The sequence below is a fragment of the Spermophilus citellus genome, assembly GCF_964194105.1.
Source record: "Spermophilus citellus genome assembly, chromosome: 3".
Taxonomy (NCBI): domain Eukaryota; kingdom Metazoa; phylum Chordata; class Mammalia; order Rodentia; family Sciuridae; genus Spermophilus; species Spermophilus citellus.
This window is the reverse complement of record NC_138184.1, coordinates 131,258,940-131,403,118: the sequence shown is the minus strand read 5'-3', so window position 1 is coordinate 131,403,118 and position 144,179 is coordinate 131,258,940.

Here is a 144,179-nt window from a genome sequence, read left to right as displayed (position 1 = left end):
TTTTATTCTTTTTTATTGCTGAGTAAAATTCCATTGTGTATATATGCCTAATTTTTTATCCATTCATCCACTGAAGGGCATTTAGGTTGGCCACACAGTTTAGCTATTGTGAATTGTGCTTCTATAAATACTAATGTGGCTGTGTCCCTATAGTATATCAATATGGAAAGCAGTGTGGAGATTCCTTGGAAATCTGAGAATGAAACCACCATTTGACCCAGCTAACCCTCTCCTCAGACTATACCCAAAGGACTTAAAAACAGCATGCTAGTCTTGAAACTTTATAGGTTCTCTCTTGGTAAGAATTCAATATGCAGGGCTGGGGATGTGGCTCAAGCGGTAGCGCGCTCGCCTGGGATGCGTGCGGCCCGGGTTCGATCCTCAGCACCACATACCAACAAAGATGTTGTGTCTGCCGAGAACTAAAAAAATAAATATTAAAAAATTCTCTCTCTCTCTCTCTCTCTCTCTCTCTCTCTCTCTCTCTCTCCTCTCTCACTCTAAAAAAAAAAGAATTCAATATGCAAATGTCAAATATTACTTATATATGTTTACTTTCCAAATGTGTGATACTGAAGAGACACAGAATACTTAAACAGTTCCTGTCTATAAAATAATTCCTCAACCTCCCCTGTTACCAAATTACACCTAATCATGTTTCCCATTTTGATGATTGGTTGGAGAGTTTGCCCAGTTATCCTGAGTAGTAGGCATCCTGGACAACTCCTGCTTTCTCAGCCACCCTCATTCCCCCTCCCTTATTCTCCCCACTCAATCTCCATTTTGTCATTCTATTCAAATCTGCTCCCCTTGGTTGAGGTTATCTATCACTAATTCTTGCAAAAGCCCTGTAAATTGTCTCCATACCTGCATGATCAACTCCATCTAAGAATGTTCAGATCCTTCAACAAGATTGACCTAAACTTGAATTCCAATGATGTGACCATGCTGCTTACATCCCTTTAGGAGGACACTGTTTTCACAAGATCTTCCTTTGGATGAGTAGACTTGAGAAAATCCTGCCCCTGACTGCCACTGTGCAGCCTGTACCCTGGGTTTCAGACACAAGAAGCCACTACCAGTTCCCAATATTTCACAGTCCTTCTGACCTTTATGATTTTGAATATTACATTTTAAGGCCTAAAATGTCCCTTAATATTTTTTGTAGAAAGAATAAATAAAAGTTTATATATTTGTGTAAATATACATTTATTTATGTAAAATAGTTTTATTTTTTTTTCTTGAAAGGCTTTGTTGTTGATATTTAAATAGGGAGAAATAATTTTTTAACCCTCCTGGATTCTGAAGTCTGGTGATGCTTAGAAATAACTGACAGTGTCATAGAAGCAGCTTTTTAAAGAAGTTTGAAGGAGTTGTATGAGTTGGTGAGAGATAGTGAGTCAAAGTAGTTTTAAAAATATTGATCATCTGCAGACACTGCTGCTGCTTATCCTGCTGCCGCCGATCCTGCTGGCGCTGACACCACTGATGTGGCTGCCCTGCTGGAGGTCTCTTCTCTGGGCGCGCCCTTGGGTACCTCAGACACAAATTCCCATGCTACCTCCGTGGTCATGGCTGCTGAACCGGAAGTCTCCTGTCAGTCACCTGCCACCTGCACTGCTACCACCATTGCTGCTGCCTCTGAATCTGCTGCTGCCAGCCTGAGGTCGCCTTGAGGTCTTCTTTCTGAGTGCTGCTGCCACAGATGCAACTGAAGCCAACACTGCTGCTGAGCCCCGGAGATCGCCTGGTGACACTGCCCCCATAGCTGCAGCTACTGCCAACAACCACCTTCAGTACTGCTGCTTCCATGGCCTAGAGGACTGCTTGGGGGAGACTCCAGGTTTGGTTTCACATAGCTGCAGCCATTTGGGGAGCAGCAGTGAAATCTTGAGACTGCAGCGTGGCCAAGCCTGAGATATCTGATGCCCAGATCAGTGGGATAGAGACTGGGTTTGTGAAGGCTGATCTGGGTTTAGTGATCCTGAGAGATGTCAGAGACAGGGCTGAGAAAGTGTTGAACACTGACAGAGAGAGTTTGATTTTCCAGCAAGATTTATTTTATTTTATTTTTGATTCACTAATCTTTCTACCATATTTGGAACAGGATTTTTCTATGCACCAGTGTGTGGAGGACAATGATATATGAATGGTGTTTTGCATTTTTTGTTGTATTCTTATGTCTTTAGTTTTTTCTCTTTGTCCGTATTTTCTTCCTCTCTCTTGTCTATTTTCTTTTCAACTTTTCCCCAATCAACAGCCAATCTCTGTTGGCTCCTCTTACACTCTTCCTGTGAATTTTTACTTCTAGCTTCTCTCTTTCTCCCTCATGAATATTACATACTACACTACCTCTGTTCTCTCATCCACCATTTGAAATTGTAAATCATTTTAATAAATATTCTGTTTGTATTATAGATAGTTATTGAACTCATCATTTTGGTTTCATGCGAGAAAGCAGTAGACACTTTGGTTGGAGCTATTAGGTTTATTATTATATACTGGGTGCTGTTGATATTGGTCTCACCAGTAAAGGTGAAGCATTGGAAACCTTCAGGGACACTATACGTCTACAGGGTAGAATTTATCCTGCCTTAGATCCATACTTTTAGATGGGAAAACACAGTAATAATATGAAAAAACAAGGGAATAAAGCACCCCAAACAAACCAAGATGCTTCAACAACAAAAGCCACTGATAACACAGAAGAATAAATGTCCAAGAAGGAGTTCAGATTGTATATAGTTAAATTTGATATGTGAAGTAAAGGTAGTCTAAGGAGTGAAATCAAAGAAAAAATACAGGAAGTGAAAGACCACTTCAATAAAGAGTTGAGATTGTGAAAAAACAAAAAAAAGCAGAAATCCTCAAAATGAAGGAATCAGTAAGCCAAATTATAAATTCAATAGAAAGTAACACAAAAAGACTAGACCACTTGGAAGACAGAACCTCAGACAATGAAGTTAAAATATATAATATTGAAAGTAGAGTTGAACATGTGGAGAAGATAGTAAGAAACCATGAACAGAACATCCAAGAATTATGGGATAACATGAAAAGACCAAATTTAAGAGTTATCAGAATAGATGAAGGAGCAGAGATTCAAATCAAAGGAATGCACATTTTTTTCAATAACATAATAACAGAAAATTTCCCAAACCTAAAGAATAGAATTGAAAATCAAATTCAAGAGGCTCACAGGACCCCAAATGTACAAAATTACAGCAGACCCACATGAAGACACATTATAATGAGAATGACTAACACAGAAAATTAAGATAAAATCTTAAGGGCTGTGAGAGAAAAAAAAAAAAAAAAGCAAGACCCAACAATATGTTGTCTTCAAAAGACTCACCTCATGGGCAATCTAGATATCCACAGGCTGAAGGAGAAAGGATGGGAAAAAACTTATCACTCATATGGATTGCATAAACAAGAAAGGGTTTCTATTCTCATTTCAGATAAAGTAGACTTCAAACCAGATAAGGTAGGTATTCAGATAAAATAGACTTCAAAGTTAATCAGAAGAGACAGAGGAGAACATTTTGTACTTCTTATTGGAAGTAAATATAAGCAGGACATAACAATTATAAATATTTATGCCCCAAACAATGGAGCATCTATGTACATCAGACAAACCCTTCTCAGTTTCAGGAGTCAAATAAGACCACAATCCAATAATACTGGGTGACTTTAACACACCTCTCTCACTATTGGACAGATCTTCTAAACAAAAACTAAATAAGGAAACTCTAGGACTACATAATACAATCAATAATTTAGACTTAATAGACATGTATAGAATATTTCATCCATCAACAAGCAAATATACTTTCTTCTCAGCAGCCCATGGCACTTACTCTAAAATAGACCATATCTTATGCAACAAAGCAACTCTTAGTAAATACAAAAAAGCAGAAATGATACCTTGTATTCTATCAGATCACAGTACAATGAAATTAGAAGTCAATGATAAAATAAAAAAAAATAGAAGCTACTGTAACAAATGGAGACTAAATAATATACAATTGAATGATGAATGAATAGTAGAAAAAGTAAGGATGAAATAAAAACCTGCTTACAGGTAAATGAGGACATTGATATAACATATCAAATCTCTGGGATATTATGAAGGCAGTACTAAGAGGAAAGTTTTTTGCATTGAGAGCATTCATTAACATAATAAAAAGTCAACAAATAAATGACCTAGCATTACATTTCAAAGCGCTAGAAAAAGAAGAAAAAATCAACAACAAAAGCAGTAGAAGACAGGAAATAATTAAAATTAGAGATGAAGTCAATTAAACTGAAACAAAAGAAACAATTAAAAAAATTGACCAAACAAAAAGTTGGTTCTTTGAAAAAATCGGTAAACCCCCTGGCCATGCTAAGAAGAAAAAAAGAGAAAAACTTCAAATTATTAAAATACAAGATCAAGAAGGAAATATCAAAACAGACATGTCTGGAAAATAGAAGATTATTAGAAACTATTTTGAAAATTTATACTCTAATAAAATAGAAAATATCGAAGACATTGACAAATTTCTGGAGACATATGACCTACCCAACCTGAATGAGGAGGACATACATGATTTAAACGAATCACTTTCAAGTAATGAAATAGAAAAAGGCATCAAAAGCCTAACAACCAAGAAAAGCCCAGGACCAGATGGATTCTCAGCCGAGTTCTACAAGACTTTCAGAGAAGAATTAACACCAATACTCCTCAAAGTATTCCAGGCAATAGAATAGGAGGGAACCAGTCCAAACTCATTCTATGAGGCTGATATCACCCTGATACCAAAACCAGACAAAGACACATCAAGGAAAGAAAACTTCAGACCAATATCTCTGATGAACATAGATGCAAAATTCTTGATAAAATTCTGGCAAATTGCGTATAAAAACATATTAAAAAGATAGTGCACAACAATCAAGTGGGATTCATCCCAGGGATGCAGGGTTGATTCAACATAGGGAAATCAATAAACATGATTTATCATATGAATAGACTTAAAAACAAGAATAATATGATCATATCAATAGATGAAGAAAAAAGCATTGGACAAAATACAGCACATCTTCATGTTTAAAACACTACAAAAACCAGGGATAATAGAAACATACCTCAACATTATAAAAGCTATATATGCTAACAGAAGGCCAGCATCATTCTAACTGGAGAAAAAATTGAAAGCATTTCCACTAAAAACTGGAACAAGACAAAGATGTCCTCTTTTACCACTTCTATTCAACATCATCCTTAAAACTCTAGCTACAGCAATTAGACAAAAGAAAGAAATTAAAGGGATACAAATAGGTAAAGAAGAACTCAAACTATCACTACTTACTGATGACATGATTCTATATCTAGAAGAAAATATTCCACAAGAAAACTTCTAGAACTAATAAATGAATTCATCAAAATAACAGGGTATAAAATCAACACCCATAAATCAAATGCATTCCTATACATCAGCAACGAATCCACTCAAAGAGACATTAAGAAAACTATTCACAGTAACCTCAGAAAAACAAAAACAAAAACAAAACCTTGGGAATATATCTAACAGGACAGGTGAAAGACCTCTGTAGTGAAAACTACAGAACACTAAAGAAATTGAAGAAAACCTCAGAAGATTGAAAGATCTCCCATGATCCTCGATAGGCAGAATTAATATTGTCAAAATAGCCATACTACCAAAGGTGTTATGGAGCCTTAATGCAATTCTATTAAAATCCCAATGACATTCTTCTTAGAAATACAAAAAGCAATCATGAAATTTATTTGGAAAAATAAGAGATGCAGAATAGCTAAAGCAATTCTTAGTAAGAAAAGTGAAGCAGGAGGCAACACAATACCAGACCTTAAACTATACTACAGAGCTATAGTAAGAAAAATGGTGGGCTGGGGATATGGCTCAAGCAGTAACGCGCTCACCTGGCATGCGTGGGGCGTTGGGTTCGATCCTCAGCACCACATAAAAATAAAATAAAGATGTTGTGTCCACTGAAAACTGAAAAATAAATATAAAAAAAGAAAAATGGCATTGTATTGGTACCAAAATAGACTTGTAGACCAATTGTACAGAATAGAGGATACAGAGACAAACCCACATAAATACAGTTATCTCATACCAGACAAGGGTGCCAAAAACATTTACTGGAGAAAAGATAGCATATTTAACAAATGGTGCTGGCAAAGCTTGAAATCCATTTGTAGCAAAGTGAAATTAAACCTCTATCTCTCACCCTGCACAAAAATCAACTCAAAGTAGATCAAAGACTTAGGCACTTGAACAGAGACCCTGCATCTAATAGAAAAAAAAAAATTGCTTAAATCTTCACATGTCAGACTAGGATCTGACTTCCTTAACAAGACAGCTAACACGAAGGAAGTAAAATTAAGAATCAATAAATGGGATGGATTCAAATTAAAAAGCTTCTTCTCAGCAAAGGAAACAATTAATAACATGAGGAGAGAGCCTACAGATTTGGATAAAATTGTTACCATATGCATCTCAGATAAAGCATTAATCATTAGGATATATAACTAACTCCAAAAACCTAACACCAAAAACCAAATAACCCAATCAATAAATGGGCTAAGGAACTGAACTTCACAGAAGAAGAAATACAATTGATCAACAAATATATGAAAAAGTGTTCAACAACTCTAGCAATTAGAGAAATGCAAATCAAAACTACCCCAAGATTTCATTTCACTCATGAAATTCATGAAACGACAGTCATCAAGAATATAGCAACAATAAATGTTGACGAGGATGTGGTGAAAAAGGTACAGTCATACATTGCTGATTGGACTGCAAATTAGTGCCACCACTATGGAAAGCAATGTGGAGATTCCTCAGAAAACTGGGAATGGAATCATCATTTGACCCAGCTATCCCACTCCTTGGTTTATACCCAAAGGACTTAAGATAAGCATACTATAGTAATGCAGCCACATCAAAATGTTTATAGCAGCTCAATTCACAATAGCTATCCTGTGGAACCAACCTAGGTATCCCTCAATAGATGAATGGATAAGGAAAATATGGTATATATACTCAATGGAATATTACTCAGCTTTAAAGAAGAGTGAAATTATGGCATTTGCCAGTAAATGATTGGAGTTGGAGAATATCATGGTAAGAGAAATAAGCCAACCCTACAAAACCAAAGGCCAAATGTTTTCTCTAATATACAGATGCTAATTCACAATAAGGCAGGGGGCATTAGGGAAGAATAATACTACCTTAGATTAGGTAGATGAAAGTGATGGGAGGGGAGGGGAGGGGATGTGCGGATAGAAACAATAGTAGAATGAAACAGACATTATTACTGTATATATGTGACTACATGACCCATATGATTATGCAGCATGTACAGTCAAAAAATGAGAAATTATATCCCATCTATGTATGATATATCAAAGTGCATAAATGCATTCATTGTACTGTCATGTGTAACTAATTAAAACAAATTTAAAAAATTTTAAAAGGACTGGAGATGTAACTCAATGGTAGAGCCCTCTTGGGTTCAATCCTTAATATATAAATAAATAAATAGGTAAATAAGTGTGTATGGTAAAAAAAAATAATTTGATCATCCAGCAAACTCATACCTGTCTCCTCCTCCTTCTGTCCCCTTATATCTCTGTCTCTCTCTCCTTTTTTGGTTTCTGTGTTCCTCTTTTCCTTCTTCTGCCTCTCCACACTTTCTGTAATCACCACTCAGGCAAAAATATTGGAGGAATGGACCAGCTCTGTAAGTAAATTGAGCAGCCTCACATTTTCCAAATAAATTATAGAGATTCTTTCCTGCATTGTCATAAAGAAATGCCCTTTAAAAATAAACTTTGCTCACTTGCACAATACCCCTATCTTTAGAGAATGACTGTGTATCTTCCCTGCCTCTGCTGAGTTTTACATCTTCTTTTGCCCACTCAGCTTCACCCATCCACTCAAAACGTGAAAGGAAACGTTCCCAGCTCCTCACAATAACACAAATTGCATGGTTCTAATGTCCTCCATGAACGCAGGGCTTATGAAATAGGCCAGCAACAACTTGGGAGGCTGATATTCCTATTCTGCTCCCCAGGAGGCTGAGTTCAAGGGAGTTCCTCAGGATGGATGGACAGGATCAAGCACCTTGTAGAGCCAGAGCCAACACCAGGAAGGAGGACAGACCTCTGGCTTTTCTAAAACAGTGAATTTCCTACAGGAAAACCTAGAACACCTCTGTCACCCACATGCCCTTACTAAAAATAATGTCTGAGTTACTAATCATGGTTTGCTCCTGTGATGTGCCAGGCAGAGATGAACAAATTGCATGTACTATAGAATTTAACACTTCAGCTTTCTTGCAAGGAAAAAATCCTAATATCTGAGCAAAAAAAAAAAAAAAGTTAGATTTGACTGCTAAAATACTTCAGGGTGTCCCCATCATCTACATTATAAGAGCCAAATTCTTACCTCCCACTTCCCCCTTGCAGGTATCCTATATTCTAACCACAGGGATTCACGGGCACATGTGAGTGTTTAATACCACCGTCTTTGTCTATACCTTTCTCCCTGCCGGGAATGTTCTGGGTGTTCATATTCATTCCTCATGACAAAGCCTTAATTCCTTATTTTGAAACCGATTGACTCCCTAGTGAACTTGGGTTCTCCTTCCCCTATAACTCCACTGTGTTCATAGCTACATGACATCCATGACCATGCTGTACAGTACTCACTTGACCGCCTTGAAATCTTTCTTGTCAGGCCACATGCTCAATAAGTCCAGGAATGTGTCTCTTTACCTAGTAGGCAAGATTCCAATAAATATTTATTGAAAGAATTAACAAACAAGTGAATAAACAGATGTTCTCTGAGGGCAGAGGGAGGTCTCCCTCCCTTCTTCCACACAGTGCTCCTTATTCATGTGTCACCCAGTGGGAGTTCCATTGTGACAGTGTCCTGGTAAGGAGTTTTCAGCTGGACCTTCCCTGAATAAACGTAGGGTGTCGTGACCCCCTCACCGTTAAGGTTGCTGTCGACACATAGAGCTGTTGCAGTTTGCTCTGTCTCCAAGGACAAAAGATAATAAGATGGATTCACATCCTGTCAGAGGGAAGCTGCTCAAGGTCGGAGAGGTGGCAAGCATGAATACATCCCGAGGTCACAGATTCAACTATGTTTCTCTTGAAGACAGTGAAATCCTGTGACCTCTAAATGAAGAATGAGAATACATCCTGCCTGTTTCAAGTACTGCAGACAATACTTATAGATAGGAAATCCCCAATTTTGAGTTTCATGGAAAAACTGGATCTGGACAACTTAAGAGAAAATGTTACTGAAAGGATATTATATGCTTTCCAGAAACTATGGAAAGACAGAGAATGGATTTTAAAACTGGATACCAAGAAGGGGCTGGGGTTGTGGCTCAGTAATAGAGTGCTTACCTAGCACATGCAAGGCTCTGGGTTCAATCCTCAGCACCACATATAAATAAATAAAATAAAGATATTGTGTCCAACTACTAAAAAAATAAATATATAAAAAAAAAAAACTGGATACCAGGAAAGGACTGCCACCAGAGATAAAGTCAGGCCTCTGAGCCAGGTTAGGGTCTCCTGCTGTTGCTTGCTCTAAAATGGGAGGCTTCATCTTGCAGTGTCCCCAGACTTGACAACAGACCCCAGACACCACTTCTGCACCTGGAAATCACATGTGGTTGCTGCCATGAGAACATCTTATACACTTCCTCCCTCATTGTGTTGGTTGCTCCAGATCCAAAACAGTGCAGGGGGGTCAAAGTTGTGCATTCATATCTAAACTGTAAGATGAAATAAAAGAGATAAGCTGCCTTCACAGCTTCTACAGCAGGAGATGTGTTCAATTGCATAAAACAGGGTTTCTGTCAAGCATAATGATGGAGAAACAAAATGAGACAAATGTCTACAACACACCCAAGCTTGTCTGCACGTTAATAGCTCTGTGAAAAAAGTAGAGTTATTTCTTGTTTACATTTTTGAATGTCATCTCACATCATAAAAATAAGAAAACCAGACCATTAAAAGACTCAAAAGATATTCTTAAGCATGCATTTCTATGGAGGACAATAATCAGTTAGAGTTATTCTTGTCTATTGAAACCTTATAACCTAAAAATAGAAATTAAAAGTTTACACAAATAGGAAATACGTTGTAAGTGCCCTTTGAGCTGTTTGGTGAGCCATCTCCAGACTTGGATGGCCAGGGAAGGCATCACAGGGAGCAATAAAACCACTGAGTTGGCTCTGCAGTCTTCCTTCATCCTCATCCTAATTGATTCTCCTGATTTTGTGACTTCCAGATCTTCGTTAATGTCAGCCACTAAGGTTAGCATATTCTTCATTGTCTTCTTTAGTCATCTGAATTCTAATAGGTTTTTTGAAAGCTCAATTTTAGGAAAAATTTTGTATGGACATATGTTCCTGCATGTTTCTTAGAAACAGACACAGCAAAATAAGGTGACTTCAATTGCAAGGGAGGAATTATCTCTGTCTATACTCAATGACACTGGAACTACCCTGAATCACTATACAAACTATAATTTGACACTTTCACTTTTATTGGAGCTTTTACATATTGGATTTACTTAAATTCAGGATACCATAGTCATCTTCTTCCTTGTCCTAAAATTTCCTGTTAACAGAAGCTATAGTCCTCAGTCCTAAAAGCTTTAAACTAGGCTTGACTTAGATACCCATTGATCCCCTTTGACCAGAAAATGATCATGCTTGGCCATTCTGCTTTCTTCACCATGCATCAGTCCTTCTTTTCTCCTCTTTCCTTCTCCATAGCGCCTTCACGGTACAGCAGGCTGCTCACCCTGATCTCTGGTGGCTTCCTTGACACTCACATCTAGTGCACACTTCACATAATTTCCCAGGTCAACCTTCTGTAAATACTCACTGTAAAACCATGCTCTTCTGCTCACAGAAACCCATTGGCACTATCTCCCACTTAATTAAGGTGAAACCCTTTGTCCCATGTCTAGAGATTCTCTGTTGTGAGGGTACAGGTGTCATGCCTGAGAACTCTCCAGAAGCGATTCTGATAAACCTCTGCTGACTTCACTTCATGCTTTTGTTTATTTTTGTTTTAGAATAAAAAATGCTCGAAGAATAAAAAATCCGTCTATGTTGCATTTCTGCTCACCTAGATCATTTCCAATCTCTGAGGCTTGACTTGAAATAGTTGACTTGAAATAGTTTCCCATCCCCAGGTATTGTGAAATATACCCTCAAAACTGTGCATCATTGGCTCATCCATCACCTCCTTCTCTGAATGCATTTATCACTGAAAATTTATGTAGCACAATTAAATATTTAAATATTGTTCTATTTTATCAATCTGTTCATTGTTTCATATGTGTTCATCTTAGCTGTTTACCTAGAATTTATGCTTCCTGAGTTTAGAGATTATATCTTCTGTTTGATATTCCTTCCTAGGTCCAACTTAGAACTGGCTAAAAACATTATGGATGATCAATGAATACTTATTAGATCAATCCTATATAGAGTTGATTTTTTTCTCATGGGGATCTTAGCTCTCAGATGTCAAATCAATCCACCTTTTAATGATCACACCATGACTAAATGATTACTACAGTAATTCCTTATATAATTTTGCCTTTTGCATTTAACCTTTTAAAAAGACACATTTCAGATCCAAGAAAGGAACAGCCTTCTGATCTTAGCAACCTTAAACACTGGGTCCTACAATTCAAGGAGTGCTAATTCTCAGCTCTCCAACAATTCCATCAACTTGGCAATTACTCAAAATATCTTTAGTCATGAACTCATTCCTGATACACAGTCACATCACAGAATGTTTAAAGTACCCAGATGCCCCCAGCATTACGAATATCTGTTCTGGAATGTTTCTCAGAGGCTCCATCTTATAATCGCTCTGGCCCCTTTGCTGGAGCAGACCTGTCAACAAATATGGACTTGACTCAGCCAGCCAAATTTCATACCGCTTATGTCACTCACACACTCAACTTGGTCCTTCTCTCTTGGAACTGTCTGTATCTGAGAAAACGCACATCTTTCCTCAACTGCTCTTTTTGAATTTCCTAGAAAATAAGATAATTTTTCTTGACTCACTATGACGCTCCTGACCTCTGACTTTCTCAAAGAAATCCAGGAAAACTACAGAAACAAAAGATTATGGTTTGAGTTTACCTCTTCCTCTAAATTGACTACAGAGCAGATGGGATAGAGCAAATGATGGAATGAAGAACCAATCTCTGGTATTTGTAGGGCACTCTTTTCTTGTCAAATTAAATTTCTATATTTTTTTCCATAGAATGTTTGCAGCATATGAGAAAAGTGCACGCTGGGCTTCAAAATCGCATTTAATGTACTTATTTCTACAATTATTTCAACGGCATTTTAAAAGTTGGTTCATTTTCTCTTAGTTTTTACCATTAGGAAGATTTGTCAGTTTAGTTTTCATAGACAAAGGTAGGTACTTCTAATTATATGATGACAGCTATTTAAGTTGCATTAGTGGTGTCTAAGACACTGTTTAGCAGTTCTATGATGGTTACTGAGGGAAAAAAATTATATTTCAATGACTGAGATATATTAGACATAAGGAGTGGCTTGGTTCCATTGGACTCAGCACTGTTCAGATCAGTAATTCTAATCCATAAATCCTAGGAGTAGTCACAAAGTGGAAGAAGGGAAGAGGCAAGATGGTGGAACTGTTGTTAAAATCATTGGGTGAAACAAGAAGAAGAGACCCTTGAGGGAGGAGATGGAAAACAGCCAAATGTAATTTCCTGCCAAAAGTGACTTTAAATCTTCCATAGGAAGAGATCCTAGACATTCCTTATGTTGGTCCAAATGGCAGAGCTAGGGCCAAAGGAGGAGGCTTCAGGAAGCTAGATAAGTTCTGAAAGTAATATAAAGAAGACACTTTTTAAAACAGAATTCAGAGCTATCCAGTGTTGGAATGGACTATGTGAGCCAGAGAATTTCCATCACCAGTGACATCACAGGAAAAATTTCTACACTGTGTAGTAGGCTAAGTGGACACCAGGTTACCATTCATCAAATTCTTCTTCCGAGGGAGGATTTTGCAAGGTTGTAAGTAGCTGACAAAAGTTGCTTCTTATCATGATAAGTAGTTGTACAAATGCTGCCTCGACTTTGGAATTCTGGGAGCTGCCTATTTTCCAGGTAATCCTGTTCTTCAGAGAAAAGCCTACTTGCAGTAGAGCAGCACAGAAAATGAAGGAGAGTCATTTTAGCCAAGATGTAGCTGAGCTGGGATAACTGAAAAAGAGAAAATAACTTTGCTATTCATCAGTGATGCATCCATCCTTATTCCTTATATGTTGGAATAATGATCATTTCATTTCCCAGACAATTATATGTTTTCATAAGATTGCAGAAAAGCACACTAGTTCTGCTTCTACATGATAGTCCTGTTCTATCATGTAAATAAGAAAATCTTTGACAAATGTTTACTATTGTAATATCAGTACAAACACTCTTCTAGACATTCTGCATGTATTATAAAATTTAATAAGAAATGCTCAGAAATGTTTTGTTTAAAGCCTAGGAAAATCCAGGCAATATTGATAGAGATACTTTGCTGAAATCACATTAAAATATCTGTATTTAAATATACAATATTTATATTTCTTTTGCATTACATTTCTTTTATATGGGTATATATTTTTATATGGCTATATTTTTACCAAGAAACATAAAATAGACATCTCAATTCTCCTCCTGTTATGTGTGTTCCTTGGTAATACAAATGAGGTAACAGTTTAATGACTTGCTTTTATGAGATTGTGGTCACTATGCCATATATTGAGGAACTAGAGTCAAAGAGATCAGAGTTCAAACAAGGTCACATAATTCTGAGTGCCAAAGATGAACTTCAAACCCATGTCCTGGGTTGTCTCACCACAAACTCAACTATCAATATATTGCTTTTGAGGGCAGCCCGCAGCATAGGGATGTTACATAGAGGGAGGACAAATGGAGGAATCCCACAGCATTGTTGAACCTGCTGCCCAGGTTACATCTGTTTTCCACATCATGAGGTAGTTCCCACAAATGCCAAGAGCTTTGGCCTGCAAGCTGGTCAGTGGGTTGGAGGTGAAGATGCATCCTTCTATCCGCCAGGGAGGAAGGCCACTTGGCTCTTTGTGTTCAGTTAGTAGAATGATCACAGAATTATTGTCCAAACCAGTGTGCTTTTGAGAATGAAAGAACACTACCAACAATTGTGCTAGAATAGCAAGTGCAAGGACAGAGGTGTCTAAGGTGATCAGAATATACATTCACCACATCCAGCTTTGGTCTTGGTCTCATACTGACAGGTTCATCTTGTCTTCAGAGTTTTGCTTATATTCAAGCACAGGAGAGTTACTTGTTAGCAGAGTAATCATCTTTGATTATCCAGTTTTAGTTATTTATTTTTAAATTTTTTTTCTCAATCTTTTGGCAGTTTCCTTCAAAGTGTACTGTTTCTATAGTAATCATTCACATTTTCCCCCCAAGTTTAACAACAGATGTTGTTGAAGTATTATTTTTTCAGGTATTTACACATTATGATTTGTTATCCCTTTTTTTGTTACTACAAATGATCTTTTATATATTGGGAAAATCTGAATCATTGAAAGAAATCATCTCATATCTGCCTTCACTGTATGTGTTTCTGAGATTCACAAATTGATCCAACTCTTATGCCTTGGTTTTCTTAAAAGTTGTCATTCTTCACTCACTCTAACCTTATTTTTGGATTCTGAGTTTCATATTGGCTGCCATAGTATGGTGTGGTGAATGTGAAAGTAAATTATGGAGAGAAATAATTGTGAGGGAAAGTGGTCATGATGGTTTCTACATTGGAGAGCAGGGTGAGGTAAATGGAGTGGGTCCTGAGTAGCAGATTCTTGGTTCATCTGCAGTCATGTATACGTGCTTTACCTTTCTAAACTTGCACCAACATAAACTTAGATGAATTAAAATGAAACATTTGATTGCCCAGACATACTGTCCACATTTAAATTTCCCAGTAGCCATATTTGACTTGAAACTTCCATATTAAGCATGAAGGGTATAGACATTTCCTTCATTGCCCAAAGCTCTGTTGGACAATGCAAACGGATTAGATTCAACAGCTCTCCTCTCTTCAAAACAGCTATAAGATTTCATGTTGCTGGGCACGACGGCGCTTGCCTGTAGTTACAGTAGCTCAGGAGGCTGAGGTAGAAGGATTGCAAGTTCAAAGCCAGTCTCAGCAACAGTGAAATGCTAAGCAACTCAGTGAGACCCTGTCTCTAAATAAAATACAAAATAGGGTTTGGGATATGGTTCCATGGTTGAATGCCTCTGAGTTCAACCCCCAGTACTCCTCCAAAAATAAAATTTCACATGTTTTCAATGAAATTAAAATGATAAATATTTGAGGTATAGATATGCTAGTTACCCTGATTTGATCATTTCAAAGTATACACATTTATGGAAATATCACATGGTGCTCCATACATATTCAAATTATTATTTGTTAAGAAAAAGTAAAATTCTAAAAAAAAAATATTTCCCTTCATTTTTTAGTGGAAGATGATCCCAAGAGTGTTTCCTAATTAGGAAGCCAAGGATGGTGATTGTGTTCTTTCTTGTCAAATCTTAGGTGAAGAATTCAGGTTAAAGGTAACCAAAGCACACTTTCTCACTGCTTATACCTAGTTGTCTAGAGGTGCTCAGGGACTTATGCTAAACCTATCAGACTGAAGGAAAAGACATTTATTCCTGATTGGAGTAAATATTTTCCCTCTTTCCTGATGACTAAGAATGAAAAAGAACTTTGTTCCTGTTCTTCCTGGCAGCCCACTTGTGACCATGAGGGTAGCTAGCTTGAGGGCAAAGCTCCCATGTGAGGAGGGCAAAGCAAGAGGCAGAAAGTGAAGTAGGTTCCCTGAGAGCTTCACACCAAGAGGCAGCTGTACTTCTGGGTTTCTTCTTAAGTGAAATGATAAATGTGTTTGTGGTGTAAGCTCACTTGAAACCAGGTCTTTTTTACTTGCCAGTCAAAGCCCTTGAACTAATTGATCTGAACTCTTGTTCTGTAACTGCCCCCAAACAGTCCTATGACCTTGAATGACCCTTACAACCTCTCTGGGCCTTGGTGTTATTTTTAATGTGTATAACAGCAAACAGAAATCTGAGAGATGTCTTAATAAGATTGTTAAAACTGTGAAGACTTGGTGGAGATAAGTCAGCTCACCAGAAGTGCTTGGTGTTGGTAGTGCTGGGTACACAGGTATAACCAATTCATGCCACTTGGCATGAAGTTCTGGGAATTCTCCAGGGAGAGATGCTCTCTCAATGCTCACATGGATACTTAATACCTCTTACCTTAAGGAGTGGTTATTTAAAGTCTGGTGATTCATGGTCTCCTACTGTCTTTCAAGACATACATAATATTAGCACATTTAAATGTAATTATTTCAATATGCTCTGTCCAATGACCTTCCTCCATTTTTGGGTGTGTATTACAACAGTAATTACATATTTGCAACTGATTTATAAAAAGTTGAATCCTCTTGATCTTCCTCCCTAAGAAGTGGAATCGACTGCAATCTGGCACTTTAAAGACTCATTATCTTTTTACTTCCCACTCGGCTATCAAAGTGTTCATGCTCTGCACCACATATTCTAATATATTACCCATTGCACCATCAAAGCCAAGTGCCTGAAAATGGTCCTTAATTTCTCTGTCCTGCTCATCTCTGCATTCAAACTGGTGATTAATTGTGCCAAGTAGACTTTCTAAATTTCTCTTGAATCAATTGTCTCTCTACAGTTTCTCTCTTTTTTTTTTTTTTTCCCAGTTCACCTAGATTATAACAATCCCTCCTGAAAGGTCTCACTGCCCAGTACAGAGATCATTCCTACCAGAAGAGGCCTTCTAGAATATGTTTCTGATGATGTTATTGCCCAGCTAGAATTCTTCCCTACCTCTTGTCTGAATGGCCCGTTCCTTACCAAGAAACTCCTCTCTCCTCTCTTGCACATGCACTCTAGAGTCTCACCATCCTCACCACTTGCAGCGCTGTAGTTGTGCATCGCACCGTCTTTCATTGGCACACGTCTACACATCTATTCACTCTCCTGCAATTCCTCTTCTGTCCATCCACGTATTTCCCATCTAACCATGGAGAGCCCCCACCTTTCCCAGGCAAGCCCATCATAGCCTCACTATTCTTCTACTTCATTTCATGTCAGTCTTGTCAATCTGTCTACTAGAACAAGCACTCCTTGAAGGCAAAGGTCATGTTTTAGAATCTTACACCTGACCCCCTTGTTTTAGTTTTTTATTTTTTTTATTTTCCACTAATGTGACCCAAAGACCTGATAAGAAAAATTAGGGGAGGTAAAATTTATTTAGGGGCTCACAGTTTCAGAGTTCAAAGTACATATATAAAGACATGGATTGGCGTGAACACACTTTATATACAAAGATATGAAAAATTGTGCTCTATATGTGTAATAAGAATTGTAATGCATTCCACTGTTGTGTATTTTTAAAAATTTTTAAAAATTTAAAAAAAGAGCTCATAGAAGGCTGGGTCCATTCCTCGGGGCTCCGGGTGAAGCAGAATATCATAGCAGAAGAGTGTGGCAAAGGCACCAGGAACAGTGGGGGGTTTGGGGGAGCACGGGGGCACACTAGCTCTTTCTGCCCAACAAGGACAAAATATAAACCCCAAAAGCACACCCCAGGAACCTACCTCCTCAGCCACATTCTTCCTGCCTACAATTAACTCAGTTAATCCCTATCAGGGATTAATTCTCTGATTGAGTTATGGCTCTCATAACCCAATCATCTCACCTCTAAACCTTCTTGCATTGTCTCACACATGAGCTTTTGGGGGGATTCTTCAATATAAACCATAACACCCCATTTAACACTTCAACTTATACCCTATCCTCTTTTCCTTTCTTTTGTAATACTTAGCACTTTCTTATATCCTTTGTAATCTTAATATGTATTATGTTCATATTTCTGGTTTATCTACTTCCCAAGAAGCAAAGAATTTGTCTATTTCATTCACTGATATATCTCAAGTGTCTGAACTGATATCTAGCATATAGTAAGTGCTCAATAAGCATCTCTTTTGAGTAAATGAACAAATCTTTGTATCTTTGGAACCTGGCATAGTTCCCAGAAAATATTAAGCATGCAAATAGTTATTTTATACTACCCATTTTTTATTACGATCATAATAAAACTAGCTAACATTTACTGAGCTCTTACCATGTGATAAATGATTTACACACGTCATGTCATTATATCCTCACAACAATGCTATGAAGTAGGTTATTGTCTTCAGTTACAAGAAATTTGAGGCATTCAGGAATTAAGCAACTTGCCCAAGGTAAATAAGCAGTGGAGCTGAGATTCAAATATGAAGATTGGCTCCAATGCCCACAATCTTAAAAAGTATGTTGTTCCACCTCAAATAATCAATCACAGTCATGTGTTTGTTTTTCTTGTCATTATATATGCTTTTAGGCTAGTTGTATTTTTAACCTCAAATAGAAGGTTGTAGAAGCAGCTGACTTCTGGGCATCAAGAACAATGATAAGGTAATTTGTAATAGAATTGTGTGGACTTCACAGTTAGGTCTTTTGGAAGAAAGTAAAAACAATGCTTGTGGATTGTTTGCTGGTTAGTCTGGAAAGAGCAAAGCTATGAGACACGCATGGCATTTCACAGGCCTGATATCATCCTGAAAATGGTGCTCCACACAGACATAGAGTGACTTATTTCTTCTCTCTCCAGAAGCATGGTAAAGAGAACTCAGAAGATATTCCTTTGACCCCACTGCCTCTCACTAGCTTCACCAAGAATGGGACTCCCCTACCCTATGTAAGCACCCCAGTCACACATCAACAGTTGACAAAGTCACCTGTAACTCGAGAACCTAACTTCCCCAGGCACAGGGCATAACCAAAATTTACTACTCAGTAGTCTTGAAAATTCAAAGACCAATCTTGGAAGGTAGAAGAAATCTATATGCTTAAAATATAACAAAATTAGAAGATCAAATATGCTTCACAGAAAATTAAAGCCTTTACAGAAAATTAAAACCCATAAATCAGTTAAAATTAAATTTAAACTGAGAAAAAAATATATTGGCAGAAAATATGGCAAGAATTGATATTCTAATGCATGAAGATATCTTCAGTAAATAATTTGTATAAATTCTGTTTAAATTGAGTAAAGACCATGAACAATAAACTAAAAAGGCAAAAGTTTTACAAATAACAATAACTTTGAGCATATTACTAATGGCAAAAAAGAAATTAAAAGTCTGGGAATGTAGCTCAGTGGTAGGGCACATGCCTAGCATGCTCAAGGCCCTTGGTTCTATCTCCAAAACTACCCACAAAAGGGAGAGAGAAGCAGAAGCAGGAGGAGAGATGAAAACTACAATGAAATTTCTTATACATAATTATTGAAAATATGTATTTATTTATTTATTCTGGGGATTGAACCCAGGGCCACATGCATGCGAGGCAAGCACTTTTTCCACTGAGCTATACCCCCAGTTCCATCTAGAATTTTAAAAAACTGATATTTCTCAGTGCTCACAAAAGGGTTTTACAATGGTCATTCTCACACTCAGTAGGAGTTTAGGTTGGTATAAGTTTTATGAAAAGCATTTTGCCAATATGTACTACAAGTTATAAAAAAGATTATCCATAGACTCAATAATAACCTTTCTGAAAAATTCATCTTGAGAAATAACAGAGGTAAAAATTACATACAAATATAATCAATGAAAAAATCCTTTGTGATAGAAAACTTTGAAACAACTTCAAAGCCCAATAAAGAAAGAATAGGTAAAAAAATAATATTGTCTCCTTGAGATAATATACTTACTAAGATGAAATTTTTGAAGGACATTGACTAAAATGTGTAATTACCCCTTAATAAGTTAATGGAAGATATTTGATCATATAAATTAGAATACACAGTGTGTATATTTTCTATTAAAGCTATATAATCCAAAGGTTGTTTTTCAGAACATTTTGTGGAAGTAAAAGATGACCAGAATCGCAAAATATATCAACTGTATTACTTTGAATTTAGTAACCAGTCTATAAGTGATCTAAAGACCCAGCAAAAAATGTAAATCATTACATTAAGGTATTGCAGTGATATTTTAAAAAGGGATGCCAGCAGATGGAATTTGCTCTCCCAAATTTTCTGGGCCCTATGTGTAAATTTTGGTTATGCCCTGTGTCTGGGGAAGTTAGGTTCTGGAGTTACAGGTGACTTTATCAACTGTTGATGTGTGACTGGGGTGCTTACATAGGGGAGTCCCATTCTTGGTGAAGCTAGTGAGAGGCAGTGGAGCCAAAGGAATATATTCTCTCTGAGTTCTCTTTAACATGCTTCTGGAGAGAGAACTGATCTTCTAAAAGTCTGATTTCTATTTTTCCATAACTGTACTTTGAATTTATCTATTTTTCAGGCATTAGAAACATATACATCACATCTTCTATAATCATCCATAACATGGCTCTTCATTGGGGCAGAAGCAAGGGCAGATGGGCTCTGGGGGTCCACCCTCATACCCCAGTAAGTCACTCCTTCACCTGATGGAGACCGTGTCTACCAGTCTGCTGTCCTCCCTACCCACATCTTTCACCTTTAAAGACACCAGGTGTGAAGTGATGTTAGAGCTCTGGCTTCCATCCCTACCAGAATGCTTAAGCCCTTTTTAATAGCACACACCCTAGTATCACAAACTGCTGAGATCTGAACTCTTGTGATTGGGTATTGTTGTTAGTGTTATCAGAAAGAAATGGTCTAATTAGATATCAAGGTCTATAGAGAGGCTTCTGCTTATCAGTTGTTAAATTCTGCACAGGGTGTGTCAGAGCCTAAAAACTGGAGTGACCTCACTGTGGGATGCAGGATCCCTGAAGGGCATGCCTGTCCTTAAAAGAGGGTCCATCACCTCAGTACTGGGCCAGGCAATCTGCAGGTCAGTTACAGTGGGCTTTCAAAGGGTAAGATGTTTTGTACTGTGAGTGTGACTACATACATATAGGTGCACATACACACACACACACACACACACACACACACACGCACATGCAAACTGGAGAAAAATGGATGAATAAACAGAGTAAAATAGAAATATGCTTTATGGTTATTTAGGTAAAGAATATAAAACCAGCTGGTTAAACTTCTACACCCCTTTGACTTTCATATAAGGACCATTGGAGCTGAACCCTCCTAAGCAGTAGTAATTTAAGAGCTCAGGAATTTGTACCTTGTCATCATCCAAAGCTTCAAGATTATATTTCTTTGCACTCAGTCTTGGACAAGGTAACACATGACATTGGGAAGAAGTGAGCAGTGTGGATACACATCTAAATTCCAGAATGTTGTTCTGGATAAGCATTCAGTCTCTCATGTCAGAATCTTCCTTAATTATGATAGGATAGGAAAATCCACATCCAAATCTTTTTTTTTTTTTTTTTTTTTTTTTTTTTTTGGTATTGAGGATTGAACTCAGGAGCATTCGATCACTGAGCCACATCCCCCACCTTATTTTGTATTTTATTTAGAAATAGGGTCTCACTGAGTTGCTTTACACCTCACTTTTGCTGAGGCTGGTTTTTAACTCAGGATCCTCCTGTCTCAGTCTCTGGAGCCACCACTGGGATTACAGGCATGCACCACATCTAAATCTTCTGAAGATGAAACTAGTTTATTAAATGAATTTGTTGGTACTTAATATATACTAGTTTCCCTAATATTCTTATCCCTTTTGAAAGACCTGATCCTCTGCTTTGAGTGTTTTGATTTTATTTTGCAAGTGCCTCTGGCTAGTGTAAAGATAAAGAGGAGTTTGGGGACCTTGTCTAATTGGGTACCCCTATAGAACAGGATTGGACTCTGTGGTGGCATCTGGCTGACCTCACATCTGATCAACAGCATAGCTGGTGCTAGCAGTCAGAGGTTCTTCTTTTTTTCTATAATCTAAGGCTAAAGCCCTCTCCCCAATGAATCCCTTTACAATTCTTAAATCGGGTAGAGTAAAGCCCTTCCCCAAGAGCCACAGAAAATGGTGTGCTCCTTTTGAAATTAACAGGATAATTTTGTAGCCACATTTCTGGTGAATACTTCCCCCCAAAATCTTCTTCCTAAAGAGGGTGCCTATTTTCCAAAGAAGAAATCTGGGTGCTTTTAAATCCCAACTGGGCACTTGTTCCTGAAGTCCCAAGCTCCTAAAGGCTTTCTCATATCCATAAGCTTAGTGAACACTGCAGAGCGCCAGGTCAGGAATGAAGGAAAGGAAGAATGTAGGTGGGGAGGAAGAGATAAAAGGGTTAACAAGGCTTAGGGAGGAGGAGAAGAAAAAGTAGGAGAAGGCAAAGGAGAAATGGGAGAGAAAGAAGGGAGAAAGGGAAGACAGGAGAAGGGGGAAGGAGGAGAGGGAGGGAGAAAAGTGAAGAAAGGGAAGGGAGAGAAGGGAAGGAAAGGGGAATTCACAGACCCAAGAACAGATTTATACTGAGATGAAGCAAGAATTGCAGCCAAATTTACTAAATTCTATATTAAAGTCCTTTGAACCTCCCATAAAAACAGAACTTACCCCAGAGCCTGAGTTTTTCCAGTTTCAAGAGAAGGATATCATAAAAGAAAAGGTATTACAGCTTGATATTAGGAGGAAAGGGATCTCTCACAAGTAACATGAACTCAGCAAGTTCAGAACCAGAAGACTGAAAATTTTTATTACATTTCTCATCTCAGCCAATGAGGGTACCACCCATCACTCTTCTCTGATTACCTTGTTTAGTTTGTTTATATCCCTTTAATGTCTTAGCTGGGCTCTTTACATAATAGTCCTTCCTCTCAGTAACTGGGGGTGGGGTGGGGAGACAGCCACAGCAGCCCAGGAAGCAAGGATAGGAAGGCAGGGAGTGGCTTCAAAGAAGGGTCTAGCACCACACCAGGCTCCTGGTAACGTCCAGGCCATAGTTACGATAGGATTACTTCTCCACTCTCCTTTGCTATTTAAAGGCCATCTCTACAAGTGCAGGTGAGCAGCTTAAACAGGGGGTTAGTACTCAGTCTGAAATATGCCTTTGCCTCCTACTGCTTCACAATCCAGCAAGTTCTAAGTTTCTTGAAACTTCATGAGCTCTGGTCTATAAAACGGGTTTGCTGAAGTGCAGACCTCGTGGGGCTGACCTAGAGAGCTCTACCAGGGCAGGCAGGCAAGGTCTGAGCACTGGGGAGCCACACAGAGGAGGTTGCTCCCTATTGCCGGCTTCCTTCCCTTACTGCCTCCTGTCTGAGAGCCTTGCAGATCTCTCCCTCCCAGACAATCCCCCTCTGCCCTCACTTTTGGATGTTATTCTTCCATTTAATTTTTTTTCTGACTTGTGTCACAGGGATGAGGTCACAGCCTTTCTTAGGTCTTGACTCATCCTTACTATAGAAACCCTGGTAGCACTTCATCAACGCTGTTAGAGTTGACTTGAATAGCTCCTGTCCTGGAAACAAAGGCTTCACATGGCCTCCACCTGCCTGTCCACATCTGTGCTTTGACACCATAATTGCCTCTCGTATGGATGTACCATTAACCGAGTGCCTCCTGTCCATGCCTGTGCTTTGGCACTATGCTTAGCCTCTGTTAAGGATGCCATGTTAACCAAGTCAAGATGTGTGTTTTCTATGAGGATTTTGGGACCATTTTAGATTTTTGGGACCATTTTACTCCCACTTGCCTTTCTTTTCCAGTTATTGTCAAAATTGTGCAGGATAGAGTGGGCCACCCGGCTGTCTCCATTGTGTAGTTTTAACTACAGCATCATTTGAGGGTGGGCCAATTTAAGAAAATTATTCCTTTTTCTACTCCAAAGTCTCTGAAACAGTAATGTAAACAAGGAGTTTTATTTATATACAAAAATAACAACGTGAAAAAGAACAAAGGGCAGTCAGTATAGAAAGGCTAAGAACACCACATTCAGAACAATTTGTATACAGGAAACATGACACAAATATTATTTTTGTTCTAGCATAAAATTAACCCTACACCTACCTTTTGTCAATAATAGATAATTAAGTTTTCTTACAAATTTGGTTTTCAACAAATTTTTCCTTCTCCTATTAATGGTTTCTGATATTCTGTCCTTTAGCCTGGGCCTGTGTGTCTGTACTTAATCCTTTTCTTTACATGCAGCACATATAGAAGCAGCAAAACCTAGGCAGAACACCTATCCTGAAAACCTACCTTAATATCTCAAAAAATACCAGGTGAAAATGTTCCAATGTTCAGAAGAGGAAAAACGGGTTCCAATACCATCTCATTGTGATAACTTTGCAATGCATTCCTGTAGTGGGTGAAAGTACAGCTTCAGAGAACGAAGACCTGAGCTCAAATCTAAAATGTTTGCACTCTCTAGTTGTGAGTCCCTGGAAAGGATATTCCTCTCTCTCTGAATTTTGGTTTCCTCATCAAAATAAGGAGTTTTATGGAAATCAAATGATATGAGGGCTGAGGTTGTGGCTCAGTGGCAGAATGGGTTCGATCCTCAGCACTACATTAAAATAAATAAACAAAATAAAGATATTGTGTCCATGTATAACTAAAAAAATAAAAAATGATATGAGATATATAGCTCATGTTATTTGAGATAGGAGTATATACAGTATATACATATATGTGCATGTAAATATATATATATATATATATATATATATATATACACACACATACTTATCACTTAGGTCCTAACACATAATAATCAAGTTACTACTAGTTCTTATTTTTAAACCTAACCAGTGTAATTGAATCCAGAGACTTGCCAGTGAATACCCTAGTAAATAAGATTAAGAAATGGAGATAATGTACCTCAGGATTATGCACATCCTTTCAGATGATGACATCTCCAAATAGAATGGATTTACTCAGTCTTTGAAGTACATATTCCACAGAAAAGAAAAAATTTTTCTTTAAATATATGTGTCCATGAAATTTGGACCATGCTAACATAGAGTGTACCTAGAGGACTCCTTCCCATTAGAGCATTCTGCTATTGTTCCTGGGGCAGCTAGGATTGGGGGTAGGGAAAGCAGCAGATCTCATGCTTGCCTGCCCTTTTGGTCTGTGTCTACAGCATCCTTAATGTCATCTTCCTGCAGTTGTACAATGAAGTTCCTTTCTAGGTAATTCTACCCCATGCCCCAGCTCGGACCTTGTCCTGATCAACTAAAATAGATGGGGCTGTTCAGGAAGGGCCAGGACACAGTCTCTATTTAGGTTGGTCCTGAAGATGAAGCTGAAACACAGATTCTTGGAGGATTTCTGTCTAGCAGGCAGAAGAGAATATCTAAAGGACATGCATGGCCAGAGCAAACAAGTACTGTTTAATAAGCCTAGTAAAGGAAAAAGGTGTGCTTGAGGGTGAGATGGATAGAATGAGTAGGAGTCTGAGAGTAGGTGATAGTAAAAAAAAAAAAAAAAAAAAAGGCAGCTTCAGGAAGTTTTATGATTGGGGACCAGGGAACAAGGATCAGGCAACTCTAGTTGTAAGAAGGTGTATGGTAGGGACTATGGTGTTTCCCACTTATGGAAAGCTAGAATAATCATACGAATGGAAGACAGAGATGACCTTGACTAGGAAAATACAGAGGCTATTTAGCACCAGAATTAGGAAAGACTGTCTTGTCTGACTCCCTCAGACCAACGCAAAAGACTTGTTATCAATACAGAGACCGTAAGTCAGAGGTTAGATAAGTTTCCCCAAAATCCATTTTGCTGAAGTTAATGTTTAATCTTAAAGATATGGATGTGGTCAAACATCCAGATTGAATATACTGGGAAGGCAGAGAAGAAGATAGCAGGCTGAGGGAAAGACAGGATCTGATTGGTAGGAATGGGCAGGCTCTCCTACCTTGAGTTCCACCACAGCACTTTACCATGTTACGTTGGTTTAGAGTTAGTTTAACTACCAAAACAAGTCATTATCAATATATTTATTCAATAATGATTCTGTTTTCTATGTCTCTGGATATATAAAGATACACATTAAAGTGTAGACTAAATTATCCCTCTTCCATCTGATAGTGTACAACAACAATTGAGCTAAAGAGCCTATTTCAGTTGGGAATTGTGTTCTGCCTACTCTCTACCACCCTGTTGAGAGCCACAGCAAAATGGGCCCTAGCAAACTTCCAGCTGCCAGCAAACTTCCAGCTGCCGGCTGATGATTGGCTCACAACAGCCCAGCAACATCTAGCTGATTGGCTCCTCTGCGGTGATGTTCATTGGGCTGTTTCCCTGCCCTTCAGACTGCCAGCTGATGATTGGCTCACAGCGGCCCAGCAACATCTAGCTGATTGGCTCCTCCACGGAGCTGCTCATTAGGGGACTTCTTTGGCTCCGCCCATGCGACCCAGCCAATCAGCCTCAAGAGCAGGAGGATTGTGGGAGGTGGTGAGGTTTGTGTGGGGGTGAGAGGCTTGGGGAAGCCGGTGGTGGCAGTTGGGCTCTGGGGGTTTTTTCCTGAAGAGCTGTTTTGTTTGGCGTTTGTAGTTCTAAAAATAAAGTTAGTTTCTTTTGACAAGTGGCTCCTGAATTGTGCCCAGCCAGACTGCGGCACCACCCCCACCCCCAATTATTTTCTCATGCTGTAGACCAGTTGCAAAGTCAGAAGAGGAAATGTCTGTCCACAAATGCTTCTGTTAGGAACCACTCTGTGTGGTAACTAACCGTTGAGAATTGCACCTTGAGGAGAATCCCCCAGCTGCAGGGGTACATAGCTGTCTCCCACTTAAGAATGCAGCAGGAATTCCTGGCCTCCAAAGAGTCTACCAACCCCAAATCCTCAGGACTCACAGAAACCGCAAGGCTTCCCACAAGGTAGAAGGCTTCTACCAAGAGAATTCTGCCTGATGCTGTTTCATGGGCTATATATGGTTGCTGTTTCTTGTTGACCACATTATGGAATTTAACCCATTTTGTTTGTAGAATCTGTCACAGAATATGAAGAGACCATGAACTGAGCCACCAACAGTGATAATTGATTCCTTCCCTATGAAATTTTGCTGTCTCACACATTTTGTTGACTATAAGATCTCTTGGATGAATGGGTAAAGAAAATCTTTTATGGACAAATAGTTAGCTCAATAACACCCCAGGAACCCAGAGGGTCGGTCTGTGTGCTCATCGTTGAGGGTGGTATTGTGGTGTTTTCCCCTCTGAGGTCAGAGAGGGAAGGGGACAAGGAAGCAGCCTTTGGGGGATAACTGCTATCCCTCACTTCTGGCTTCTCGGTGGTGAATCCCATTTCAAAACATACACAGATGGCAAAGCTGGTGTCCTATTGTGTACTCTCTGAAAAAATGAATTGTCAGAAAAAGAATTTAAAAAAAATCAACAGAAGAAGAAACCAGGTACCTACCGATGGGAAATGAGGCAACTCTTTCATTTATGATGAGTGAATTGAATAAGACTTGAGCAATTAGTAGGTCACGATCAGTAAAAATGTTTTTAAAAGTTCAAACAAAACTATACGTGAAAGAAAGCAACTTAACACGACGCTGCTAAACATGCCCACGTGAACTATAATTCGGCAATAAACGGAGTCACACAACATACTATTATACTCAGTTTACAAGACACAGTCTCCACAAAAAGTAGCACAAATTACCATGATTTCTATTCTACCAGGCCCTTGGGTGGGTAAGTTATGAGGAGAGGTTAATATATAGCACTACTAAGCAAAACATTGAAAAAGGCTGATTGAATTTTACTCAGGCCTCCTAGGCTTCAGATAATTCTTTCCTTTAAGAGAAAATGAATGGGTATGTTCTTGTTCTTTTGCCTGGAGCTGGAAAATAGGACATTATTTGGGGATTTTACCAACCCATCGGTCCCTACTCCTCATGCATCTGCCTTCTGCCGTCAGTCCCAAACCACAAGCTTTTAATTTTCCCTTAAGATTAAACCAATATTTACCAGTAAGCCTGCATTTATCCTAAAAACCCTTTACTGGAAACTATTGGTTTCAAGTAAATGTTAGATCTTGTTTAAGAACAGTTGCCCCTCCTTAGTGAATCAGGCAACAGGGAAAGAATGTGGCATTTCTGATAGGAGAATTAAGAAGAGAATTTTCTATTGCTTCTACGAGATGGAGCAGACATTTTCAGTTTGTTCCTGTGTCATTTGCTTTTCAGTATTTTTAATTAGTGATTCAATCCACTCTTTTCTAAACACAAGCAAGGAATTACTTCTTGTGGTGGTCATTAGTAAGGTCAGATGTAAAGATGTAGGGAATTCAATAAAAGAGTGAAAAAGAAATCTAGTGTGATATAAAAAGGCTAATAAATATGAGATTTATTAGAAAGCATTCACAGTATCAAAAAGCATATTGTTTCCAAAATGACTTGGTATAAACCCTGTGTTTGCCTAAATACAACTAGTCATTGGAGTAGACAAATGTTCTTTATCTATTTAAGGCCAGTGTATTTCAACTTCCAATAATAGGAATACTGGCAATACATGATTGCAAATTTCTAACAAGATTTTATCTCATATTTTGTTTGAAATTTCGGTAATCAGTGGAGTCTTCCACTGACAGAATTCAAATCAATTTAATAGAGATCTGCATAAATATTATCCAAAATTTAAAGGGAAAGGCCAATGTGATTTATCATTAATATAGATTGCTCTAAGAATGACCAAAGCAGCACGCTGAAGTCATCTTCAAGATCTCCTAGCATTTCTCAGAGGGGATGGAGCATCTCAGGCAAGTTCCATGTGTGTAGCTTACATGTGGCCTTCCTAAGTTACTCTGATAGTTGTGGAAAACAAGCTCTGGTCTTATCTCAGCTGCCATGACTACTGTTGGACCAACATGAATCAGGGCTGTATCTTTCCCCCAAGGTAGCTGCAAAATATTCTTCAGAAATGAGAAAACTGGGAGAAGGATGTGTTCTCTTTCCTGATACCATGGTCTGGTCCTAAAAACTAGCAGGAGTTAAAGAACAGGCCACGAAGACTTTTGCTAAAGTGTTCTTTGTGGAGAGGTTGCTCTACCAATGAAAACATAGCCCCCACTCTTGCAAAACTGCCTGGCTTAGGTCAAGAGGGGAAAAGTCCTGCAGATTCCTTCCACAGACTTTATTGTGGAAGACACAACTGAGCCTAAAATTTCAGCCTTGTCCAGAAACATAGACATAGCGGCCACTAGGACATTCTCCTTCTCAACCAGGTTTAAATGCTTCTAGATTGTGTGGAAGGTTAACTAAGAGACCGCTGTAAGTCCTCTTTCTTTGATAGTGAGAATCCATTCCCTCAAGATAAAAAGGAGAAAAGAGGCTTGGAACACTAGATAGTGGGAGTCCAGAGACTGGGTTCTTGTCCAGGCTCTGCAGGGATCCAGGTGTCATCTTTGAAATTAGGGATTAGATATGTGATATTTAAATTGTGTGCTTGTGTTTTGTTTTGTTTGTTTCTCAGAAGTTTAAAATCCTCTTTCCCAAAAGGAGATTTTAGGGGCCACTGATGCAAAATAGATTAACATCAATACAGCTTTGGGTGAAACTGGAAGGAGAACCCAGAGACCCATCCATGCCCATGTTTCCAGGGTTTCTTGGCAACTCCTAGAAGGGATTTCACATAAGCCTACACCAAGGATCACCCAATTCTCAAAAATCCTTCATGCTCTAATGCTGTTTCTGGATTTTTTACCCTTTGAAATTCCATGCTTTGAATTATCTATCTGTGCTTATTTCTTTGTGAATAAAATGAGGTTAAAAACTCCAACAGAAATGAATTATGTAAAACGAAACAAACAAACAAAAACCAGAACATGAAGTCAAGAGAATTTTCCAACCCTGAGATTTCTATTTAATGAATGTGAGAACTGGGGATTGACATTTTCTGTTAGTTGAAATTTATTCATCCTACAATATGAGCTTGACAAGGAAAAGCTAGATGAGATAATAATCCTATCTCTCACTATCAAAAACGTTCACTCTCCAAATTAAGAAACCAAGTACCTGGGGAGAAAGCTTTGTAACAAAGATTCCTTATAAATTTTGTTATTTTTTTCTCAAAACATTATTATTTTATCCAAAAGGATTATTGTAATGGCTTAATGAGCAAGTAGATGTAAAAGTGCTTAAGCAGTTGAATTCTACCCAAATACTAATGATATTTTATACCAATTATTGAAGGAAGCTGATATTAAGTTGCAAAAAATGGCTTACCTCTGTTATTTATCCACATCAGTCTATCAAGTGGCCATGACTCCAATTATTAGTATTTTTTTACAACCTAGTCTACTAGCTGTGACTGACATAAAAATTGGCTTTGATTTCAGGAAGTGATTCATGCAATTCACTTGTCTGTAATCAAACTTTTAATGAATTATCAAGCCTTCAAAAAAATAAAATAAAATACTTTGAGTAAACCCAAGGAAATACATAGAATAAAACATGACCCCGAATAGTCAAGGAGCTTAAATTACAGCTGAGAGGCAACATTAATACAGCATGAATCTATGATGTAATATAAACGAGAGGCCAGTACAAGTTGCTATGGGATGTGATTCAAAAGAAAAAGCAGGGAAATTCAGAGACAAAACAGCTCAGAAAAGTTAGCCATTAGACCTGTTTTTTTTTTTTTTTTTTTTTTTGAAGAGGTAAGAATGGAATAGGAACTCACATTGCAGGTGACTGAGATGGCTTGGGCAGGACATAAGAACACCTGCAGAAGACAGGAAGGTCATGCCATGCATAGCATTATTGAAATATTCCCATATTGGTTAATGCCCCTCCCCCAACTAAGCTCCGCACCTCTATAATCCCATAATTACAGGGATAGTGTTCACAATGATAGGAATCTCCAGGATAATGCTCCCTCTATAGTTGTATTTATTTTTTGAGAATGACACTCACAATACGCTACTGATTAAATATTTTGAATGTCACTGCTGTTAGGTGTGCTGCATAGAGCTTGTTTTCTATGTAGAGCAATAGCCTAATCCAAAGCTTTGAGCTAGGTCATTGGCTTAGCAGAGACCATCTAGAGTGTTTGAGCTTCAGGAAGAGGGAAGAATCGTCTTTGCTTCCATAGTTCTTTCTTCAAGATGGCAGGCCTGGATGGCTACCCCTGCAGTTAACAGGTTTCCCTTGGCCTCAGGTGTTTCTATACATACTGAGACTTAGCCATCTAATTGATCTGTTAGTTACAAGTGGCCTACATTAAGCAGGCCCAGGAGTGAGCAGGCATGGGTTTTGCCCCCTGGTACTTATAGTCCAGTAGGGAAGAGAAATTCTTTCTTATTATATTAGCTTCCTGGGACTGCCATAACAAATTATCACAAACTTGCTGTCATAAAACAACAGAGATTTATTCTCACAGTTTTGGAGGCCACTAGTGTGAAGTTGAGTTGTCTGCAGGACTGCACTGTGTTGTAAGGCTTCATGGAAGGATCTTTTCTTGCTTTTTCCTGCTTTTGGCGTTTCTTGGCTTGGAGTTGCAAAACTCTAATCTCTGCTCTTGTATTCCCATGACCACCTTCTCTGTGTCTGTGACTCAAACCTCCTTCCTCTGCTTTTCTCTTATGAGGACACCTGCCACTGGATTTAAGGCCACCCTAATCCAGGTTTACCTCATCTAGGGAGATTTAACTTAATTACATCTGCAAAAACTCTTGCTCCAGATAAGTTTATGCTTACAGTTTCCAGGTGCTGGGACATGCACATATCTTTCAGGGGTTCACACTCAATCTGTACACTCACTTCAAAGGAAATAACTACAGGTAACACAATAGCAGAGGTGGAGTATGAAGAATGGAAGCCTCTCAAGAGGTGGCTGGCCTAGAGTTAGGGATTCAAGGGAAGCATTCCTGGGGTCATGTTAGTTAAGACTGAAGGGTGACAGTGAATGTATGTCGCATGAAGACCACTACAGGGTTAATGAGAATGGTGGTCACAGTCTAGAGGGCAGAATGTAGAGATAAATGAATTAAGAAGAATCTCCTATAGGTGGAACAGAGAGACCAAAGCAAGTAGATTTTTTTTTTTTTTTGAGGAGCAACTTGAGTTCAATGATACAATTTAATAGGGGAAGTGAAAAGGTTAGATTTGTATTTTTAGAGTATCGTTCCAGCTGCAGTGTAGAGAGAATGGTTTGGCAGGAGGCAAGAGAAGATTTGGGGAGATCTGTTACAGATGATTGAAGTATTTTGTGGGAGAGATTTCAGTGGCCTAGATCATTGTGGAATCTATGGAAACAGAGAGATGTTGGCTTCTTTGATAGATACAGAGGAAATGGAATGGGCAGGATTTAGTACTATTTTGAATGTGGAAGTTAAAGCCAAAGAAAAGCCAAGGATGACAACAAAGTTTCCAGTTCTAACAATAACATACCAAATATTGCCACTTACTGATACAGGAAACACTAGAGGATTGGCCTTTCTCTTCTTTGTTTGGGCCAAAGAAGAGGTCATCTCCTTTTCTTATTTCACAGTGAAGAAATGGAGACACCCAGATTTTTGGATGATTTAGCCACCAGGTTAAAGAGAAAGTGGCTGCAGGGCTGAACAAGAACTGAGGGCTCCTAACCCCCCATGCTTCTGTTCTTTTCACTATTCATGAAGTTGTTTTCCTTTCTTTTTATCCAAATCCTACCCTCTCCCTTTTTTTCTTTTAATTATTTTGCAATCCAAGGAGTTTTCTAAGTACATAAAGCAAACTTTATTCTGCATGAGCGATTCCCTGTATTTGTTATATTCAGGAATCCTGCCTCCCCTTTCCCTTAGAATTTGGAGTTCCCTTTACATTCTGACCCATACTTAGAAAGATTGCTAACTTAATGCAATAGCAGGTACAGGGATCTGGGGGAGCTATTTTGTATTATCATTTCCAAATAGACGTAGAGCCCAGCATCACATCTGTTCCTTAGGTACAGTTTGTTAGGTTGCTTTGGAGTCACATGCTATTTCTCATATCTGCTTTTTCTGCTATACCCATTTCTCCACTTCATTTCCTCCATTCATTTTAAAGATTGTTACTATGTTCATTAGTTTAAGAAATCTCACTTGATATTTTACTGATTCTCTTGCCATACAAAAATATTTTTTAAAGAGAATTAATATTTACTCACAGAATGACAATAAAACAGTATGCTGATCCTCAGAACCTGTGGAGGCTCTGGGTCATTTAAGCTCCATGTTTGGGTTGATTCTTATTTAATGAAAAGTTTTCCATCTATTTCTAATTGTTCCTCTTTTAATATTTCCAATTATTATTTCATCTTTGAGGGATAAAATCTTTGAAAATTATTGTCACTCTGTGTTCTTCCCTCAAGGTCTGTTAGTTCCTAACACTCCATAAATTTTTAATAGAAAAATATATTTTTATCCTCTAACATTCAGTCAATTAGAGTGAACAGTACTTTAATTGCAAACCTTACTGGGATTAAGAAAAAGATAATTCCAAGGAGGGTTACAAGACTAAATTTAGGGAAGCATTGCTTTATCTTTGGGAAAAGGTTTGATTACTTAGTTTATTATTGTCAACATGTTTTAGAATATCTATATTGCAATTTGGTTGTTGTTTGCATCGTGCTATATTTTAAGCGGACTCCACTAAGAATCTGGGAGGTAGTAATTCTGACCAGAACACCAAGACTTATAATTTTGTAAATTCCTGAAACCACTGCTATATAAAATGCATGTTTTATATTTACATTCATATCAGAAAGGCCTTTAACACATTTGTAATACAGTTTCATGGATTTCATTATAAGGCCAATGAGGGTAAGATGACCTAGGACAGTTTTTAAACCAAATTGTTTAGATTGTCAGATCATTACCAAAAACACAGAAAGATTTGAAAATTATATAGGGCCTAGCAAAGCCATGGATCATGAGCTCTGCCTTCACTTGCCCTGTACAGTCAGAAAGCATTACTAATACATAAACCAGACTCGGGACTGCTTTAGGCCATAAATTTTCCTTGGTTCCAGTCAGTCAGAGCAATGAGATGAGGGAAAGAGAATTACTGTTCAACTAGTGTGTTTTGAAATAAGCCCACTTAGACTAACATTATTTCCTCCTACACAAAAATAAAACAAACAAAAGGTCTTTAGGAGAGAATGAGGCAAAATCTTCTGTTTTGGTTTATCATTAAAAAAAGCAGAATTTGGTAAGCTACATATGGCAAAAGAATAAATATGATCCATGGAATAGCAGTACAGAGTGATCTCAAAGATTATAAATTGAACTATTTTCTTACCTATTGCCAATTATATAAGTGTCACTACTTTCTGAGCAAGAGTGAAAAGGTAGTATGGATATTTTAAGGATGACTGTCTTTCCCCAATGGTACCAATTGTCTCTGGACCCTGCACTTCCTTTGATTCTTTGAATTGCCATGACATTTTGTACTTTTATTTGGATTCATTTACTTTCTGTCATATTAATATAGTGTCAACTGTGAGCTGGGAATCCTGTAGCTGCAAAGCTAACAGAGGGCATTAAGACACTTTTCTGGGCCATGAAAAACTTACCTTTTCATAGAGAAGCTGTAACAAAAATGTTCTATAGGTGCACTATGGCATAATGCTGAAAAATATAACTGTCAGGAGGATCAAAGCAAGAAAATAGCTACATGTTGAAAGCATATAGAAGATCTTTAAGGAGGAAGTGGGAATTGGAATGGACCTCAAAAAGTGAAAAAGACTTTTATGAGTGGATATTATAAGGGAGAAATCAGAATTTCATGCTCATGAAACTTAAGAAACTTGAGGAGACCAGAGTGTGGTTGCATGGAGGTTTGGTGCATAAATGTGGTATATTTGGTGGTAAGGTAGGGGTATAGTATAGGTCAAAGGTCAGGAAATTGTGGCCTAAAATTTTGAAAAGGCTGCCCTGGAATCATACGCTGTGGGAAGATTTGGGACAGAACAGAAGAGTGCTTTGGTAGCAACGCAAAGGGGGTAAGTAAGAAGGACCAAAGGTCAGAACTAGAATTTTGCATAAATATCAAAATATGAGAAAGAACCTATGATCTGTAGCTTCCCACAACTCATGAGCAAAAAGAAAAGGTAGCCAAGTTATTTTGAGTCTATGGCCTTAAAGCCAGGAAAAGGAAAATTTACTTTGGATGGAGGTCTGAGATTTTGAGCTTCTGTAACTCAGAGGATCTTATTTCCATTTACAGAAAGAGGAGAATCTGAGGACATTGTTTTAGACATTAAAATGCTGGTGATATGCTCAGGTGGAAATGTTCAAGAAGCACTTGGAAATACAGGAAAGGTTAGCTGGATAGAGATCAAGACTAGAGACATAAATTTGCGATAAATATTTGTGTAGATTACAGCTGAAGGCCAGAGAGTGGAGGATTAAAAAAAAAAAAAAAAAAAAAAAAAAAGACCATGAAAAGAATCTCAGAATCCCGGGAAACACCCCACATCAATGGAGAGTCAAAGAAAAGAAGCCAGCAAAGAAGGCCAAAGAGAAAAAAAGAGATGAAGGAGAAGCAGAGACTAAAACATCACTGAGACCAAGAGCAGGAAGGAAGAGCGAATCTTCAGAAGCATGAAGTACGTCAGACAGAGGAAGGCTGTTCCTTCTGGCACTCTCCTGCCAGCCTCCGTTCTGAGCCATGGAGGACTGCAAAAGCCTTCTGATTCCTCTGACTCTGCTCTCTCCCATCTTCAGCCCACACCAACTACCACTCCCTAATTAATTTCCTAAAACAGTTTTCATCTTGTCATCTCCTGGCTGAAAATTCTGCAGTAGCTCCCTCTTGCCTATGGAAATTCAAATGTTGCGCCTGGTATTCAGGATCCATTAATTAACACCATCTTATCTGCCTGGCTTTCTCTTTCATTCATCTCCAATACATTTTGTTCGCGCCAGGCCGGGACTCTTGCTGTCACAACACAAGCCACACACGTTTTGACTACCATGCATACATTTTTTTTCCAGTTTCCCTGCTTTCAATCCCATTTCCCTCCTCCCTGCCAAAACACACTCTATGCCAACATGGAAATTGAAATGAAGCCTCTTTGCTTCATTCTCTTCTGTTAGAGTTGGAATCTATTCTAGCCTTAATGTCTGCTTTCATATTGTATTATTATCTTTTATTATTAGATGTTTTTAATGGCAGAATTCTTAAGGTAGGTAAATGAGTGTTTTGTTTGTATTCTCACCACCATATCAAAAATCACACAGTAGGTTCTAACAAATAGATGGGTGTTCTTACTTTTCTAACTCCTATGAAGATATGGTCTAATTTGTTGGTAATTGACTAGAGTATGATCTGAGAGACCCCCATTGCACAATACCAACCCCATCATCCATCATTTTTGTCCATTCATTCATTCAGGACACAAGATCTTCTATGCTGTGTATCCAATATGGTGGCATAAGATGGTAGCCACAACCAAATATTTTCATTTTTATAGAATGCTTTATTGGTCAATGTTGCTCTCCTGTCCTCAAAAGTTCCCTGTGGAATACAAAACCCTCTGTGAGAGGTTAAGTCTTAACTTTTACACCTTGAATGACACCTGTCACAACCCATACAAAGGACCCTAAATAAGAGTAAAAAATAGACACGAAGTGAGAAGAGGGCATCTGGAAAGAATTGACAGAAGATGCCTGAAGATCAGCTTCACATACTTTGTAATTATGCTCCCCACTGTCCTAAGCCCCTTTGACGCAGGGGAAAGTAGCCATTTTGAAAATCTGAGTATTTTATTATTTCCCCAAAACTTATTACGACCACCATTCTTGAGGAACCATATTGTCCCCAATTTTTCTTTGTAAGAGTGGCTTTTACATATAAACTATCAACCTCAGGTAAGCCTGCGTGTCTATCCCCAGGAAAAGTCAGGACCAAGATGGTGCTATGGGGAAATAACGTCTACTGACCACTTGAGACACCAAGCTGTGATCAGTGCCTGATCCCTACATAGGGCCCAGGTAGATAGTTCTGAAACCCCCAGATAGGACATTTTTCAAAAGAGATAGTTCCCCTTATAGGCTCTCTGATGTGTGGAGTTTATTGTGGTTAAAATCAGAAATCAACTACTCAGTATGCTCTGACTTTGACTAGAAAAGGTCATGGGTCAATCTTAGGTGTATGAGCTAAGGAAAGAGTATAAGAAAGATTTAACCTCCGAACCATTCTTTGAATGGTTTTCTTCTCTCCTCTAATTCTTCCCTCTAGAGTATTCTGCATGGAGGTCTTGAAAAAGAGATATGGTTAAAAATATTTTTGTTGTATTTTGGGGTAGTGAAAAATCCTCTATTTAGTACCAAGATAAATAAGACAAAGAAGCAAAATTGCAAGATTCTCTCACTTGCATAAAATGGGGAATCAGGAAAGTGAGTCCATAGCAGTTCAAAATGTGCAAAAAGATTCTAAAACACTAGAAAAGGAAAAAAATCATAGAGATCTCATGAGAACAATCTGACCCAACCAGTATCAAATACGGAATGAGGTATCCTCTAAAAGCCCATGTGTGAAACAATGCAAGAAGGTTTAGAGGTGAAATGATTAGTTTATGAGAGTTATAGCCTAATTGGTGGACAATCCCCTGATATGGATTAACCAGGAGAGTAACTGTAGGCAGGTAGGGTGTGGCTGGAAGAAGTAGTTCCCTGGGGGTGTGCCCTTGGATTTTATATTTTGTCCCTGGTGAGCAAAGCTCACTGTTTGCTTCTTGGTTGCCATCTCCTGAGCTTTTTCTCTTCCACACCCATTTGCCATGATGTTCTGCCTCTCACCTTGAACCCAGAGCAATGCAGATGGTCATCCATGGACTGGACCTCTGAGATTGTAATGCCCCCAAATAAACCTCCCTCCTCTAAGTTGTTCTTGTCAGGTCTTTTGGTCACAGCAACAGAAAGGTGACTAAAACAAACACAAAAAGACACAATTCTAAGCAAATTGTTGAAACTGGTCTTGGAGAGGTTCGAGGAACAGCAATCGTTCTACAGACTTGCCTTTCTCAGACATCTATTTGCTGTTGAATAAGAAGCAAATCCATAGAAGGATGAGGATCTGTGGCTACTCTAAAAGGATCTGCCTGGAGAGTTTTTCCTACAACCTGCTTGGTCTAGTTTTAAAAGTGCCACCTCAAGCAACTTCTTAGACCAGTCATTCTCAGTGTATTGACCCCCAACCAACAGTATCAACTTTACCTGTGTACTTCTTAGAAATGTAAATCCTTGGGACTGTATCTATACCTACTGAAGTAGCACTCAGAGTGGGATTAACAAACTATGCTGTAGAAAGCCCTCCAGGTCATTCTAATACACTGACCTAAATACTTCCTAGGGTTTCCCACTTTGATCTTCTCCTTCCCTTTCAACCTTCCCTTCATTCAGGTCATGAAGGTTTTTATGGTATGTGTCCAATATGGTGGTATAAATTTTTCTAGAAAATATTACTTATTTCCCTGCCTTCTTAAGCAGAATAGACTCAACACAAATATTTCCACGAATGAAAAGCTCTATTGAGTCATCCTTCACCCCACACCTTCTTAATCCCTATGATTAGTGTTTATTTACACAGCTTAAGTGGAGAGTAGCTTTGGCAGAAGGAAAAGGCTCTAGAATTTATCAGAGAATCAACAATTAATGACTGAAAAAGTATAAAAGTAACTGAAAGGTATAAATTTATCAGAGAATCAACAATTAATGACTGAAAAAGGAGAAAGTAACTGGAAAGTATAAAAGTATAACTATAACCCTTTTATCAACCAATGGTTTATAGCTGTATGAATGTTGGAGTAGGTAACAAACACGTCTCAGAGACAGAAGGCCTGGGTTTAAATCTCAGCTCTGCAACCTATTATTTATGTGACATTGACTAAGGCATATTGCCTCTTTGTATGTATTTCCTCATCTGTGAAATAAGGAGAACACACTGCGTGAGAGGATTGTCATAAAGGTAAAATGTACAAAAGATGTAAATTCTTTAGACTAATACCTGACTCAGTGTAATAAAATTCAAATTGTTAAGTATTAAAAACTAACCCTCATCATTTAAAATCAGGCAACACAGCTTTACCTGACTTTGTTCACCTAACACATCTTTGTTGAAAAAAATTAAGATTGTGGAATAGTTGGGTTATAGTTGGAAATAAAGAACCTAAATATTCTTAGGTACCAAAGACCCTCCTTTAAAATGGAGGTCACTCCCTCCCTCTGTCCTATCTCCCCTGAATTATCTCCAGAGAGCAGGAGTACATCCTTCCAGAAGCCCATAAAGGGAAATGGAAATTATATGGCAGCCTGTTGCAGAAAGAGGGAGAGGATTTGGGAAGGGATGTCCCAAATCTGTAAGGCCCTGTGAGATCCACTGCAGAGATTGGTTGGTTTCTAAGTTTTTAAGTGAAGACCGCCAGAAGGGGAGGGCTGAGGAAAGAAATAGGAGGAGGCTGGTGATTGGGGTAGACAGTGGGAGGGTGGCTGTGCTCCAGGTAGTCCTCAGAAAGGAGCCACTGCTCCTTTGTCAGGACAATACAGACTGCAGGGCTGTAATCTGAGTGGGAACCAGGCAGGGAACTGGGCAACACAATCAAAGGCTCAAGCTCTGCAAGGCCAATTCCCTGCAGCGTCAGTTTTCTGTGTCACTCCCTTGGGCCCCACCAAGGAATCAGATGGAAGTGAAAGAGAGAAGAATGGAGACAGATTTTTGGATACTTTGGTTTCTAATCAATTGTTCAGAAAACTACTTGACTGTGACTCTGAAAATGCTCCTGACACCCCAAATTTTCTTCAAAACACAGGGCCATCAATGGGAGCTTTCTTGCCCAGCCTCCACTTCCTCCCTTTTTTGCCCTGATTGCATTAATGGTCTGCTCAGCCTGGGACTCTGACTGTAGGACACTGCCTCACTCCAGATAAACTTACCAGCCAACATTCTTGGTTTCTTCTCTATGAAGGTGTATGTTGTAGAAGTATTTTGTTTTGCTCTTTCTCAGACTCAGTATCAATTTGAAAGACAGACTAATTATATGAGAGCAAGTTGTGGAAGTTGGAATAAAGAATCATGTGAAAAGGTTAGGGGCGTGCCTTTTAGCTTTGGTAGAAGAGTAGGGCAGACCTTGTGTTCACCCTCCGGCTGGCAAATGCTTCATTACTATTTCATTCAAGATTCTTCTGTATCAGGTTTTCTCATGTATATACCAATCAACATCTTTTCAGCTAAACCATTTTGATAAATAGAAAGGAAGTTAGCTCCCCACTCTCCAATCCCCTACAACGTATACATTTTTATAGCCTGTCTAACTTCATTCATTTTGTTATGGTTCTGGCAGAGATATTAGTGTCTGGAAAAATAAATTATTCAAAAACCAGTCTAAAGACTGAGTGAATGCAACATCAGAACTACTTATAAATATGTCACTATATTGCAAGGTTTAACCATTTGCTTGGGATTTTATAAGCCAAACAGCTTCATTTCATCCTCACTTCTATTCATTGATGGGTAATAGATCAATTACACTCATATGACCTCATTTATGAAAATTAATGTGGTAAGAACTCTTGAGCCAAGTAGACGTCTCTAGGATACAACTGATTTGATACAGTAATTCCCCACAAAGATGAAAACATCTTAGACATGTATAGCTGTCCCATCCATATTTTATATATTCTGCAGCATCCTCACAGTACTGTTTACCTGACAAGGCAGATGGATTTTACTGCCTAAGTTTTCTCCATAGTACATCTGCTGCCCTCTCATCTTATCTTGCAGATTACCACCTCCTCCCTTGAGAATTATTATTTGCCCTACTCTCTCCATTCCTCTGAATATCCTTCATGGTTTATTTTCTGCCTTCCCCTTTGATTACTAACTTTCATTGATCTTTGGCCTGAACACCATCACTCCAAGAGTACACCCTTCAATAGGTTCCAGCCCCAGCCATGGCCAACACCCTGAATTATCCCCATTATAACTTCTAACACTCTATTGTATGTTTCTCCAGCTTAGTCATCTGTGTCTCCAACTGGACCATAAACTCTGAAGTTGAGTCCATGATTGTCTTATTTACTATTGTAATAACAACCAGTGATTCAATGTGGTAACCTTTTAACACTTTTGACATGTTCAGAGAACCTAGTCAAGAGCACATTTCATTGATGTCATTATCTGTGATTGTCACCTCAGCCTTTTCATATCACTGTCTTTGAAGATAGCATAGTATTACCATGCCTTCAGTGTGCTTTGAGAAGGTTCTTAGCTCGAGCAAGCAGATGTCTGCATTTACCCATGACAGTTCCAGTTTTTATCCAGTAGAATTATTATTAGTGTCCCCTTGAATTCCCAAAAGGGGCCCAGACCACATGATGAATTTTCAAGTCCCCACATTCATAGCTCCAGTCCACTCTTTGAACAGGCTAGTTTCAACCTTTCCCTAAAGCAGCAATATGGGAGCCAATTAATTAAAGAATTAATATCTTTCAAGTTAATATTGCTAAGCCACTGGAGTTGCCTTCTTGAGGGGTATTTATACTTGTCTCTGGATATATTGTACATATCTCATCTTTGTTATCAATGCACAGTTCAAGCTGTTTTTCAAATGCTTTGGGTCTTAAACATAGAATAAAATAGAGAAATAGTTTCACAGAGTACTCTGAGCAAATCTGTATATGCAAGAGAATCCAGGATTTTCTTAACACTCAGAACCCCTCATTTATATTTGATGCAGAGCCCAGGAGTCTTGTGTTTCTGTTTAGTGTGTATGAGTTTTTCTGTTGTTATTTGTGGTTTTGTGGTGGTTGAGTTGGTTTGTTTCCGTTCCCCTGGCACCACTACCTTTGTCCTGTGCTATCCATCCTAGCCACCACCCTCCCCCTCCCCACTGCAATTGAGGAAAGATCTTTTAAAACAATTATCAAGATTGGCTGCCTGCTGTGATCAAATTCATTAGATAATAGCTAAACTCTACATTTCACCGGTGCACAATGTTTTACTTTTTTCTCTCTCCTTTTCTCTCTTTACTATTCACATGGATATAATGCCAGAGTTGTCTAGGGGTAAATTTGAGGTGCTCTCTGAGGACCTGGCATATTTCAGTAAGCACAGGCAAAGAGAGGGTGGATAGATATCTCTGGCAGCAACAGAGTTGGGGAAGGAGAGGACAGTAACTCCTTTAAAAAATGCATTTTTTTTTCTTTTAATCAATTATTATTATTAGTGGTTAACCCTAAGGAAGGTTCATAGAGACAATTTGGAAGTAACCCCCTGACCCCAAAAAAGGGAAAACATTCTCCTTTTTCCAAATACATACACACACATAAGATTATACTCTGTATAATCTAAAACCAGGATCATAACAAGTAAATATGTTTGTATTTTAAATTTCCCATTATACTGAGAGGTTTTTTTTTTAATTGATTTTTTAAAAAAATAAATGACAGGGCTGGGAATGTGGCTCAAGCAGTAATGCTCTTGCCTGGCATGTGCAGGGCCCTGGGTTCGATCCTCAGCACCACATAAAAATAAAATAAAGATGTTGTGTCCACCGAAAACTGAAAAAATAAATATTAAAAAATTCTCTCTCTCTCTCTCTCTCTCTCTCTCTCTCTCTCTCTCTCTCTCTCTAAAATAAAATAAAATAAATGACAGCAGAATGCATTACACTTCTTATTACATGTATACAGCACAATTTTTCATATCTCTGGTTGTGTATAAAATATATTGACACCAATTTGTGTCTTCATACATGTACTTTGGATAATGATGTCTATCACATTCCCCACCATCCTTGCTAATCCCCTGCCCCCTGTCTTTCCCTCCCACCCTCTGCCCTATCTAGAATGCATCTATTCCTCCCATGCTCCCCCTCCCTACCCCACTATGAGTCAGCCTCCTTATATCAGAAAAAACATTCAGCATTTGTTTTTGGGGGGATTGGCTAACTTCACTTAGCATTATCTTCTCCAACCTCATCCATTTACCTACAAATACCATGGTTTTATTCTCTTCTATTGCTGAGTAAAATTCCATTGTGTATATATGCCATATTTTTTAATCCATTCATTCACCGAAGGGCATCTAGGTTGGCTCCATAGTTTAGCTATTGTGAATTGTGCTGCTATAAACATTGATGCGGCTATGTCCCTGTAGTATGCTGTTTTTAGGTCTTTTGGGTATAAACCAAGCAGAGGGATAGCTGGATCAAATGGTTGTTCCATTCCCAGTTTTCCAAGGAATCTCCATACTGCTTTTCATGCTGAGAGTTTTTTCCAGTGGTGTTGAGTATTATTATAGAACAGTGATTTACAATGGAAGGTTTTCACCTGATTTCATTAGAGATTTATGTAAAAACTCAGACTCCCAAGTGACCAGGATCAGAAAATCAGAAGACTGCTGGGGTGGGAATGATACATCATGAAGAGGTACATATTTTCAAAGATTGTCTTGGGTGATTTTGACATTCAACCCATTTTCTCATTTTAAAAACAACTGTTAGAAACCATGTCTAATGATGACATAGTATTGCATGGACAGATCTAGAGAATCTAATCACTTTCCTATTGCCAGATTTCAGATTGCTGGATTTACTAGGCTCAGGATTTAAGCATTTTTAAAGCTACTGATTTACTGTACTCTAGAAGGTTGCAAAACCTTAAGCAGAATGTGAAAATGCCCAGCTCATTAACTCCTTTACATTTGTACTTTATGAAAAAACCTTCTTCAATTCAATACATGACATTTTTTTCATTGTATATTAATGTATATTGTTTTGTTTTCTAATAGTTGTACAAATTCCATGTGTTCATTAACCTTTTATGGGTTTATTTTTCATTTTTTTGAGGAGCTCATTGTTTTTCCTACTAATTAATATGATATCTGTATTTTTTAGTGATAGTAACATTCATTTTTCTCAGTTTTTGTAAGATATTAATTATCCTTGATTTTGCCTTTGCTTTTATTTTCTTGCTTTGATATGAAATATAGAGTATAGACAACAAAATGTAATTGTTCTTCTTCGTAGTTTTTCTATATGAATATCCCACTTTAGTTGCAGTAGGCTAAATAATCTTGGTGTTGTTGTTGTTCTCTATAGGTTAATTCTGTGATCCATCTGGAATCTATTTTCACATATGATTTGAAGAGATCTTGTTTATTTCTTTCCAAATAGTTTACCAGCTTTTCCAGGAACTCTTTAATAAATACTACATTTTTTAACCTCTCTAATTTAAAATGTCAAAATTATCATAACAGGATGTTTATATATAGAGGAGTGTATTTCATTGTTTTCTGTTACACTGATTGTCTTCTGGCACTAATATCACACTTTTTAATAACGGCAGTTTCATATTATGTCTTAACATTAAAAATGTAATTCTATCCTCACTTGTCTCATTTTCAAAATTTTCTCAATTACAATCACTCTATCAAAGTTTCAAATATATTTTGATTTCAATTTCAATTGAAATAGCATCAGACTCATGAGAAATTTGAAGAAAAGTTACATTTTTTTTCAATAACTATTTTCCTAAGAAGGAAAATATCAGTTTTGCCTTTAATCAAATCTTGTTTTATGCCAGTAAGTAGTTTTAGTTTTTCTCATATAGGTAATAAGTAACTTTGCTAATTTTATTGACATTTAGTTTACATGTTGGTTTATAACAGTGAGTTTATTTTATTCAATGTAACCTTGAACTGAAAAATAGAAAAACAACTGATTTTTGTATGTTTATTTTGTAACTCATCACCTCTCTAAATTATCACTAATTCTAGCACTTTTCACTGATTAACTTATGGGTAGCAAACTATTAACATTTAAAAATAACAACATTTTTTTCCTTCTTCCCAAACTTTATGCTTCTTATGACTTTTGTTGTTTTTACAATATAAAGACCTTTCATAAAAATCATGAGTACTAATGGCAATGGGAGACACACTTTTCTGAACTTTAATGTCTTTAGTAGTTCATCATAACATGAGATTTGCTTTTGGTTTGGGACAGCTATGCTATTTTTTAAATCAGGTTAAGAGAAATCTTCGTTTTCATACTGAGAAAATCTTGGCACAGCATTTATTTTATGTTTTAACTTTATTTTGAACTACTTTTAGACTTATAAGAAAGTTGAAAATAGTATGTTAAAAGATAAAATTACAACAAATATAGTTTTGCGGATCTTAATTGGCTTTATTTGCAATTCTAGAATGGGGCAGCAGTCTGGACAAAAAAAAAAAATATATATGGTTCAAAATACCCAGCTTCATCACACAGTCAGGTTATATTTATAGCCAGAGAAAAGGAAGTGATTTACAGAAAACTGAAGTGAGGTACAGAGACAGCCAGGCTGGTTACAGCTTATGTCTCTCATTTGAAAAGGGTTTGAACTGTTAAGTGCTTGTGATTGGCTGAAACTCGGCTACTTGTTACACAAGTAGATTCCATTCTATTTACACATGGGGAGTTAAGTTATAACACACTGGGTTACAGAAACCTTTAGGCCAAACTTAGAATATGTACAGAGGCAGCTTAAACCAAACTTAACAAGCACAAGGGTTTCCATATTTTCCTCTTTCCCATCTTCTCCAGTGTTAACATGTTATAAAACCATAGAACAATTATAAGAACCAGGAAATTGATTCTGGTATGACACCATTAACAAAACTAAAGACCTTTCAATTTCACCATTTTTTTTTCTCTTAACAAATATCTTATTATTGTTATTGTTGATCTGTGATCCTATTCAAAGTCCCACATACTATTCCTCTGGCAGGCTACAATAGTTTCTCAGTCTTTCTTTTGTCTTTCTTCACCACGATCCCACTGAGGAGTATTGATTAGTTGTTTTGCAAAATACCTCAAGATTCATGCAGTTTTGGTAAGAACACCATGAAAATAATACTGTTCTCCTTTATTCATCATCTCACATCACAACCCCGGATTCATGATGCTTAAGGTGGTTTCTGTCAGGTTTTCTCCATTATAAATTATCCTTGTTGCTGGAGGTTACAAATAATGAGGGGAAGATAGTGTGAGACAGGAAATCCTCTTTTCTCTCAAATGTTCATTGTTATGGTTTGGATATGAGGTGTTCCCCCAAAGCTCATATGTCAAACAATGCAAGAAGGTTGGAGGAGAAATGATTGGGTTATAGCCTAACCTAATTAGTGAATTAATCCCTCATGGGATTAAGTGATAACTGGAGGCAGGTGGGGTGTGGCTGGAGGAAGTAGTTCATTGAGGACGTGGCTATGGGGTCTATATTTCCTATCTGGAGAGTAGAGTTTTCTGCTGTCTCTATTAGCTGATCACATGTGAGCTGCTTCCCTCTGACATGCTCTCCTGCCATGGTGTCTTCGAAGCCCAAGGGATGGAGCTGACCCTCTATGGACTAACACCTTTGAAACAGTGAGCCCTAAATAAACCTTTCCTCCTTTACAGTTGTTCTGGTCGGGTCCTTTAGTCACAGTAGTGAAAAAGCTGACTAAAACATTTACCCACTGATTTTTAGCTTCCTTCAGTGGACCTTCATTAGAAATAGGTTTTGAGGTCCTCAGGGAATAGTCCAAGAAGGGCGATAGCTGGGTCAAATGGTGGATCCATTCCCAGCTTTCCCAGGAATCTCCATACTGCTTTCCAAATTGGCCTCACTATTTTGCAACCCCACCAGCAGTGTACAAGTGTGCCCTTTTCCCCACATCCCCGCCAACACTTATTGTTGTTTGACTTCATAATGGCTGCCAATCTTACTGGAGTGAGATGGTATCTTAGGGTGGTTTTGATTTGCATTTCTCTGATTGCTAGAGATGGTGAGCATTTTTTCATGTACTTGTTGATTGATTGTATGTCCTCCTCTGAGAAGTGTCTGTTCAGGTCCTTGGCCCATTTGTTAATTGGGTTATTTGTTATCTTATTGTTTAATTTTTTGAGTTCTTTGTACATTCTGGATATTAGGGCTCTATCGGAGGTGTGGGGGGTAAAAATTTGTTCCCAGGATGTAGGCTCTCTATTTACCTCTTTTATTGTTTCTCTTGCTGAGAAAAAACTTTTTAGTATTCCCTGAGGACCTTAAAAGAGCGCTCTATAGGGATACGGCTGCATCAATGATTATAGTGGCACAATTCACAATAGCTAGACTGTGGAACCAACCTAGATGCCCCTCAATAGATGAATGGATAAAAAAAATGTGGCATATATACACAATGGAGTATTATGCAGCACTAAGAAATGACAAAATCATAGAATTTGCAGGGAAATGGATGGCATTAGAACAGATTATGCTAAGTGAAGCTAGCCAAGCCCTAAAAAACAAATGCCAAATGTCTGCTTTGATATAATGAGAACAACTAAGAACAGAACAGGAAGGAAGAGCATGAGGAAAAGACTACAGTAAACAAAGACGAATGGGGGGAGAGAAACGGGGAGAGAAGGGAAAGCACATGGAAATGGTAGGAGATCTTCAATGATACATAAAATTATAAGAGGTTATGAGGGGCAAGGGGGAAGGAAAAAGAGGGAGAGAATTGAACAACAGCAGGGGAGGTAGAGAGGGAAGATGGGAGGGGAGGGGAGGGGAGGGGGGATAGTAGGGGATAGGAAAGGTAGCAGAATACAACAGTCACTAATATGGCATTATGTAAAAATGTGAATATGTAACAGATGTGATTCTGCAATCTGTATTTGGGGTGAAAATGGGAGTTCAAAACACAATTTGAGTCAAATGTATGAAAGATGATATATCATGAACTATGTAATGCTTTAAATAATCAATAAAAAAATAAAATTAAAAAAAAGAAATAGGTTTTGAATTTTACTAAGTGTTCTTTGAAGTTTTGTCAAAATAATCACACACTTTGTCAAGTTTAAAATATGGTGCCATTGAAATTCTTATTAGAATTGAATTATATTTATAAAAACTATTGTATTAATTTTTTTGGTTGGGAGTAATTGATTTCCTTATTTAGAACTATTTCCTGAATAAATTCTACTGGTTATTTTTCTTTTTATATATTTTAAAAATATATTATTGGATTTAGTTTGCTAGTCTCCTTTCTAGGACTTTTGTAACCACAATTATTATTTTTAGTAGAGTATTATAGTCACAATTAGTAATTGAGTTCATATGGACAAAATCCAAAATCGTACATGCATGGACTCGTAATGACTTACTTCACTTCAGTCCTCATTCCCCCTTCCTCCCCCTATTATTCTTCCCCTACTCTATGGATCTTCTTTTCCCTCATTTTTTTAAATTTAGTTTTGATTGGTGCTTTCTGCATAGACTTAAAGGTGAAATTACCTGTGGCATATTTATGTATATACATAATGTGTTTTTGTTATATTAATTCTGCATGTCTCCCTTTTCCCACCCTCCCTCCCTCCAGATCTCCTTCTATTCTACTGATCTTCCCTATATCTTTATGGTATCTGATCCTGCCCCCCCCCCCCCGTTTCCCCCTTATTTTGCTCTATCTTCCATGTACGAGAGAAAACATTCAACCCTTGTTTTTTTTTTTCCCTGAGTCTGGCTTATTTCATTTAGCATGATGTTCTTTGTGTCCATCCACTTATCCACAAATGCCATAATTTCATTGTTCTTCATGTCTGAGTAAAACTCCATTGTGGATATATACATTATTTTCTTAATCCGTTCATCTATTGATGAGCATCTTGGCTGGTACCATAATGTGGTTTCTGTGAACTATGCTGCTATAAATATTGTGACTGTATCACTATAGTATGCTGAGTTTATTTCTTTTGGATAAATACTGAGGCGTGAGATAATTAGGTCATATAGTGTTTTTGAGGAATCTGCACACTGCTTTCAGGAGTGGTTGTACTAATTTGCAGTTCTAGCAAGTGAATGAGTGTACTTTCCCCCCAACATTCTTGTCAGCATTTATTATTATTTGTATTGATGCTGACATTCCTACTGGAGTTAGATGAAATTTTAGTGTAGTTCTGATCTATATTTTCCCTGATTGCTACAGATTGTGAACAATTTTTTCATGTACTTGTTTGTCATTTGTGTTTCTTCTTTTGAGAATGTCTGTTTAGTTCTTTTCCCCATATATTGATTGATTATTATTCTTTTTTTGGTATTAAGCTCTTTGAGATATCTGTCTACCTCTATATATAATATATATTTTTTCTAGATATGAATCCTCTGTCATAGGAGTAGCTGGCAAAGATTTTCTCCCATTCTGTGGCTCTCTCTTCACACTCTTGTTTCCTTTTCTGTGCAGAAGCTTTTAATTTTGATGGCATCCCATTCATTGATTTGTGGTTTTAGTTCTTGAGCTTAGGGGTCTTATTGAGGAAGTTGATGCCTACACTAACATGTTGGACTGTTGACCCTGTTTTCCTCTAGCAGTTGCAATGTTTCTGGTCTAATTCCTATATCACTTTGATTTGACTTTTGTGAGAGATATGGATATGGTTTCATTTAGTCTACACATGGATATCCTTATAATTGGAATTATTAGTGGGAATGATCAGTGGATTTTTGCATTATCTGTGTTATTATTACTTTTAACTACTCAATGCTTCATTCTCAAAGAACCAAAAAATGGGGAAGACTATGTTACTGCTAAAAGTAAGGGCTGCCCAGGCATGAATACTGTTTAATGGAATTAGTCACCACATTCTTAACTCCTTTATGATGTCTTTCTTAAAAGTGATCTGCCTGAGAATGGGCCTGGATCAAGTTAAGCCATCAGAATGACTCCTTTCCCACCATCCTTCCACAATCATCTTTCTTCTCTTTATCCTAAGAAAGGCAGAGCTCTCGCCCATCTGGAATCTTACTAGTTGCATTGCTTCAAAGAATAGAAATTTCTGAAGAGATTCAAATCTCTCATCCAAGTAAGATTCACAAAATTGTAGCAGGTGTTGAGAAAGTTAGTGATGCTGGTGACTGCGTAACATATTCTTAGGCTTGTCAGGTAGATCTTTCTAGATCTTTGCTTCAACAAAATTGAAGTAGAACTTAATATAATGATCAAATGTTAGATTAAACATGTAACTTGAGCCAGGCCCGCCTGTAATTCCAGTCACTCAGGAGTCCAAGGCAAGAGGATCACAAGTTTGAGGCCAACCTAGGCAACTCAGTGAGACCCTGTCTCAAAATAAAACCTCAAAAGGGCATAAAATGCTACTCAGTATATATATCTTGTAAGAAATTCAAAAAATTAAGTGACATTTCCACAACAAAACTTGTCCCATTCCCAATTTCTAATGTAGAGCAATAGTTACAAAAGAAAATCAGGAATAGATATTTTAGTAAACTATGATATGCTAATGATAAATATTAGTCATCTATAGACACATGAACTTAGAGGTCCATTCACCTTATTAAGGGATGTATTTTCAATAAGATTTTGATTTTTATATTTTATAATTATCAAGATAATATTTATCCTTGTGATCATTTGTCTACTATTAATTATAATCATAGCTATAGAAACATTTTACATTAAAATGAGATTTTTTTACAATTATCAACAAAATATTAGCAAATCCAAAAATGTATAAAAAGAGTTATATACCAAGTGAGATTTATTCCATTTATGCAAAGCTGGTTCCACATTTCAAAATCAATTAATTGATCTATCATATTAATAGATTAAAGTAGAACACACAATCATATCAATAGATGCATAAAAACATTTGACAAAATCCAAACCCATGCAGAATAAAGCCTCTTACCAAACTATGAACAGAAGGAAATTTCCCCACATTGATAAAATAATATCTACAAAAACTTAACAGCTAATATGATTAATGGATTTTTAAAATAAAAACTATATGCTTTCTCACTAAGATCATCAAAAAGGGAATTGTAGCCCTTATTTTTTCACCACTTCTATTCTACATTTTACTGGAGGGCTTAGCCAATGCAATAAGACAATAAAAGGAAATAAAAGATATACAGATTAGGGAGGAAGAAACAAAATTGTCTTTTTTGAATATGAAATGACCATCAATTAAAAAGGATTAGAAAAAATTAAAATAAAAAATACTTCTAAAGCTAAAAGCTTTATAAACAGATTTCAAGATGTGAGATCAATATAAAAAGTAAATTACTTCTCAATATATCACAATGAATGATTGAGATTTGAAATTAAAAACATATCATTTATATTAGCACCCTAAATATTTAGCTATTTTTATAGCTAAATACTTAGCTATAAAAATAACAAAATACATATATCATATATATGAAGAAAACCACAAAACTCTGATGAAAGTACTCAGAGATAAGCAAATGGAGAGGTATTCGGTTTAACAACAGTAAGATTCAATATTCTTAAGATGTCAAATCTTCCAAACTTGATTTATGGATTCCATGCAATACTAATAAAAGTTCCAGAAAGTTATTTTGTGGATATAGATAACTGATTCTGAAGCTTATAGGCAGATGCCAGAAAAATCATTATAAGATTTAAGAGAAATAAAATTAGAAAACAAACACTACCCAACTTAAAGACTTATTATAACTATACAATAATTAAGAGAGTGTGATATTGTGAAGGAATAGATGAATAAGTGACTGGAATAAATTAGACAGCGTGGAAATAGATTTAAACTAAAACGGGCACTGATTTTGGCAAATGAACAAAGACAATTCCAAGTAGAACGGTTAGTATTTTCAACTCATGAGGCAGGAACAGCTGGACATTCACATGTTTAAAAACTGCATCTAGATGCAGACTTTATAGATTTCTGAAATTGCTCAAAAAGGATCATAAATGTAAATGAAAAATGCAAAACTGTAAAACTCCTAGAAGATAACAGGAAAAAAAATCTACATGACCTTGGGTTTGGCAGTGAATTTTTATGTACAACACAAAAGGCACATTCTGTGAAAGAAATAAAACTGGTGAGTTGGACTTCATTGAAATTTAAAACTTCTGTAGACATCATTGTTAAGAATGTGCACATGGCAAAAAGGGAATAGAGAAGTTCAAATGAACAAAGGACAAATATTATTTTATCACTTTGTGCTGAGTTTTCTCAGTTTGCTTCCTGTCCATCTCGACCCTTTCCACCCTGTGCTGGCCCACGGAGAACTGATCTCTGCAGCAAGCACCACCTAAACTCCCTGGCCTCTGAATTTCTATCCGGTTGATAAATGCAACACACCAGAGGGACATTTGGTGTTAGAAGGGAAAGTGACAGGTACATTCATTCCTTCCTCCCTGCCTGGTCAATGTTTGGGCAGTGCCTGAGTGCTTCCACAGCACCAGCTGTCACTGGGGCCCTCCTATTGCTGCTAACACTAAAAAGCTAGTTCCTAGGTCCTGCTCTATCCCCTGGTGATTCCTCCTTCCCTATCTAATTTGTAGGTGAGAAAATGGGTTTCAGAGCTGTTTAGTTGTCTGACTAAAAACACACAACTGATTGGAGCCTACATTCAAATCCTTTCCTGTTTGATTGTGGAGCCTTTGTTTAAAACGTTTTGCCGCATTATTTCCCAGTTCTTTGGAGACTCTCAACCTATAGTAAAAATCTGAAGGGCTTTGAGATGATTGACATTTCTATATTTATAGCCATAATCAAAAGTAAGCGAATAAAAGTTCTAAAGACAAATCAATATGAATTACAGTCACTTTTCCACAGTAGATTGTTTCTGGTTGTTTCCTTTATGGTAGAATTTTTGTGTTCTCCATTATTTTTTAAAAAATTATTATCATCTTTTAGCACTTAAGATACATACAGCATTTAGAATGTTACAAAATGACATTGTTCCTTGTGAGGCAAGTACCTGATAGGTGGGTGACTAAGACCAGAAGGTGAGTGACCAGTTAAAATCTGTAAAGCTAGATCATAAGTAAGCGCAATTTTTCTGCTTTAGTTTGCACAGGTCAGTCAACACATTAAGTAGACTTTTAAAAATAAGTTTAAAAATGATCAATTTCATCCCCAAATTATTGCTTTTGGCTTTAGGGAATATTTTTATTCATTGAAGTTTGGAATTGATTTATTTTCCCTTTAACTTCAGCTACCTTATGACAGGGAGAGTTTTGCCAAGTTGATGCTCTTAGTACCCACCTGGTGCTCCTGCTCTTCCTCATTAGTGATGTGTGGTTTCCCTCTGAAATATGGACAGGGAGGATATGGTGTCTCTTTAGAGTTAAGGAAAGCTACCCCTCATGACTTTTCAATTTCAGCTCCACTTACAATATAGACTATTTAAAGTCGATGTTCGTGACTTTTGGTTTAGGGAATATGTCTCTTGACATCATACATAAATACTCAATGTTTGGCAAAATCAAATGCCAATCAAATTTCCTTTTGATTTTTGATACATGAGTAGTTTGATAGAAATAAAATAATTATAATTTATGTGCTTTTTAAATCATAAGTTAAAAATAATCCATCCAAATTTTATTGTGTAAGACAGAATTTGGGCCCAGGAAGCCTGTTTGGCCTTTTGATCTGTGAAACTTTTCAAACCAAAGTTTTTCATTATCATTATTATTTTGTTCATTGGACCAAAATGTTGGCCAAGGCTAAAAGGCTAAACGTAACTCTAACTTCAAAGGGTTGGACTTGTGCTTAAAATCCAGACACTTAGAAACATTTTGTTTCTTGTCTGAATTGTTAGTGTCCATCCTGCTTTTTGTTATAATGTTAGATCTAGGGCAGGATGGTGGCTAGGGAGTCTCTAATCAGCTCTTGTGGTAGGATTCATTGCTGGGCTGAAACTTCTCTGCTGAATTTCATTCATGGTGTGGTTTTTGAGCCAAGAGCTCAGCCTAGGAACATGATCAAGAGGTCTAGGGCTGGGACAACTGGGACAATTATTTCTTTCTGCATCCTACACATCAATTAGCAATGGCTGACTTTCAATTAAGACTGCACAATTATTTTCCTCAAAAGTGATTGACAATGCTCTCATCAACATCTGTCTAGCAACCTTCTCTGTGATCCTTTACCATTAGGTTCCCCAGCAGTGAAAACTGTAGGCTCCCTCAAACATATGCATTTCTGCCTTCTCCCTCAATTTGTAGCCTATAAAATCTGCCTCAAGATTTTATCACAGTTCAAATGGTACTTCCTCCCCAAAGCAGATGTAGAGCCTTCTTCCTCCCAGCTGTACTGAGTATACACCCCTTTAAAGTTATGTTTTCTCACTGTACTTATTTGTTGGCCTCTCTCCCCTCTAAAAGGTAAGGTCTTTGAGGCCGGAATTTGCTTTTCTCTTATTTCCCTAAGGCCTTTCAACATCTTTGGCATAAATATATGAGCAATTTTTTGAATGCAGTAATAAATTTTAAAATGAAATACAGATTTATAGCTTATACAGCTAATTGTTTTCTTCAAAAAATATCTCAAGTGTGACCACCAAAATTTTCTAATGTCTCTTTTTAAACTATCACAAGGAACCAATCACTTATTCACTGAACATTGTTTATTGAGCACCTCTTCTATGCCCAATCCCAATGCCAGGTCCCAGGAATGCTAAACTTCTGAAGCCAGGTGTGACCCTGACCCCAGGGACTTCCATGTTGGCCCCATTTTCCTGGGAAACTCTATAGCATTTGGGATTTTTAAGATTAAAAATGTCTCCTTCAACTTTATTTTTCCCATTCTATGACAGTTCAATTACAGTTTTTATTGTTATTCTTGATATAACATTAGCACCGTCTAGATTTTCCTGGCACCCACACAGCATTGATATTTTCATGGCGAGAATGAGCACTTACCATCCAAGAGAAGGTGGAGGAGGTTCATAACTGGCCATCCATTAGAGAATTTCTGCCAGTGTTTTTTTTACTTGGCTGGCTCAGAATTGCCTCTTCCATCCCTCAAACCACAGGTCATCCTCTTCCAGTGCTGCTCTGAGCTATTTGGAGGAAGAAAGGAGAAACATTTCTGTGAGAGTAAACATCAACTCCTCAAATGTTGCTTGGTCCTAATTCAACCAACTAGTGAGGCCTATAGTTCACAAAATGGTGGTGTAGATATAGCCAAGTAGGCGGTGTCTGGTTCTTGAACCTCAAAACAGGTTATGGAATGGAACATTTCCTCTTGTCTGAGAATTTTAACTAAAGCCTTAAGCTTAGCCTAATGGCTTTTTAAGTATCACTGCATTCCAAAAGGAGGCACTAGATTAGATACTCCCCTACAGAGCTTGCTAAGCAGTATCTAAGCCTTCCTAAATCACCCCAGAGAGTCTATAAAAAGAGAACAGTAAGGTTTCAGTAGAGAGGAAGAAAAGTCATTTCTTTGAAGTGAGTCCAGGAGAATGAAGAGCACTGAAACTTTTTTTCTTCTTCCCCTGCTGCCCCCATGCCTTAACCCAAGTAGTGAGAGGCTGGAGGTATACTCACAGACATTGAGGTGGTCTGAGAGAGGAAAGAGGATCTGTATCTCCTGCCAGCTGGATGCTGGAGGATCATAGATATCCACAGGTTTCCAGCTGGAGTGAGAAAGATGACTCATACCTTTTGGGGTTGGGGGAAGGGTCTGTGTACAGAGAAAGCCTGGATTTCCCCTCTCCCCCCAGATGCCTGAGAATCCCAGATGGGCTGAGCAGTAACACAGGAGCAAGGGTGAGCAGCAGGAGCTGACTACACTTCAGAGTGTGGTGGAGTAAGGATAAGCAAGAATTCCTGGATGGTGTGGGTACAGGCTCAAGCCATCTTGAAAAATAATCAAGAGGGTTTTCTGCTGCCACACAATGTGTGGGGCAGGGCAAATGGCAGCTCAGAGGAACCTACCCAAAAACCCCTATAAAGGATGGTGCCACCCATATAATGGGTTTCTGAAGACAGGTTGTGTCTCCCCTCCCTACTGCTGGTGAAGGGAATCTCAGGTCAGGCCAGAAGTGTGGAGAAGGATGATGTTTTAAATTTCAATAAAAGATTAATTTATAAAATTTTAAATTTATAAACATTTGGCTTGCGCTAGATTTTATAAAGTTTAAAATGGCAGTATCTTCTAGTCACACTGCTGAATTGACATGGAATGGACATTGACAGGAGGGATTTGAAAACAATGATGGGAAAAAAGCAAAGCTATTTCCAGATCTTACACTGCTATGTTCAGCCTTTCCATAAGCAAATGAATTCATGTTCATGGCTTAAGGTTGGACCCTATGTTTACTCATGGGTTATGACCATGGGTCATTCCTCAGACAGTGGAAGAATAAGACGGGCACAAGTCATGTCTGGCTTGTTGGCATCAACTGTGTGGCACAGATGCTGTGGGTGACCTCCTGCCATGTCCCCTTGCGACTTCTCATCTCCATCTCCAAAGTGTGTTCATTTTTCTGCAGAACATCCATCCCATCAATATCAGAAGTTTCACAAAATCACAATTAAATTTAAAGGATCTATGGCAAAAATACAAAGGCATCTCTGGTTTGTTTAGCTCTCAGGTTTTATTACAGTTGGGTTTCTTTGAACTTTTAGTGTTATGAATCTATAAGAGAAAGATAAATAGGCAGTTTCCAAACTTAGTGAACCTGGAAACTTTTCTTTCCAGAGAACATCCAAAGTGAGTAGAATACCATGGAACATATTTGGGGATATTGTGTATTAGGTAGGAAGTGTTTTTGGACTTCTATAGCAAAATGCTTTAAACTGGGTAACATAAACAAAAAAAAAATGTATTTCTCATAGTTCTAGAAGTTGGGATATCAAAAATCAAGGTGTAGTGAGGGTCTGCTTCCTCAGACATGCTAACTTCTGTGTCTTCACATGGAAGAAATGCAAGGCAGCAACCCGAGAGCTCTTGTATAAGGGGACTATTCTCATTCAAGAAGGTTCTACTCTTGACCTAATCAGCTCTCAAAGGCCCCTACCTTCTAAAACTTTGGTGATCAAGATTCAGCATATAAATTTGTGTTGGGGACACAAACATTCAGATCATAGGAAAGAATGTGAGTAAGCAAGAAAAAGTATCACCCAAAAGTCTACTGGGTACTCCCTCCCTCTTTCCTGGGGGGGTTGTTCTCTCTCCGCTGATAAACTCTCATTGTTAGTGTTATTGAAGGGCAATTATTTCACTCAAGCCCCCAGGACAAAGAAAGTTGAAGTGGGCATTATTTCATTGTTTGAAAGAGATTGTATATGAGGAACGAGGTTGGAAAAATGATGTTAGGTAGCACTGATAGCAAGAAGGTCTTGAAAAATCATGCTAATAAAGAACACAGTAAGGGCAAAAAACAATGAGGAGAGAAATTCAGCTTACTAACTCTGAAATTTCTACGACTGCAGTACCTGTTGCAGACGCAGAGGGCTATGAAAGAGAAAGGATGATAGGAACAGACATATTTCTGGTAGATACTTCAGAAAGGAAGCCACCAGTTCCAGGAGTTGAGGAGACTTTGAAACAGTGAAACATTAAACCAAGATTAAGAAAGAACAGAAACATGAAAAGTATCCAAGTAGAGTTCCTTCTTTTGGTTAAGAATTGCCACTTGATAAAAAATGAATGTAATCTTTTTTTTAAAGGAAGAAGATAATATTGACACTTCTGAGAGAAGAGAAGGTGAAATCAGAATCACATGAAACGGTGCTATTGACTAATAATATTTTGGTTTTAATGAGAAAAATTAATGAGATTACTTTCTTTTCTAAAAACATTTTATTTTTTAGTTGTAGTTCGAACACAATAACTTTATTTTGTTTAATTATTTTTATGTGGTGCTGAGGATTGAACCCAGGGCCTTGCACGTGCTAGGCAAGCACTCTACCGCTGAGCCACATCCCCAGCCCAAGATTACTTTCAAGGTTTAAATATTCTTTCTGACAGTGCTCAGAGTGGCTCATCCCAAAGTTCTCGTCTCTTTCCCAGGTATAGGCCACCTGGACTGGTCACATTGCTCTGATTTCAATGTTGAATGTGATTATTAGCTAAATTGGACTGAAGTTAAGATGGTCATGAGAAATTTCTGTCTGGCTTTAATACTAAATTTTTGTCTGCTCTCCTGGAAATGGCATTCAAATCATAAATAGTTGCTTCTAGTAAGACCAAACCTGTCCTTTTGAACTATTGATCTACTGGATTTTATTTGATGTTAACATACTTCTAGAGAAAGTTTAGGCCCATTTCATTGTAAAGCCCAGTCTCCTCCTGTGTTTCCACAACATACTCAGAGTAAAATAGTGGACACTAACAAGTTTTAAGTCCCTGGTATACTAATAATAACAACTGTTAGTTTTGCAATTTCTTCTGTTTCCTTATTATATCAGCTTTTAGATATTCATTTTTTTTAAAATTATGATGCTCTTAAAAAGAAATTATTTCTCAAAGCAAGTGAAACTATATTTAAAGCAGTGAAACAAGTAGTTTCGTAACATTTTTCTAAACATTTTTGTGATTCCTTTTACAGAGATTAAGTTCATACCAACTTTTATCTTATTATTATTATTTTTTAATTTTTATTATTGGTTGTTCAAAACATTACATAGTTCTTGACATATCATATTTCACACATTTGATTCAAGTGGGTTATGAACTCCCATTTTTACCCCGTATACAGATTGCAGAATCACATCGGTTACACATCCACATTTTTACATACTGCCATACTAGTGTATGTTGTATTCTGCTGCCTTTCCTATCCTCTACTATCCCCCCTCCCCTCCCCTCCCATCTTCTCTCTCTACCCCATCTACTGTAATTCATTTCTCCCCCTTGTTTTTTTCCCTTTCCCCTCACTTCCTCTTGTATGTAATTTTGTATAACATTAAGTACATATGTTTAACTATAAAACAGACTCCAAACACATTACAAATTTTAAAAGTGTTTTGGAATCCCAACAGACCTCAAAATTTGGTATATTAAATACAATTTGTTCATTGAATATAGACTAGCTCTTGGAAATTATATGCTGTGAATTTGAAATCATGTCGTGGGGCTTTCAACTCAAGGCCAGGATAATGATATATTTTGTTAATAATTCACAAAGTGGTGACTTGGAGTCTTGGAGGAATTGATTTATCTTTTAGAACACAAAACACAATTTGGACAGTAACTTGGCTAAGGCTGTTCCCTAATCTGAGAAATAGTTATATTTACTATACAGCATATCTTCTCTCACCTCCTTTATCATCTTGGAAATCAAGAGGGGCTAAGTGGTCACCCATTTGATCATTTCTTCACTCAGTAAACAGTTATCAAACACCTACTGAGTGCCAGGCACTGGCATAGGTATCCATTTTGCCTTCCTCTGCACAGATGAATATATTCCTTGGCCTGAAGTATTCTTTCACCATTTAGTTAGGAATAAAAATACAGTGTGATGGGGACTCTTAGGAAGCTGGAATAAATAATAAATTGTATGTGGAAGAGCCCAGGAAGGTTGTACTGAGAGGTCAGCATTTGAATTGGGGGCGGGGGAGGGGAACAAATTCTCCAGTCTGAGACCAAGGGAAAAGGTATTCATTCCAAGTAGAGAAATCTACACACGTAATGTTCCAAAGTATGAAAAGCCATGCAATTTGGAGTGGATGGAGCACAGCATGCTTGGGAGGGAGCGGAAAGTGGGGGTACCAGAAGAGAAGGTGGTATGGATAGATGGCAAATGATTTGCAACAGATTTCCACCCAAGGATTTTAAGTAAGGAAGTAACAAGATTAGACTTGTTGTTTGGAAAGATAATATTTGCAGAAAGTTAAAATACAGTTTAACACAGTAGCAAGTAGAAATAGGAAGAAATAGATGCTGTTGCAATATTCTAGATTAAAAAAAAATATTGCTGATCTAAGGCAGAGGCAGTGGGGTGCAGACAAGGGAATGTCTCTGATATTTCAGGAAGTAGGTTTATAGGTCTAAAAGAGCTATAGGATGTGAGGGCTGATGGAGAGATTATAAATTTGGCAGCCATGAAGACATGAATGCCTTTAAGTACATGAATACTCTAACAGTAGATTTGAGGACATCCAAAAAAGGTAAAATGGGGAGAGCTCTATTGGACTTGTTGAGTTTCAGATGTTAAACTGAATTTTAGATGATAAACACCCTTATATAGTAGACATGCCCAGTAGACAAGTTTAATAAACAGAGGATCCAGAGATAGCTAGAAGTTATAGAATTAGGGGTAAATGGTCTGAACTTTTTTATCCTCCCCAAATTCATATATTGAAATTCAAATCCTGAAGGTGATTAGGAAGGGGTATTTTAGAAGGTGAATGGGATTAGAGTCACTCACTAATGATTCTCTTTTATAAGTGCTTATTCCTCATCAATGGGATTAATACCCCTATGAAGGAAACCCCAGGGAGCTCATTAACTCCTGCCATGTGCAAACACAGCAAGAAGGTGCCACCTATGAAACTGAAAGTAGTCCTTACCAGACCTGGCTTGGCTATTGCCTTTGTCTTAGACTTCCAGCTTTCAGATCTATGGGAAATTAATCTCTGCTTTTTTACAAACTACCAACCTTATTGGTAGTTTGTTATAGCAACCCAAATTTACTGAAACAAAATAGTTGTATCAGATCTAACAAATGAAGTCACCAAAAATTATACACACACACACACACACACACACACACATATAAAATGCTTGAAGAACATAGATAGATCCAAGAATGATATTCTAGTTAATTTCAAATATGGGTCATTTGGTTTATCATCATTAGATTTTTAAAATATATTAAAGTACAATAGTCTAAACCATTGTTTAGGTACCACTGCTTATTCAATTCCTGATAACTTGATACTTTTAAGATAAGTTGATATTATTGATATTAGTGAAATCTAATCTTAATAGATAAATTAAAGATAATCTCATTATCTTCTTTTTATATGTCATAGCCTTGATGTCTCTCAAATTTCCAAGCTATTTTTAAGGGCATAAGCCATAAAATCTAGTCAAATGGACACAGGTAAATAGACATACAGATGTGAATATAGATATAGAATTAATTCAAATATAAGTACTATGTAATATATATAATATATATATATATGTATATATATGTAGGTATATATATTTCAATATTCATCTTCATCAAGAGTTCTCTATTTTAACAACTTCGTTTTCACCTAATTTTGGTGCTTTTAGTCCTGAGAGAATTGGTTGAGTGCCATCAGGTCACTTCCAGTTCATATTTGTCTCAGTATTTCTAGCTTTGTTTATCAAGAAAGAATGACTCATGCTCTTGACAGATGTATGTAGGCAATGTAGCAATGTCATTCTGACACAGTGTGCCAAAAATGACCCTTGCAGAATTCCCAAATGTATCTGAGAATGAAAGGTGTAAGATTCACCATCCTTTGGTTAGACTTAAACAAAATTAGAATTATTTGAGGTCTCCTCAGTCCATTGCCCAGCAATTTCCATTAGCTGTGCCATTTTGAATGATTATATCACCATGAGTCTGAACTGAAAATGGACCAGATTTTTATTTTACCTCTCATCTCTCTTTGCCCTACAAAACAGTGCAAGTTCAGGCAATTACATCCCCAAACACAGGGCCCAGGCAGATGTATATAAGAGCCGTCACATAAAATCCCTACACATTTACACAGTGTATTTGGATAACATACACACATAATAAAGCTATCCATAGATACTTTTCTTTCTATGTTCTCACTTCTAAGTGAAATGAAAATCAACACGCATGATCACTAAAATGTTTCACCCAGATGACATTATTGTCATATGTTCCATACCATAATTCATACATTAATATGTAAAAATGACACTTTTTTAATAAAACGTGTCACTTTAATTTAGGGCTGAAGGAGAAGACATAGGAAAATATTTTCCAATTCATTAGGCCACAGGCCCACAGAAATAAATCCTTCTGATGAATCCTGTCATCACATTGTAATTCCAACACTTCAATATTCTGAAATTAACCAGACCCATGCCACCCTCTACTTCACTATTTCAGCCTAAAATGCTTCCAGAAAGTTCCCAAGCGCTAGCTGTGAAATTACATTGTGTACTAATGGGACTCACTAGGCAGGGGGTAAAAGAGGGTTTTTTGCAGTGTGTAACTGATTTCAGATAAGCGGTGAGCTCATGTATCAGGAAAATGATTTGTTTCCTTTTCACATTTTACATAGTGAAGCAGCCAAGGTAATTTTATGAGCAAGGATTTTGCTGTTGCTGTTGAGATCGTGATTGTGCATAAACAAAAGTCTGTTGCTGTAGCCCCGAAGCCTTTTTTGGTGGCATTTATTTATCATCTTTGGAGGGGTTCTTCTCCCTCATGGTACCATCTGGCACAGGTTTTTATGGAAGCTGTTGATCCAGTCTCCATTGCAAGAAGAAAAAAATGAATTGGTTAGTTGGCTGCCATTGCTCTTCTATTTTGATTCCTCAGCAGTTCAGATTACACCCGCCTGAGGCCAGCAAATTGCCATAAGAGACTTTTGGAATTTTTCCTATAGGCATTGGTCTCTCAGAACCTGCCTCCTGACTATCTTCCAAAGTCAGAGTCAGCCCCTTGACACCAATGGGCCCCAATCCTACTATATGTCAGAGAATGTTCACTATTGACTTTGAATATGTTCCTTCAAACATCTCCTGAGCTTGCTGCTTGGTGAGAAATTTAACTCATTTATAAAGCACAGATTCCAAGGGAATAATCTAAGTCAGGGCAAACACACTTCTGTTTTCCAAGCACTTACCTAATGTATTCCTCCTTAAGACATGCAGCCATGTGTATTGAGCACCTACTGTGTGCTAGTGGTAGGATATATCTGTGACAAAAATGACTATTCCTGCCCTGGAAGTTTTTTCATGATGAAATAATTTGAGAAAACCTGTGTTAAAGAATTTAAAAATAAGTATTTCCTGTGAAAATTCATGAAAGCTGTTAACATGCTAAAGAATACTGTTAAATTCTAGTAGGAAAAGAAAAACCTGTAGTTTTTCTCACATTTATTTTATCATGGAGTTGTTTTTTTTTTTTTCTTTGTTTGGTTATTTGTTTTTAATAGGGAGCATCCAGTTGGACCATACTGCTTCAAGTTAAAAACATTGTTTTTATTTTCTACATAATCCTAACTTTTAATCTTGTTCATTTATGGACTATTCTAAATTTAAATCCATCAACTCAGAGGCTAGTATGTTGTCCAATGCTATGTTATTTAAGAAGCCTAATTTGTCATAGGTACTCCCTGAATTTTAAAAGTCACAATATTAATTAAAGTCACCCTTTACATTTCTCATGCTTCAATAATACAAAAATAACACATGATATTAGAGACCATCTTAATACATAAGTTAAGTCCTGTTCAAGCACCTTTGCCTATGGGCAAATTCAAATCTTAAGACAACTAAGTGAGGCAGCAGCTACTATTATCTTCATTTTATGAAGAAAGAGAGATACAAATAAGTACTTCACTGAAGACCATGCAGGTATGCTGAAGTGGAATAAGATTCGCCCACAAGCAGGCTGCCTCCAAGACCCAGGGTTTGGCTGTCACAGTGAGGAACACTGTGAAGGACCTTTCAAGTCATTATATTTGCTATTTACTTGGTTATTATATTTGGTATTATTGTAGAGGGCCCTCCACCCTTCACCTGCCCCTCCAATTACTTATAGCAGCCACCCCTCCCCCTTATCTGTAGGGATACCTTCTAAAATCCCCAGTAGGTGTTTCAAACTGCAGATAGTACTGAACTCCATACATACTATTTTTTATATGCCTGTAATAAAGGGTTAATTGATAAATTGGGCACATTAACACAGTAACAGCAATAATAAATAATAAAATAGAACAATTATAATAATATACTATGAGAAAAGCTACTTAAAATTTATGAATTATTTATTTCTGGAATTTTCCTTTGAATATATTTAGTCTATGAGTGACCATAAGTAACTGAAACTTCGGAAAGTCAAACTGCTGATAAGGGGAGAACATGAAATGGTCCTCAGTTGTTTAGTAAACCATAGTCATCTTTAAGAAGGGCCCTTATTACATTTGTTTTGCTAATACTAATTTGCTGAATATGTAGAGTAAAATTCTTATGATTTTTCTAACCACTGGCAAATACTTCTGTGTGTCTAAAACATTTGTCTCATATACATCACACTGTTCTAGAGTATACCTGTTACCTTTGACTTATTTTATCTCAGGGAGTAGAGAGTGAGATGTAAAAGATGGCAGTGACCGTAGCAGAGAAAAAAGAGAGAAGGGTTTAAAAAATAATGAAGATAATAATGGAAGAGGGATGAGAAGATAAATTAATGAGTGGAATAAGGTGAGGGAAGGACAGTCCATGAAGTACAAGAAGGGTAGAAAAGGAACTGTTTCCCTGACATATCCCAAAATTTATGGGGGAAAAATGCACCATGGTATTTTATTTGAAAGAGAAAAAGGAATAACTCTATGAAAAGTAACCCCAGTGGTACTAAACATTTAAAATATTAAATTTGTGTGACAGAGTAGATATATGTATGTGAAATTATCAATAATTTTTAATTGTCTCTATTTCACGTAGGCTGTTATAGGGACAATTAAAAATTCAGAGTGAAGAGAAACTATAGTATTGAATTAAATAAGTTTCAATAGGTCTTTATCATATTGATTTTCCATCAACATCCTTCAAAAGGATTTTGAAAGGTTCTATCTCAAGAGGATCTGTCCCATTGGTATTTAAACCCAGGTCCCTCCCATCTTGATTCAAATATCTATTGAGCTTCTACTCTTTGTTTATGCAAAATATATTCAATAAGACCTCACTCTATGCTAGGAATACTGCTAATTGCTATGAGATATACAAAGAGGAACACATTAAGGAAAGAAATTGAAGTGGTATGCAGCATACAAGTTATGAAGCAGTAAGGACTTTAGGTTCACTGTACAGGGTGGGTGGAACAAAAATAATCACAGGTTTTTGAATGTAGATTGTGGAAGAAAAAAAGAAGCAATGAAGATTTTTGTGCAATCTTGTGAATACAGTGTTGAATGAAGACTAATCTTGTGACGGTGTGCAGGACAGATAGCAACTGAACTCTGGTAGGTTCTGGAGTCATCTATGACTAAGATGATCAGGGCCCAGAATAGGATGATAAAAGAAATGGCGGGAAAGGGAGCAAACACAGGACAGGCTGGCTCCATCCAAAAAAAGAATCCAACAACTCAATAAGCCAAAAACAGGATTCAATGGATAACTCACTGAGAAGGCAAATAGGGGGATTAATGGGTAGTCTAAATTTTAAGCCTGGATGAGTAGGACTTGGAATCCTGAGTGACCAAGACGCATTTTGGGAGCAAGCCACTTTGGAGGGTGAGGTACTCATTTCTGTTTAATTAAGAATAAGATAACTCTGAGCAAAGAAGCATATAAGGCTATTGCAAACACAGGCAGAGTTCAGATGAGAGAAGAGAATAAAAAATCTTAAACTTTAGACCATCAGCCAGACAAGGCAGAGTTGCAGGAGTGGTGAAGTGAAGTGTTTTACCTTATTGAATCTGAACAATGTGCCCTTAAAACCAAGTTCCCTCACACATCTTCTTGCTCTCTTTATCTCTGGAGTAAGGGAACTTTTTCTTTTCCATTTCTTTTGTATTTTGGTGCCATCTCATCTCTCTATCCACTCCTTATTTCTCCTCACCTGCCAGCCCAGCTGACCTGAACCAATGAACCAATGGACCAGTGCCTGGGCACTCACTGCTTTCTTTTTCTCCAGCACCTTTATAACACCTGAAAATTAGAACCTAGATTTACCAAGGGTGGCACAGATATGTTGTATTAGTCAGCTTTTTGTCACAAATGAAAATTCCTGGTACAAACCACTTAGGAAGGAAAGAGATACACTTAGCTCATGGTTCTGGAGGTTGACGTCTACACAATACAGGCTTTGTGGCAAGGGCCTACTTTTTGGTTGCTTTACCACATGGCACGACAGCAATGGTGGGGGTAAATGAATGAACAAGCTGATGAAATTTCCAACCAGGAGCAGAGAAGATGGGAGGGGCCAAGCTTGTTCTTTTTATAACAACCCTCTTGGAAAAACTCAAGAATTCACGTGAGAACCACTTCATACTCCCAGTGACCTAAGGACCTCCCACAAGGCCCTACCTCTTAAAGGTTCTACCATATTCCAGTATCACCACCCTGGTGACCAAGCCTCCAGTCCCAATGGACCCTGGAGGATACTCAAAAAATACCCAAACCACAACACATAGTGTTCGCAAATATTCCATGCACTGCCTTATCCTTCTCAGCTTCCTTGGTAGTTAAGGTCATGTGAATAGCTTTGGAGGGTAGACTGTGAGAAGAAGTAAGGAGCGCCCCTTTTAGCTCAAGGTAGATTCTATTTCCTCTGTGTTCCTGTTTCCCTCTCTCGACAACCTTGAGGCATGTGCTCCAGACAGTGTCACTCCAGGATGGAGGCAAACCCACATGACTTTGTATAAGCAAGGAATAAATTTTGGTTGGGATAAGCCACTGAAATTTAAGGAGTGGTCTGTTGTGGCCACTGGTATTATTGACAACTCACATAGCAACCTAGATGATCTGATCTGATGTTGGAGAATGAAGGGGACAATTCATGCGAGAGAAGTTAGAGAATTAAAAAGCAGGACATAGCCTTCTTTAGAGAATCTGTGCTGCCTGTATTTCAAATTTGCCCCTTTGAATTATACACCTTGTTTGTCCCTGCATTCCCAGAAGATTTGAAGTCAATGAATAAGAAGGATCCTTAAGTTCTGTTATCTGTTGGCACGTAATGTGGGGCAAGCTACATACGAGGTGAACACGCCCCCCTGCTAGTGCATTGTTCCCTAAGTTGCAATGAGAATCCACCAGATATTTATGATTGCATATTTTACTGTGCTTAAATGCTGTACAAACAGCATGTGATAGCAGTGAGAAAATTATATCATATCATGAACATTATCTCGAGGATCTCATGTTGAATTTAAACATATACACATTATAGCTTGACAATCATTGCACTTTTCCACTCTACCATGGGCACTGAATACTTCTCAGATAAAATTCAATTATGTCCTTAATTGTGTGGTAGACTTCTTTTGTTTTAAATGTGACTTTTATTTTTTGGTGGCAAGATATTGATGAAGGCATTCTTGTGAGTATGTGTGCTCTCCATAGAAATAGTTCTTTTTAAAATGGAGTAAATATTGAGAATACAGGATTCATTGGGAGGTTTGAAGGCAGAACTCTCTGCTTGGAGTTAATCATATTTTCCTTCCCAACCCCCATAAATAGCTGAGGTTGCATAAGTGATGTGCAGTGTGATTAGGGTTTACAGAGCACAAGGCATAAGATATTTACAAAGTTTTGGCATGAAATCTACTCTATGCTAACACTATACTTTTTCCCACACAAATCTGGGGAAAAGGGCATCTGGTTCCTTATTTTGTTTGTGGATGGGCTCTTCACTACTCTGTGGAATTCCTACTCTGTTACAAGCCAAAGTTCAAAGCTATGACACACAAAAAAGTTCAATTCTTTCCATATTTGAGATCAATCATAACATCATATCTATACAATCATGCTGTTAAAGTGGTTGAGTTGGTTTTTCATTTCTCAGAATGATCTAATAAGATCATCTTTGTGGTTTAGATGGTTGAAGAACCATCCTTTGAGAAGGCCGCTGAAAACAAGGGTCACCCAAAAGACAGTGGATGTTGTCTCCAAAGGCAAATTCATACAAAATTCATGATTTTGGATGCTGGTAATTTTATCAAGATCTAATACTTGGATTGGGGATGGGGGTGGTGATGGACTTCTATAAACACCATGGTCATCCAGCAGGGAGCAAGTATTTAGAAACACAACTTATGTTTAAAAGTTATGTTTCCTTGTAAACAAAATATTGAGAATTATCTATGTGGGGCAAGATTCAAATCTAGCACTTGGTGACAGCATAGTTTTAGGAAAACATAAAGTTCAATCATCTTTAAAATTTTGACATAAGGTGAAAAGGGTTTTACTTATGGTCTTTGAGACTTAGTATGTGGCAACTGAAACATTAAGGATTATGTAAATCTTAACTCCTTATTCCTCAAAATACTCCTTTAAGAAATTTTTACTACGGTTGTTTCCCTTTTTATTGATGAACTCAGACTTTTGGGTGCTAACATTCTTTTTAAGTAAAGTGAATCTGTGAATTCTGAGCACTTACATTGCACATCTTTTCTCCAACCACCTACACACACACACACACACACACACACACACACACACAATTTCTAAAACACTCAGAAGCTCAGAATGCAGGTAAAGGCAAATCTCTAGTATCTGAGTGTTTCCTGTGGAGCTAGGTGTTTCTCTAAGTATTTTCAATGAAATTGTGTATTTACATGATTTCTTATTCATTTGGGATATGACTTAACTACAGTATCTGCCAGTTCTGAGATACTTTCAGAACTTTATATAGTAACTGGGACCCAACCATAGATCCTGGTCACTCCTCTTTCATCAGCGATCCTTCCTTACTCATTGTATTAGCCCATTTTCTGTTGCTATAACAAACTACTTGATACTGGGTACTCCATTTAACAAGGGGGTTTAGCTCACAGTTTTCAGGACTGAAAGCCCAAGATTGGAAGGCACCATCTGTTTGGCCTCTGGTGAGGTCCCCTTGTCTGTATCACAATGTATTTGATGGAATCATGGCATATGCAAGAGGCAGGGATCACATGGTGAGCAAGGAAGCAAGATGTGGGAGGGGGAAGTCTTATTCTTTTTAAAACAGCCTACCCTCTCAGGAAATAACTAGGGTGCTGTGGGAGCTACATTCACCCTCCTAAGGGCAGCATTCCCAATGACTTAACTACCTTCCACTAGGCTCCGCCCCTTAAAGATCCTACCACCTCAACACAGTCACACTGAGGATCAAGTTTCCAACATATTATTGTTTGGGGGACAAAAGAAAGCAAACTGCAAACTACAAAAGGGGACCAACAACATCCAAACCATAGCACATCTCAACCACTAGCAAGATCTGTCCCTGATGGGAAGATGTTTGGACCACATCTACTTCATTCACCTACCTCGAGAAATATACTCTTGCCTGAGATTCCCCATCTCCTATCTTCTATTTCCCAAATCGAGGCCCCAGATATTGATAATGGTCAGAATCACTTATGAGATTAAATGTGAAGCTACCTTCACCAGAAACCACCCCTGCAGTACTAATGATAGTACTCTTTAATCCACCCATGACCTTAACAGCAGGTCCCTACTGTAGCTTGGCTCCCTCCACTTTCAGATTTCATTATTGAGCTCATCACCACGTCCTACCAACCAAAGTGTACCAACAAGTACCACCCAGGGGCAAATCTGGAAGTGTTTGTGTGTTTTCAGTGATTTAAAAGTATACAGGGGAGTGGTTTGAACCATGGGAATATCTGGCATTTCCTTCATTTGGGCCGCAAGCAAGTACATGGAAGCAGGACAATTTTCATTTAGTTAACCAACATGTATTACTTTGTGGATCTCCATAGACAGCTGCCAACAATTCTTCCCAAGCCTCTCCTCCCAGTAGGAGGAGCAATCTATTTCACTTTCACTTGAATTTGGACTGGCCGTTTCATATGCTTTGATCAACAGACACTATGCCAAGTTTGGGGCTTGGCACATTCTTCTTTGCTTTCTTGGAGCCTGAGCTACAGTGCAAGGAGCCTAACAAGCCCATTGGAGAGAAGAGTAAAAAGATTGAGAGAGAGAAAGTGAGAGAGCAAGCAAGAGAGACCCCCATCCTTAACTATTTCAGTCATCACAGATGAGTTGACAGACATATAAATGAAGCCATCTTAACCCTCTAATTCTGGCTGAGCTCCTAACTGAATTCAAGGTGACCACCAGCTGACACCACCACGTGGAGAAAAAGGACCACCCAGCTTATCATTTCATGATGAGAAGCGTTAAGTCTTTGTTGTTTTAAGCCACTGAGTGTTGAGGTGGTGTGTATACAGAAGTACAAAGGGAAGATAAGTGCATTCCATGTGCCTTCTATCCTGGCTGGAGTGCATCCATATATATTAATTTCAAAAACATTGTCTCCCATTACTGATTGTGAAGTTTTAAAAATAAATGCCTCTGAATTCTCCAGAATTCTCTAACATTTCCCCACCCCCCATCCTTGGGGCAGTTGCAGGGCAGTAGCTAAGATTGCCCAAGGTCAGGGCCAGCCATGTGCTGCTGCTGTTGCTGCTGCTTCTTCTTCTTCTTCTTCTTCTTCTTCTTCTTCTTCTTCTTCTTCTTCTTCTTCTTCTTCTTCTTCTTCTTTGAAATACCTTTCAATCCAGCTCTTGACAGAAAACTGGTTTCTCAAGAGTGGGCTCAAGAGTGGAGTTGCCTCTATGTTTATCATCTAATAACCTAACACTACATTCTGTGTCATGTGACATCACGTACAAACCCTGCACTTCCCATAACCAGTTGTTTGCTTTCAAATATTCATAGAAATTCCACAATAGCCTGGCAGGACTTGAGTTTGGCAGTGATTCTAGCTGATGTTTAACATTCCTTATTCTAAACACCATGGATTAGGCTATAGATTTCAAGAAATAAAGGACAAATATTTCCCTGAGAGGTTGTTATGAAAAGAAACTTCCAAGTAAGATAATTATATTCAGAAAGAACAACCAACAGTTGTGTTTTAGTGTATTTTCATTTGGTGGAAGGTCGTCATTAAAGGGTATTTTATTCTATTTTGAACCAGCAAAAGCCCCACAGTGGGAGCAGCAAGGAGGACTTCAGATAGCTCTTTCAGGCCACCAGGAATCTTTTGGATGAATTGCCAAGTCACTCTTGTGTATATGATGGTTCGATGGCGCAGAGATCATTTGAGTCCCTACAGGTAGACAGCTGTTAACTATCTCTGAGCTCCTCTGGCTCCTGGAAATTAAAGTGAAGATGAAGCTGTTTGCAGCTGCAGTCGACAGAGCTGCCATCTGCTTGGCTCCCTGGAAGCTCTTAGCCAAGGACTTTGCCTCTAACTGCTTCACAGCAGAGCGGGCAGTTTTCTGTAGGGAACTGGCTTGAAGGTCACCTCTTGCCATCTCCAGAAGGCATTTCCAGAAAGAAGCACATGGCAGCCCTGACCCTTTGTAATCTATCTCAGCTACTGTTGTGATAACTGCTCCAAGGACAGAGGAGGAAATTTAGAGTTCAGGAGATTCTCCACGTGGTATTTTCATTGGCACTTTGACAGTACAGCCACTTACCTCCACATGAAACCCTCTCTCCCTTGAAGTTTGCCCATTCTGTGTCCTTTTCTGTGGGCAGATTACTTCTTTCAGCAACACTTTCTTCTCCAACCTTCAAATACAGTAGCACCAGAGGCTTAAGTCTTTCACTCTCTTCTTTATCTGAACTTTCAATGATTGGGGTATCCTATTTACCCCTCTGACCTCCATCTATAGCCCAAGCAAACATGCTCAAATTTCGGTCCCACATTCTCACCTTAATTCCATGTCTCCTATGAGACTTTCTACAGTTTCCAAATCAGCATTTTCCAAACAAAAATCAATCCTATTTCTACCCAAATGGTATCTGATTCTCAACTTCCCTAACTGCTTAAGTTTTTGAGTTCTGACCATAGTGTATAAGCTATTGACTTGTTCACTTTCCAGACCCAGTATTACAACTAAAAACGTCACCGCCTAAAATCCGGACTCCTGCAATGGTTTTCTTCTTCTTCTCCCTGCTTCTACTATTTTAACTTTGAAAATTAACCTAGATACTTCTCCTAGAGGAATTTCTCCAATGCAATTCTTCCCAATTTACTCCTTTCTTCAAAAACCTCCAATTGTCCTTATGAGCAATATAAATGCCTTCATAATGGCATGAACATGGTCCTGATCTATCTGTCTGGCCTCTTGTCCAGCCCATGTCTAGTGTTTATATAAATATACATAAACCGAGTGCTATTGTTTGGACCTAGAATGTCTCCCAAAAGTCCATGGGTTAAAGGCTTAGTCATCAGCTTGGTGGTGTTGAAAGGTGGTGGAAATCTTAAGAGGTGGGACCTGGTGGGACGTCTTTAGATCAATGAGGGAGTGTCCCTGAAGGAAACAGGGGGAACCTGGATCTTCCTCCTTCTTTCTTTTAATTCCTGGACACAGAGTGAGCTGTTTTGTTCTGCCATGACAGGCTGCCTCACTCTAGGACTAAAAGTAACAGGGCCAGTTTATCATGGATTGAAACCTTCAAACCTCAGAGCCAAAATAAATCTTTTTTCCTTAGAAATTGATTTATCGCTGGAATATATTGATGGAGAGCTGACGAATACAGTGAGCCACTGTCTTAAACAATCTCAGAGGGCCATGTTAATCTGAACCACATTTTGAATATTCTTTCATATGGTGGCACAATACAAAGGGCCTACTCAGAACATGACACATACACTTCTATCTGTAGGCCTTTGCCTCTTCCTGGTCTTTGTCTACTCGGTGCCAATCTGTCCTTTTATCTACCTTGTCTTCATTCTCCCTTTTCTCAAACTCTACCCCAGTGTTCTTTCCCCCGAGGAAATTTCTTCAGTCTGCCCTAGCCTCTATCCCAGAGTCATGGAGCGATTTATTGCTTAAATCATTATTTTAGCACTTGTCATCCTCTAGGCATCTGCATCCATTTGGTCACTCTTGGTGTGTGATCCATTTCTGGAATTAGAATAAATTTCCTATATAGCAGGAACTGCCTCTGAAGTTATATGTAGCTTCAACATTCATTGAAGATGATGCTTATGATGACAGCTTCAAATGTTTTTCTCACACATAGACCATAGCTTTAAGAAATAAGGTCTTTTTTTTGTTGCAATGTCTAGGCAGAAAGATTTGAACAAAGAAATTGGATAGGTAATATTTGTGAGGAAGGAAGAGAGAAGCTAGAAGTAAAAATTCACAGAAAGAGTGGAAGAGGAGCCCACAGAGATTCCCTGGATATGATCTCCAGCACCACAAAAAATGAAAAAATAAAAGGGGACTGTACTTTTTACATTGTGCATCTAAGTCTATAATTGCCACAGGTACTCAGAGGAGAAAAGGATCAGCCTGGCTGGTGGAGAAGCAGGCAGGGGGATAGGGATTCTGCAGAACCATGGTGTAGTTTATGAGCACCAAAGACAATGGATAGAAGAGGCCTCTACACCAGTGCCTGGGATGAGACAAAGCAGAATATCAGCTCGAGAATCTTAGAGAGCTGATTGTGTGTATGGGTATTCAGTGCACATTTTTTCAACTTTTCTGAATTGGTGTTTGTTATAATAAAATATTACAATAAATAAAGTTAAAAGAAAAAAAGAAAATCAATAGGTATATTCCCCATAACCATAAACAGCCCTTTTCTTTACTCTTAATATCTAATTTTGTATTCCAACAAATTGATTCATATCGATCATCATGTACCTGTTAATATCTGCTAGCCAGATTGGGGCTGGTACTTATCTTGTGGAAGCCATTGCTTGCAGTAGCATATTGTATATACTGGCCAGCTCTGAATTTATCTCCTATAACCTCTTGATTTTTTCTTTCCATCCCCCCTTTCTTTATCTCTTTGCTTGGGTAATTCTACTTTCCTCACATCTTACCCTTAGACCTTTCCATTTTGGACTTCTTCTCCTCTTTTCTCACATTATTGCTCAAGAAGGATGAATCCCAAGCCTGTTTCCAGCAGTGACCACTTTCCTAAGTGCCAGACATGTATTTTCCACTGCCATCTGGAAACTTTACCTCCTATGTTCTTCAGGCACTTTAAACTCAACACCTTCTTCTTTCTCCCACTTCCTCCCCATATGTCTAGGTAAATGTCATTGCCATCCTCTCAGGCTACAAGCTCAGGGTGGCCATTCAATTCTTACTCTCAACACCAGCCATTGTCTCCTTCATTTTATCTCTTAAATATTTTTTCTTCTTCCAAATGCTGCTATTGTGTCTTGGTTTGGATATTTTGTATCCACCAGGATGATGGAAGATTGACATTAGCTGCAATGGTTGTCAAACTTGGATATCTTTGTGGCTTAAGATAACAAAAGTTTGTTACAGATTTACCCAATTCATTTGGAGGTTGACTGATTGCCAGAGTGGCCCTCTTCTATGTGATAAGTCTGCTGCCATCTTGTGACTCTGCTATCTCAAGCTTTTGTGATCTCTGATGAAAGAGAAGAGATAAAAGAAGAAACAGATCTGTTCTCCACTGCCTTAAGCGAAAAGTGAAGACAGCAATGACAGGCTACTGACCAGAATGAGTTATACAGTCTCACTTAATTGTAGGAAAGTATAGAAAATATAAAAACCCATGAAATACATCATGAGGACTAAGTGTCTGATAGGCTCTTTATCTTTCTCATCAGGACTAATGCCATTTCTAACTATTTTCTCTAATTTCAGTTTTCTGTTCCATCATACTTATACACTTTCACCGGAGAGGTATTATTATTATTATTATTATATTTTTTGTAAACCATAAAACTTGATTGTTACTCCTCTTCAGCATTCATCAATGAATCTCTATTATTTATGAGATAAAAATTTATCTATTACCTTCACATCTATAAATCCTTATCTAGATCCACACCTGATGAAATATTCTGAACATTCTGTTCATTGTCTCACTTTAGTGTCTTAGTGCATATGGTACCCTCTTCCTGGAATATGTAGAAAATGTAATTTAAATGTTTTGACTTTGCTCTGAATTGTTATGTTAATGTAAACATTGAATGTGGCTCCATCCAGAAAAAAATATATAAGTAAACAAACCCAATTCTTATAGTTTTCCCTTATCTCAGGAAAACAGACCCAAGGATTAGTTTACTTCTTTTTTTCTTAAATTAAGAATGTAACCACAATTGGCTATAATTCCTATTCAATGTATACTATAATCCCTCAAAAAGCCAGTGGTGAATGATGCTGCTTTTCTGAAGACAGGTTCCAGATCCCTAATGAGACTATTAGAGGAAAATTTGAAGATACTTAACAACTGATGAATTTCATATAAGAATTGGAGTATTTCCCTTCTGGTCCAATCCATGACCACACTAGCCAGGTTTGTTTGCCAGAAATTACCCTTGGGATCAAGTTTATATCTGGATGTAAAGGAAGATGAGGTCTTCGCTGTTGACAGCCTAAGCCACTAGGAGCTAAGATTATTTAAACACAGAATAAGAAAAGTTCCCTTGGGAAGCTAGGCTGCTTTAGCAATAGACCAAGGAATTAGTGGGAAGGCAGTGTAGCCCAGTGGAAGCAGTCAGAGGGCTGAGGCAGACAAATCAGAGGTCAGCTCTACTAGGAAGTCTTGTGAGCTCTGGAGGTTACTTAACTCCCCTAAACCACACATTCTTCATCTATATCTTTTCTAGGAATGGCGCGGTGATTACATAAAACAACGTGTAACATATGAATTTTTTTGAGATGTTAATTTGTATTTTGAATCCCCTCCCCAGCACACGCGCGCACACAAACTCACAAAATCTTTGGATTTCCTTCAAGGAAAAAGTCAAGGACTTTTCATCACCTGAAGGAAAACTCTGTCTCACTAGAAACGTACATCTTGTCCTTTCTTCATTATCCAGGTTCTCAGAGGAGATCTCAGTATCACAGGGGATGGGAGAGGCACAGCAGAAACAAAGAAAACTGGAGGTTGGAAAGTGAAAGAGAGACCTATAAACATTCGTGTAGCAGTGGAGAGGTAGGTAGTAAGACCTCAGAGAATTGTGAAGGAAAGCCGTACAAAGGACAAAACAGCTCTCAGCCTTCCCCAATATTCCCAGGCTCAGGGCACATTGCTGAAAGCTCAGATCTACACAGATTGAAGGTTTCAGAAGCAACTCATGTGGCCTGAAGGTAGAGGGCTGGGGGTGCCTTTTATTACAGAGGAAAACCACAGAAATGACTGAGAACAAATTTCCCTGCCAAATAGACAGAACAAAGCCCGAAAACCTAACATCAATTTATCTATTTTTTTTCTAAACTGAAATATTGTGATGATTTAGGTGTGAGGTGTTCCCCAAAAGCTTATGCCTGAGACAATGTAGGGATTTTCAGAGGTGAAAGATTGGGTTATGAGAGCTTTAACCTAATCAGTACATTAATTCACTAATATGGATTAACTGGGAGTTAACTGGAAGCAGGAGTTAACAGAAGGCAGGTCACTAGGAGTGTGACTTTGGGATTTATATCTTGTACCCAATGAGCAGAGTCCTCTCTCTCTTCTTCCTGTTGCCATGTCCTGGGCTGTTTTCCTTCCACCACACTCTTCTGCCATGAGGTTCTGTCCCACCTCAGACCCAAAGCTTCAGATTTGATCAACCATAGAGTGAACCTCTGAAACCATGAACCCAAATAAACTTTTGTTCCTTCAATTATTTTTGTTGAGTGCTTTGGTCACAATGATGGAAAACTAACTAAAATAACTATGTTCCTTGACACTCAAGTTTGGGATTTTAATGTTTATATCCTCCCAGTGTTTTATGAACTGAATATTTGTGTCCCCCACAAATTCATGTGTTAAAGTTCCCCTACCTCAATGTGATGATGTTAGGAGGTAGGGCCTTTGGGGAGTGATTGTTTTAGACGAGATCAAGAGGGTGAAACCTCCATAGGGCATTTGTGTCTTTATAAGAAGAGGAAGAGACACCAGAACTGCCTCTCCATCATGTGGGGAAATAGCAAGAAGGCAGCTGTCTGCAAGCCAGGGAGCCTTCACAAAAAAACCAAATCTGCCAACACCTTGATTGTACTTCCTAGTCTACAGTATTGTGAAAAATAAGTATTTAGACTACCCAATCTGTCAGGTTTTGTTATAGCAGCCTAAGATGATAAAGACACAGCATAAAGTCTGTCTGTACTTGGTAAACCTTCAGCAGAGGTGAGTGCCTCACCTCCTCTATAATATTTTTCTCTGGTGCTATGAATTTGATAGCAAGTGCTCATTTGTGTCTACCCACACTTTCATACTAACCCAAACCCATCCTTTAGGAATGATAGTTCTTTTTATTTTAATGATTTTATTTTTTAAATACATGGCAGTAGAATGCATTATGATTTTTATTACACATATAGAGCACAATTTTTCATATCTGTGTATATAAAGTATGTTCACGCCAGTTCATATCTATATACATGTACTTTGTTTTTTTGCATTACAATTCTTATTACACATATAAACCATAATTTTTCATATCTCTGTTTATATGTATAGTAGGTTGATACCCAACTCGTGTCTTCATATGTGTACTTTGGATAATGATGTCCATCACATTCCACCATCCTTGCTAATCCCCTGCCTCCTCCCTTTCCCTCCCTCCCTTCTTCCCTATCTAGAATTCATCTATTCCTATTGTGTTCCCCCTCCCTACTCCACTATGAGTCAGCCTCCTTATATCAGATGGAAAGATCAACCTTGCTTTGGGTCGGCAGAATTAATATTACCAAAATGACCACAATACCGAAAGCACTATACAGATTTAATGCAATTCCAATCAAAATACCAATGGCATTCCTCATAGAAATAGAAAAAGCAATCATGAAATTCATTTGGAAAAATAAGAGACCCAGAATAGCTAAAGCAATCCTTAGCAGGAAGAGTGAATCAGGTGGCATCGCTATACCAGAACTTAAACCATACTATAGAGCAATAGTAACAAAAACAGCATGGTATTGGCACAAAAACAGACTGGTAGACCAATGGTACAGAATTGAGGACACAGAGACTAACCACAAAATTACAATTCTCTTATATTAGACAAAGGTGCCAAAAACATGCATTGGAGAAGAGATAGCCTCTTCAACAATTGGTGCTGGGAAAACTGGAAATCCATATGCAACAAAATGAAATTTAAACCATATCTCTCACCATGCACAAAACTTAACTCAAAATGGATCAAGGACCTAGAAATTAAACCAGAGATTCTGAGTCTAATAGAAAAAAAAATTAGGCTCTAATCTCCATCATGTGGGATTAAGCTCCAACTTCCTTAATAAGACTCCTATAGTGCAAGATTTAAAACCAAGAATCAGTGGGATGGAATCAAACTTAAAAGTTTCTTCTCAGCAAAAGAAATAATCTGTGAGGTGAACAGAGAGCCAATCATCAAATATATGAAAAATCATCTCCAGCAATCAGAGAAATGCAAATCAAAACTATTCTAAGATATCATCTCACTCCAGTCAGAATGGCAGCTATTATGAAGACAAACAACAAGAAGTGTTGGTGAGGATGTGGGGAAAAGGTACACTCATACATTGCTGGTGGGACTGCAAATTGGTGCAGCCTATATGGAAAGCAGTATGGAGATTCCTTGGAAATCTGGGAATGGAACCACCATTTGACCCAGCTAATCCTCTCCTCAGTTCATACCCAAAGGACTTAAAAACAGCATACTACAGGGACACAGCCACATCAATGTTTATAGCAGCATAATTCAGAATAGCTAAACTGTGGAGTCAATCTAGATGCCCTTCAGTGAATGAATGGATAAAAAAAATGTGGTATATATACACAATGGAATTTTACTCAGCAATAAAAGAGAATAAAATCATGGCATCTGCAGGTAAATGGATGGCATTGGACAAGACAATGCTAAGTGAAGTTAGCCAATCCCCACAAAACAAATGCTGAATGTTTTCTCTGATATAAGGAGGCTGACTCATGAAAGTTCTTTATCATGGACAGAATCTTCCTATCATAACCACAGTGAAAGCTTATTATGCAAAATTCCTGAAACAGCACAACTCAAAAATCCCAGAAAGATAAAATAATAAAAACACATAGCCATTCCCAGTGTCAGTATTTCAGAGGACTTAGCCTGATTCAGTGGAGGAGGTTTAAATCTCAACTTACTTATCTTGGCATTTTGCCCAAGGTTTGTCTTCAAGGCAGTGCTCATGAAATCAAGATTTGGCAGAGGTGGGCAGAATGAGCACCATGACATCATAGATTGCACTGTCCTTTTTAGTTATAGATCACAGGTTGGTAAGCCACAGCTCATGGGCCAAACCTGGCTCAGTGACACATTTTATAAGTGAAACTTAGACGACAACCATGCCTGTTGGTTAACCTATCATCTAGGGCTGCTTTGGGTTACACCACTGAACCAGTCAAGTTGAATAGTTACTCCAGAGAAGTATGGCCTACAATAACACAAATACTAAAAATACTAGCTTTTTCCTAAAAAAAGCTTTCTGTCTCTTGTTTTAGATTACATATGTGATAGTATCACACAGAGCAAGGTGGCTGGCTTCTTCAGCAACTGTGCAGGAATTTTACAGTTCACCGTTGTTGAAGTAGGACATATCTCCATGTGAGAGGATGCTGGAAGTCTCCCTTCCTGACTTCTATTACATCCATCTCTGGAGTTTCTACCCAAGTTGGCTCATTCCCACAGATTCATTGTAATTCCCTCCTCCATTCAACTGTCATTGTCTGAGTACACTGTATGTGCCAAGTTCTATTCAGTACAGTTGACTATGGGGTAAGTAAGGGTCACATTGACCTGTCCTCAAGGAGCTTGTGATTTACTGCCGGGAAATAAACATCAAAGAGCCAATGGCATCTGGGATGTTTCGGGCATTATACCAGGTGAATAGGAGCTTCCTTGCTTCAGAAGGTAGAATGGAGGCAACTTTGAAATAGGGAACTCCCCAATATGAGCTCACAATTTTCTGCTAATATAGATGCAGCTGAGGGAAGAAAACAGTTCTGCTTCTTTATCCAGCATTCTCTGACATTTCTTGTTGTGAAATGAGTAAGTCTAAAGAAGTTTCATTTACATTTGAAGTGCTGGGAGAAGACTGTGGGATTTATAAGTGTGTCCAAAAGGCCTTCTACCTAGATCAGGACTGTTTTTTATAACACCTGCGTCTCAGCATAACTATCTCGAATACAGAGTTCTGACAAAGGTGCCATGTGATTTAATGTTTAATATATCAAAAATATATTTGATATTTTATTTTACTTATTAATTTATTTACTATATTTCTTAGATTATCTTAATTGAATGTTTTATTCATTTATTAAGTATTTATTTAATATTTGAATAAATAAAAATAAATCATGTTTACAATGTGTTTCAAAACCCCACTTAGGTTATTCTTCAGCACTCACAGCATGTATAACACTTAGCAATTCTTTCTTCCACAAAGAAATTTGTACTGTGCTTGCTTCATTGATTGCACAGTTCAATAAAGAGATAAATTTAAAAAAATGCCTTGAATGGTCCCTAACATATAGCAGAGAACAGTTAAATTTGAAGTGTATGAGACTATTTATTATCACTAATGGATAAAATAAAGACCCCTAAATAGTCTTTCCATTAAGATGTATAGTTAATAAGTTGAAGGAGCAACTCCTTGGGGACCTTTTCAGTACTACCTGTCCCCAGCACCCTTACACACCAGTCATATAGGAAACTTGTAACTTACCTGTTCTTTGTGTGTTCTCTACGGGAGACTTTGAACTTCTATTTAGCTATAATAACCCCAGGATTCAGTATGGTGTCTCACTCAAAGTAAGTTCAATAGGATTCTCTACATAAAATATTTATTGTCTGAGTTGTAAATAAATGGTAATATCTCAAAAATGCTAGAAACAAATCCTCATCACTGATGTTAGGATTTTCATTGGAATCTTTTAGCTCAGTAGATATTGTTGCCATGATTCAGTCTCCCTAATGGAAGCTCTGCTCTGAGGCCTCCCTGTTTGAAGGAAGCAGCTAAATTACATTCTGAATCAGCCAGGAACCGTATACTTCACAACCAGGAAAAGAATCAGACCTAATTTCCTCCCAGAAGGGAAATGGTAGCCATCATCTGATCCCTGGTTATTAAGCAGACAGGATGAGGCAAAGAGCTAAATGCTGAAACTTGAATTGCGGCTACTTGGCCTGCCCCCTAGTACCTCCCATCCAAACCCAGGTCCTGTTACAATATATTTTTGAATAAGAGTCATTTAGTAGATAGGTTCTGGTTTTGGCATTCATCACAGTCATTTAGTAGCAGTGAATGAGAGACATGGGCTATGACATGATGTGATGGAAAATCTGGAAGCCAGAAGACTCTCCTCTCCTGAAGAAAAAAAAAATGCTGTCAAAACAGATAATTCGCTAGAGAAATCCCATACAAAGTTGGCACATGTATCCTTGGAAGGCATAAAGCACAGAGTAAGGGTCTACTTCCAGAGTATATTTTCTTAACCAGAAACAGTTGTCAATGGAAGAAAAATGGTCCATCAAGCCTTAATTGAATGGTAAGAAGCCAAAGTTGGAGGAGTTTACTAGATACACAGAATGGGTAGAGGTAAAAATGCAAATTGTTATAGAGAATGTCATATGAACTGAAGTAGTTTTCAGAAACTCATTAAACCAAATTGGGACAAAGAGGGAATACCTTTTGCATAATAGATCTGATAGAAAACTATAAAATAAAATTGTGAGTTTATAGTAAGTGCTAAATGAGAAGAGAGTGAATGGTGAACATTCCTTTCTATACTGACTGGGTTAGCAAAATTAAAAATAAATACAAAGGCATGAAGTGAACAGTTCTTCTCAGGCACATATAATGTGTACTATATGTATCATTATCATCCCCAGCCTCACAGCCCATAAATTAATGAACAAAAAGTGGATAATATGCTCACTTTTCAAAGGCCATGCATTTTAAACTGATTATATTTATTAGGGATCAGTATAGCAAATTTAAAAAAAGAAAAAAGGTGAGTGAAGCAAGTTGGAATGTATTTCTTTTAGTCACATGAAAGAAGAGAGCTAAGGCTGGTCCAGGAAGAGTCAGAGCCTAGCAATTTGGTTCCACAAAGTCTTAAGGGACCTAGTATCCTTCTAGCTCACTTTCTGCCATCTTTCATGTGTGGTTCTCATCTTCATCATCCAATATGACACCTAGAACTACTAATAGTGAGATTAGGAAAAGAAGAAAAACAATTGTCATTCAGAAGTCCAGTTCTAGGTCATATCTATGTGTGATTTTTCACTCCCAACCACAGGCATTTGTGTGTTAGACAGGTTTCTGTCATTGTGACAAAATACCTAAGTAAAACAACTTAAAGGAAGAAAGGTTTATTTTGGTTTCATGGCTAAAGAGATTCAGTCCGTAGACAGTAGACTCCATTTCTCTGGGCCCAAGATGAGACAGAAGATCATGGTGGAAGGGCCTGGTAAGGAAAACTGATCAGCTCAGAGTAGTTCTGAAGAACACACACACACACACACACACACACACACACACACACACACGGGGTGTGGGGGGGGTAAGCAAAGAACCAGAGACAAAATGTATAACCAAAAAGACATGCCCCCAATGACCCACTTCTTTCCATGTCCCTCTTGTCTATAGTTACCACTCAGTTAACCCATAATAATTATTAACCCATCAAGTGGATTAACCCACTGATTAGGTTACAGCTCTCAAAATCTAATCATTTCACTTCCTGTAGTAACATAGCTGCTCTGGGGGGACACCTTATCTCCAAGCCATAATATTCTTCTCCCCCCTAAAATTCTCATGTTCATCTCACAATGCAAACTGAATTTAGTCCATATCAAAGATTCCCCATAGTCTTACAGTTCCAGCATTGCCCCACACTCCAAGTGCAAGGTTTCCTTTGAGACTCAAGGCAAACTCTTGGCTATGATCCACAGTAAAGATCAAAAGCAATTTCCACATATCCAATATACAGTGGCACAGAATAAAATTTTCCATTCAAAAGGGAGGAGTGCTCCTAAGACTTCACTTGACAGTTCCCATAGGGGAAAGTTGCCCTCTTCACACCAGAGTTGTTGTACAACTAGTGCACTTCAGTTCTCTGAGTTGCAACCAAAATCTCAGCCCATTCCGCCAAGCCTTCCACATAAACCTTAAGTCTTGACACTATCTAAGTTCTCTGCATCCAACACAGTATAGTCGAGTGGAATGCTTAAGATTTAGACTACCCTTAAGGCCGTACTGTACTTTTGTATATTATCCTTACTCAGACTATTTTAAAGACAAGACCAAATATTTAAAGGTTTGCCATTCACATCTCATTTATGTGAGTGAGGACCAGGTTTGAGATTTACCATGGAGGGAAGACCACCCACCATTAGATTTTTTTTTTTTTTTTTTGGAGCTTCTGTCAAGTTATTAAGGCATTTATTTTCCTGGCTTGTCACCTTAGAGGAATGGTATTCCCTTGCAAACTGTAACTTTTACTAAGAGAGGATTAACAATCTTGAGTCTATATGAGATAATATAATACTAAACTCTGATATGGACTTTAAAGGACACAGATGAAAAACTAAATGCAGAAAATGTAACCATTGAAAAAGAAAATTTTATAAGTAAGCAAAGATTGGGAAGATGATGTAAAAACTTTCTTATCCACAGAATACTATAAAAATCATTTCCAGAAGTAATTCTCAAATTTAAAATTTATTTGAGAACTTTAACTAGAAAGATGTTAATTCAAATCACATAAAAAGCCATTGCACCATTAAGACACATGTCTTGAATTATCCATTGCTATTCTGCACTCCTTCAATCAAAGTATGAACATCTTAGGGCAGATGTTCATATATATCATTCTATTCTCTTATAAATGAAAAGGAAGACTATGATTCTCAAAGTCACATTTTATAAGTGAGACATCAGGAAAAAAAAATGCAAAGTATGTATTGGCTACATCCCAGTGATTTTTGAGGATTTTAAATTTACCTTTTTAAAAAACATAATTTAAAATCTATAATTCATTTTATTCTGATAGATGGGTCATGTTTTATTTAAAACTTTTATACTTATTATAAAATATTTAATATTCATTAGGTACCTAAAATCTAGTGGCTTGGAGGAAGTCATTTATCTGTGCTTCAGTTTCCTTACCTGCAGCACAGGAAACCTGCAGTGGGTCAGTAAGTCTTGGTGAAGAAGGATATCAGCACATGTAGGGGCAATGGATGCACTTTAAAGCTCTCTTTTCCAAGATTCTTTACTCCAACCTTTACCCCAATCACACCTCAACCCAGTTTAGGAATCATTAGGAGAGATGAACAGAGGCCCCTTGCAATCTGCTGTGACCTGCTATGCACAACATATTCTGCTGGAAGAAATTAAATATATAAACATATAGGAAAAAATCACAGGTTCATAAATTGAAAGACTTAGTGTAGTCAGAATGCCATTTCTCCCTATATCTTTAGATTTAATACAATCCCAATCAAAATGCCACTGATTTTGCAGAAATTGACAAACTGATTCTAACATTCAACAGGAATTGCAAGAGATCCAGAATAGCCAAAATCAATCTTGAAAAAGCAGAAAAAAGGAGAAGGACTCATATTTTTTTAAATTTCAAAACATAACTACAAAGCCATAGGAATCAAGGTGGCATGGTACTTATGCAGAGATGGATACGTAGATCAGTGGAATGGAATTGAGCTTCTCCCAAAAAAACTCATACATTTATGATCAATTGATTTTTTAAAAAGTATATATAGACCATTGAATGGAGAAAGAATAGTGTTTCTCAATAAATGATGCTGAGAAAGCTGAATAGTCATATGCAAAAATGACTTAGAATAGATCAAAGACCTAAGTGTAAGAGTTAAAACTCTTAGAAGGAAACATAGAGGTAAACATTTATGACTTTGGGCTGGGATTGTGGCTCAGCAGTAGAGTGTTTGCCTAGCACTGGTGGGACCCGGGTTCCATCCTCAGCACCACACAATAATAAAGGCATTGTGTTGTGTCCATCTACAAAAAAAAAAAAAAAGTATTCTCTCTCAAAAAAAAAAATATTTATGACTTTGGATTTGGCAAAAGATTCTTAAATATAATACAAAAAGCATGAGCCACAAAAAGACAAATCAATACATTAGACAAGTACCTTTCTCAGGAGTACAAAAAAAAAATGATAACCCAGATTGAGTAAGTCTTTTCATTAAGGTTGCACAACAAATTCATAACAAATCTCACTGTTTGATGTATCAGCTCCATTAAAGTGATTGTGCAGTGGAATCCCAAACACTGAGTATGAGGTTTCAAAATAAAAACTGAAGAGTATGAGGTCTGAAGCTTCCATGTTTGCATCAAACCTGAATAAAAGACATCTTCTGACTCTCAAAAAGAGCTGACTGTCTGCTGGGAGATTTTCTGCAATTTGGTGTGTTATTGGAAAGGATAAAATCTAGAAGCACAAATGTGGGATGATTTTTTTTTCATTAATACCTTCACTTCCTCTGAAATACAGGAAACTTTTTGTTTTTATTTATTTGCTTATTTATTTATTTATTTATTGGGGAGTACTGGGTATTGAACTCAGGGGCACTTGACCACTGAGACACATCCCCAGCCCTATTTTGTATTTTATTTAGAGATAGGATCTCACTGAGTTGCTTAGCACCTCACTTTGGCTGAGGCTGGCTTTGAGAGATCCTCATCCAGGAAACTTCTAAACCATCAGAGAACATCCCAGAAAGTATACAGCTATTGGTTTAAATGTTGCTAAAGTTTTACAAATTTTTGAGGCATTCATTTTTAAATAATGTTTTATTTATTAGAAAACAACTAACATAACACAAAAATTTTAAAAATCAGCATCACATCTGTCAAATATGTACTTTGTTATTGCTTTACAGGATACTCTCATTTATTCCTAAATAACAACAGCAATATTTGAGAAAAATTATTAGCCTTTCACGATCCTATATTTCACTGGTCCTAGATATACAGAAGTACAGTTTAATTTAATACAGGCCTATTTATTGAATATCTACTATTTGCAAATCATCAAGTAGGAGACAAAAGCACTCTTGGCACTTTCTGCTGTCTATAAAAACTATATTTGATGCTGAACTGAGGAGCCAGAACACAGGAGAGCCTTAGAGACTGATGTCCACTGCTGCTCCAGAGCACACAGGTGGCCTCCCAGGGATACTGTTACTAAGATGGGTAGAAGTGTGCAGGTGGCACCATACTTCTGAGCTAATATCCATCAAAGAAATCTCTGCTGGAAAATTCCAAAGCCTGGGGAAGAAACAGGCAGTTTCTTCAGTAACCCCAATCTGCAAATCCCTGCAAAGTTCTCCAATCTCCAGGCTAAGCTGATTGGGAAAAAGTTTTCTTTAGCTCTGAAATACAAAGGTACACAAAATGGCTTGCTCTACCTGTTGAAGAGGAAGCCTTGGTCTTAGATTTTAGATTAGATTTTCCCCTTCGATGGAGACTAGTGGTCACTTGTTTTTAACATATAAATAAAAATAAGCAAAATATGTAGATCATCAACAATATGCTCAGTGGATTTATCTAGGTCACAAAACCGAAATTATGCCTTATTCTTAAGCATCAATGTCTTATCTATAAAACTTGTTTTATATTATGCCACATAAAGTCTATGTAATTTTTAAAAGCCTGTATATTGTTTAATAATAAATTGTTCAATATATATGTATATACATAATACAAATACAAATGCATAGTAATGAAAATTTAAAATCTTCAATATGTTTAAATGAAAAATGTATGTTAAAGTACAAGGTCAAATAAGAATAGAAAGATCTCAATAATTAAGTATTTGCAAAATATAATTCTAATTTAAAGTTTATAGATTCAAAATTAGAAGAAATTATGATAGCCAAAATTTGGGCACGTTCATTTTCAAAAAAAGAGAAAAATAATAAAATTAAATACCTGCTTAAAATTTTAAGGAAAAGAATAGAAAATATTCCAAAGTCAGACAGAAGGAAATATTTAATAAAGAATAAAAGTCAGAAACAAATTAATAAAAAAGTATCAGAGCAGTAAAATTAATAAATCTATCTAGGAATTTATTTTCTAAACACTAATGAACAAATCTAATCTGCTTGTGCATCAACTGATTATCAACAAATTAGAAATGGTAAAATAGGTAGATTACTCATATTAAACAAATACATTTGAAATCTTAAACAAACATATTTTTCAAGGATTAAAAAGCCCAAATTTACAAATAAATAATCAAAAGCTTAAGAGACTTAAATTCATGAAGACCTTAAAGAAATGTATCTAAGACTTAAACATATTCCATTCTGTTTAAATCTGAAAAAGAAACACTTGAAAAGGAAAGACCAGGTTGACAAATGAATCCAAATGAGAAAATCTTTTTAAAAAATCCTATATAGTATGAAGGAGACAGACATTCACTAAAAGATTTTTACGCTAGCCCCCTGTGATGCTAAAATATAGTATACACACAAAGTTTCATTTGTAAAAGGATACTGTTCACAATGAAAGTACAGTCATACATTACTTAAGCAAGGGGTACATTCTGAGAAATGCATCATTAGGTGATTTAGTGATTAGGTGAACACCAGAGTGTACTTACACAAACCCAGATGGCACAGCCTACCCCCCATAAATGGTATAGCCTATTGCCCCTAAGGCAATGAAGAACAAAACTACCTCAGACTAAATCAAGCGCAAGAAAACATGATGCAATCAAGAGACTTGGTAAACATGAGATGTATGAGGCTGCTGCTTGCCTACCATGGCACACTGTTTTACAGCAAACTTTGTTTTTATAAGTAAAAGGAGTGCACTCCAAAATAACAATAAAAATGTAGTAAATACATAAATCAGCAGCATGGTCATTTGGTGCCATTGTCAAATGTTATGTACACAATTGTACGTACTGCTCTGTTATAGACTGGGGGCACAGTTTGTTTACCCCAGTGTCACCAGAAATATGAGCAAAGCATTGTGCTCAGATGTAGAGATGGCTGCTATGTCACTAGGAAATAGAAATTTTTTAGCTCTATTATAATTTTATGAGACCACTGCTGTGTATGTGACCATCATTGATGGATATATTGTTATGTGTCATAGGATCATATATAATATGAACATTTATGAACTTGGTAACATAGTCAAACATAGATGCTTCAGTGAATTTCTTTTTATTATTTGCTCATCTGTAATATTTCTGTGAACATGCTTTTCTATATATGTAAAATATATGAATGATTATACATATGCTTTATATTTATATAAGTTGTATTAGTTAGATGCATTACAAAAATTTCCCTATTTGCAGTATGTTATTTAATTCTTATTAATTCTTTAGATAAATATCAATTATTATAATAAAATACATCACTCTTATTTATTTGTCTATCATTTTTGGTACTGGAGATTGAACCCAGGCTGCTCTACCATGGAGTTCCATTCCCAATTCTTTTTATATTTGTATTTAGAAACATGGTCTTGTTAAGTTGCCGAGAGTGGCCTTGAACTTATGATCCTCTTGCTCAGCCTCCTGAGTTGTTGGTATTACAGGCATGTGCCACCACTCTGTTCTTGTTGGTTTAAAAATTATTTTCTGGGCTGGGGTTGTGGCTCAGCAGAAGAGCGCTCGCCTAGCACCTGTGAGGCCCTGGGTTGGATCCTCAGCACCACATATAAACAAAATAAAGGTATTGTGTCCATCTACAACTAAAAATATTTCTAAAAATTATTTTCTTTTTAGCATTTTCCTATATAATAAAGATCTGGAAGAAATCCACTTATGGTTTTTAACTTGTAACAGATGTCTTAGACTTTTGATTTTTACATGTAAAGTATTTAATGACCCAGGAATTATCTCCTGTAGGGTGTCAAACATCCACTTTATTTCTCCTGTTATGGTGTTCATTCTTTCACAAGGAAGCACAATCATGTCTTGAGGAAGTCTGAGCTTAATAGATGAGCCCATTCTTCTCCTATCATAGAAATGGGAAATTGCTTCTCTGCTTTTATTCTTTTTATTAAGACACTGGTTCATTTTTGCACCAATTCTACCCTTTCAATCACTACACGTGTAAAATAACTCCTACTACTTCAGAAGACAAGTCTCCACGGCCTATCCTTTTCAGAAACATGACAGTGATTCCTGACCCTTTGCTTTTCTACATAAATTTTAAAACTATGCTGACAGGTTAGAAAACTAAAAATAAAAACCCTGTAAGAACTTTAAATTGCCATTGTTTTGAATCCATAGAGCAGTTCATGATCCTGAGTCTGTCTTTATAAATATGGTGTATTTAGCAAACACAATTATTGTGTTCTACTTTCATGCATGCCTTAGATATGTTTTGTCTGTGTTATATGAATGATTAGAAAATAATGTGAGAAATTTATTTCCAGGTACCTGGCATCATCATCGTTTTTAAATGGTACCTTTGAAAATTGCAACCTCTTTCTTGTCTTTCATGGTAAGCAGACAGAAAATTTACTTTTGTCAATTCTTCTCCCAACCACCACCCTTTGGTACTGGGGATAGAATCCCAGGACCTCACACATGCTGGGCAAGTGTTCTACCACTGACCTACACCTCTAGCCCTCAATTTTATCAATTCTTATAGCTTTCTATTTTTCCTTGTCTTTTTGAGTTAGAAAAGATTTTCACTACAATATTGAAAAGAAGTCAAGAAACTGAATATTTGTGATTTTTTAATGAATAATTAAAATTATATTAAATGTTTTTGATATTTATCCATTGGATACAATGTTTGTTATAGGTATTTTTATACATGCCTTTTATCTTAAGGATATTCACTTCTGGCCCCCAGATAGTCCATACATTATCTCATGAATATATGCTTAAATTATCAAAAGAATTTTTGTTGTCTAATGGTATAATTGTATAATTTTGGTTTTAATTTGTTAATATGGCAAATAATATTAATACTGTTTTTTGCCATGGTGGACATTGAACCCAAGGCCTTGTGCATGCTAGTCAAGTGCTTTATCACTAAGCTATAATCCCAGTCCTTCATAATTTTTAAAGTATGAGTCAACCTTGCAGTTGTAAAATCAACCAACCTTAATTATACTGCCCATTATAAATATATGAACTTACTAGATTTATTAGATTCACTTTGCTCTCCCATCAATGCTGATAAGTGACATTGAAATCATTGTCTTTCCTTTCTGATAAGCTTTTTTTTTCAGTTTTGATATCAAGCATATAGTAAATGCACAAAATCACTTGGAAGTTATCCTCCCTGTAATTATCAATATTTATTTCAATCTAATTGAAATTATAAGTTTCCTGATAATTTGAAAAAATCCACCTATAACTTTAGGCCTGAAGCTTGCTTTGTGAGGTTATTTTCAACTACTAATTCATTTATTTAAAATGTTTCTTCAAACAAAATCATAGTTTAGGTTGTATATCTTTTTCTAAAAATGTATCCATTTCAGTGAAGTTTTGAAATGCATTGGTGTAAGCTTGTTTGTAATATTCTTTAATTACAATTTAAATTTCTTTGACATTAATCATGTTACCTTTCATTTCTTGATTCATTTGCTTCATTTTTCTTGTTAAAAAATTAACCTTTCCCTTGTTTTATTCCCAATATTCTTTCTTAAATTTACATACAATAAACTTTATTTTCTCCAGTGTGCAGTTCTATGAATTTTAACATATGGATAGATTTATGTGACCATGACCACAATTAGGATACAGAGCAGTTCCATAATCCCTCAAATCTCTCTCTCGATATCCTTTTATAGTCATATCCTCCAGCTACTCCTATCCCCAAACAACTACAATCTGTTCTCCATCACCACAGTTTTATCTTTCAAGAATGTCATACAAATGGAATCACACCGTATGTAATCTTTTGAGGCTGGCCTCTTGCACTCAGCATAATGCATTGACTCAATTGCATTATTGTGTGCATCAATAATTCTTTCTATTCTTGAGCAATACTTAATGGTATGCATGTACAATAATTTGTTTAGCCATACAGCCAGTGAAGAATATTCAGGTTATTTTCAGTTTGGGGTAATTGTAAATAGAATTGCCATAAACATTCATATATAGATTTTATGTGAACATAAGCCTTCATTCCTCTAGGTTCAATACCCAGGAGTGAGATTACTGAACCATATGGTGAATGTATGTTTAACTTTATAAGAAACTGCTAAACTCTTTTCCAGATTGTCTATACCATTTTGCATGCCTACCAACAACTGATATATCCAGTTGTTCAATATGTTTATCGGCATGTGATATTGTTGGGCATTTTTTTCTATGTTAGCTATTCTAATAGGTGTGAAGTAGTATATCATAGCGGTTTCAATTTGAATTGCCCTAATGGCCAATGTGCTTATTTATAATCCTTATATCCAATTTGATGAAGTGTCTGTTCAAGTGTTTTGTTAACTTCTTAATCTAGTTTTTGTCACAATCAAAATATCTGAGTTTATAAAATTATAAAGAGAAAATTCTTATTTGGGCTCAGAGTTTAGGAGGTTCTAGTCCATGAAGAGATAACACATGTTGGAAGGAATGCATGGCAGGGCAAAACCACTAACCTCGTGGTCAGGAAGCAAAAGAGATTGAGGATGAGCCAGGATTCCATGATACCCTTCAAGAGCACAACCCAGTGACCTGAGGACCTCTCAATAGGCCCCATCTCCTCCCAATAGCACCTCCCTGGGGACCAAGCTTTAGCAATTGGTCCTTTGGAGAATATTTGAGGCCAAAACTAAAACTTGCTCTTAAATTTTCATAGTTTTATATATATTCTGTATACAGGTTTTTGTTGAATATGTGACTTGTGATTTCCAAACATTTTCTCTAATTCCATAGTTTGTCTTTTAGTTCAGTACAGTGATGTCTTTCACAGAACAAACTTTTTAAAATTTTTGATGAAGTCTAATAATTTAATACTTTTTCTTTTGTGCATTATTCTTTTTTTTTCTTTTTTTGTTGGTTGTTCACAACATTACAAAGCTCTTGACATATCATATTGCATACATTAGATTGAAGTGGGTTATGAACTCCCAATTTTACCCCAAATGCAGATTGCAGAATCACCTCAGTTACACATCCACAATTTTACATAATGCCCTATTAGTAACTGTTGTATTCTGCTACCTTTCCTATCCCCTACTATCCCCCCTCCCCTTCCCTCACATCTTCTCTCTCTACCCCATCTACTGTAATTCATTTCTCTCCTTGTTTATTTTCCCATTCCCCTCACAACCTCTTATATGTAATTTTGTATAGCAATGCGGGTCTCCCTTCATTTCCATGCAATTTCCTTTTTCTCTCTCTTTCCCTCTCATCTCATGTCTCTGTTTAAAGTTAATCTTTTCTTCCTGCTCTTCCTCCCTACTCTGTTCATAGTTGCTCTCATTATATCAAAGAAGACATTTGGTATTTGTTTTTAGAGATTGGCTAGCTTCACTAAGCATAATCTGCTCTAGTGCCATCCATTTTCCTGCAAATTCCATGATTTTGTTACTCCTCACACTTCAGATAGAGCCCTAATATCCAGAGTATACAAAGAACTCAAAAAATTAGACAATAAGATAACAAATAACACAATCAACAAATGGGCCAAGGACCTGAACAGACACTTCTCAGAGGAGGATATACAATCAATCAACAAGTACATGAAAAAATGCTCACCATCTCTAGCAGTCAGAGCAATGCAAATCAAAACCACCCTAAGATACCATCTCACTCCCGTAAGATTGGCAGCCACTATGAAGTCAAACAACAACAAGTGCTGGCAAGGATGTGGAGAAAAGGGTACATTTGTACATTGCTGGTGGGACTGCAAATTGGTGCGGCCAATTTGGAAAGCAGTTTGGAGATTCCTGGGAAAGCTGGAAATGGAACCACCATTTGACCCTGCTATTGCCCTTCTCGGACTATTCCCTGAAGACCTTAAAAGAGCATGCTACAGGGATACTGCCACATCGATGTTCATAGCAGCACAATTCACAATAGCTAGACTGTGGAACCAACCCAGATGCCCTTCAATAGATGAATGGATAAAAAAAGATGTGGCATTTATACACCATGGAATATTACGCAGCACTAAAAAATGACAAAATGCATTATTCTTTTTTTTGTTATATCTAAGAAATCTTTAACCCAAAGTTATGAAATTTTTTTCATGTTTTATTCTAAAAGTGATGTAGGGTTTGTTGTTGTTGTTATTATTGTTGTTGTTTTTTACACATGAACTGGATATTATTCATCATGAGCTGATATTCCTATAAGGTATGAGGTGCAGCTCAAAGTTCATATTTTTTTAAAGAGTTATCCAATGATTTCAATACCTGTGTTAAAGAGACTATTTCCCCCTTAAATTGCTTCTGCACCTTTGTTAAAATCAATTGGCCGTATTTGTGTGGATCTATTTCTAGACACTACATTCTTTTTCACTGATCTAAACTATACTTTCTTGATTATTATACATTATAGCAAATGTTAAAATAGTAGTGTACACTCTTCAAATTTATTATTTTTTTCTAAAACTGTTTTAACTTCTTCTTTTGGTTTATTACATAGATTTTAGAATTAGCAATAAATATCTACCAAACATTCCTGACATCTTAACTAAAATTATATGAAGATTTAAACCAGTTTGATTAGAATTGACATCTTTTACTATGTTGAATGTTTCAATCAATGCACACAATATGTCTCTTCATTTATTTAGATCTTTGATATCTTTCTCTTGACTTTTTACTCTGTTCTTTCTTTTTCTTTTGTGGTACTGGGGATTAAACCTAATGATGTTCTATCACAGGACATTTTTGTTTTTAAATATTCTGAGACAGGTTCTCATTAAGTTGACCAGTCTTGCCTTAAACTTAAGATTGTCCTTCCTCAGCCTCCCAAGTATCTAAAGTCCCTTCCAGGCAAGAGACCCCTCCCACCTGAGTTTCGGGGTGGGGGGGCGGCTCATATACCGCTGCAGCCAGGGTAGAGTGGCCCCTCCAGATGGGAGACCCTCCCAACTGGGTGTTGAAGGGGGTTCGTATTCCCCAGCATACAAGGTAGAGGGGACTCACCCCTCCGGGCAGGAGACCCTCCCATCTGGCTATGGTGGGGTGGGGGGTGGAGCTGGTATACCCCTGCATCCAGGATAGAGGGGACTCATCACTCCAGTTAAACCAGGTGCTACATCTGGCTTAACTCCCTTCTTCTGCTTTGTGTTTACTCTGTTGAATTTTTCTAACTTCTTCAGTTGGACATTCATTCTTGCAATTTTAAAATATATCAACAGTATAACTCAGTGGTAGAGCACTTGCCTAATGTGCATGAGGCCATAGGTTAAATCCTCCAGAGCCACAAAAATAAACAAATGAATAATAAATAAAGCATGTCAAAAAAGGACATGAGTTCAAAGCTAGCAACAGCAAGGTGCTAAGCAACTCAGTGAGACCCTGTCTCTAAATAAAAATACAAAAAAGGGCTGGGGATGTGGCTCCATGGTTGAGTGTCCCTGAGTTCAATAGCCAGTACCCAACTCCCACCACCTCCAAAAATAAAAACAAATTCTTTAATGCTTTTCTTTCCAAAAGATGGAGACTTCTTTCTGATTGTCACTGGGCTACTGAATTGCTTCTAATGACTAGATTATGGCAGAATGATAATGTATGACTTCTGACACTGGGTCATTAAAGGCATTGTGGCCTCCTTCTTTGCTCTAATCTTAGAGCCCTAGAGAGTTCGCTTTTATAGTCCTTTAGGAGGCTAAGGTGACCAGCTGCTCTGGTTTGACTGGGACTTTCTCAGTTTTAGCCCTGAACATCTTACATTCCTAATAAACTTTCAGCTGTAGGCAAACTAAGATGTTAGGTCACCCTAAGATAAGCTCACAGAGCAAGAAACAGGAATGAGCCACATTAGAAATAAACATGTTAACCCCTAGTCAAGGTTTTGGATGACTTCTAGCCCTCAGCAACATCTTGAATGCAATCTTATGAGAAAGCCTGAGGCTACATCACCAAAACAAGCCACTCTAAATTCCTGACCCACCAAGACTATAAAATAATGTGTTATTTTAAATCACTAAGTTTGGGGGGTAATTTGTTATTCGTTAGTAGTTTGTTATCTTTCAATATTTCTTTCATTTTAATTTAAGCATTTATGGCTATATATTTTTCTATATATTTTATTGAATCAGAATTCCACAGTGAGTACTTTAAAATTTCTTTCATGATATTTCTTCGCCCTGTAGACACTTAAGAAGTACCTTAAATTTTCTAAATGTGTGGACTTTCTAAAGTCATCTTTGAGTTAATCATTTCTAAAATAATTTCATTATGATCATAATTTTTTGAAATTATGATATTGGATCCTTTTTAAATTTCACTTAAACTCAAGTACTTAGTTGAATTTGGTAAATGTTAGCATCTTAAAAATAACAAATATTTTTAGACATACATTGGTCTGTAATTGTCAGTTAGTTTAAGTATGTTAACTGTATTTTTCAAATCTTCCCTATCTTTATGATATATTTGTGCACTTGGTCTATGGGTGTGCTTGATGTGTCTTCTTTGTGTGAAAATGTATTAAAAAGATGCATTGAAATTTCCTTCTCGAAAGGAAGGTTAATTCATTTTTTTTAATTTGGTTAATGTTTTGATTTATATGTTGCAAAGCTTTGTTGTTAAATGCATATAGTTTTGCAATAAAAATCTTAAGAATATATGTTACCCATATAAAATGATTCATTTTACTCTTAGTAATAGTTTTGTAATAAAAAATTTTGTTTATTATTTGTAAGCCCATGGTTTATTATGCTTAGTACCTACCTGACCTTATTTTATAAGTATATAATTCAACAGTGCTAAGGATTTGAACATTATTGTGAAGAACTTTTCCACCTTCCGAAACTGAATTCTTCCCTTCTCCCTAGCCACTAATAATCACCATTTTACTTTCTATTTCTATGAATTTGTCTTCTTTTTTGTCTTTTTAAACTTATTTTTGCATTACAATTCTTAATACACCATTATATCATAATTTATCATATCTCTAATTATATACAAGGTATGTTTACACCAAATTCACATCTTCATACGTGTATTTTGTATAGTGATGAGGGTCTCCTTTTACCATCCATGCTATTCCCCTTCTCCCTTCTTTTCCCTCCCACCCCTATTCCCTATCTAGAGGTAATCTTCCTTTCTTGCTCTCCGTCCCAACCCCATTCTGAGTCACCCCCCTTATATCAGAGAAGACATTCAGCATTTGTTTTTTGGGGATTGGCTAACTTCACTTAACATAATCTTCTCTAATGCCATCCATTTCCCTGCAAATGTCATGATCTTATTTTTTTTTATTGCTGACTAATATACCATTGTGTATAAATGCCACATTTTTTTTTATCCATTCATCCACTGAAGGACATCTAGGTTGGCTCCACAGTTTAGCTACTGTGAATTGTACAGCTATAAACATTGATGTGGCTGTGTCCCTGTAATATGCTGTTTTTAGGTCCTTTGGGTATAGTTCGAGAAGAGGAATAGCTGGGTCAAATGATGGTTCCATTGAATTTGACTTCTTAAGATATAAAATATAAGTGGAATCATACAGTATTTGTCTTTCTGTGACTAGCTTCTTTCACTTAGCAAAGTGTCATCAATGTTTATCCATGTTGTAGCATGTGACAGGATTCCCTTCCTTTTTAAGACTAATATTCCACCCTTTGTATATTTTGTTTGTCAATTTGTCTGTGAGATGACATTTGCGTTGCTTGTATCTCTTGGCTGTTAGGTGTAGAGTTGCAGTAAGCATGGGTGAACAAATATCTCTTTAAGACCCTGATTTTGATTCTCTTGGATATATATTCAGAAATAGGATTGCTGAATTATACTGTAGCTCCATATTTATTTTTTTTTTGAGGAACTGCCATACTGTTTTTCATAGCAATTGTACCATTTTACAATCCCACCAACAGTGCACAAGGGTTCCAGTTTCTACACACCCTTGCCAACATGTTATTTTGTGATTTTGGATCTGTTTTTTTATCCTACGGAGTGTGAGGGTTTCCTCCTTTTATTCTCCTTTCATTTTATATCTTCAGATTGAGGTCCCCTCCCCTTTCTTTCTGTTTTATCCAGACTGGGTTTAGAAGTTAAATGCAATTTAGTCTACTCTTTTAGAGATTATTCTAGAAATTTTAATTTGTATATTAACTCATAAAACTGTAAAATTTGTTAACATATTTACCTTCCCTACCAGATCATAAAAGAAATTTAGAACACTGTAACTCCAGTTATTCCTTTCCAGATTGGGTTGTACTTATAGATTTTTTAAATCTCTTTAACTAAACATTATTGCTACTGTTTGATAAAATTAATGTCAGTTCCAATTTAGTTTTGTCAATTTTTATTCAAATATATTGAAGTTATATTGCTGGGTTAAATTAAAATACATTTCAAGTTATTTTTGTCTTTTCGGCAGACTGACCTTTATAACTTCATCAATATCCCTCTTTATTTCTTTTTTATTTTTTGCCATTGATCATTTTTTTCTTTTTTTATTGATTTTTTAAAAAAATAAATGACATCAGAATGCATTACAATTCTTATTACACATATACAGCACAATTTTTCATATCTTTGGTTGTATATAAAGTATGTTGACACCAACTCGTGTCTTCATACATGTACTTTAGATAATGATGACCATCACATTCCATCATCCTTGTTAATCCCCTGTCCCCTCCCTCTCCCTCCCACCTCTCTTCCTTATCTAGAATTCATCTAATTCTCCCATGCTCCCCATTCCTACCCCACCATGAGTCAGCCTCCTTATATCAGAGAAAACGTTTATTTCTAGTAATGTTCTTGCTTTAAAGTGTACTTTGTTTGATGTTAGGAATTACACTGGATTTATTTTTGTCAAAATATGCATGCTAAATACCTTTATACTTTCCTGCTTTCACTCTTTCTCTTTAACAAATCCCATGGAAGAAGCATATAGTTTAGCTTTCCTTTTTAATCTACCCAGAGCTTTGGTTTTTGAATCAATGTATTTAGTCCTCTTACATTTTTTTAAAAAATTATGGATGTAATTGAATTTTCATCTAGCACTGTACTACTTAATTTATAATAGTCCCACACTCTGACTTTTTTTTATTTCTTGCTTTCTTCTATATTGATTAATTTCAAAATGTTCCCCATCTGCTTTCTATTAGTTTATTAGTTATATATTCTTTAATTCTTCATTTAATAGCTAACCTATAAATTATACCATGCATCTATCAATTTTTGAGTTTATATGAATACTTTCACAATTTCATTATAATGCAAAGACTTTAAATAATATCATCTTTGATTTTTGCATTATTGTAGTTAAAATGACAATATTAATTCCCCATATGTTTAAATCTTTACATGATATACTTATTATGTGTAGCCAATAGTCATTTAGATGTATGTCTATATTGATTCCTTTCTTTGCCCTTCATTTCTTCTTTATTTTATCCCATCTAAGATCAAATTTTTTCTTTCTGAAAAATTGTGTTTGTTTTTCTTTTCTTTCCTTCTTTATTTTTCTTTTCTAAATGTGTGTATGTCTGATGATTAGCTTTTTAACCAGAATTGTATTTACTTACATTCATTTTCTTTTTTTTTAAATTATTTTATTGTTGGTTGTTCAAAACATTACATAGTTCTTATTATACCATATTTCACAGATTGATTCAAGTGGGTTATGAACTCCCATTTTTACCCTGTATACAGATTGCTGTGTCACATCAGTTACATTTCCATTGATTTACAAATTGCCTTTCTAGTGACTGATGTATTCTGCTGTCTATCCCATTCTCCACTGTCCCCTCACCCCTCCCCTCCCCTCCCCTCCCCTCCCCTACTCTCTCTCCATCCCCTCTACTATAAATCGTTTCTTCCACTTATATAATTTTTCTCCTACTCCTCCTTTCCTCTTATATGTAATTGTGTATAATCCTGAGGCACTTACATTCATTTTCAAAGAACATTTTCGCTGGTACAGAAGTCAACATCATCTTCAAAGGAACAAATCGTTTCCTATAGAATTCAAGATTGGCAGTTATTCACTGTTAGCACTTTAAAGTTGCCATTTCTGGGTCAAACAGTTGTTCCATTCCAAGTTTTCTGAGGAATCTCTATTTGCTTTCCAGAGTGGTTGTACCAATTTGCAGTCCCACCAGCAATGTAGGAGTGTATCTTTTCCCTACATCCTCGCCAACGTTTATTGTTATTTGTACTATTGAAAATTGCTACTTTTTTTTGAAAAAATTAATTTGTTCTCTTTAGTTATACATGACAGTAGAATGCATTTTGACACATCTTACATAAATGGGGTATAACTTCTCATTCTTCTGGTTGTACATGATGTAGAGTTACACTGGTCATATACTCACATATGCATATAAGGTAATAATGTCTGATTCATTCTACCATCATTTCTGCTCTCATACCCCACTCCTCTCTTCACTCCCCTCTGTATAATCCAAAGTACCTCAATTCCCCTGCCCGCTTATTGTGAATTAGCATCCACATATCAGAGAAAAAATTCAGTCTTTGATTCTTTGGGATTGGCTTATTTTACTTAGCATGATATTCTCTAGTTGCATCCATTTACCAGCAAATACCATAATTTCATTCTTATTTAAGGCTGAGTAATACCCCATTTTGTATATATACCACAATTCATCTGTTGAAGGGCACCTAAGTTGGTTCCAGAGTTTAGCTATCGTGAACTGAGCTGCTACATTGATGTGACTGCATCACTGAAATATGCTCCTAGGAGTGAGATAAGTGGGTCAAATGGTGGTTCATTCCAAGTTTCTGAGGAATCTCCATACTGCTTTCCATAGTGGTTGCACCAATTTGCAGTCTTACCAGCAATTTATAAGTAGAACTTCCCCCCACATCCTTATCAACATTTATTGTTACATGAATTCTATATAATTGCCATTCTGACTGGAGTGAGATAAAATCTCAGTGTAGTTTTAATTTGCTTTTCTTTAATTGCTAGAGATGTTGAACATTTTTTTTACATATTTGTTGCCTGACTATATTTCTTGTTCTCTGAAGTATCTGTTCAGTTCCTTTACCCATTTATTGATGGAGTTAGTTTTTTTGGTGTTAAGTTTTTTGAGTTTTTAATATATCCTAGAGATTAATGCTGTATCTGAGGTGCAGGTGGCAAAGATTCCTTTGTTGTGAAGAAGCTTTTTAGTTTGAAACCATACCATTTTTTGATTTTTTATTTTACTTCTTGTGCTTCAGGAGTCTTATTAAGGAATTTGGTTCCTAAGCTGACACGATAGAGATTGGGCCTACTTTTTCTTCTAGTAAGTGTGGGGTCTTTAGTCTAATGCCCAAGTCCTTGATCCACTTTGAGTTGAGTTTTGTGCAGGGTGAGAGATGGGGTTTAATTTCATTTTGCTACATATGGATTTCCAGTTTTCAAAGAACCATTTATTGGAAAGGCTATCTTTTCTCCAATGTATGTTTATGGCTCCTTCGTCTAGTATGAGATAACTATATTTATGTGGGTTTGTCTCTATGTCTTCTATTCTATACCATTCAACCCAGTTATCCCCTCCTTAGCTTATACCCAAAGGATTTACAATCAGCATACTAAAGTGATGCAGCCATATCAATGTTTATAGCAACTCAATTCACAATAGCTAAGCTATAGAACCAAACCTAGGTGCCCTTCAACAGATGAACGGATAAAGAAAAATGTGATATATATATATAAAAAACAGAATATTACTCAGCCTTAAAGAAGAATGAAATTATGGCATTTGCCAATAAATGGATGGAACTGGAGACTATCCTGACAAGTGAGACAAGCCAATCCCCCCAAAAAACAAAGGCCAAATGTTCCCCCTGACATGCATTTCTAACATACAATAAGTGGGGTGAGGGGTAAGAGGGAAGAATAGAAGGTCTTTAAATCAGACAAAGGGGAATGAAGGGAAAGGAGGAAGGATGGGAATAAGAAAGACAGTATAATGAATTGGACATTACTTTCCTATGTTCATATATGAATGTACAACCAGTGTAACTCCACTTCATGCATGTATAATATGTCAAAATACATTCTACTGTCTGTATAACTAAAAATAACAAATAAAAAAATTAATATATATAAAAATGCCATTTCACTGTCTTTTGGCTTCCATCATCTTGTTCATGAATTTTTTTTAATTTATGCCCATAAAGTTAATCAAAGTATTGTATTATTGAAATTGTTGAAAGCAATGTTGTTTTCTCTTTCTGGCTGCTTTCAAGGTTTTTGTTTTGTTTTGTTTTGTTTTTTCATTTTCTGATTTGAATTACTTTTACAATGATATGGCTTAGTGTATGTTGTTTCTATATTTATCATTTTCTTTTTATTATGCTTTAAGCTTTGAAATTCTATTTGAATTGTCAGTTTGATATCCTTCATTTCTTACGATGGTTTTGAGTTTCTTTTGTTTGAATATTTTGGTTTAGTTTACTTTTCTTACCCATTTGTTTCTATGTTTTCCAGTTTGTGTATTTCCTAATGAACTATATCCTCCCAGTTCACTAATTCTTGATTCAGCTGAGATTATACTGTTCTTAATTATTTTCACTGAGTTTTTACTTGAAATAAATGTACATTTTTTTTCTTTGCGCGTTTGTTTTATTCCTTTTGTAGAGTTAATAATCCACTAAATTTTCCATCTAATTTTGTGAAGGTATAATAATCTCATGAGTCTACTAATTACAACATGTCAGATCATTTTGGATTTTATTATCTGGTCTGTTTTGTTCCTGAGTTTTCAATCAATTGTTTTGTCTAATGAAATGCATGGTAACTGTTTCTCATGGAAAGTCAAACATCATTATGAAAAATCAAAGAGACAAATTAAACCTCTTGAAAACGTAATATCCCTCTAGAGATGATGTTTTCCATTGTTACAGATGTCTTGTAGTCTGATATTTAGTTAATTTGGAATGTGCTTTATTCATTATGAACAGTAATCTTATTCCATCTAATCATTACTCATTATGTACAGCCATTTAAAGTTCTTAATTCAAAGCCTGTGGTGTTTGCTGCTACTCCTATCTTATTGGTAAGCTCCTTATCATGACCAAAAATTCTGCTCAGCTTCTCAGCCTCACAGTCTCTTTTCCACCACCACCTTTAAGGATTTCCCAGTATTCATACCTGTTTTAATTCTAGTTCCTATCCCATGGGGATAGGCTTGAGAATCTTTTTTTTTTTCCTTTTTATTCCATCCTGAGCCAAGCATATGCTTCTACTAATGACTTGTGTGGTGGTGTGAAATGAATCACCAGGAACATCAACTTTCAGGTGTTTTACCTTCCTGCAGAAGTCTCTATCTGTCATGCTCAACCTACAGCTTTCTCTCCTGTCCCTGAAGTCTATAGAACAACGATATCTGGGCTTTAGGTCATCAAACCTTGGTAGATATGCCTAGGACAAATACCAAACTTCTCAAATTTGCTTACAATTTCAGACTAATGATTGCCAACCTCTGAGGGAATGCCTTAATTAACTTTATTCACAATGATAATTTACTTGAGTTATTTTTAACATTTAATCCAGCATTTTAGGTATATTGTACCAGGCAGTGTATTTCTGAACTTCTGGCTTCTATATTGTCTTGCGTAGAAGTTTAATTATGCTGTTTCTCAATCACATTGAAAACTCATCCCACATTTGTCCACTTCTAGATGTTGACTCTACTAGTTCTTGATTTAAAAAGCATTGATGTTTGACAGTTAAGAGCTTGGTCTTCAGAATTAAACATTCTGAATTCAAGTATTTGCTTTGGCAAGCTCAAAGTATGTGACCCTGGACCATTTAATTATCTTTCAAGGCCTTCTTTCTGCATCTATAACATGGGACAATTTTTTTAAGAGAGAGAGAGAGAGAGAGAGAGAGAGAGAGAGAGAGAGAGAGAGAATTTTTTAATATTTATTTTTTAGTTTTTGGTGGACACAACATCTTTATTTTTTTTGTTTTTATGTGGTGCTGAGGATTGAACCCAACATCCCACGAATTCCAGGCAAGCACGCTACTGCTTGAGCCATATCCCCAGCCCCAACATGGGACTATTAATAGTGCACTTCTTAACAGAATTAAATAAGGTCATGCTGGAAAAGTGCAAATAACAATCCCTAATGTTACACAACCTGGATTCAAAACATAATAGGGAATAAATTCATTTTATTTTCTAGAAGATACTTTCCTTGAATATTTATTGAATTCTTATCCTTCATTTAAAAACCAACATATTTTATTTCTTCTTCAAAAAAATCTATTGTGATTTTTTTCTTATCAACCTTAAATTATTTACCTTACAATTCCATAGTAATCCATTGCTTTTAAGTCTCTTAAAGCATTTTTTCTAGATCTACCTACCCTAGAGTTATATAAATATCTATATGAGAGTCACCTCTACCAGTCTATAAGCTTGCACAAAATCATAGAATAAATATTCCTTCCAGGTAGCCCAACATTTTTCTCATGGTAGATTCTCAATGATATTTATTGGACTCCACCAATTTGGTTTCTACTCTGTACTTCCTGTACTCCAGAAAAGTCCTTCAATGAAGTTGAAGTCATCAAAAGAAAGAAAAATATTTAATGTGTGGTATGGCTTTTTTTTTCCTGAAAAGTTGCATCGCATATATGATTTCAGATGATCCTTTCAAATGAATCCTGGAGGAAGTGTTCATGAAGTTTATCATATTTTCTTTTTTCTCGATAGGAAGATATACATATCTATGAGTTAATTTCTTTTAAAAATGTGCTAAAATTCAGATTTTTCTGATATCATTATACAAGGTATGGTTCTGTAGTAAAAACAGATATAGAAATGGCTTGATACAGAAAGTTTTGTGGAAGCATATCCTATCTTTCCCAAGGGAAAGGTAAATTTCAACAGTAGAAATAGAAGAAGGAAAGTGGAGTGAGTAAACAAGGGATTAAAAACATTCATCATTGTATTACTCAGGATTCTCCAGAGAAATAAAAGAGATAGGACACAGTATAAGTGTTGATATAGGTATAGGTATGACAAGAAATTGACTTATTTTAAGAGATTGGCTCATGTAATAGTGGGGGCTGAGAAATCCAAAATCGAAAACAGGACAGTAAACTGGAGACCCAGGAAAATGTTGATTTATATAATATATATGAATATATAAATATATTATATAATAATATATAATATATAATAATATATTATATAATAATATATAAATAAATATATATAAATATATTATATTATATAATATATATATATTTTAGTAGTCTCAAGCCTAATGGCAGTGTAGAGTCAGAATTATTTCTTCCTCATAAGGCCTCTTAAAGCCTTCAGCTGATTGGGTGAGGCCCATTCATGTTATAAAGGATAATGTACTTTACTCAAAGTATATTGATGTGAATATCAGTCATATCTAAACTACACCCTCAGAGAAGTAACAAGACAAATGTTTGAATAAAACTCGGTTTGGTGGCCTAGCAAGTGGACACACAAAAATAATAACTATCACATTAACAAAGAAAACTCATTCCCTCACAAATTCAATCTCTTATTTCTTTTTTTCATCTTATTATGTTCTTTCTCAAATTTCACTCTTTCTGAATACATATCTATGAACTGGATCGACAAAGTCCTCACCAGTGCGCTCAGTTAGCAAGGCTCAGCCTTTCCCAAGAAGACTGTGAATCAAAAATTCAAAGTATGCTTTCCCCTGTGTCTCCAAGCTCTTCCACTCTGCATTTTATTTCTTTTAGGTTTTGGAAAATGGTGGTTTTATATATCACAATGGACTATAAGAGAGTTTTAGCAATTCAAGTGGAGAGCAATAGAATGAAAACAATAGAGTTGAAAGAGAGAGATTAAAGTGATAAATCTGGGAAAAACTAAGAAGATATTTGAAAGGTAAAAAGAAGATTGTAGATCTAAAAATGCCAACAAAGTCTTTCCCGGGCTGCACTAGTATGAAAAGGCTTTGAAAGCCTAGGGTGTCCCTGTGCTCTGGAAACTGGAAAGTCACAGGTCTTCAGGGCTGGGACTTTTATGGCTTGACAGGAGGAGCGTTGCTGGGGATTCTGAAATGAGTACATGGCATTTCTCAGAAAACTGTTTACTATTACAATATGAATACAGTTTTGAACATTTGAAGCTGAATTCTTCTTTTCCTCTTCAATTCAATAGTGAGATTTTAGTCAGCTCTTCTGAGAACTAAGCTTCCTATGAATTCAATGCCACTATTCACAGTAAGTACAACAGCATGAAAAGCCACAATAAGAAAGTAAATCTTTCAAAGTTCCCTGAAATTTAATGTTTTCTACTCTTTTCTGAGAAGTGTTTCCACATCCATATCATTTATTATTACCAAGATACGGGCATACTGCCCAACAAATTAATCTTGTTCTTATAAAGAATTAATTATAACAAGTCTGATATAAGCAATTATTTTTCTCTACAGTCCTCAGACATAGCCTCAGAAACTGTATGGTAATCTGACCTAAATTTTCTTTTACTGTTTGAATGAATTTCACAACATTCTCTAAGTAGTGACCTAGTTTGTGTTTGACAGCTTTCATTAATGGGTAACCCACACTTCAACAGCCCCTTTGACTTTTAGGTCAATTTGATTATAACTTTTCCTTTATATCGAATTGAAATCTACCTTCCTGAGCTTCTGCTTATCAGTCTTAGTTCTATTCTTCAGAGTCAATTACAACAAACCTAGTATCTTTGACTCATAAATCCTTAAAATATGGATGAGAACTATCATTCCCCTCCTCTCTTTTAATGTGAAATCCTCTTTTCTTCAGCAAAACCTCTGAATGTCTCCAGCTATGTTTCATTTCTATTTAGTATAACACATATTTATTTTATTTATTCCTTTCTCCTAAGAGACCCAGAACCACTCAATTGCCTTATATGATCGGACCAGCAGACAATGGTTGAAAAAAAAAACTTTTTTGGATATTTTTAGCACTTCTATTATTTCATTACCATATCTCTTTAACTTTTCGGTTTATTAAAACTCAACAGTCGTTTTATCACATTCCGCTATGCTACATCACTTCCAACTGCAGTTGGGCAGTTGGGTTTTTGGACCAAAGTGTAGGATCTTATGTTAATCCCTGTTAACTTCTATCTTTTTAGAGATTCATCCCATTGCTACAGACTGACAAGATTTTTTTTTGTTGTTTCAATTCTGGTTCTGACATACAATGTGTTCATTCTCTTGCCAGGCTTCATGCCATCTACATATTTGATAAGCATGCCTTCTGTGGCTTCATACAATTCAATCTATAGGATTATACAGTCATAATTACATCTTTTGAGAACTTTCCAACCTTCTAAAGTTATATTTCCTTTCAAAACTTCATGTTATGGAGTAATGCAAACTTTTCACTAAACTTTCAGAAGTTCCACTTTCTAAACTTTGTAGTGTATTCTTTCTTTCTTTGACTACCACATACTCTCAGATGAGTATTTCAGGTTTTCGTTCATTTCATTAATCCCTAAACTTCCTTCATAAAAGGTTTGTGTAAACTTGTTTTTATGGTAGGAAAAATTTTTTTTAAATCGTATTTGTTACCCATTGCTGATGTAACCAATTACTATAAATATGGTGGTTTAAAACAGTATAAATTTTGTCTTACATTTCTGGAAATCAGAAGTCAGAAGGGGTCTCACTGGGTTAGGTTCAAGGTGTTGGTAGGGCTGTGTTTCTTTAGAAAGCCGGAGGGGAGACTCTATTTGCACATATTTTCAGCTTCTGGAACTGCCTACATTTCTTGGTCTGTGGCCACTTCCTTTCTCATTAGAGCCAATGGCACAACATCTTCAAAGCCCTCTCTCTGATTGAATTCTTCTTTTGTCCCCCTCTTCTTCTCTGAAATTGTGATTTCTTTGGGCCTACACAGATAATCCAGGAAAACCCCTTATTTTAAGTTCTATTGATTATCAACCTTAATTCCATCTGCTATCTTAAGTCCCCTGTATGCATAACATGACATATACACATGTTTTGGGAATTAGGATGGGAACTTCTTTAGAAATCATTATTCTGTATGCCATAAAAATGCAAGCTAGATCATTTTAGAGATTTTATTCTGCAACAAGTAAGTCATTGAGAATACGGATAAAGAGGAAAAGTCAGAAGTCACCCCTCTATTTTTAGGATTACAGTACTCTTATTTGGTTAAAGGACCTGAAGTAGATGCTTAGAATAACATCACTTATTTCTTCCTCTCTTCAAGCCAAATGAATGTGAGTCTCTAACTGAAAATTTATCAATGTTGCTGAAGATACGCTTTTTCTTATACAGTGTAATGATTACCTTAAAGTAATTCTTTTACCATTTCCTTTATTCTTCCTCTCATATGTTTACCAATTCCTAACAGATCATTACAGTTTATTACCTGATTGGAACCAATACATATTTAAAATGTCACATACGTGAAAAGGATATTAATGCAAAATAGAAGCATTGTTTAAAAAATAAACTCTCAGAGCTGGGTGTAGCGGTATATACCTATAAACCCAACAAATCTAGAGGCTGAGGCAGTAGAAATGCAAGTTCCAGTCCGGTTTGGGCAACTTAGCAAGACCCTACCTCAGAATTTTTTAAATTTTTGCAGGCGGGGGTACTGGGGGTTGAACTCAGTAGCACTCCACCACTGAGCCACATCCCCAGCCCTATTTGGGCTCTTATTTAGAGACAGGGTCTCACTGAGTTGCTTAGTGCCTTGCTTTTTGCTGAGGCTGGCTTTGAACTCCAGATCCTCCTGTCACAGCCTCCCAAGCCACTGGGATTACAGGTGTGTGCCACCTTTTTAAACATTTTAAACAGGGCTGGGGATGTAGTTCATGGTACAGTGTCCTTGGGTTCAATCTTCAGTACTGCAAAACAGAGAAATAGAGTAAGGGGGAGAGAAAGAGGAGGGAAGGAAGGAAGCAAGAGAGGGAGGGAAAAGCAATTGGAACTTGGTAAAGATAGTAGGTTAAATTTGTTTTTAGGGGCTGGGGCTGTGGCTCAGTGGTAGAGTGCTCGCCCAGCAAGCATGAGACACTGGGTTCCATCCTCAGGACCACATAAATGTAAAATAAAGATATTGTGTCCTAAAAAATAAATATTTTTTTTTAAAATTTGTTTTTAAAAAGCAGAACAGGAATTAAAATCTTGTTTACCAGGAAGATGGCATGATCACCTGAAAGATGAGACTAGTAAATAAAATTGAGTTTATCATCACCAGAAAAATGGTGGGAAATCATCTATGCATATATGATTTTTATGCATATTTCTCTTAAGATATTTTTGCATATTAAAAACCAACAGGACAAATAAGCCTTGGCTTTGGGTAGCATAAGATTTCAGTTTACCAAATACAACTCTTACTTAAAAGGCTTGAGAGACTAACACTGAGTGCATGATAGAGCAGCCATGCTTACATCAGGTGGGCTTTAGCTAAGTTAAATTTCTATTTAGAAAATTTCTCCTAAAGCCATTTATTTTGTTGTCAGTGAAGTTTGCTTTGTTTCTTGTCTAATCTGGGTTCTGTCCATTTTAGTGTTCACTTATTGACTTCCTTTATCCAGACTTTTAGGAACTTATATAATCCTACCTCCTTCAGCAATGTTCAGTGAAACTGAAAGAACACTTGCATGGGCCCCAGACACAGTTCTATTCTCAACTTGACTCACTCTGTAAATTTGGAGAACTCATTTTACTGTCAACTACAATGTGCTTATCTGTAAAATGTATCTACAAAATGAGGGTAAGGGGCTATGCTAGTGTCAGTCATATATGGTGTGGTGTGGATTCCTAGGTCTGTGGAGATGCCTCTAGCACCAGAGTGTGGAACAGAGAGGATGAAGGTGAGAGATGGAGAAGATGGGGTCTCTTGAAACTCATTTGTAGAATAGACAGCAGGGATCTGATTATTTCTGGAAATTAGAAGCTAAGATCATGGTATGTTAGAAGAAATCTCTAAGAATCATATCAGATTTCAAAAAAGCTATCAATCAAGAAGGTTCAAATAAAAGATATCAAAAATGGCATTTTTTTTTTCTGATTCCTAAACTATTTCTCTTTTTCACAGTAGAATAGTCAACATTCTCATATTCTAAAAATGGTTACATATGGGGGAAAAAAATAAATCCACACTATGCAAGTTGTTTTACCCATGTTGAATAATTAGGAGTTAGCCACAACTTTCTTTGGAGAAATGGTCAACTCTAGGATTAGATCATGAAAAATGCAAGCTAGTCCTGGAGAACCTTGTGGTATCAGGGGTAAGGAAACACTAAAGGCACAGGATATATCCAAAGGTCAAAGAAGCTAACTAAATGCTTCCAGTAGGCAAGACCGTGAATCACAAAGTGAATCACAAAGTTAATGAAAACAGTACTGGACTGTAATCTGTAGACTAAAATAAATATGCATTAATTCTTACTCCTATACATAAATAACTGAATAAACACATGGGAGAGAAGGGAGAACCTCCAAGAAATGAGGGACTCACCATTAGATCTTCAAGGAAAGAATGCTGTTGGCAAGATCCACCAGGGGATGAGAAAATTATTGAATAAAAGTTTGAGGAGAATGGTTTCATGGTGTCCATGCCTCATTCCCCAAATATTTACTAATTAAAAGAGGAAAAAAAATACTAGCTTTACAGAGGAAAAAATTGGTGCATGATATTTTCACCAAGACGTTTTATCTTAGAACACTGTCATTGGAATCACAATATGTATTAAAATATTGTGATAATTCTCTGTTTCTTTAATTAATAAGGATGTTCAACACACTTCAAGTCAAAATCTTAATAATATTGTTTTAATAGGTTAAAAAAATTAAAAGGAAATAAAGAAACATTGGAGCATTTTTTTCCTTTACTATTAAACCACATCATAAAATTTTAATGACTAAAATAACATCTTACCCACACTTGGAAAAAAAAGAATCTAAAATTATCTATAAATAGAAAGATACAGATAGACAAATATTATTGGATGGATTAGTCAAAAATCATAATTATATACAGAAAATTGGTTTTTAGAAAATAATTAATTTACAACTCACACACACAATTCTGGGTATGTTGAGATTAAAAAGCAAAAAATAAAACTGTAAAGCATTTTAAGAAACAGATGTATCTTTAACAGATGTAAGGGTCAGGAAGAACTTTTCAGGCAAGTGTACGTACAGAGAAAAAGAATTGACCTCATAAAAATTAACTGCTGCTCTATGTAAAAAATAACAAAGAATTTTAAGTCAAATGTGAAAGGGGGAGAAATATTTGAAATCAATGTAATTGGAAAGATTAATAGCTTCAAAGCCCATACAAAATCATTCATTGATTCAACAATATTTATCAAGCAACTACTAAGTTCCAGGCTGGAATATTATAGCCAACAGAACAAAGTTAACCTCTACATTCTAATGAGGCAGAATGGCAAGGGGCATAGGCAATAAACCAGTAAAGAAACCTATATGCAGGAGGTCACTGTGTGAGATCGTGGCAGTTCTGTAGAGAAAGAAAATGCTGGCCAAAGGGAATGGGAAGTACAGGGTGGGGGAGATCACTTTGTGACAGGTGGTCAGGGAAGAATCTGCTGCCCAGTTATCTGAGCAGAGATCTAAAGGAAGTGAAGGGGTGACCTGGGCAGACATCTGCAAAAAGAGCTTCCCAACAACAGAAAGAAGAAGGGATTATATAGGTCAAGGCCCTGCCTGAGATGGGAATTGTTTGGCATGTCCAAGGCTTGTGAGGAGTCCAATGTATAGAGGAGCAATGGAGACAGAAGTCTGGGTGGCCTAAGGGTGGGGAGGAGGATGAAGTAGGACTTCATAGGCCATTTAAAACAATAAATAAATATTTATCAATAAATACTTATCTAGTGATGACTTAATGCTGGGTGCTTTTCTGAGTGCTGGTGGCATAGCGATAAGTACATCCTGAACTTCATGGAGCAAGGGAAGGTGTTTAATGAACAAATGAATAAGATAAATAGGCTATTGCATAGTAATAAGTGTTATGTAAAAAATAGAGTAGACTGGAGAAAGAGACAATCCAGGGAAGGCTTCATGGAAAAGAGATGGAATGGTGGGACCTAGTCTGACATATGCTCTACCTCTCTTTAGAGATTTGTCTATGTCTTGGAACCAAGGACAGAAATGGGGATGTCAGTGTATCAAGGTTTCTCCTCAAGCAGGGAAACTTCTCAGGGAAGTTAGGAGGTAAAATGAAAAATTTAGTTTTTGTCACTTAAAAAAAAAAAGCACCATCATGATTACTTCCTGTGGTCCATTGTTGACCATGATGAGCAAGATTGGGAATGGACAGATCCATCCACGCTATCATCCTAGAGAGGCATTTATATTGACATTTATATTCTAAGCATAATTAAAACCTGCAGCTATATTACTTTGAATATGTTGTTTTACTTCATATGAAAATTCAGTAACTGGAAGGTTTGCAGAGGTTTTTGACTGATGTCTGTTCCACTAGTTCTATTTGCTCAGTATGATGGTTTAGATATGAGTTGTCACTCAAAAGCTCATGTATGTGACAATGTAAGAAAGTTTAGAGGTGAAATGATTGGGTTATGAGAGCCTTAACCCAATAAGTGTGTTAATTCCTTGATGGGGATTAACTAAGTCTTAACTGAAGGCATATAGGGTATGGCTGGAGGAGGTGGGTCATTGGGGGCCTGCCTTTGGGGTATATATTTTGTCTCTGAAGAGTGACTCTCTTTCTGCTTTCTGGTGTGAGGTTCTGAGCTACTTTCCTCTGCCACACTCTTCTTCCCTAATGTTCTGCCTCACTTTGGGCCCAGATCCACAGAGCCAGCTGTCTATAGATTGAGACCTCTAAAACCATGCGTCCCAAATCAATTTTTCCTTCTTTAAAATTGTTCTTGTCAGGTCTTTTGATCACAGCACTGAAAAAGCTGACCAAAACACTCAGTATATAAAATAATAGAATTGCTCTTTGTTCTTATTGGGTTCTGAATGTAAGTCTGGTGCATGGGGCAAAGAAAATGGGAAAAGATAAAGAAATCAAGATAAATAGAACAAAAAGAGGGAAGAGGAAGGTAAAGAAAGAAGAAAGAAATGGAAGGCAAGAGAAAACACAGGATAAGAAGGAGGAAGGGAGGGAGAAGAAAGGAAGGGAGAAAGAAAGGGAGGAAGGGAGGGAGGGAGAGGGAGAGGGAGAGGCAACACTAGAAGAAAATGTCCCTGTGTTGTTCTGAGGCCATGGAAGGTCAAGGTCAAGATCACACAGGTCTCCTTACTGCCAGGGTTGCCTAAGCAGCATTCCAGACAAATAAGCAGTTATAGATGTGGAACTCTCAGCTGGAAGCTGACTTTTCTTGTCTAGGCTGAATGAAGAACTTCCATGTTGTGAAGTGTCACTTCCTGAGAGGCACAGGAAGAATTTCTGGGACTCTCAGGGGTCTCAGGGGTGGTTGTCATTGTGCTCCCTGATTCAGAAATGTCTCCGGGTAAGTGAGCCACTTAAGAAAAGCTCAGAAACTTCAGCAACACCAGGAGCGGAGTGAATGGGAGCTTGTTGGAAATGTTTAACGTAGGAAGTGCTGTGTGCCAGCTCGACTGCAGAAAGGAATACTTTAATGTCTGTAATAAATTGGTTTCAAATGGTTAAAATATATAATGACATTAAAGGGAGCTATGTTTTTCAGTGTTCTGAGGAATTTCAGACACACAACTCCTATTTATTTGGGGATATAGAGTGACTCCGTTCCCCTCAACTGCTTTGAAAATGAACCCCTGTGTGTTAATGTAATGTTGAGATGGAAGGATTTGTAACAGATTTTTGTCATACAGCTGACTTGACACTAAACTTCTTTGCCTGCAACAACAATAGAAAGTGCTGTCATCTTGCCTACTCTTTGAGGCCTGGCTTGTAATTTCCTCTTTACTATCCAATAACACTTCCTGTCACCATAAGTTTAATTCCCATAAGTTAAGGTATTTTTGAATAATTTCTACTAATTTTATTTTTTCGATTTCCCTTTTGAATTTCTTTCCCCCTTTCCTCTTTTTCTCCTGTGGTCCTTGAATGTTTTTCTTTCTCCCTGTTGGCATCTGTCACTTTTAGGTGGCTGCTCACAGGGTGCTCTCATCTCCATTACCTTTCCATGTCAATTAAGCCCTCATTCTGGGCTTATACCCAGATTCTGGCCACCTTGGTTTATTGTAGAACTATGTAAAGGAAGAATACAAACAACAACAAAAATACATGCATTGTTCACTTCTGATCATGTAGGAGACTACTCAGAAAACTGTTTCCACTCTGTTAGGAAGAATTGGTGACTGTTTTGATATAGGGGCAATTGTAATTGGCAACTTCAAATTTCCATGTTTTATCAAACTATCTTGATCAAGGAACAGAACTTGCTTTTCCTTTGTCTGAGACTCTACCACCTACAGATATTTTTCCACTGTAGCATCTTTAGCTCATGCTTATACATCAATCATGTTTATACATTAATATTTCCCAAGACAGAAATTCCCCAAGAGGCCGTCTCTGTGTTCATTCTTTCATTTCTAAATATCTGGCACAAGGCTAGCACACAATAGATATCTAACAAATATTCTGGAATGATGAGTAATGTAATCAAGTAAATAAGAAGTAATAGGGCTACAGACAAAAATGGAGAACCTCTCTTGAAGAACTTTATAATTGTAACTCAGAACCCTATAATTTGTTCCTATTTGGTCTTTTTTATAGGGCCCTAAGAAACTACAGACAACATCGATCAATTTGCAGTTTGCATAGGTCATTCTTCATGATGTTATTCTTTGGATTATAAAATTTTATTTGTTCTTTATAGGTTCTAGGCTTAAGGGTAACTATGTTATGTAATATGTTAAGTAAAATATCTATGTAAATATATACATAGATAATATATTGTGTACTTAATCAAATATAAATATAGTTCTTTCAAGGAAAGAATATATAATATAAGGCTTTTCTAGCTGATGGACCAAGCTTTTTAACCATTGAAAATATGTCAGTTTCTCCAATTAGAGGGAGTTCCTGTCTAAGGAGACAGAAGTGCAACCCTTCTACTAACAGAAGAATTTCACTCATATTTTTTAGATATTAATACATATTTAAATCACCAATCTCTCTGATAGATTCCATCATGGATCTTTAACCAGGGTGAAATTAGTATTTTACAGAACAAACAAGAGATCAGGATGGTCTTGTTCTTCCCCTCTTTGGAAGCAGATTTGTAGATTTCTACTTTTGCATGTTCCGTAAGGGGCATTAAAGGAAATTTCTCCATTCAATGGAAAGAAAATTGAGAAGACACTTGCCCAGTGGTTGGTTTCTTTTTAACAACATGTACATGTGCTAGTTGGCGATGGTGTACTCTTTTGCCACGGCAACTGGGGATGATGATGAGAGAAAGCAGAGCCCTGGCTGAACCATCATGACTGTCCACTACTTAATTCATCAAGCCTTGCCCACCAAGCAAAGCCTGACTGGGAAGATGGTTTTGTAATTTTAGAAATGCTTGTTTTCATGGCACATCTTTAAAAGATAAAATAATGAATTAATAAGTCCTGAGGGAGCCACTTGGCTAAGGATTAAGGACCAGCTAAACAATCATTTAAAAGTGAAAGTCTGAGTGAGTTAGCCAATGGCTTTGTGTCCACAGAACTTGTTTTCTGGTTCTCCTTTTTCTCTCGCCCTCACTCTCTCATCACACCCCCAACACATAGGTCCTCAAGTAACCTAGAGTAACCTGATTACAGGTTCCTTTCCACAAAGCTTATTTGTGCTCACACTCCAAGGCTCCAATGTGACAACATCTCCACCCAATTTCCACAAGCTATCAAACCATTGCCTTTGGATCCCCTATCCCCACCCCTGCTTTTAACCAGAAACAATGACAGGATTATCTTGAAAATGAAGTAGCTGCCAGATACTGTTAAATTTTCCAGACCTTGAAAAAATGCATATTCTCTCCAGATTGTGCATTCGGCTAACAGAAGCTTCCATGTGACCAGTTCCATGTGTTTAGTCAAGTTTTGAAACATCTGGATGGTGCCTGCAACTTTTTGGTGCTAACTGCCCATTTATTCATCATAAAAACAAATTTACCATGTCATGAAGTGAAGGCAGAGCTCTCCTTTATGGCCAGATCTAAGGCAATGAATTAAAGGAACTAATTTTTACCTCCTCAGGTATAGGTATGGGATCTGGTCTAAGGATCTAATGTATCATGTCAAAGTGAATTGAGAATGACCAATAAACTAAAAATTGCTCTTCTCAAAGAAAAGTAACTGAGATGAAATTCTGGGGTAAAAAAAAAAAAATCAAGAAGTCAAGGCTTTAAAACAAAGGGATAAAACCTGTACTAGTTGCTTCCTATAATATGTTCATTTTCCTCCATGGAAAATGATGATTTCCAAATACAACAGTCTTTTTAACTCAAGAACCTAGGTTAACATCTGTTCAACTATTGTCTTAAGAGAGTTTGACTTTTGCATATCTCTTACCACCCATGAATTCAGGAGAGACTTTTTAACCAGATCATCCAAACACATTCCCAGTTATGCAAGAATTCCTTTCAACATGATGACTTTTAATCCATCTTTCTTCAAACAGTTGATATTCCACATGTATCTTTATAAAAGTAAATCCCCTTCTAGAAGTTCACATTGAAGTACCCTCCAAAGTATATCAATATATATTCTATTTTCAATACTCTAAAAGACTATAAAGAAAACCTTGCAGTTTTTCTGTCTTTTTTTTTTCTGATTAAAGAGTTTGTGACATCACGTGCTATATTTGATTATTTGGGGGCCTATGTTTTGATACAGAAAATTCTATATTACTTGTTAAGTGATTATTATGTCAATTTCTTATGAAATCTATTCAGAAAATTTGAAGTTAAAGAAGTATATATTTATCTTGCCTTTTTAGAAAAAAATGGTAGTTTATTCCCCTTTAAAGAAAGTGTATATATTATATATTATTCTAGCTAACAAGTAGAGATAATAGAATTTAAAATCATTAATAAATGAATAAGTATGATGTTCTACACCCTCCAATGATTCATGCAAGGAGAATACTTGTGTACTAAAGCAGTAAAGTGAAATTTGTTGAGGATTAGAATACTCACAGGTATCAAGAATCACCTGAAACAGTGCTTATTAACCAGAAGTGGAAAATGAAGCATAAAATAGAGAAAGTTCATTACCTGATCCAAGTAATCATATTTAGATATATTACTATAGGAGAACCAGAAGTCATATAGCTCTTGCTACCATGTGATATAAGTGCATCTAAATATTCTGAAATTTTATTTGAATCTAATCAAGATCTTGTATACACTTAACATCTATTTCATAGGAAATATAAGGAATAGAAAAATAAATTAAACAATGAAGCAGAAACAGGAAGAAACAATCAAGTCCAATTTAACATGTGAGATAATCAGATTGCTTTCTTCAAAAACAATTTTTACAATGTTTATAGGACTGATATAAATTTTAAACAACTAAAGAAATATTTTTTTTATTTTCAATACAAAATGCAACTGGATTCTAGTTCAGAAAAAATCTAAAAACTTATAAAGTACAGTTGAGACACCTGAATACGGATTCATTATTAGAAGACATTAAGGACTCATTGTTCATCCTTTTAAGCATGATATTGACATTATGGTTATATGGGAGAACATGCTTAATTTTGGAGATATTAAGATATTCAGGAGAGATAGTTGAAAATATCTTCAAATTACTTTCAAATGGTTCAGTATTAAACATATTTAAATCAGAGTTTCCTAAGGTCTTCACTCTTGACCTTTTAAATTGAATAAACTTTGTTCTGGAGGACCAACCTGGGTGCATTATTGGATGTTTGACAATTCCTTGTCTTGATCTTTTAGTTATCAATGTCACAAACTGTTCCTTGTCCTCTACTTTTGAAAACATAAATGTCTTCAGACATTGCTGAATGTCCTCAAAGGTAAAATTCCCCCCACTTGAGACCTACTTCCTTGGAAAAAAAATGAAGGCCTAAATAATTTAAATATGATAAATGTTAACAGTTGATAGATTTATGCATATGGATATATTGGTAATCATTAAGCTATTATGGTAAAGATATTGGTAATCAATATGTTATTCTGTAAATTTGAAACGTTTCTAATTAGTAGATTGGGAGAATTTTTTGATCTTATCCTCATAGATTCTTTCTTGTTTTTGAGTAGGGGCTGGCATTTCTATTTTTCAAAAATCCCCTGGTGATTCTAATGGGCCATTGATATTGGAGACCACTGGATTTAAATGATTTGTATTATGCCATCAGAGTCTTGATATGACTTTAGGAAATACAGGAGCAATATGAAACAATATTATTTATTCATTCCTTGGGTACATTAAAGAAAAAGAAATACCTTTTTCTAGTTTGTAGTCATAGAACATAGGATTAAGAGCAGGCAGTGATATAATTGAAAACTGTGGTTCCTGGTCCCAGCAACATCAGCATCACTGAGGAGTTTGTTAAAGAAACAGAATCTCAGACTTTACTGAAGCCTGCTGAATCAGAATCAGAATGAAGCAAAATTCAGATTTGAAATGACCATGAAATATACCCAGAAATAGCTGAACTAATTTATGTCTTTAAGTAGCCACATTACTGTAAGTTAAAAGTGAAACCATGGTGGTACATGCTTTTAATCCCAGTGGCTTGGGTGGCTGAAGCAGGAGGATCTTGAGTTCAAAGCCTGCCTCAGTAATTTAGTGAGGCCCTAAACAAATCAGTAAGACTCTGTCTCTAAATAAAATATTAAAAGAGGATGTAGCTTACTGGTTAAGAAACCCAGGGCTCAATCCTCAGTTTTAGTCAAATGTATAAAGCCTGGTTTAATTGCCTAATTGAGTATTGTATAGAACCCAACCTCAAAGCTTGTGCCTTTTCTTTCTTCCTTTCTCTGGAATGGTAACCCTCTGTTTAGGTAGTACGTCTCTGGTACCTATTATTTTATTCTCAAAATGTCATGAGTGCTAGTCCTTTTTTTCTGTAAACTACCTCTCCTCAAAGTCAATAAACTGGTAATATCTGAATTTTTTTTTTTAGGAGTGGAACTACTAAAGGAGTAATCTGTTAAAGCAGAGTAAGTAGCAGAAAAAGTGGAGAACATTTGTTTGTTCGCAACATAAGACAGAGAAATAAGATTTATCTCCACCATTTTACAGCTTTTATGATTTTGGTTTCCCTGTTGGGAAATGCCTTCTCTATGGTATCACGCTCTCTGCCCTAGGACTTGAAACAGAAATAAAGGCCCAGGAAGATGCATGATCCCCTTTCTTTATCCAAAAGGAAAAAAGAAAAAAGAAAAAAAAGCTTTAAGATATACTTTCTATTCCTGCATCTCTTGCTCTGTTAAATGTTTCAAGAGATGAAATATTCATTGCATCCCTTTGACTACTTCAGAGCACAACAGGCTTCTCGTTAGGAAATATTTTTGGTAACTCTAACAAATTTTTTCCGTGTACAATTCCATCTAATTATCCTGTACTACAACCATTTAGAGTACCCAAGCCAGCCCTTCTTCTCTGTTGCTACACCCTCCAAATATAGCTCTTGTAGTCAGAGTCAGCTCTCACATCCTCTCTTAGTCATAGCCCAGGTGCCTGAGATGAGTAGAATGCATCTGTCAAAATGAATCAACAATAGAAATACTGAGTAGGTGAAATACTCCTCTTTTCTTTTTACCTCCTACATTTCATCTGAAGGTTGAGGGGGAGAAGGATTCTCTGTAATTTCTCCAGTAGAAAAGGAATTTACCTTTTGCATTGCTCTACAGTGATTCAATATCTAACCTGCTCTTTCTTCTTAGGGATTTAAAGAACTGGGGTGGGGTGGGGAGGTCAAAGTAGCATTATCTGAATCCAGATTTTGCTTTGCTACCTACCTTGAGGCTTTCCAAAGAACATCATCTGTGGCATATAGATGATTCCACTATTAGCATTTGGAATACTGGTCATTCTCATTTAGCTAGACAGGACTGTGGGTTGTGAATGGTTTTCACCTCTTGCAAAGCTTCACTTGGTCATTTTTCCCCCCAATTTTGTCTATTTCTTCCAAAGGATGCCCTTATAGGCCTAAGGGGTTAATTTCCTTTTACAATCGAAAGAAATGCAAATGACGCAAAGAAAACAGAAGTAAACATTTAAATCTTCTGGTTGGAAAAGGCTGTGTAGTTAATTAAAAAAAGAGGAAGCCACCACTGGTTTGCATGAGAATTTGTGGGAAGGCTGCCCATTGTTAAATTAGGATCATCCATTCATTGCTGAATTTGATTTCACCACACTCCTAGCTTTAGTTCTCCAGTGGGAACTAGGCCAGTTTTGAGATTTGCTGTCTTCCCCATCTGCTCATGCCAACACATGGATCTTGGGAAGGTGTTCCATGGTGTTTAAGATGTTTTCAATAAGAAAAACCTGTCTATGGGGTAAATTCACTTTTTTGTCCCCTCCTTTTAACTTTCATTTGGCTATGAACTTGGCTTCTTTGTTCTTTCATGACTAATATTACCATCTGTGACATTACATATCAACATAGCAATGTAACATATTAAGCACAGGAAAACTGGGAATGCTTGAGTTCATCCAAGCGTTTGTTACTTAAAAGTTCCAGGCTTTCTTTCTAGCCACCTGAAGCATTTCTCAAGTTCACCAACCTCACAAAATGTAATTAATCAAAGCATTTTTTTTTCCTCATTAGGAACTGGAATCACAAAGCCTTTGGCATAGCAGTCCTTTGGTAAGCAGTCTTTAACAATGATGTCTCACTAGCCATAGATTTTCCAGCATTGGTTTCTATATAGGGGAAGGACCCAGTGGAGTTCTCCAGACTCCCGTGAGAAGTGGCTACTGACAAATGTAAAGTTGTACATGATGATCATCCATCATGTATCAGAACCTATGACATCTTTCTCCATAGATCTTGGGTCTTCCCATTACAATCTCAAGATCAGGCCAGGAAAGCAATAGGGAGGACTGTACTACCTGGGGGAAGAAAGATGTAAGAAGTTAAAGGGACAGAGTTTTTGCAATTACTACAAAATATTGATCTTCAAGTATCTGGTCAAAATGTGTAACCCACCTGTGCTCAGCTATATATCTACCTTTCAAAATAACACCACTAGTTCATACTTATGGAACTTCAACCGATGAAGAAATTAATCAACTTTCTTTTTCAAACTGTTTATTTCACCAAGTGTAAAGTGTGCTCCAAATTCTGTTGGATACTGCAAAGATAGTGTCCTTCAGGAGAGCAACAGAGTGGCTGAGAATCCATCAGTGCTTCATACTGACAGCAGGATGCCAGCACAGAATGCTGTATTATTCCTGTGTTCTTATACTAATGAGTTTCCAAAGTTACTTGGGTTTGGGTTACGTTTACATTTTTATTTGAGAAGTTTTATTACATTTTTGAATGAGAACATGATGGGAAAAGTTGGTTTGCCTTCTTGGGAATCTCCCAGATGGAGAATCACTACTGGCTTTTACTGGAAAAACAGGTGGATCACACACTGTTTTAATCAATTCAGGCTGCTATAGCAAAATGCCATAGACTGGGTGGCTTAAGCAATAGACATTTGTCTCTCACAGTTCTGAAAGCTGGGAAATCCGACATCAAGGAGCTGATGGATTCTGTTTCCCATGGAGGGCTCTCTTCTTGGCTTGTAGACAGTCATGTTCCCTCTGTGTTCTCATGTGGTGAAGAGGGAGAGAGATCTTTTCTCCTGGCCTCTCTTCATATTCTTCTAAGGACACAAATCTCATCATGAGGGCCCTACTCTCAGACCTTATTTAAATCTAATTATACCCCAAGGGCTCTACCTTCAAATACCATCACACTGAGGGTTAGGACATCGACAGAAAAAAATGGGTGGAGGGTGCTCAAACATTCAGGCCATATCACACATGAAATGAGACAAGCTTCTGATAATATCACACTGACAAATCTTGCTAGGAATAACACTCCCAGAGTAAAACAGAGACTCACTATCTGGGCAAAGATGGAGAATTCCATAGCTATAACCAACATGCTGTCATTTTTTTACAACTATTCTAAATATTGTCCGTGAATAAAAAACATTAATGATATTTTTCTCCTCTCACCAGAAAAGTGTTTTCTGGTCTGTGGATTTTGACACATTTGTGGGTTATGAAATCAATTTAGAGAGTCTTAAACAGCATTTAATAATGAAATAGAATGAAGGTGGCTAATAATTTATACAAGTGTTGTTACCTTTCTATCTCGACACATATTTTTATGTAATATGCCTACTGAATCATGCTAATATATATATATATATATATATATATATATATATATATATATATATATATTTCTTACATTGAATCTTAGTTAAAAGTTTAAAAACTACTGCTCTAAGTTAGAATCCTTCATTTTTTTTCTTCACTCACTGTGAGGAAATTTATTCTAATGTAAAAATTTATTTCAATGTAGAAAACTAACCACAATGCAAATTGAGAGATGTGGGACTTGGGTGGGGGTGTGTCATGCAGATGTCATTTAACACATCCTACTGCCTTCAGGTAAAACCAGTTCTAACCCTGAGGAAAGATTATAGAGCACAGAAATTAGCATGGATGAGTCATCTTTTCTTTTATTGATCAAGGAGTTACTGAATATCTATCACTTTGTGCTTAGCAGTATGCCTTGATCCAATAACATGTGACATTGATAAACTAGCCCACCATCCTGTGTCCAGACTGTTCAGTATATGACTTTTTCACTGGAATGAGAAGTTTCCATGTTCTAAGCAGACTCCTTCTCTCTAGGCTATAGCCAGACATCAGAGAAGGAAGGGTCTTTCTAAAAGAAAATCCCGGCCATTTCATTCCTGTCTTTAAAATCCTTTGAATTCCCATGCAGAGAGAGAAAGTTAAAATGACTTGCAGAGTCCCATGACAAGCCATGGTGAGGTGAGATTTCTGTATTCTTCCTTTTCACTCTTTACCTGCCTTTCCCTCTTCTTTGTATATTATATTCCACTCTTAAAGTAGAATATAATATATAAAGAATATAATATACAAAGAATCTTTTTTTCTTCCCATCATAAGAGAATTTTTCTTTTTACTAAGAGTAGATGGCATGCCTAGAAGAGAGCCACCTTCCAGCATTTTCTGTGGGTTTGGCTTAGGAAGAAGACCTCTGTCTCTGCATTTACCACATGCTTTGGTTTTCCACCTAGTTTGATAATAGGGTGGCAAAGGCTTTTCCAGGACCTGGTTTGGATATGCTATTATGGTTATTATCATTGATTGGCTTGTAAATGTTTAGTAGTCAATGGGGAGTAGTCTGGGGGTAGGGAGGGAAGGAAGTCTTGATCAGTAGATTTGCTAATTTCCTTGGTGCAAATGTTCCCAACATGACAGTTTTTAAGTTGCCAACCTGTTCTCATTGAAAATGGAGTTAGGAAGAGATGCACAATGGCTCATTGTTAGAAAACACACCCACTGTGTAAAATATTAAATAAATATTATTAAATAAAATAATTAGGTAGTGATATGATTTGAGTATTTATAACCTTTGTCTCCCTGCAAAACTCCTTAAATCTTAATGGGTCAGACTAGTTCCCCACTAGATAACCATTGCATTTAATGTTAAAATCTCCCCATTGAAATATAAGTATCATTAAAGATATCATTAAAGATAATCAATTTCTTTTTTACATAAATTCATGAGTGTGAAGAACTTTGTATCCCTTTATATCCTCCAGAAAAAGAAAATAGCTTTCCTTAGGGAAAGATTTGCCCCATTTCTGTTTCTTCCCCTTCTACATCGTAGTTTCAAACACACCTTAAAAGAAAAAAAAAAAAAAGCTTGTTTTAGTTTAATGATCTTAGAAAACTATTTTTGAGTATTAAAAAAAATGTGACATTTTTATGTATAAATGTAACATGTACATTTAGAAATGTAAAATTTCTAAAAATATTAGAAAACTTGGGGAATCTTTAGGGAAATAATTATAAATCAAGTAAATTTTAATATTTAAAATTTAATACGTACATTTGTAATTTACCACCCCCCAAAATCTTTCCCGTCCTTTTCTAATGTGTGATGAAAGTTTAAAGTCACTTAAAATTCCCTAGGATGATATTTCTCAGCAACTGTTATGAAAAGACAGGGTTAATAGAAGCACTGCACGTACTCTGAATTTGAGGTATTGGATTAATGAATGAACAGGACAGTTTGTTACCTCTACCATGAATAAACACTTCAGAATATGAGAATCCTTTGCAAGTTAAAACTCAAAGCTGAGATGTTCGGAACCCTCCCAGCAGCCTGTAAGTGTTGCTAGCTGCTGTCCCCAGTCACTCAGGCCTGTGTACAGTAGCATCGAAGCCCCAGGGAAAGCGTCGGTCCAGAAACTGCTTGTCGTCAGTGAATAAGTAATCACCCAGAAGGAATGGAACTGAAACACTCATTTCACACTCTACTCTGAAAATGTTTTACAAACAAGTCCAGCAGCCTTGTGAAGTTCTGATGTTTACTGTACTCAAATACAGAATAAATTCTAAGAGGACTGAGAAGTGGCCTCTTTTCAGTCCTCAGTTTGACATATTTTTCTAGTCTTGGAGGAAAGGGGGCATTTGCCTGAAGGAGAGAATCTGTCCAGTATGTTTCTATGAAATATTTTATTTACTCCTGAGTTTCCAAGATCCCTCAAGACAGGGGTTCTCAACCTTGACAATTGACTTTGGGCATCTGATGCTTCTTTGTCTTGAGGGTCCTCCTCTGTACAGAGGGTGTCTGACAGCATCCCTGGTTCCTAACCACCTGACACCAATAGCACCCCAGCTCCAGTTGTGAAAACCAACCCTGCCTCTACTCTCCTTGCCCCCATTCCCTCCCCTGCCATGTGCAAACTACTTTCTAAGAGCTTGGGCTTTGGGGACATCAAAGTCTGAGAGAAGTCTGTTTTTGTCACATCTGTCCTCTGAGGCAATAAGCTTAAGACCAACAATCTCCATCAAATACGAGAAGTTTAGGGCACTATGTAGAAATAAAAGAGAATTGCAAATTAATGGTACTTACGTTTTTATTGTGCCCGTCATTTTATAATTCTATTTAAGCGGAATCACATAAAATTGCCAACATCTGATCATTTTGACCCAGAAAAATGCCAGTTTTGTGTGGTTGAAGCTGATGTTCCATAGAAGAGCCCACAGTCACAATGTTTAATTCTGCTTTCTTTACAAGCTAGCTGTGTTAGTCAGCTTTTGGTTGTTGTGCCCAAAATACCTGACAAGTCCGACTTAGAGGAGGAAAGATGTACTTTGGTTCATGGTTTCACAGGACTTAGCTCAGGGTCACTGGCAGCTTCTTTGGTCTGAGACAGAGGTAAGGCAGAACACTATGGTGGAAGGGTGTGACAGAACAGTGCTCAGCTCAAAGAAACTGGGAAGCGGAGAGAGAGAGAGAAAAATGGAGAGAGAAAGAAGAACTAGGACAAGCCCCAAGGGCTTGCTTGCAGTGAACCACTTCGTCCAGCCATGCTCTACATGCCTAAAGATACCACCCAGTAGTCCATTAAATTTATTAAACCATCAAATGGATTAATCCACTGATGAGGTTAGAGACCTCATGATCCAATTATCTTCCAAAAGCCCCACCTCTGGACTTGGTTACATTGCCTAACATATGAGCTTTGGGGACCATTCAGATATAAACTTTAACACTAGCTTGCATACTAGGAGATCATTATGCCAAATGAGATGATCAGTAAAAAAAATGCAATAATCATTTAAATTTAACTAAACTGAACACATATATATTTGGAAAAATCAATGATCTCTCTTCCATTTTTTTTTTTTTTTTAAGTTCGACCCTGTGAAGGCAACAGACATATTGATGGGACAGAAAGCAGAAACTCTGTGGCCACTTCCTGGACACAGCTTTGGAGTAAGTAGATGGCAAGACTACAGAGAAGACTTTTTTCACTGGGTTGGTACATGTTGGACTCACATTCTGAATTGTGGAAAGCCATAACATGGAGATCTCTGTAACTGGAAATCTCTATAATGTGGTTTATGTCCCTGGCCTTAGCCTTGTATGAACAATAGACCACCCGGTCTTGGTGCCACCTCCCGTGGACTCTGCTAGGGAAGCCAAGGCACCATAGACCTTTCCCAAGGACCCTGTACCTCTCAGCAGTCTTGCCACTCCACATACTCCAGGAAGAGGTCCAAGAAGCAGTGTGTGGGGTGCTGGCCCAGTTAGTGTCTGCCGTGTACTTCCCACAGTGTCCAAGTGTCAGAGGCCAGTGGGGACTAATATGGAACCCCTGACTGCTTGCCACGTTGTGGTCCCAGACTCAAGCTGACATCAGTGGGAGGAAAGAGTGCCTGGAAATTACAGTCATCTTTCCAGAAGGAGCAGGATTTTCTAATTTGTTCAAAGTCCTAGAGGTTTCCTTTTCCCAATCAGTGTTTCCAAAGATTCTGAAACATAATTACAGACCCAGAAAAAAATGGAAACCACAGCGAATTGTGTATCCACCAGCATATTGTGTGCACAAAATAGAAATTTATTTGAATCATAGCAGAATAATTGTATAGTACTTGATCTTATGGCTTGCAGCCTAAGATTTTTTTTTTGATAACAAATACTAGGGTCCAAAGGGAACTTTAAATGGCTCAAGGCCCTTTGTTTTACACATAAGGAAACTAGAAATCAAGAGGTGAAAATTGACTTCCCCAAGATAGCCAAAAGCATGAATAGATTAACTCAGGATAAAGGCCCTTCCTCTGACGCAGTCTTCTTAATATCTCATTTTCAAATCCTAACATCTGATTATGCCAGCAGAATTCTAGTACATTTTCTGTCTTGTAATGTAATCACAGTAAAAATAATCCAGAGAGGTGTTAGGCCTGAAGGTAGCTGAACCATAACTGGGTTCAGCTGAGAGGATACAGCAATGAGAAACTATGGGGAGGTTTCCAAAGGTGGTATCTGCAGAAGGATCTGGTTGTAAGAGGCAGAGTAAAAGGAAGTTCTGTGGAGAAAGAAGGGATCAGAAGACCCTGAAGACTGTCTGTTCCATCCACAAGAACAGGGAACCTTCAGTTTCTCCAGAGTGGAGATCACACTGCTTGGTTGACAACAGCATCCCCAGGGGCTGTGAGCAACCTGAGCAGAGTGCATAGTCCTGGCAAGACTGGAATAAGCAGAGGCATAAGATGTGGCCAAGTAAATAAAATCTTTCCAGTTATTGTATATGCTTGAAACAATGACAATCAAGATCCTGTGGGTAAATTTTTTTTCATGGAAGTTAATAAAATTATTCTAAATTCTAAATCATTCTAAAATTCATCTGGAAGGCCTCACAGGTGACATTCACTAAAAACATTTAAAAAATAATAATGTGATAGTTCTCTCCCTAAACCCTACAAAAATGTGTTATAAGGATAAAATTAAAGCACTACTTACTGGTATGGAAACGGGAAAAAAAAAAAAAACATTTGAGAAAGAATCGCTAGCCCTAACCAGGCTATATCAATATAAAAACATATTCACACACATATGTATGTACATATTGTAAAGAGCTCTTTTAAACAAATGTGCACAATCCAACACTTTCCTTTTCCTTTATAAAGCAAAATTACCAATGCTCAGAAACCAGAATATTTAGGGATTCAAGTAAATAAATGCATGTATGTATGCATGTGTGTCTGTGTTGCCACCTTAGTTCATTTTCTATTACTAATAACACAATACCACAGACTGGTAAGTTATAAAGTAAAGAGGTTCTGGTCCAAAGTTGAGAGACCACATATGGTGATGCCCTTTTTGCTGGCAGAGTCCTGAGAAAGTGCAATTCATCACATGGCAAGAGACAGGGACCTAGCAGAGACCTAGCCAAAATGGCTTTAATTGCAGACCCACTCTTGAGACAACCCATGAATTCATTCATCGTATGAAAGGTTTAATTCACTCATGAGGGAAGAGCCATACAGTTAATTGTTTCCCAAGGCAATGATTTCTCTCTCCAAAGTCTTCATATAGTTTATTTTGTATTATTTTTTTATGCAGAATATTTGTGTTAACGAGAGTTGTTGATATGCTGTAAACTATATTGAATACAAAGTTCAGACAAAACTTAAATCTGAATAAAAACTAGTAAAATAAAGATCAGAAAACAATAAAACCAACCAATAAAAATCAGAAAACATACAGTGATTCTAATATTGGTTTTCATTTTTAAGTTCTACAAACTTAAAAATAATTTTAAACATCTAAATCCAGAAAACAGAAATGATGCCATGAGGGTGTAGTTTATATAAGAAAGAGGGAAAGAGAATTCCAGTCAATGAGGTATACTCAACTAAGTCTTAGAACTGCATTGAAAGATTAACAAATAAATCACATAGTAAAATATTCAAGATGGGTAAAAAACAATTTTCTGTCATACTTTACCCAGCTTTCTTGACTTACCAATTAATGAGGTGAATACAAAAAAAAAATTAGTGAGTTTCCCCCAAACACACACATATTTTTAAATAATAAAATAAAAATATTGAAGAAAGAATAAATTATTCACTATGTTATTGAGGGAAATATAGCTCTTTGAAAAAAAAGAAGAAAAATCTCATTTTATACCTTAAGCTAAACTCAATTTCCAATCAATTGAAATAAAAAATTTTAATTATAAAAATAAAAGTTGTACTTATATGGCAAAAGGATATTGAAAGGGACAATATCTTTTTATATAAAAGCACAGGGGGGCAAATTCTAGAATTTCAAATGTTTGAACAAGACTTAATAAATGAAATTCAAAAATGTTAAGCCACATGGAAAATTGTAACAAGTAGACAGCAAAGGGGTAATGTCTTTAATAGTAAAAAAGCTCTTAACATGTCTACCATGTTAGTATTGACTTCTCAGTAGAAAAATGAAGATAGGACATAAAGAAAATATTCAAATAAGAAGAAAAGCAAAGAGCCAACAAAAGTGTAGAAAAATAATCAATAGTGACTGTATATATTCAAATAATCAGTATAATAATATTTTCCCAGTAAATTGAGAAGGAATAAAAATAATAAATACTATCATTTATTATATAGTGAGATAACTATCCTCATGTCCTTGTAAAAACTGGGATAATCAGTCAGAAAACTAATTTGTTAAAATGTATCATGAGTTTTCAAAACTTTTACATATTTTAATTCAGTAATTCTACCTCAGAATTTATCTTAAGAAAATAATCAAGTAAATAATCATGGAAAATTGGTACATGAATATGCTTATTGCATAATGTTTATGGAAACAGAAAAGCTGCAAATAGCTTAAATGTCCAGTGTAAGGAGAGCCAATCCATGTAAGCCATCATTAATTGGGTTAATCCATTATTAACTCACATTCATGTGCTGTTTTATGGAGCCATTTAAAGATCACACTGTTTTAAAGCCTGAAGTGTTCTCATATGTTTTTTATGTACACAAGATAAATAGACTGTATGATCCCAATTTCATTAAAGAATGTGTGTGTGTGTGTGTGTGCGTGTGCGCACACGTGCACATGTGAAAGAATAAAAAGACTAGAAGGAAATATATCAAAATATTCATCTGAGTAAAGTTTTTTTTTTAGTTGTCCTTTAATAAACTCTTAAAGTTTTTTTTTTTATTTTAGAAACATGGCTTCTGATGTAAGGAAACAATTAATAATCATAAGTAAATTATTTTATGAAATAGAGCACATTCCTGAAAAGAGATGAATCATGAAAAGAGTTACCATCAAATTTGACAATGCTGTTGGAGATAGTTTGATGTAGTAGTAATAATAATATAGTTTTGAGTGCCTATTATGTAAGGTACACTGTGCTTTGTGGGTAAGTTTGTGAGGTTAGCCCCCACTGTGGCCAGGTCTTAATTGACAAGACCAGATGGTACCCGGACCCCTTTTTCTCTTCTGCTGCTCCTGCTGTGATATTTTTCTATTTCACACCAAAAGTATCACAGCAAAGGCACTGGACTGATAGTTGATCCACTGTTCTCATCTGGGTCCTACAGTGATCTCCTGGTTGACTTCAGGCAAGTTACTTAACCTAATTGCCAGAACAGGGCTGCAAATATAACCTGATCTCCCTTTGCAATGAGGACAACAAAAGCCAGTGTGCTAGTGTCAAGAGGCTGAGAGGGGACCCAGCCCTATATCTCTCAGGGTATCTTCAGGTATCTAGCCCCTTTTCACCTGTACTTCGGACTACTCATTCTTTAGGCCACATAAATGAAGTTTTAAATCTCAAGTAGCATAAGGTAATATGGGAGTCTCCTAGGTCCCAGTGCTAATTTGCCTTTTATGGATGACCTTGAGTCTAGGAGCAAGTTCTACTCTTCCCATATAAATTTCCTGCCTCCCTCCCATGTCTGTTTTCCCAGAAGCTGCTTCTGTACCACCCTGTGTCTCCATGACACTCACCAGGGTTAAGTTTGAAAAGGCAGTGAAGTTAAAAATCATGAATCTCCGATAAGAAAAAAAAATTGAATACAATGCTACTCTCAACGTTTCCTATGTATGTATGTATATAGGAGGGGATTTGGATGGTAAAGGAAAGAATTTATTTTAATGCATTTTATAATTGCCTGACAAACAACACTGGAGATACAGTATCTCCTTTGTTAAAAAGTCAAATATTTAAACTGACTGCATACTATCAGTGTTTCCTACATTGACATTTCCCTGAAGTGCTTCTGGGTTGGGATAACAGGATATATTAGGCTCCTGGTGCCACAAGATGAATAGGTTCATGGGCCTAGTGGTTGGGCCCTGTAATAAATCTGTTAGAAAGTGTGTGTGTGGGTCATACCCCTCCCTTTGGGGTGTATAATGTAACATTAATGTGGTATGGTAGCTGTTAGCAGAAATACGGTGAAGAAGCCATAAAAAGTGATTTATACCTTATTACCAAGCAGCTAATAATCATGGGGTTGAAGGGGGAGAATGAGAGGGATGGTGGTAAGGGCAGAGTGAAAATAAGATAAATGGGAGGTGCAACATATATATTCATGAAATATTTGGGGTTGTGGGATGCTGAACCTGACAATGGTTATCCATTCATAAAAGGAGTAATTGGTGATGATAGCTGTGGGCAATCAGAATTTCCTAAACAGCACATGGACTTAAGGGAAAGTATCAAGAGGGCACTAAAAAATTCCTAATGAGTAGGCATGCATCTCCTTTTCTTACTGCCCCAATGAGTCTGTGGATTAAATCACAGTAGAAGAATGGTCTGCCAGTGGGGGAGGATTAATGGTTAATTGTTACCTTCTGAAGCTTGGATGACAATGACAGAGTTGCCTTAAACAGAGAGGTCCTTTTCTATGAGACCCATTGCTCACAGGTAAAATCAGTAGGAACTGAAGACTGGTTCCACTATTGTCCTTTACCAGACCACATGTGTTCATGAATTCTAGACAGTGTTTCTTCTTATGTGATGGAATGATGGTGCCCCACCAAATCTAGCCTCTCCATGTGTGCATGCCACACACACACACACACACACACACACACACACACACACACACATTTTCTTCTTATTCCTTTGTCTATCTCTTTCAAACACATTTCTTCCTCAGTTTTCCTTTCATATCACATCAGGGTGATGGTTGGATGTCGAATGTGGAAGACCCTATCTTGGGAAATCCCAACTTCAATACATTAGATACAAAGACTCAAGGTTGAGTCCAGAGTTTTATGAACCCAGAGATGTTTTCAAAATAACCATCAAGTGTTATTTCCAGAATAAATGGTAGGTATGACTATTGGCACCTTAGTGTGAATTAAGGAAGTTTTACCAGACTGTAGTAGTGGTCATTCTATTCTCCACACACAAGGGGGACAAAAAGCCAATTTAAGATGTCATTGACAAAATTGCTAATTACTAAGACAAAATTACAATTTTATTGTATTTTAAGATTTAAATTCATGTTTAATATAAAGTACACAAAAAAACGGAAGGATGTGTGGAGGCCTTTGCTACATATTTAAGTACCATGATTGGTTGTCTCAAGGAAGGAAGTTGTGTGATTGGGTATGTAATGGAGATAGTTATTTTTTTTTTCATGGAATACCTGATGAACCAAAATGTCAATTTTAAAGATTTTAGCAAATGATTAGTAAAAATGCTAAATGTTCATTGGAAACTTATTTTGTACTGGTTCTTAGCTAAGAACTTTGTTAACATTGCTGCCATGTGACCTTCATGACATAGAACTCCTTATTCTGTACACATTTTACAGGGAGTAGATCTATGACTTAAAGAACAGAATAAATGACAGGGTAGCCAGTCACAGCTGGTTATTGGCAGAGAAAGTTTTTATTTTGCGGGGGAGTACTAGGGGTTGAACTCAGGGGCATTTGATCCCTGAGCCACATCTCTAGCACTATTTTTGTATTTTATTTAGAAACAGGTCTCACTGAGTTGCTTAGTGCCTCGCTGTTGCTGAGGTTAGCTTTGAATTTGCAATCCTCCTGCCTCAGCCTCCCAAGCTGCTGGGATTACAGGTGTGTGCCACTGCTCCCAGATACAACCAATTTTAAAAGCAGCAAACCCATCTGACATCAATGACTCTGTTTTAAACCCCAAGTCCCATGAACATTTTGCCTGGCAGCTGGCCCCAAGGGACACTCACCTTGTTTTAACACTTGGCTCAGAGCTTGCTACACTTTATCTCATTTACTCATAATTTGAAAGAATGAGGCATTATTCCCCTTACTACCTTTTACAGTTCAGGAAACTAAAGTTCTGAGAAGTAAAGTGATTCAACCATGAATGTCACAGCTCTAAAGGGTGGAGCTATGATTTGAATTTTTAGGTTATGTGTATGTGTATACGTGTCTCGAAGAAATTTGAGTTCATTTTAGTGTTCAGTTTGTGGTACGCTAATTATCAACATGCAAGGTCCTTTTGTGCTTGATTTTATGTTTTACTCAGCATTTCTAAGTGCACTGTGCCATCAATCTCCCCATCAAAGCCACCAATCTAATGTGTTTCAAACAACTCCTTGGATATCTCCTTGAAAAATAGCATTTTATGGGGCTGGGGATGTGGCTCAAGCGGTAGCGCGCTCACCTGGCATGCGTGCGGCCCGGGTTCGATCCTCAGCACCACATACCAACAAAGATGTCGTGTCCGCCGAGAACTAAAAAATAAATATTAAAAATTCTCTCTCTCTCTCTCTCCTCTCTCACTCTCTCTTTAAAAAAAATAGCATTTTAGTGCCTGCTTTTAATTTGCCTAAATGTTATATTGTGGGTATCATTCTGTTTTTTAAACTCCACAGTTTTCATAATGAGGCTGTAGTTTATTGCTGCTGATTACTACATAGTATTCCATCATATATATCTGCTGCCCTTTGTTAGATATTTCTAGATCTCTCTAAAATCACTGCTACCTCCAGGAAGCAATAAACAACTCCAAACACAATCTTTTATGGACCAAAGTCTTTTTAAAGGCCTAGTCTCAGGAAGTTATTTCTGAATCATAAGATAACAACATTTTCAATTTTATTAAGTGCTGCCTAGAGTTTTCCAGAATTCACATAAAATGGACTCTCTCACTTGAGTACAAGTATTTACCTTTTCCCCATTTCCTATTATACTTTGTATGGTACAACTTTCTATTTTTTGCCACTGTAATGGATGTAAAATTTTATGACATTACATTTGCTAATTGTTACAGAGACCAAGTGTATTTTCATCCCATGCTAGCCATTTTGACTTCTCCTTTGTATTTTCAATGTTTAAAATATCCATTTTTCTACAGTGTTTTCTGTCATTTTCTGGTAAATTTTTACTTTTATATCACAATATTAATCTTTTATTTCTGTTAAACATCTCTCAATCTGTTACCTTTGTCTGGAATTCCTTCCTTAAACAATAACCCTAATTTTATTAATGATTATGATTATTATTTTTTAGCCATACTTGGGATTGAACCCAGAGCTTAATGCATTAGAGGCAAACACTGAGCCACATTCCCAGCCTCCTCACATTAAATGTAGAAAAGTATTTTTTTGTGTGTGGTTCATGATTTTTAGATCTAGCTAAAAATTTTCATCCAAAAGTCATGAAGCTTTTCTTTTTGCATTTTTTCAATTCAATTTAATATGTTGTATTTTACCTCTAAGTTTTATTTCTCCTGGACTTCACTTCTATCTGATGAATACCAAGAGTTTGATTTTTCTCCATGTAGAAAGCCAGAATCCCTAAGAGCTTCTAATAAGCAATCTATTTTTTAAATTGTTGATTTATGGTGTTGCTTAAATACCTGTTCTCGTATATACAGTATATACACCAGGCTCTCTCTTCTATTATATACTCATACTTGTGCCAATAGCACATTATTTTTAATAGTTGTGATTTGATTTGTGTAGTATTTCTAAATAATTTGTAAACCATATATGCTGTCCACCCCATCTCCAAATACTAGGATCATTTTGTTCTTTTCCTTTTTACAAAATTTGGGTTATGTAACATATATTTTTTTTCATATCCACTTTGGAATCATTTTGCCAAGCCACTTAATAAAATTCTCCTTGAATTTTGTGTAAATTTTGTATGGGAATGAATAAATTACCTTGGGAAGAAATGTTTTAAAAACAATGTTGGGTTGTGTCATCCATGGACATGGTCCATAACCTCTATTTATTCAGATCTTAATTTGAATCTTTTAACAGTGCTTTACATTTTTATACATTTGTTTAAAAAAAACCTCTTCTTTGCTTCTTGAATAGGTTAATTTCTAGGTATTTTTAGTTGCTGGTTTGTGTGTGTGTTTGTGAAGAGGGTCTTATTTCATATTAAATTATTGTTAGTATGAAAGGGAATCACTGATTCTTATAACCTGACTTTGTTTATCAACCTGATTTACTTTGGTATAATAATCAATATATGCTAATTCCATTGGGGTTTCAGTAAAGATGATTATAATACCTTTAAATAGAATACTTATGTCTTTTTATTCTCAATTCTTAAGACTCTTGCATCTTTTTTATGTCATATTGTTTTAGACAGGACCTTCTGGGTCCATGGCAAGAACAGTAATGAGTAGCTTTCTTTGCCTTGCTCCCTACATGAGTGTGTGTCTAATGTGCATTAATTAAAACTTGTATTTATTGTAGTTTCTTTAAATAGATAGATTGAGTAAAGTTAGGGAAATATCTTCTAATTCTTTTTGGAGAATTTTATCATAAACAGACATTGAATTTTATTTCTACAGTTACTAAGATAATGTCACTTTCCCCTGTTGCACTATATTTCAAATTTGGAGGTGAATTGATTAATTATGATATTAACTTACATTATAATTAGTGCATAACCCTTCTCTTTTTAAAAAAATTAATAAATTATTTTGGACAATTTTTAGGTTCACAAGAAAATTAAGAAAGAATCTTCCCTTACTCTCCCTGTCCCTACAAATATATAACCTCTCCTACCCCCTGCAACAATTTTTGGCACATGATGGCTCATTTCTTGCAATTGATGAACTACATTTACACATAATTGTCATTTATAGTCTACAGCATACATTGGGCTTACTCTTGGTGATAATAGATTCTATGGATTTGAACATATGTATAATGACATGTATCACCATTATGATGTCATACTGAAAGTTTCACTGTGGGGATGTTTGAAGTGGGAAGAACTATGAAATTACAACCTGGGACTATCCTCTCCCCATTTCCCTTATCTCCCAAGAACCTTTCATTACACTTATTTGAAGAAGTACAACCTTTTTCTGTTATAAGCACCTGCTCTAAGGTAGAAGGAAGACAAGATTAACCTCATTGATCTCTGCTAATCCAAGAGTGTTTCGTCCCCCTCAGAGTTAGTATTCCAAGAAATTTCCTCCTTTCAGGTATTTATTCCACTTCTTCCCTTGACTGGTATTCTCCTGTTTTCCATATTTGTGTCTTATGAATTTTTCAAAATTTTTGAGATCTTTGCATAATCAACTCCTCCCCTGTTTTCATTTCATCTCCAGAGTCAGATTTGGCATCAGGAGCCAGGCATCTTATATTAGTTCTCTTCTTGTCATCCAAGGCAGAGATTGAAACCTTAATTTGTCTGACTCCAAAACCCATGCTCTATGACGTAATAAACAGAGGACTCAGCACTAGAATAACTAAAATTCCAGATGCTACCTTGAAATAAGAAGCAAGTAAGTAATTGACATTCCTAGAAAAATTTCAAGGGCACATTTTTTTTCCTCTGACATGGATATAATAAAACTTCTTTGCAGAAAATTTTGAAAACAAATGATCCTAAACTATAGATAATCACTATTTAAATTGATATATTATCTTCCAGTTTACTGTATACATTTTCATATAAATTTTTGTGTTGTATATATTTTAAAGCATAAGGAAAAGCAATTTACATTTTTTTCTCTTATAAAAAACAACAGCATAAAAGAAAAAAAAATCCTAGGATAGTTCAAAGGGAATCTGACTTCAACCTCAAATACAGAGCTATATCCCACTGAGAGCTTGGCGAGGATAATATCCAGCTCCTCAGAAAAGTCCTATCTCCTGCCAATGTTTAAAAAAGTCATTCAATATCCATGTCCTATGTCAGTTAAAAATAAAATTTAAGAGAACCCAAAAAGCTTGGTTACTCTTAGAATCTTCTGCTTTGTCCATCATTCTTAGATGGTAGCCATTCCATGCCCATGGTCCAGGACATTGCATTTTGGAGATGATCTCCTTTGTTAGAATTGAGAGTCCCAGCACAACTATATCTCCTGGCATTACAGTTGGATGTTTAATGGATAAAACACCTTTAAAAGGGGACTAAAGTGTGGCTTGAGAATGTTTTTCTCAACTTTAGAAGAAACCTGATTCTATGTTTAATTAAAATACTGAAACAGCTACTATAGCTTACAGACCATGATTTATATAGTGATCATAATTTTTAGCAAAAACTCCAAGGAAAACTCCAACTTTTATTGTATGCTAGAAAGTTCACGGACAACCAAAGGCTGTTGGACATATTCTGAAAGTTTGATGGAGATTATTGCATATTGCACATCCTGCAGACATTTTAAAGTTATATGACCCCCCTCCTTAATCTCCACTGGCTATAATATAACATATGCAGAAAATTAGGGAGAAATGAGGCTCATTGATCAATGATTGTATATTAAGCCAATCTGTGTTTTTTGGCAGCTAAAATGACATGTAATAAAGTGATTTGACTGATGTAAAATGTGATGAGCTTTATTCTAATTTTTCCACAGGAAAATGAGTTTCCAGGGAGCCCAAGGTAAGAAAAAAATCAACACCGACTTCTTTTCCCACAGACCTCAACTAATGGATTCATGCTTGATTAATGAATCTCCCAAAGTGCTCCCATTTTTTTCCTTTTTAATATAACAGCTTTATTGATATATAACTCACATCCCATACTCATTCAAAATGTATAATTCAATGGTTTTTTGTTCATTCACAGAATTGTGCAAACCATCAACTGTCAATTCTAGAACATTTTCATTACTCCAAAAGAACTTCTGATTCATTAGCAATCACTCCTCATTTTCCCCCACCATACCACCTCAAGCCCAATCAATCACTAGTGTACTTTCTATCTTCATAGATTGGGCTATTCCAGACATTAAATATAAAAGGAATTATATAATCTGTGGCTTTCTGTGTTGGCTTCTTTTACTTAGCATGGTGTTTCCAAGTTGCATCCATGTTGTAGCATGTATCAAGACTCCATTTCTTTTTCTTAACATATAATGTTCCATATTTTGAAAATTCCACTTTTAAATCTACACATTCATCAGTTATTTCCACTTTTATTTATTCTGAATAATGCTACTATGAACATTTTGGTATAAGATTTTGTACAGATGTAAGTTTCATTGCTCTTCGGTATATACCTTGGAGTGAAATAGCTGGTTCCTATGGTAAACTCTATGTTGAAACTATTATGGACCTGTTAGAATTCCCATTTGTTGATCTGGTTACTTATTCAACTGTGAAAAAGACACTTACTCATAGAAAATGTTCCTATTCCCCTTCACTCTTGTGTCATTTTATAGCAGTCAATACTTCATAGCAATTAATGAATGTTTGATTCTGTATTTACTTGGATATGAACTCCATAAGGACAAGAACAAAAATGTTTAGTTCACCACTGACTACTCAGTCTGTACCACAGGGCCTAATACCTATACAGCATTCAATAAATACTAAATTAAAGAATGAGGGTCACTATTTTATGTAAGCCTAAAGAATAGATATACCAAGACATTTTATATACTAATCGCACATCTGAATTTATTTTTTAGCCTAAAATTTCCTAATGATGACATTTTTCTAATTAAATTTCAATAATTTTGAGACACATTATCCAGGAACCATTGAATATACTAAGCTAAAAAGTAAGGATGCATAAGGAGAGAATTACAAAAGTGAACAGTGTTACTCAGAAGGCCAAAGGCTGAGCCCCAGCCCACATACACACTTAACACCATCGATCCTATCACTTTTTTTTTTTTTGCCTATTGCCTGGATGCAAGAGAATACAGTGTATCACACTTTGTTAAGAGCTAACATGGTAAACCAAGGTAGACACCACTATTGCCTTACATATTGCAATAGTGCATGATATACATTTATTACATTTTATTTGGTCTGAATATGATTTATCCATGTAACTATTTCTTTTATTTAAAAAATTAATTTTCATTTGGCATTGTGTGTATAGGGTAATACAACTTTCCTGGAAAGCAATTTCCTGAAATATATACTTTTTAAAGATGTGAACATCTCTTGATCTGACAATTTCTAGAACTTCATTTTTAGGTGATAAATTAAGATGGTTCTGTGTATGTGTGTGTAAAATTTAAAAATAATTAATTTTTAAAGATCACTTCATATTTTACTAAGAAGATTGCCGCTCCAACTTTTTTTTTACTAATGTAACTTTAGGAATTGCATGGCTTCGTGAGCAAAAGAAATCACGTGAAAAGTAATCATGCATTTTAAATTGTAATTGCATGTTGCTATGTGGACAGACTGTTTGGTTCTTAAAGTATTTCTCCTTCCTGATTAGATCAGCGAGCTTTTGGAATCTTTTAGAAATGCTACACTGACTGCTTAGAAAACTCATCTGATCATTGATTCATTGATTCTGGTGTTTTGTTTCCTGAAAAAAAAAAAGTATGGTTTCAGAATATTGCAATAGAAGTATTAAGGTGAGTTTGTTGTTGTTGTTGTTGTTGTTAAGAGTGGAAAAAGGAATTGGTATACTTTGTTGTTGTTGTTTTTAAGTCTCTACATATTGTTTCTAAGTCTGAACATGTATCATTAAGCACTTAGCTGAGATTTTCTGGCTGGATTGATAACTATGAGTTACGAGAGTGAAATAGAAATCAAAGATTTCATTGTGGCTCTAATTAACCCTAGTACCTTAATTTTGCCCTTTATCAAGGTGTGAAGTGTGAGGAAGTGATTAATGTTGCTTACAAGGGATTATAGTGGAGTTCTCTGACTTTCCACCTTTTGGTCTCATGGTCAGTTAGGAGGAAGCTGAGGAAATACATACCATCAAATTCTTAATCTTAAAAGCAGAAAGTTGGTTGGAAATAAGACAATGTGCCTTCAGATTGTTTAAATGAGTAGAAAAGATAGTACATTTGCACAATTAGGACCAGTCTAAGCTCTCAGATATACCTGGAATCTATGGAAGAAATTTTAATGTTTCTGAAGTAGATTTGGTTGGAAAAATGAAAACTTACTCTTTGACAATAGCAAATATCATTTGGGAATTCACTGATTTGAGATTAACTTGCCATTAAAATGGCCCCTTTACCCCTAAGATATCAGAATAGTGCAGCCAACAAATTTGTCTGTGAAGGGGAAGCAGAGGAAATGTATTGGGTCATTTGAAATAAAATCCTTTGCAGCTGACCCATGAGAGGCGCTGATGGCTTCCAGATGGAGTCTTGTCCAGTTCCCATTGGCCAGATGTTTGGGCCTGTCCGGCAGGATTGTTTTGTATGTAGAGTGGGGAACCATGGAAATAGCATCAGGATTGACCAAGGGCTTACCCCTGAAACAAAAAAATTCCACTCAGAGGTGTGTTCTATAGCTTGAAGCTCATTCAATGCACTCACTGCCTTTGAACCCCAGGTCTGTCCCATCAGAGCTCTGCACCTTTGGCTGAATTATTTAAACTTTTGTGAGAATTAGTTACCTCATCTGTAAGATGGGGGCCGTAAGAGCAGAGACTCACAGCACTATGGTGAGGGATTGACAAGGTGGTTCATGTAACAAGTTGACACAATGGCCCTTAATAAGTGGTAGCCACTTATAATTATATCAGTATCATCATCATCACTTTTATACAAGCACTGGCAGAGCACCTGTTATGGGAACCATGTTGGGAGCTGCAAGGAAAAATATAAAAGGCGGGGGGATAGGACATGGCCCAGGCCTTCAGGAACTTCAATTATAGAAGACAGATTAATAAATAATCAATTGCCCCAAATGGAAGAGTGCTGATAAGGATATGCATACAGTACTTGAGAGAAGAGTAAAGTGACATGTATACTTTCCATAGTTGCCATAAGGTTTGATAATGACACTTTAATAAGTTTAGGATGTCCCCATGAGATACACACACACACACACACACACACACACACACACACACTACAGGTAAGAAGACCAAGGCAACATAATTTGCCCAAGTTCATACAGATAGTATATGGTAAAGTCTGTTTTGACTTACCATGTCTTCTTTTACTCAGCAGCCTGCTTCTCAGTCTCCAAAAATTCTTGGTTGAAACAGGGGGGGCAAAGAGGAATGTCTTAATCCATTTTCTGTGACTATAACAGAATACTGCAGGCTAGGTAATTTATAAAAATCAGAAATTCATTGGGCTCACAGTTCTGGAGGCTGGAAAGTCCAAGATTTAGGGTCTGCATCTGGCAAGGGTCTCCCTGCTGCATGGTGATGTGTTAGGAGGCATCACATGGTGAGGAAAAGTCAACACACGCAGGTCTCTTTTCCTCCTGTACAGCCATTGATCCCCTCAGGGGCCCCATCCTCATGACCTCATCCAACCCCAATTATCCCCTAATGACCTCACCTTCAAATACTATATCACCTATGAATTTGAATTTGAGGATTAAATTTCCAAGCCATGAATGGGCAGAAGCAACTTCAAACCATAGCAAGGGAAAACTGTTCATGAACAAGGTGAAATGTTTTTATTCTAGATTAATAAAAAAGAGTTCTCTAAGAAAAGGCCAGGAAAGTATCAGGCAATAGGACAATATGAAATAATACATCCAGAGGACTATAGTTTCATTAGAGTTCAAAAATAGGGTCTGAGTGTGCAGTAAGAAGCTTGTGAAGAGCCAGGAGAAATAAGTAATGGGATTTGAAAGGTCAGTGTGGACTAGATTACCAAAGGACATGGGGACCAGAAGGTTTGAGTTTTTGACATGGGCCTTTCATCTAGTCATCTTCTGTGCTTAGTATGAGCCATGGGGAAGGCACTCAGTGACTCCCACTCCATAGCAGAATGGAGGGAGGAGCAGCAGTTCATGAGAATTAGCCAAAGATTTCTACCACTTGTAACTGACCAGAGGCAAAGAAAAGTGTTGCAGTGCATGGATTTGAATGCACTTCTGTAAATGCCACAATTGCACAAATAGATTCCACTAAGCACCTGCATTGTGGCACACATAGCTTTCAGTGTCAGAGGTATACATACCCAGACAGATCATACAAATTATTGTCTCTGTGGAGTTCACACTTTAGTCAAGAGAGACAGAAACTAAATGGCACAATAAGTGAATCAGGATAGCAAGAGCCAGGAAAAAAAAAAAAAAAAAAAACCAGTACAGAATGAGGGGGTGTGTAGGGCGGTATGGGAAACACAGGTCTCTCTTCTTCCTATATAGCCATTAATCCACAATTTTAAAGGGAATGATTGAAAGATTGAAAGACATACCTGAGAAAAATTTAAAAGATGTGAGGGAAAGAGTCATGCCCTGGAAAAAGCAACTCCAGGCAAAAGAGCGACCTATTTAGAACTGAGGCCCCTGAAACCTTTGAGTACCACACCTGTCTCAGAGAGTGAGTGAAGGGGAGTGTCAGGAGATACAGGGTCAGAGACAGTAGGAGAGCACAAGGGGAAGCCATTGGTGGGTTCTAAGCAAGGGATATGATCTCATTCATACAGGTCCTACTCTGGCCTCTGTGGTGAGAATAGACATAAGTTAAAATGTAAACTAAGAGTACTGATACCTCAAAGTTACCATTTGTTGGCAAATCAATGGCTGCCAAACCTTTTGACAGTGACCCATGGGGAGAATTACAGTCTATGTGATGACCAGGATATGTGTACTCACACATATATGTAACTGAAACAAAAAACATATACTTGCACTAGTTACTCATGCTGCATAGAATGGACTCTTGTATTTTCTATTCTTGTATGGTTTCTCCATTTCACTTTTGAAATGTCTGGTTGTCACCCAGTAAATTGATTATATAAATACATCAGTTATAACCTGCAATTTTAAAAACATTTGAAACAGACTCTTTGGACAAAATGTTGCCTAGCATAAATCAAGGTGCTATTGACTGCTATTGTACAATCCTGGAGCAGAATACCCTGGATAAAGCTGAGATCCTTTAGTTTTAATGATTAAAATCATGTTAAGTCCATATGCTTATAGTGGAGGCAACTTAAGACAATACTCACCTCAGATATTTTTCAGATATTGAGCCTCATAATATTGATTAAGGAATAAGATGAGATAAACTAATGTCAAATACTAAGTGGAAAATAAAATATAGTAGTGTGGTTCACATTAGAAATCATATGTGGATACACCAGGTTAAAATTTAGCTGGGTACAGTGGTACATGCCTGCAATCTCAGTGACTCAGGAGGCTGAGGCAGGAGGATCAGGAGTTCAAAGCCAATTTCAGTTACTTAGGCACTAAGCAATTTAGTAAGACCCGGTTTCTAAATAAAAAATAAAAAGAAATATGGATGTGTCTCAGTGGTTATTTCCCCCTGGGTTTACTACCCAGTACCAAAAAAAAAAGGGGGTATAATGAAGGAATGAAATTTCAGCTTTTCCTATGGCTATGTCCAACTTTTATATTTATACCCCACCACTTTAAGGGATTCTGGTTTTCTTTTTCTTTCATCATAGGAGAAATTTTTTTCAATTATAGATGTAATTTTTTGTAGTCTTAGAGAATGCCTATTAAACTGGACACTGCCCCCAGTACTGTGCTACTGGAGTCACCCAAGCGGTAGGAAAGGGCACCGCTAACAAGGCCGGCCCTGAGATCAGTCACTTTTTCATTTATTCTAGTAGTACATTATTTATGGGAGGTTGAGTGACCCTTTTTCAGACTCTCAGCCACCCTTTGAACCCTTGCCCATGTATATTATCAACCTTCAGTTGATATGCTGAAATATTTGGATGTAGAGTTTATAGCAGGGACTAGAGCAGGGGGTGTCAAAACACGACAAGAAAGGCTTTTTCTTGTTTGACTTCTGGCAGGGATCAGAGTGAAAGTGATGGAAGGCTTGGGAAAAAGCCCAATCCTGTCAGTTTTTCCAGCCAACTTGGCAGACTCCATAGGTTTAGAGAGTTCAGATGAGCTTTGTGTCCATAAACCTTTGAATACTTGTACAGGAACTAATCTCACTGTCTGAGATTTTCTGAGGTTCAACACATCTAATTGCTCTGGAGCCAAACTTCCAGCTACAACCAGAGCCTTCTCCCTCTGCAACATAACAAAAAAGGGCATTGAGCTCCAATCCTATGTGCCAAAACACAAACTAACAGAAAAAGGCAGGAAAGCTGATGGAATCTATGTTGTGCCATACCTGGATGGAGATTATTGCTTGCTCTACTTTGTAGCAAATACACACAAAAATTGTTCAGGGGATTTTTCTGTTTTGTTTTTGTGTTTGTGTTTTTACAGCCATTAGAGTCATGCAAACTAAAAATGGCCTTTGTATGACAACAACATCTTTGAATGCAAAAATCTCTACCTACCCTGTGCAAGATTTAGACTGACCTAGTTGAATCATGACATTTTTAACTACTAAGTAGCTTTAGAGTCTACGTATATCATGTTACTTTACAAACATACACACATTCATGTACTTCACTTGTAAAACATAAATCAATAAATAATCTTGTCCTTCAAAATTCTATCTGTATTATTGGTATCTGTGTTACAATTTGTCCAAAGTAAACCTTCGAGTGGAAGACAAAAAAAAAAATATATATATATATACCAACAAACCATGCTATCTGGCAGCATGTAATATTGAATATAAAAGGAGATGACCTAGGAAGGAATATGAGCCTTTTACTAGATTCAATGTTTTTTTTTTTTTTCTGTTACACAGATCTCAGATACTTATCCCAGTGTTTTGTAGAGGTCTGCTCAAGTCTCCATGTAGATCTAAATTATCTCCAATCCACACATTTCCTTGAGAACAATCTTATTGAAACCACATTTCCAACCCTTAAGTCGCTGGTGTTACTGTGCCTATGTTGCTGGCTCAAGACCAGGAATATGTCTCACATATTCCTGCCACATTTCCTGAGTGAATTTAGGGTTCCAGTTGTAGCTGAATTTTCTCTGAACTGTGGATACCTTCAAGAAAGTAAAGGTCTTATAGTCAGAAAATAATAACCAAAGTCCTGTTGTTATTGCAAGCACATGGCCATGAGCATGTTTTGTGTGCCCAAATACTACCATAGAGATCCTCTGGGTTTGTATATCTTCCAGCTTCGCCAGCAGGGCAGTTGGCCTTCATTCCATAACACATCCCAAATGTATAAGTAGGTCACCAGAAGTGGCCTCTAATGGATAAAAGCACACAGTATTTCCTGGGAGGATAAAAGTGGGGAGGGTACACAACTGACTGGTATTCCTTGATGTCCTATTTCCAAGGCCCTGCTCACAATTGATGCCCAGCTTTGATCTTCCCATTTCAAAAAACGTAACTGTCAAAAATTTATTGGAATGCCCAGCAGGAATATAATGTCCTTCAACACCTCACAGAAATCAAACCAAAGAGTAAGAAATACACTCTGTTATTTCAGCAAAACTAGATTTTTACCTCTATATCATTGATTCAACAAAAAGAGGGCTCCACTCTACTATAACCATTCAGTATTTGTGTTTATTTCCATCTGTTTCTGCTTTGTCTATGATGCTCTGTATGTGTTTATGGGTTTTGACAATACTTGGGACTCTATCAATAAGAGCTTGCACATTTTAATTTAAATTTGAAATGAAATTCGCCATATGAAAGAAAATTGTGAAAATAGTTTCTCAGATCAGAATAATC